This window comes from Gymnodraco acuticeps, unplaced genomic scaffold, assembly GCF_902827175.1.
Source record: "Gymnodraco acuticeps unplaced genomic scaffold, fGymAcu1.1, whole genome shotgun sequence".
In the NCBI taxonomy this organism is placed as follows: Eukaryota; Metazoa; Chordata; class Actinopteri; order Perciformes; family Bathydraconidae; genus Gymnodraco; species Gymnodraco acuticeps.
The window spans coordinates 1,147,753-1,291,931 of NW_022990981.1; the positions used below are offsets into that span (position 1 = coordinate 1,147,753).

The following is a 144,179-nucleotide window of genomic DNA, read 5'->3' on the forward strand; positions in this document are numbered from 1 at the left end:
CAACCTCAAACAGAAGCCGTTTGTTCAACAGTATTATCCCACTTAACACTTGTCTATTTCGTTGTAACCTTTATATATACAGTCTATGATTGTAACTTGGAGGCTACGATTACAATCGTTAGCACCGATGTAGCTACCACTAGCTTACATGCTAACCCAAGCCTTACCGTTCATTACGTAGCTGATTAAAATCATTAACACATAAATAGAGCACTAGAATTTCACTTACCGCAAAACCGCATTCATGCACCGTCTGTTTTAACCGCAGAGCGAGTCACAATAGTCCGATATATCAGCATGAAGAACAAACAATCACGGCCGGCTAAAAGTTGTGTTTCCTGGATTAGCTGAGCAGGCAGAGTCCCTGTAGCTTCACGGAGCAGCTAGCAGAGAGACAAGAAGCTAACAGCGGCAGGCACTTGACAGAGCCGTCACCCAATGTGACCACGCCCTAATTTATGCACAAACTTTAAGACCTAATATAAATAAAAGGGTTGCGTTAGAAAATAATTCACTCACAGATCCATAATCATGAAGGTGGAATCTAACTATATCGATGATAAAATGTATGGAGCCAGGGGTAGAAACATGTTTTTCTCTGCTGTAAAGTTGGGCATTTTAACATGGGGGTCTATGGAAATTGCTCCTTTCTGCAGCCATCGCCTATCGGCCAATATATGAACTGCAGTGTGTGGCACTTCCGTATTGGCTTCCCGGTGTCAGTACCAGATATGTTCGGGCTACCAGATATGTTCGGGTGTATTTCCGTCGCATCCGTCATCCGTCATATGACGGATTGTACGGCAACTCAAGAGGGCCAACATACACGGTCAAATTCCGAACATTTAAACATAGCCGACACTTCATTCTTTACTTTGTCCGTTATTATATGTAGAAGATTATACTTTTTCTCCGTCATGTTGTTTCCATAGCAACAACTTCAAACAGGCATAGCCTACACTTCATTCTTTACTTTGTCCGTTATTATATGTAGAAGATATACATTTTTTCTCCGTCATGTTGTTTCCATAGCAACAACTACAAAAAATAACAACTAACCGCTAGCCGCAAAGCTAGCATCACAACCACTGCTCCGTTTTCGGAGACTTTGCACACGTTTTTCACAAACATTTTCACACGCTAGGAGTACTTCCACTAGCTTCGTCTTGATCTGTAGATGTGATTTGATGTGTCGTGTGTGTGTCCCAACTCCTCTCCAAAGTTCAGATATTTAATAAAATACTCCTGAGTTTCCTGAATTTTCACACCCAAAGCCAAGCACTAGGCCCTGGGTAAATTAAGAGGCTGATCTCGGGCACTTTTGTCCACTTTCCCTGGTGGTCGAAACTCAAGCCAGACATCCCTGGAATCGTCTCAGAGAGTAGATGATCAGTGGGGCCTTGTTTTTACTGAATGATGTGTTTTTTATGGGGAATTCAAATATGAGCTTATTTTTAGGATTTTCGGAGACTTTGCACACGTTTTCACAAACATTTTCACGCTAGGAGTATGGGAGTACTTCCATTCGCTTCGCCTTGATCTGTAGATGTGATTTGATGTGTCGTGTTGTCTCCCAACTCCTCTCCAAAGTTCAGATATTATATAAAAATACTAAAAGGTAAATACAACATTAAACTTAATGACAAAATAACAACCTGAAATATATGTATTCTATCTACACATTTCGTAATTATCTAATCTAGTGGCCTTATAAAAGTGTTGGCTAAAGTAACGCAGAATATATATATTTTTTAATTGTAAATAATTAGAAACATTATTTATGTGCACAAGTACATGGGACCCCACCATAGCACCCCACACATAACAAGCTGTCCCGAGTTCCTCCGGCTGCAGTTCCGCAGACGGCCGGTGTGTGGCAGCAGAGCGCTGGGAGGAGAGGGAGGTGAGTATATGACGGATGACGGATGCGACGGAAATACACCCGAACATATCTGGTAGCCCGAACATATCTGGTACTGACACCGGCTCTACCCCACAGTTTGCCGCTTGCTTCCAAGCCAATATTTCAAGGATGCTACGTCATCGAGTGCCGCCGAAGGACTGTTCCAATCTCCAGCATACTTGGAATTCCACATTTAAATGTAAGTATGTAGTGGCGTAGAACAGTGGTTCCCAACCTGGGGGGCGCGCCCCTGATCTTTGGGGGTGCCAAAGATCGCAGGCCTCAGATGATTTGAGGCCAAATATCATATTTATAATTTTTTTTTGTTTTTTGTTTTTTTTACATATTGTAACGCAATACATGATTGTCACTAAAAGACTTGTCTCTACATTACAATAAAATATAAAAAATAGTTGATTAATTAATTTGAATACAAATTCAAGTTAGTAGCTATTAAAGGCATAAAAAGACAGAAATGTATAATTCTTTCTTTAATAGAAATGTTTCTTCTGCCCGTAAAGTGTCCAAACCAGGCTTTTCTGGCGTAGAACATGTGTTGGTAAATATGTTACTTTGTTACATTTGTTTGTTATCACCAAAAATGTGTTCCGTGAAAGTAAAGCAAGTTCATAATTAGATAGACATCGTGAGGTATTTATTTTCGGTATATTTTGTTGAAACCGTTAGAGAGAGTGGCACACTTGTTAGCCTGTTCCATTCTTCTTCGTTTTCCGAAGTCGTGGCTTGGAAGCATACTTGCTTCGTTTCTGAAGGAAGTGACTTGGAAGTACGCAACTACCAAGCCAGCATCCTCGCGATTGAGAAACACCCCGTGGCTTGGAAGCATACTTGCTTCGTTTCTGAAGGAAGTGACTTGGAAGTACGCGACTACCAAGCCAGCATCCTCGAGATTGAGAAACGGCCTCTGTGTGTGTTGTATTCTAAGTTAGCTCGGCTGAGCGAAAGGATGCACCTGCAGTGCAGAGGAAAATAAACCATGCACAAGGGCTACACAGTTCATCGTCTCCGTCTCAACTATTAATCTCCGAGTGCAACGTATGAGGAAGCTGCCATCCTTAACCTCAACAGTATGAAAAACAACAATACCATTTAAAAAGAGTGCAAGCTCCGGTGTTAAATAGTCTTATGGCCTGTGGGATGAAACTGTCTCTGAGTATGGTGGTTTTAGTCCTGATGCAGCAGACAGAACAGTTCGTTGCTGGGTGACGGGGGTCTTTTATGAAGCCTCATGCATTGACAGAAAATGTGTTGAGAACGGCTAAAATCCACAACAAATAAACACTCTTAAAGTCCAACACGTCTCCAAGGTGTCATGGTGATATCTATTAGTTACGCTAATGACCTGTTGTGTCTTGATGAATATATGGAATTTCACAATACATATTTTAAAGGCTATTATATTAAAAATTATTATTTTTGTCATTTGCCACTAATCTCCACTAACGTTGCAGTTAGACTCCTATCTTCATTCTAAAGGATATTTCGAGGAGTTTGTTTATGTGTCATTCATAGCATGATTTATATTACATTTTATTCCTAGTATTATGTATTTAATGTGTCTGTTTTGTAGTAGATTGGTCAATTATAGGCTATTCTAATTAATTCTGTATATTTCATACTGTGTTTTTAAACAAACAATGTCCCAGATTGGGATGAATATAGTATATTTAATCTAAATTAATCTAATCTAAATACAAGGGGGAAATCCACAGTATTTTCTGATTAATTTTTGATTAAGTGATACTAAAAGATATCAAACATTTCCTCTGTAAAAATATTTGACTCTAATATGTCAAGAAAATTAGACAAGATGGGCCCTAAACATAACTTTTCAGAAAACTTGTAAGTAAGTGATCAAATTGGGAAATGTAATGGTTATCACGTTTTCACCCTATTTATTTGATTGTCTACGATACGATAATACGCTAACGTCTGATCAAGTCTGCATTAAACTAACCAGTAATTGAAGCACTCTTTGATGTCTAAAGGCCCTGACACACCAGGCCAAAATCGGCCGTTTTCGTTAGTCGGACGACGAAGCGTGCCCTGACGCCCAAACTCAATTTGGTGTGTCCCGCACCGTCGGCCGTGACACTCCTTATTTGGCCTTTCATGGCCGACGCACCATGCGTCGGGCACAGGCAGTCGGTTAAAGCAATCATTCTGATTGGCTGTTCAGCTAGCGAATCAGTGCATGAGAAGCGAAACGGAAGTGAGGGACGTAAACAAACTATTTAAGAAGGCACACACACAGACGGCTATTCATTTTCATCTCATCGGTTTATTTGTCATCATGGCGATCTGGAATGACGGAAACGAAGACCTGAGGCCTGTACTACGAAGCTGGTTCAACCTAACCTGGATATGTTTGAGTTAGCCGGTTGGCCTAATCCAAAACATACGCGCTCTCGCTAAACTGTACTACGACGCGGGTTATCAAGTGGATCGCTCAAGCCAGCCGTGTCCTATCTAGTTAGGTGCGCGTTCACATGAAAGGGGTGGTATCTGGAGCATTCGACCAATCACAAACATGGACAAGCGTATACTGACAGCGCAGCGTCATACTTTCTGAATGAAAAGTGAACTATAATATTAGACATATGAAGAAGTTAAACTTTAATCATCCATGATTTAAACACTTTATCTAGGATAAAAGCCACATAGCTGCACCTGCAAGGTGAATACAGCTGGTAAAAGAAAAGTGTTTGAATGCGTACATTAACAGGTTTATGATATCACTGCCCCGTCTAAAACACGATCTGACTTTAATTACATTTGACTCGAGTGGTTCGTCAACTTAATGTGTTGCTTAAAAAAATACTTCTGCTTACAGTATGTGACACTGTGAGTGTTGCACGGCCAGATACGGCTCAGCTGACTCAGATAAGGAAATATATGATACATTATGAAGTGATATGCCGCGGACTGTACTTAATGTTACTCTGATCCGGTTACTTATGTTGTGGCAGATATTTAATTAAGCTTTCTTAACGCTAATGTTATAATACTCGGATTGCTCTGAAGATGGGAGGTGATATTCTATTAATGTTCACGTTCACACAGTCGGTGATTTTTGCCGGCCGTCTTTCCTGCAACGGCAGCTTTTCTGTATTTATTTTCTCCTGCAGTGGCGGCGCCAGGGTATGGCTGGGGTAGGCTACAGCCATACCAAGAAATGACTTACCCTCTGATCCCACTGGAAGCGTCTGCGCTGCGGCTGCGCCGCGCTGCGACCTCCTCCTGCGTCCTAACCCACCAGGCGCGTTTCAAAACGTTGCGGAAGCGGAGCGTCGTGTGTGCAGCCTTGCAGTTGTTGGATGAACATTCCACTTCCTGCCTGCGCCGCGCTGCGCTGCGTCAAAACTAGGATTCATCCTATATTTTAGAAATTCCTTGCGGCGAGGAGCTTCTGGGACGCTTCGAGCCGCGGCGCAGCGTGTCTGGTGGAATAGCACCCATTGACTAGAGTGGCCGCGATCGCTAAAAACGCCGCAGCCGCAGCGCAACGTGGGATTAGGGGGTTAGCCCTACCTTAGCCCGACCATGAAAAAATATGTTAAAGTAAGCATGTTGACAACACGGATTCTGAAAATCTACCGGTCGTGTCCACTAGTGATGTGTCGGTCGCGAACGAGCCGGCTCAAAGAGCCGGCTCTTTTAAGTGAACGACGGGAGCCGGCTCGCGCCCGCGAACGAGCCGGTTTTTTTTTTTTTGCGGAGGGATCTAGATCGGCATGAAGGCACATTATGCAATGTGCACATTATCCCGCTTATTACATGGCCACATTCTCAACAAATTAACGACATGACTCCCAATATTAATTGAAATGCTTTTATGGATTTAGAAAATGATTTTATTGATTTATTGAGTTGTATGTATTTAAATTGACATGCATCCGCTAAGAAAAATAGTCCGTTGTTACTGTTTGAACTAACGTAGCAACGGCAGGAACTGCTTCGAGAGTGTTTTTGAGGAGCTTTTTGTTTACAGCTTTGAAAACATCGTTGCTTGCTTTAAAAGTAGCATAATTCATTATGTCAAACTTTGGAAAGTATCTAGATATCCCTGCCCTAATGCCAAAGTAATTGGCAACTGAATATGTGTCGCCGTTTGATGTCTATGTCTGGACCGCTGCGTAAAAAGGAGGGTTTCTGCCCCATTACTTCTCTTCTTACTTCAATAAGAATAAAACACGGAGGAGGGAGATCTCTTTTTCTCCCCCTCTTCTGACAGCCCAGCAGCTGATCTCAGAGCACGCTGCCCTCTCCTGCAGGGGGGCGTGGTCAGCTGCAGCTCACAGAATCATATATATACTTTATATAGATATGGCCGCAGCGCAGACGCTTCCAGTGGGATCAGGGGGTAAGTCATTTCTTGGTATGGCTGTAGCCTACCCCAGCCATACCCTGGCGCCACCACTGCAGGAGAAAATAAATACAGAAAAGCTGCCGTTGCAGGAAAGACGGCCGGCAAAAATCACCGACTGTGTGAACGTGAACATTAATAGAATATCACCTCCCATCTTCAGAGCAAAGGAGATACAGAGGGTTGGCACCGATTCCTTCCTGGAGTTCAAAGACCAAACGAAGGCGATACGCAGGGCTGGCACCATGTCCTTTACCCCCGCTCCTCAACGACGCCCACCAAAATCACCGCGGAGACGCGCACCATCTCCCCCGTCCTCATCACCGGGCCTACGTCAACCACCTCCCCCCCCTGGCAGCATGTCCTCTACCCCCGCACCATCTCGCCCGTCTCCATCACCGTGCCTACGTCGACCACCTCCCCTCCCTTCGAGGGGGCATCTGCAGTCTCCGAAGCCTGATAAGGATGTGTGTGTACAAAACACAACAAACTCTTACTGATATGTGATGGGTCCAGGCTCAAGGGCGTATGGCACTCTCAACTCTTTCCAGGACATGTCGGGGCCCTGCCTGCCAGTAGCTTTGCCGATATCTGTGTTCATAGGTAATAGATTAAGAGCGGTGAATCATAGAAACAGGAAGCGCTCAAACGTTTGTGTGAGTGTATCTAATTTAGCAGTGATTCCATGTCAGCCACAGCTTGTTACAAAAAACATGACTGATACTGTGTTTAACAAACTTAAACTAGCTTTATTAAATGTCAGGTCTTTGGCAGGAAAAACATTTTTAATCAATGATTTAATCACTGAGCACAATCTCGATTTGATGTTTTTAACAGAAACTTGGATTGAACAAAATAACAGTGCAGCTGTTCTTATCGAATCAACCCCTCCCAACTTTAGTTTTATGAGTCAGGAAAGAATGCATAAGAAAGGGGGTGGAGTTGCTATTCTGTTCAATGATTCCCTTCAATGCAGGAAGACATCGTATGGAAACTTTGATTCTTTTGAATATGTGGCCCTTCGGCTGAAATGCTCCTCTCGAGCTCTGTTCCTAAATATCTATAGACCACCCAAATACTGTGCAAGCTTTTTTGATGACTTTACTGAACTGCTGTCTATAGTGTGTATTGACTTTGACCGTCTAGTCATTGTTGGTGATTTTAACATCCATGTTGACAACCCCCAGGACAGAGGGGCTAAAGAACTGTTTTGTGTTCTTGATAGCTATGGACTGACTCAGCATGTGACGGAGCCCACGCACAATAAGGGGCACACTCTGGACTTAATTATCTCAAAGGGTGTGAATATCTCTAAGGTTGTGGTGACTGATGTTGCACTCTCTGACCATTCCTGTGTTTTCTTTGAGAGCTCTATTTCTGTTCACAAAAATGTTCAAAAAGAGGTAACCACAAAGCGATATTTAACTGAAAATACTAGGGAAATGTTTACTCAGAATTTCTCTTCCACACTTGCCCCTGCTAACATCTCAGTAAATGAGCTAGTAGATCATTTTAATTCAAAAATTAAAAATGTTATAGATGCCATTGCTCCAACTAAGGTAAAGGAAGTGTCTGGCAATAAAATATCTCCATGGAGAAATGCCATGACCGTGAAAACAGAAAAAAGAGAATGTCGAAAAGCTGAACGCAGGTGGCGAAAAACAAAACTCCAGGTTCACTTTGAAATCTATAAAGAGAGACTTGGCCTTTATAATTTGGAATTGAAAAACGCACGACAATCGTTCTTCTCTGACATCATTACCAAAAACAAAAACAACGCACGTGCCTTGTTTGCTACCGTCGACAGACTAACTAACCCCCCAGTGTCAGTAGCCTCTGAATTTCTATCCATCAGGGCGTGCAATGATTTTGCCTCCTTCTTCACTGACAAAATTCAGAAAATCAGACAAGCAGTCAGTGCCTCTGCATCAGGAACAGCAAATGTGTTGTCCCTATCTCCACTTAACATCAATTCAGACATCATGACACAATTCCATCAGATTAATGATAAAAACCTAGAGGACATTATTTAACTTCTAAAATCCTCCTCTTGCTGCCTTGATATTATTCCAACAGGATTTTTCAAAGATGTTTTGCCTTGCATAGCCTCAGATCTACTTCATATAGTAAACAAATCTCTTCACTCAGGTATTTTTCCACAGGCCCTGAAAACTGCAGTCATTAAACCGCTCTTAAAAAAGAATAATCTAGATGCTTCAGTAATGAACAATTACAGGCCCATATCAAACCTGCCATTTCTATGTAAAATCATTGAAAAAGTTGTTTTTCAACAGTTGAGTAATTTCTTGCATTTAAATGACTGTTTTGATGTGTTCCAGTCAGGCTTTCGTCCAAACCACAGCACTGAGACTGCTCTTGTAAAGGTCTTTAATGACATCCACTTAAACACAGACAGTGGCAGAACTTCAGTGTTAGTATTATTAGATCTCAGTGCTGCGTTTGACACTGTTGACCACAGCATATTACTAGACCGACTGGAAAACTGGGTGGGACTTTCGGAAACAGTTCTGAATTGGTTTGAATCCTACTTAAAGGACAGAAACAACTTTGTTTCTATAGGTAAATACACATCTGAGTTGACAAATATGACATGTGGGGTTCCTCAAGGCTCCATCTTGGGGCCTCTTCTCTTTAACATCTACATGCTACCACTGGCTCAGATAATGAAGAACAACAAAATAAGTTACCATAGCTATGCAGATGACACACAAATTTACGTAACAATTTCACCAGGAGACTATGCTCCAATTCAAACACTGAGTAAGTGCATTGAACAAATCAATGACTGGATGTGTCAGAACTTTCTCCAATTAAACAAAGATAAAACTGAGGTAATGGTTTTTGGAGCCAAGTCAGAACGTATAAAGGCTTGCCTTGCCTTGCCTTGCCTTGCCTTGCCTTGCCTTGCCTTGCCTTGCCTTGCCTTGCCTTGCCTTGCCTTGCCTTGCCCTTGCCTTGCCTTGCCTTGCCTTGCCTTGCCTTGCCTTGCCTTGCCTTGCCTTGCCTTGCCTTGCCTTGCCTTGCCTTGCCTTGCCTTGCCTTGCCTGCCTTGCCTTGCCTTGCCTTGCCTTGCCTTGCCTTGCCTTGCCTTGCCTTGCCTTGCCTTGCCTTGCCTTGCCTTGCCTTGCCTTGCCTTGCCTTGCCTTGCCTTGCCTTGCCTTGCCTTGCCTTGCCTTGCCTTGCCTTGCCTTGCCTTGCCTTGCCTTGCCTTGCCTTGCCTTGCCTTGCCTTGCCTTGCCTGCCTTGCCTTGCCTTGCCTTGCCTTGCCTTGCCTTGCCTTGCCTTGCCTTGCCTTGCCTTGCCTTGCCTTGCCTGCCTTGCCTTGCCTTGCCTTGCCTTGCCTTGCCTTGCCTTGCCTTGCCTTGCCTTGCCTTGCCTTGCCTTGCCTTGCCTTGCCTTGCCTTGCCTTGCCTTGCCTTGCCTTGCCTTGCCTTTGCCTTGCCTGCCTTGCCTTGCCTTGCCTTGCCATTGCCTTGCCTTGCCTTGCCTTGCCTTGCCCTTGCCTTGCCTTGCTGCCTTGCCTTGCCTTGCCTTGCCTTGCTTGCCTTGCCTGCCTTGCCTTGCCTTGCCTTGCCTTGCCTTGCCTTGCCTTGCCTTGCCTTGCCTTGCCTTGCCTTGCCTTGCCTTGTTAGACAGCTATCATACTGAATACATATTTACTGTGAATGTGTGCAAACATGTATGGCATATGGCTGTCTAACAGAAGTTACATTCATTTCTCACTTATTCTGACAATGTGCTTAACCCCAAATAAAAGAACCCAATAAAAAGAGTTGTTAAATAATAGTGAAGTCACGTTGTAATAACAATAACTCATCTCTCTCGAGTTTTCCTTTTGAGCTTTGCCAAAAGCCACTGTGTCAATGTTGTCCTACTTGGGATGCCGTCCGGAGTTGTCCAATATGGCGGACCATCTCGCACATGCGCACTGCAGATCGGGCAGAGCTGCAGATCGGGTAGTGACAGTCACTGTCCCTAAGCTAAACCCAGCTCTCGACACAGGTTCGGGAAAGCCCCATGAGCTTCTCGCTGTAGTATCCATGATTTCACCTATTTATAGCACGCAGTCTGTTCTTCTTCTCTGTCTTCCGGTTGTTGCCTCTTTTGAATGACGAATACACACTACCACCGTCTGCTGGTAAGGAGAGTTATTTGGTGACTGCCTTGTGTGTCAGGGCCTCGTGGAAAGAGAATACATTGTGTAACGGATATTCCCAGAAAGTATACAAATATTTCCCTATTTTCAAAGAATTATATTACTATTTGTTTTTGTTATCTAAAAATGTAAAAGCTGTTCTGTAAGATACTTGTCCAACATATGTCCTTTCCAGATTAGTCAACAGACCAATCAGGACACATGTTGGGGCCTATTTCCTCTTTATAATACTAAATAGTCTCTGGGCCCAATAACGCTGATCACGCACACACACACACAGCCAGCATTTCCCCCTGTTAGACCCTCCCACTCACTGTCACACAATTTAAGACTATGACACCACTGTTGTGCAATAAAACGTATGTGCAATTTATAAATGAGTAGAATCTACTACTATCTAAAGTTCAAATTTGAATAACTTTTACATTTTTTTCTAATTTTGTATTTAATATTTGTTGTGCTTCCCCTTTTAATTGATCTAATAGTGTATTTTTTTTATTTTTTTTTATTTATTCATTTATTTATTGTGTCTCTCTCTTCACTTTTGCTGTAACAATTGAAATATCTCCTCTGGGAATAAAGGTATTCTGATATTCTATGTCAAATCAACGGTATGTTTCTGCACTGGCTGTATGACTGAATGTGTATCAAATCTGACATGAATGTTTCAAATCCACAAAATGTCTGACCACGTGCCATGTCTGATGGAGAAGGAAATCCAATACATTTCTGTGATCTTTGTGAAGATCCCTGTGTTTTAAAAATAATACACTACACAAAATCGCAAAAATATTACTCTATTTCTAATGCACATTTTATGCAAGAAGTGAAGCACACAGCACGTTACCATAATGCACTGAATGCTCAATATTAAAATACACAATCAAATATTGTGTACCTCTTTTCATGAAATGATTGTGAAATGTGATTTATTCTTGATAAAGTGTATATCTTCACAAAACTTTATTAATCAGTCTCTTCCAAACATATCACTGTGAAAATGCAATAGAAATAAAAAGAGGAATTTGCAATATAGTCAAATAAGTGTGTGAATATTCATGTTGTAGCACCTTAAAAATGTTCAAAACAGACACATATGTTACACATTTGAACAATGTGACACGCACATTATTTTGTTGTTATGGTCGTTCTATAGTTAACTTTGCGGTTCTTTTTGCCTGGTTTTGCTTCTCTCATTGGTTGATCTGTGTCTCTCATGTCATTTTGAGCCTCTTTGAGGTTGTTGTGTGTCTGTTTGTAGTTTGCTGTCTGATGTTGTAGTCATTTCCTGTCTAGTTGTTTTTTGTCTCTTTAGTCATTTTGTGTCTATTTGTAGTTTACTTTTTCTCATTTAAGTCATTTTGATGTTTTGTCTCTTTCAAGTTGTTTTAGTATGTGTCTCTTTTTTGTCTTTTTAGTTTTTTGTATTCATTTATGTTTGTCACTGGGGTTGTTTTGTGTCCCTTGGTGTTACTCTTTGTTTGTTTTTGTCTCTTTAAAGTAGTTTTGTGTTTCGTCTGTGGTTGTTTTGCTCCATTTTGTAGTCTTTTTGTGTCTCCTTAAAAGTCTCTGAAAGTCTCTCTCCATTTGAGCTTATCCAATTCAGCAAAGTGCCATACAGTCCCAGAGAGAGGCTTTATACAAATGTGTTGTACCTGGTTTTATTGAACATGTGCAAACATTACTGCTCTGTCATACTCACACACACACACACACACACACACACACACACACACACACACACACACACACACACACACACACACACACACACACACACACACACACACACACACACACACACACACACACACACACACACACAGATGTTGACAGTATCAAAAATAGGTACACATATGTTACAATAGTCTAGCTATTCTAACAACCTTACAGTTAAAGGGGTCCACATCCTCTCCAAAAACCAAAGTGGAAACATATTTTATTGCACTTTTACTCCGCCAACAAAAAGCACCCCCTCTACAGCAGGGTGGGATATTATTGCTTCCTCTGTAACATATACAACCTCATAAGTAAAGGTTGCTCTTTCATCATCAAGGTAGAGATTTGTTGGGCATCCCTACATGCCTTGCTTTAATACAGGTATTTCTGGGTTTCCCTGCATTGCGTTTGTGGTCAAGTTTGTGCACGTTTTCCACCCTGTAAAGTGTTTTGTAAATCAGTTGTATCTTTTGTTATTCTGTATCTACCTGATACTAAATGTAGAAGGAAGACCATTCTCAGGTTGACATATGGCCTTGTATTCCTTCCGTGATACTACCACTTACAGAGTAAAAAAAGGTAGAGTCATGCCTTGCACACAGCAGGGTACCTATGTTATACACCTACAATAAACTCTATAATCATAACTACATATTTGTATTGTCTTACATACATTCAGTTGAGGGGAGACACACAGGGGTATATGGTAAAAAGGTTAGCTTTAGATATCACAATACAAACTTCACCTAGTTGACTACTTACAATAAGCCAAATATGTGTTTGTTACATACGACGCAAAGGGACACATTTATAAAAAAATAACTCCTAATTGTGTATTTGGGATATTTTCTTTACACTTATCTGGAAGAAAACATGTTATGGAAGCCAATGAGTGCGTAAAACAAAGCTTGTGCGTGTGTCATCTAAGCATTCCCATAGGTGTGTCAGGTTTCCACCTTCCCCCAGTCTGATTGGAGAGCGCTCCTTCACCGAGCTCTTTGGCTCAGGTCATGCATTGTGCCTGCGGTTGTTCTGACAGAGGAGCCAGTTTTCTGATGCTTGGATCTATCTTATGAATCCTGTTTGGAGATGTTTTTACACAACTGCCAAACATAATGACAAGTTAATTAAATCAAAATGACCTGTTCAAGTCTGGTACATGCCACATGTATGTCATAAACACAGCATGAGCCAAATGCCATAAAGATTTACTGCAAATACCTGCTAGCAAACATACAATTTTTACAGATATATAATGGCATTGTGTTTTATTGCTAGTTTATGCTTTGAAACCACCACAAATCTAATAAATATTTTTTCATTTCTCCAGGTATTTGCTTTTTGATCGCATGATGGTATTATTTGCATTCTTGATCACACACTTTTCACAATAACTGCACCGTTAATCACCTAACATTAGCATTACCTGAACTGTTAACCCTTAGATGCCCTTAGAGCAGTGGTTCTCAAAGTGGGGGGCACAGAGGCATGCCAGGGGGGGCGCGAGAGACCAGGAGGAAAAATGGTTATAAAAAAAAAAAAAGATTATAAAAAAAAAAATATATATCATAAATTGAAAATTGAAAATGTATTTATTCGAAAATAATATAATGCAGTACTATTACGTCTGGGTCTCTGTGTTTCATTAAAGCTTGGCTCTGTGTGTGTGTGGAACGAGCCATTTTGTGTGCGCGAGAGAGAGCGCACCGGTACCGGAGATCGTTGTTGTTAGCTTCTGGTGCTAGCAAGCTACGCTAACGGATATAAGGAGTTTTTTCAACAACAAAGTGGAGGAGAGCCCTCCTGTCAGACTGAGAGACTCAGTGAGTTAAAGGACTCTCTCAGTGTTTAGATAGTTAACTTTAGTCTAAGTTATCTCAGTGGGTCTCAAACGTTTTGGTCACGATTAATGTAAACAATTATTTCCGAGGCACACGTTTATATGATCATTATAGTTATAAAAAAATAAGAGAATAAATGAAAAACAGGTATGAAATACTATATGACAGTAAAACAAGAATAAAGTTTAAAAGGGTGATTTGTAAAATATCCATAAAGAAAAAGTAAATCTGTTTACAGTTCTGTTTCATAGGTGTTGAGAGAGGTATCCATAGATCTCTTCATTTTGCTCTCAAAGTGCACCAGATTGATGCTTTTAACTTCAATATTTAAAAATAAATCTTCCCGGGGGAGCTTGCCCCCGCACCCCCCTACGTGAGGTCCACACACCACCTATAAAAATAGAACTTTACCCCTGCTTACACCTATATGCCGTGAGCTAATTATGGAGCCTTCATTGTAACTGTCACACTGTGTATATGCGTGTGGAGTGTTGCAGTTCCTGAAAATACTGTAGCGACCGGTACATTAATGGGAAACCCTAAATGTTTGAGCACCCTCTATGAAATAAATCTCTGGCGCCGCCACTGAGCCAGACTTGTGTTGGGGGGCCCGAATTTTTTTTTCTCCAAAGGGGGGGCCTGACAGAAAAAGTTTGAGAACCACTGCCTTTGACCCTACTCTCCCATAAGTGGGTCAAAAAGGACCCGTATTAAAATAATATGTGTTTTTATGCCATTTTGGTCAAGAAAAATCACTTGTATAATATTTAGTATTATATTTTGGTTCACACTAGAAATATTTTATATTTAATTTTTCACTATTTATAATTTTAGACGTTTTTTTTACATTTTGAAAAAAAAAATGTAATTCCATAGAAAATGCATGCGGGTCATTTTTGGCCCACTTATGGAAGCTTGGGGTAGTATTACAAAAACTACAATTTCTTAAAATGTAAATAAAAAAATTGAATGGCACGATATCCAAAACATGTTTTTTGAGGGATAGCTGGAATATGAAATGATAAAAAAAATATATAATTACAAAGATACTCAAAGAAAACCACCTCATCGAGTCAAAAAATACCCACTTATGCATCTAAGGGTCATCTAACGCTGCATTATTTGCACACACTCAATATCTAAAGACTGTTTTGTGTAGTTCTGGTAGCTAGTCTATCACTTTGCTATTGTCAATTCCTATGTGTATCTTTGTTTTGAATTGTCCTTTAAGATACTAGATACCTACGTTTGATCAATAATATAACCTACATTAACAGTAGGATTAAAAACTGTATTAAGTCACACTCTTATTTATTAAACTGAAAAACAGTATACAGAAGTTTAGAAGTAACATGTTTCAAGTACATATCTGATAATACTGATGTACTTTAACTCAGTCTCAGAGGTTACATTCTTTTATAAAATGTTATATTTTTTACTGCACTACATTTATTTGCTGATTGAAATGTTCAATATATGATCAGCTTATATAACATGATGTATACTAAACTACCCATTAGTAGTTTAACACAATTAAAATGTAGTAACCATAATTGTCCAATAAAACAATAGAGTTTACATGAGGATTTTTGCTGACAATGCGTTTATACTGTTGCAAGATTCACTGAACCATTTAATTGATTCGTTTAGGGGAGCAAATAAATGAAGTACGCTATAAACCTTTCAATATTGGTAGAGAAGTTTTTATGTTATAAATGCATTATTTATTTGCTTATAGCTTGCTTTAAAACAGCATGTGTATAATGTGGATTATATCAGATTTAAAGTAATATTTTATGTATTGTTATTGTTGCTAATATAAAAGTTTGACATTTATTTCAGTAGTTACCCTCTACTTTATGCTCCTTCTGATGACATTTTAACACATTTCATATACGTCGGTTCTCAGTTTTCTTCTTGCTTTTGATTTCTGAGAACAATTTACCCCAAATGTCTCTATCTACAACAATAAGGTATCACAACGATTGTCATGAAAAACTTAAAAGTACGTTTGTACAAAGCAAAATAATCCAAGATCCATTTAATTTATTTACGTTATATATATATATGTGATATATACGTTGTATATGTTCACTAACTTTGACAACGCTGCTAAATATGTTTTTTTTTACGAGTGAAAAATGTGTACTTATTTTAATATATTAAAATGTGCTTTACCTCTTTATTTTATATGGTATTCATATTTGGACATAATGATAAGCTTCATTTAATTATATTGTTGATACTTTACTATACTGATATTTACATTATTTATGTTTATTCATGTTTATCCTTGTGAACTCTTACCTGCCCTGTATATTATTCCTGTTGCTAATAAAACACCTGGATTTCCCCACAGGGATCAATAGAGGTTTATCTAATCTTATCACATGTATTTGTCTGTACTTTGGTACTCATTGTCCTGGCAAATTGTGTGTGAACACCTAAAGGACAGCATGTTTTGTATTCAATATTGTGCAAGCTCTTCCTAAATTCTGGGAATTGCTTTGCTTATAGGTATCACATTTAGTCGCTAGAGGGCGCCCCGCATGTTTACACCTACACCGATACCAGTGTAAACAAGCCCGCCTTAACCTGCCATCAGGCCCTGGGGCTGATCGCTTTTGTAGGCCCCCTATTTAAACAACAAATCAGTCATTTCTAGCCTCGGCAGGCTCTGTGATCGCACTTCTCCACTCTGCTCTACGCGCGCCTGGTCCTCTCCTCCAGATGAGTGACGTATCGGGCCTCCCTCATGTATTTGTCCGGTTGCCGTTGACTCCCCTCCACGTAGCAAGTCCTCGTCGTCCTCTCCATCTCCTCCAACAGATAATGTCCCTCCTGTCTGTTTTTCCTCTCCCTCTACTCCAGCTACTCCATTGCTATCCGAACCAGGCGGCCTACTTGGCTCCGAGGCCCCGCGTCCGGCACCGCTGCCGCTCGTTACAGAAATCATCTGTCCTTCCTCCTCATCCTGGCCTACAGGTTTAAAATAACCTGTAAGCTTCGGCATGTTTTGTAATAGCTGCTTGTCTCGAAACTCCTTTTCCCTCAACCATTTCCTTTTCCGAGCGCCACTCTCAAACTGTTTCTTCTCCGACATTTTGTCCTAAACAACCTTCATATGTCACTCAATCACTCGCAATTTGAATAAGTCACATGTTAAACATATTCTCATTCTGATTGGCTGTTAAGTGGTGCCCACTGATTGTTTCGGAGTCATCATTTTTGAGAAAAATCTCTGGAATCCATCGATCTGATTGATTAGCGGAGCAAATGATCAAAATAGTATGGAGGGAAGATATTTTCGTTTGGATTACTGGTTCGGGGTAAGCTCACGAGTGTGTGTGTGTGTGTGTGTGTGTGTGTGTGTGTGTGTGTGTGTGTATACGTGTGTCAAGTTACTCCGTTCTCCGCTTGTAATTATGCCGTTACAAGCTTCAAAACTGTATTTTTCATCTGAATTTGTTTAATAGTTTAATATTTAATAATAATAAGTTTAATATTCTGAAAGCCAAGACTTTGTTTGTTTTTTTAAATCAGATGAAAACAAATTGTAACGGACCCTGCCGTGTTATCTATGATTACTATACGCCTTACATTAATAATTTCAGCGGAGGGAGGGGAAGCGGCGCTGCGGAAGAGCAGAGTGGCGAGGGAGAGCTGTCTTCTTCCCTTTACAAGCTTCAAACATGTATTTATCGTGTGATTTTGGAAATAAAAGGTTCATATTCTGAAAGCCAAGACTTTGTTTATTTAAAATGTAAAAAAAACACCCGAAAAAAAAAAAAAAATTGCTCATGATAGGCCCCCGGGCTTCAGCCCAGGTCAGCCCGTGCATTAAGGCGGCCCTGTAAAGTGTCTCTTTCTCTCTGAGTTTCACATCTTAAACTGTTTGATTTAATCTCTGATAGAGTGGGCTTTATCATGCTTCAAACGTGTCGATGAACGGTCATCAGAAGTTAAAGCTCCTTCGCGGGGATCCTTTGTTGTTGAGTGAATGGAGTCTCCGTGCTGCATCCTCTCACCACGAGCTGATCACGTTGTCCGTCAGCCAATCAGAGGCGGGGGAAATGCTCGCAGCGCTATAAAGCAGCGTGGAACAGTGAGTGAGGTAGGCAGGAATGAAAAACAATAGAGATCCGCTCAAAGACCACGCATCCACAGGCTCTGATCGTCTTCTCATATTTTCCTACACTTAACCCAAGGTAAGGGCTCTAGATGTCTCCTGATTCACTCTAGTGCTGCTGGTTTATGCCGAGGATCATTGTTTGTATGCTGCCGAAACTTTCGCTTTGTTTCTACCTGTTATGTCATGTTACGATGTTGACGGAAATCCTTCATGCTGGGTAGGTTTGTGTTTATGCTGATTAGTCTGTCTCTTATGAGCATTGGTACATTTACAAATGGAGGAATATACGATTAGACTCCTGGTGAATAGGGCATAATTATAATTCCTTGTCAGTGACATTCTGTTGTACAATTTCTGTTTAAAAGGGCCTTTTCCATGACATCCTCCAGATTGTACATGTTGTACTCCGTGATAGTGGCTCTCCTGTGTTATGGTGTGTCCACACAGCAGCTTTGACCAAATCTTGAAAATCCTGGAGCTGGGCGTGTCTGACAGCTTGAGGATTTCGCGACCAACAACTAATCACATGAATATCACATGAATATCCCGACCCGACATACAAAGCAAAAAAACCCGGTTCTTCTACACTATTGTCAAATAGGAAGGCTATGATGAACATTTATTTTTTTAACATTTTGAACATTTATGAGATTAATGTTTATGGTGCTATTTTATGCTACATTCCATGCTGGCTAATGATACTGTCTATGCTTGCTAGCAACGAAGTAAACTAGCAACGAAGTAAACTGGATATAAAATCCCCAAACAAGCGAAAACCTACCAGTTTCACCCACTGCCTCTGCCACCTCCCTCCATGCCTGGTTCCTCCGGTTTGTATCCCGGTAAGTAAATAGGGACTGGTCATAAAGAACCGGGTGATTTGCTACCGCAATAACTAACTTCTCCTCCATTTTTGTTAGGAATATAGAATGAACTGCGGTCTGGTTCTCCCAGCTGGCACGCGGTTTGATTGGCTAGTGCTTGAACTGTCAGATTTGCATAAACGGATCTGATTGGCTGTCGCTTCCAGCTCAGCCTCAAAAGTTGAACATTGTTCAACTTTGGAATCCTGAACATCCTGGAAATCTTCGCCTCGCCCCCCCCCCCACAATGCAGTTCGGCGACAAGCGAGGGAAAGTGACGTCATCCCCATTCAAAGTCAATGGGTGGGTTAGGCATACGGCCCGTCCACACAGCAGCTTTACGGCCCGTACACACAGCAGCTTTTGGCGATTTGTCCACCGCTTCCAGCGCGTCTCCGCCCATTGACTTTGAATGGGGATGACGTCACTTTCCCTCGCTTGTCGCCGAACTGCATTGTGGGGGGGCGAGGCGAAGATTTCCAGGATTTCCAGGATGTTCAGGATTCCAAAGTTGAACAATGTTCAACTTTTGAGGCTGAGCTGGAAGCGACAGCCAATCAGATCCGTTTATGCAAATCTGACAGTTCAAGCGCTAGCCAATCAAACCGCGTGCAAGCTGGGAGAACCAGACCCGCAGTTCATTTCTATATTCCACAAAAATGGAGGAGATCTTAGTTATTGCGGTAGCAAATCACCCGGTTCTTTATGACCAGTCCCTATTTACTTACCGGGATACAAACCGGAGGAACCAGGCATGGATGGAGGTGGCAGAGGCAGTGGGTGAAACTGGTAGGTTTTCGCTTGTTTGGGGATTTTATATCCAGTTTACTTCGTTGCTAGTTTACTTCGTTGCTAGCAAGCATAGACAGTATCATTAGCCAGCATGGAATGTAGCATAAAATAGCACCATAAACATTAATCTCATAAATGTTCAAAATGTTAAAAAAATAAATGTTCATCATAGCCCTTCCTATTTGACAATAGTGTAGAAGAACCAGGTTTTTTTGCTTTGTATGTCGGGGGCGGGATATTCATGTGATTGGTTGTTGGTCGCGAAATCCCCATGCTGTCAGACACGCCCAGCTCCAGGATTTTCAAGATTTGGTCAAAGCTGCTGTGTGGACACACCGTTAGACGATTCTTCCACCGCTTCCAACGCTTCTCTCCCCATTGACTTTGAATTGGGATGACGTCACTTTTCCTCGCTTGTCGCCGAACTGCATTGTGGGGGAGCGAAGCGAAGATTTCCAGGATGTTCAGGATTCAAAAGTTGAGCAATGTTCAACTTTTGAAGCTGAGCTGGAAGCGTCAGCCAATCAAACCCGTTTATGCAAATCTGACAGTAGAAGCGCTAGCCAATCAAACCGCGTGTAAGCAGGGAGAGCCAGACCGCAGTTCATTTCCTCATATTCCAAACGAGAAATTACGGTAGCAAATCACCAGGTTCTTTACGACCAGACTATTTACCGGGATACAAACCGGAGGAACCAGGCATGGAGGGAGGTGGCAGAGACAGTGGGTGAAACTGGTAGGTTTTCGCCTGTTTGGGGAGTTTATCTATATATATATATATATATATATATATATATATATATTGCTCGCATAAAATCCCCGTTTTTTTTTTTGCTTTGTATGTCGGGGGCGGGGTCGTGTTGCTCGCAAAAAATCCCCAAGCTGTCAGACACGCCCAGCTCCAAGATTTTCAAGATTTGTTCAAAGCTGCTGTGTGGACGGGCCGTTATGCTCTGTTCTCTTTACTCTGTAGGATTTGGTCAAGAAAATGGCCACCTCAACAAGTTCAAAATTGAGCAAAGCTGTAAAGCAGCATTACATGGACCTCCCTCAAGGGGACAAGGTCCAAGCAATGTACATATGGATTGATGGCTCTGGAGAGGGACTAAGATGCAAGACCAGAACTTTGGATTCTGAACCCAAGACCATAGAGGGTAAGCTCAAGCATCCAATATAATCAACACAACCCGTAACCAAACATATTCAGAATTGATATACTGATTTAATTTTTTTTTAAATGTAATTAGAACTTCCAGAGTGGAACTTTGATGGCTCCAGCACTTACCAGTCAGAGGGCTCCAACAGCGACATGTTCCTGATCCCCGCCGCCATGTTCAGGGACCCGTTCAGAAGAGACCCCAACAAGCTGGTGCTCTGCGAGGTGCTCAAGTACAACCGCAAGCCGGCAGGTGAGCAGATCAGAAGGAGCCTAGGTGTTGTAGTTCAAGCTTCCCTGTGTTTGTGCTTTTCCTAAATCGTTGTGTTTCCAACAGAGACCAATCTGCGTAATACCTGTAAACAGATCATGAGCATGGTGGATAACAACCACCCGTGGTTCGGTATGGAGCAGGAGTACACTCTCCTGGGTACCGATGGACATCCCTTCGGTTGGCCCTCCAACGGCTTTCCAGGTCCCCAAGGTGAGTTCTGAGTCTCGAGTTTGTCTCGTTGTTTATTTAAATATAATAACTTGGTGATTCTTAATTGTGTTTCCTTCTACCTGATTAGGGCCTTATTACTGTGGAGTGGGAGCAGATAAGGCATACGGGAGAGACGTGGTGGAGGCGCACTACAGAGCCTGTCTGTACGCCGGGGTCGACATCTGTGGCACCAACGCTGAAGTCATGCCAGCTCAAGTAATAACTTGTCTTGTTGTTTATCAGTTTGCCACTTTTAAGGCGAGACACCCCAGGTGAATAGGGTAATTTTTTTTAACTTAAAGGTATCAGCTAGATATTTCTCAAGTTAATTACTTACAATAAGGCAATTGTTTTTTGTATTACAAGTTTTCTGAAATAGCATGTTTAAATATGCAAATTATCCATTATTTCATTAAATATGCACATATTTTAACACATTTCAGGAATTGAAATCTGAACTTTGGATAAAGCCAGGTTCAAAATTCTTGTTTCATTTTGTAGTCATATTAGTATCTAAGGCTTTTACAGAAGGGATATTGGATATCTCTTTTTATCACTCCATAAATCAGAAAATACTGTCAACAGCCCTAAAATATCAATTTTCGCCATGTTTTTATGTATACAATGTTGTATAATTCAGGCTATGAATGATATATGAACAAACACTTCTGTAAAAGCCTTCATAATATTGATAGGAATATAACTGGAAGGTTTGGTGTATGTACGTGCTACTGAAGTTGAAATTTCGAACTCAGAGTAGGAGAAAAAACTCATTTTGAGAAAACGAACTTTAAAGATTGCAGTGAGGCGCTAGCTAAACCCTCCTGTTCTTTGGATGACAGCTTGCGCATCGACGCACTCCGTGAAGGTATTTCATGTTCGGGGTAATTTGTTTTTTTTATAACCTTGCTTCGTGCAAGTGACAATTGTTGTTGTCTTCGCTGTGAAAGTTTTTTTCGCTGTTCTTTTGCTATTTTGAGATTTACATTTCTAGCGGAAAGCTAACCAGGAAGTGTTTTAGCACACCACGTGACGCATCTGAACGAATCACGTTGTCAGAAATTGACACCAGCCAATGAGATTTCGTTTCTTGGTTTAAGACCCCTTTGTACTTTCACGATTGGTTGCTGATACAAAGGAAATGACCATATTTGGATCCAATGAGATTGTGCAGGAGAGACTCAGCTTTCCAGCGATACCTCTGTTGACATGGTGCACACAGCGGTCGCGGTACTTTATATTACGTTAGAATGCTAACTTTTGGTGAATTTAGGAGAAATCTACAGACGCAAATAGACAAACTATAGTAAAATAAACACTTAAATGTGTATTTTGTACGTTTTCCTTCCAAAAGCCTGAAAGAAAACATGTTATAGACTCAAAATAGCACAAAATCTCAAAATTGACCAGTACTTGAAAAACGGTGTTTTTGACTGCCGTGTCTCGCCCTTAAACTAGCATCATTCATTAATGTTGTCTTCATTGTGTTCCAGTGGGAGTTCCAGGTTGGACCAACTGAAGGTATCAACATGGGGGACCATCTATGGGTCGCTCGCTTCATCCTCCACAGAGTGTGTGAGGACTTCGGGGTGGTGGTTTCCTTTGACCCCAAACCAATCACAGGGAACTGGAATGGTGCTGGCTGCCACACCAACTTTAGCACAAAGGAGATGCGCGAGGATGGCGGACTAAAGTAAGTATTTGGTTTTAGAATGAATAACTGGTGAGAATTTTTTTTTTTTTTGAGTGCGTTTCTAATTATTTGTTTCTTTTTTTACAGAATCATTGAGGAGTCGATCGACAGGTTGGCGAAGAGACACCAGTATCACATCCGTGCCTACGACCCCAAAGGAGGGCTGGACAACGCCAGGCGCCTCACCGGACGCCACGAAACCTCCAGCATTGATGAGTTCTCGGCAGGCGTGGCCAACCGCGGCGCCAGCATCCGCATCCCCCGCGCCGTGGGGCAGGACAAGAAGGGCTACTTCGAGGACCGCCGTCCATCAGCCAACTGCGACCCGTACATCGTCACTGAGGCTCTGGTGCGCACGTGTCTACTCAAAGAAGAGGGAGAGGAGCCCAGAGATTACAGAAAATGAACAATGTCAATACCAGTACTGTATTTAGCCATGTCTTTTCAAGGCTTTATAGATTGATCTTTACCACTTTTTACACAACGGATGAAATAATTATAGAGGAATTGTTTGTGCATACAGTTGTATGCAACCTCTAGAACACTGCCAACACATTTAGTCATGGCAGCTAATACCGTGTATAGAATTACATTATTGTAATGTGTTAAGTTGTACTAATGAAAACCTGTTGAAGTGCAGCAGGTTTTGCTGAATATCTTGTTACTCTAACCCAAAGGATCCCAAAGGCATTTGAATGTTTTAGCAGTCTTACAGTCTCTGTCACAACGTTGGTTTCCTCTTGTTGTCGTTAGAAGAGGTCCATATGTAATCTACTTTTTATGTTGTTGTTTTTGATAATGCTGTGTGTTTTCACTTGCAAATGTCAAAAAATAAACACTAACATTTGTAGTTCTGACTCACGTGTCTGCTTCATGTTAAGTTCTGATGCGAATCTCTGAAATGTGACCGGCGTTAAGGGAAAATGAGCTGTAACCTTTGACAAACTGTGGTTAATTAAGACTCGGGTACATCCACATCCTCCGACTTATCCAAGAGCTAAACCCACAAAGTGTGGCCTTCAATAGAAAATGACGTTAAAAGAGTTTTGACACATTTTATTAACCAAAGGTAGTGAAAACATGCAGTGAAGATTGGCTCAGTACTCTTTGCTGGCTTTTCTAGGTGAAATGTCTTTCCCTTTTTATATATACACACATGATCTTCTCTAACATCTGGATTGTTTGTAAATGTACTATCTTTTTATCCCCACACAAATTCTGTTGCAAGTCTGTCCATCCTGGGAGAGGGGTCCTCCTCTTCCTTCCCCGAGGTTTCTCCTGTATTTCCCCCGTTAATTGGAGGATTTCAACAGAGTTGATGCTGTGAAGATCTAAGGACAGATGTCATATGCTGCACACACTGTAAAGCCCCCTGAGGCAAATGTGTAATTTTTTATATTAGGCTATATGAAAAATATGTTTTTTTCCACTTACTAAATTATTACACAAAGTTGATCATTCATAAAAAGGAACATGCGTTCTGTACTGAATCATATATATACTCTAAAACTTGTCACAATGTCGTTTCGGAATAATACTGTCCGGATCTCCATTACATGTTGGAACGAGACGAACTGCGTGTCACCAATATTTTTCACTTCGCTAACATTGCAAGATGGAGCTGTTGGTCTGGCGGAGGTCTGCGCTCTAAGAATGCCCTGGGGGTTTTGTTCTACCTTAAAGTCTGATTCAGTGTTGAACTTGATTCATGGCTTTAACACGTCATATCAAAGTGGATTTGATTACAGTGAAGGCACAGCCTGTGCTCAGTGGTGAGTCATCACGCCAAGGGTTCTTATTGCCAAAATCATAATGGATTTCTGTGGCTTTTCTGCTTTAATCAGAAAGAAAGACAAAAGGGAGGACATGCAGCATAGGGTTCTTTCCATTAAGAAACAAAAAGCTTCTGGATTGTAAACTTGTTATCTTCTGCTTCTCATTTCGCAAATGTTCCTTCCTTCCAGGCACTAATGGTTTCCATTTAGTTCATGCTAGCGTGACAATCGATTTGCAAAGATTCCAAACCTGTTTGAGTTTAGTAATTTGTCAGAGTAAAGTTGTTCTTGCTTTAAATACTTATAATGCTGCATTGTTTCTATGAAAGTAGGTGCAAGAGCAAAGTTTATAATGCACCAAAGTGAACAAATATATACATTTTCACTTAATAAATGTGTGTCTGAGTGATCTATTCTTATCATTTAGACTTTGAGCCTAAATTGAACAGGAATCAGCGTGAGTGTTGGAGAGTCTATTTCAGTGTGAGGCCATGAACTGGGTGTCAGTGAGGACACAGTGTGGTGAGGGGCTCTGCAGTCAAAGTTGTGTCTCACGCTCGGTCGTCCACAGCCATGTTGTTTCTGGTGTCCTTGAGTGAGACCTTGCACCTCTTCTGACTAACCCAATTTTTAGAAAATCATGTTCATTTTTTTACACAAAAAGAACCTTTCATTACAGTAAATCTACAAACCTGTTAAGCCCCGAGCCTATTTTTCAGGTCTCAAGCTCGAAAATGACATTCCCAGAACAAATGACCATATCTTCCCTTCTAAAAGGGTTAAATTAATAATCTTTCTTCTCAAAGCAAGGTTACATCTGTGAGTTGGATGTAGAAGTGTCAGAATCAATATATATGTTTTTATTTTTAAAGTAAATTTAGATTGAACACAGTAAAAACATTTAAATGATTGTGTCCGTCCAAAAAAATAAAATTACTTATAGTGAAAACCACCCTTGAATGATGGGATGGTAGACTAAAAGCTTTAGGAATCCAAACTACAACATATAATAAGTACCCTGTATCAAGATTGATGCAAAACAAGTGAAGTTTGATCTCTTTAGAGAGATTTAGCACAAAAAAAACACTTCTGGGGTCATTTGGGTGGATTTTCCATTATCTCTGGCCCCCCTTGGTCGATTTTGATGATTGACATCTCTTTCTAACCGTCAGAGCCAATGGAATCGAGGGGAACTCCCACATACACACATTACCAAATAAGGAGTGAGAGTGACGCATAGCCAAAACCGGAAGCTGCTATAACTCTGGTGGCTTTTCTCGTTTGAATGCCATTGAACACGTCTTTTGATCAGATTGACAGCTACGGTGAGACGATCTCCCTAGAAGCTCCGTAAAGGTACGTGTTGTGATGTCTGTGTTTGCTTCCCCTGTCGCGAGTTCGGATCACTCAGTGATGATACTATACCTACATAGTCTGTGGAACCTCAGCTTTAATCGGATATCTTGTATGTGCAGCTACGATAAGTAATAAGGGTATCTTTATCTTGAGTTCTGTGCCAAAGTGCGTTAGCATTTTTCGCTCAGGGGTCATTTAGACGCTTCTTATGAGACTTGTGTTTTGTTTTGGTAAAAATGGTTTTGTATCGTCAGTTAGCTGAGATTATTCCCGTTAATCTGGTTATAACACATTAATAGGTTCTTAAATATTAAGATGCCCTGAGACACAGTGTCGTGAAATAAAAAAAAGACCCGCAGAGGGGGTCTTTGGGGCTTAACAGGTTGTTAAGCCTGAAGTGTGATGTACAGCAGGACTCACACAGACTGCATGCATTGTGTTTGTAATAAAGGCCTCAGGGTTCAGACACATACATAATGATTTTCCCGTTTCATAAATATCATGTGTGATAACAAAGGGGATTCATATAAAAAGTATTAAGGGAAACAATCAAATCTTTATTGCCCCAGAGTTAATTTCATGTCTGATTTACTTTAACTGTACAAATGATTCCATTACCGAGATCATACTGTACTATTAAAGTGTCAAACAAACCTGGGGCAGAACAGGTGCTGCCAAGCTTAGCTTACCTTTCCCCTTTATTCGGTGAGTGAATTAGGTGTAGGGGTCTCTGTTGTTTAAGGAAATGAAATGAATGTCCCCTGTTCGGCTTCACATGGAGCAATTCAGATTGAACTCAAATCTGTCTGGACTCTGATCAGGTTAGGGTTAGAGTGGCAGAGAGAGCAGTAATATGTGTGGATAAAGTACTTCTCTTTCTGCTATTCTACATTTATTTGCTTTTGCATTACATTTTTCTTCTAAGCTGATCTATAACCCTGTATCGCAGCACGTGAAGTAGTATTTGCTCGCAGCGACGCATTTGACTGCAGTCTGAGAACACACCAAATTCAATTTGCCTCGGAATTCATTCAGAAGGATGTCCAAATCAAATTGCATGGGTCTCTTTAAATCATGTCCACATGCTCACTCTGAAAATGTCCCTGCGTTTAAATACAACTTGCAAAGAGACAGTTCAGGGGCATATATTTGAATACTTGAAAATGTATTTATATCCTTTAGTTAAGTGAAAGTACTGGTGACCATGTGGCGGACTGGCCATCGGGACGTTCGGGACGAATGGGCCGGTACTGACGTGGGCCGGTCGAACAATTCATTAGCACCGCCAACCCCCCCCGTTGGTTATTTACTAGCGGTGGAAGTGGGCCGGTCGGACATATCACTAGTACCCCCCACCCCCGTTGACAATTTACTAGCGGTACTGAAGTGGGCCGGTCGATATTCCCGGGCTGGTTTTTAGTCCCAGTCACCCTGCTGGTGACAGAGTTAAAATACTTCACTACAATAACAATTCATTCATTCAAAACTCAATTAAGTAAAAGCATTTAAGGAATAAGAGGGAAATGCACTTAAAGTAAAAGTACTAACATGCAATAAAATGTATCCATGTCAGTTTTATGCTTACCTGTTTTTAGATCAATATTACTGCTGCATTACCGTCTATGCTACATTTTACTGCTGAAGATGTAGGTGTTTAAGTCCAAATATACTTTTGTGCAAATTAATCTACAGCAGTGCATCACATTCTGTTGTAGATGCTTATGGTGGTGCTTATATAAACTCCTTTATATACAGTTGGCTAGTTTAATCTACAGCTATGCCACATATTTTATAAGATCAACATATGTTTGTAGCTTTGTCGACGTCCTTTGAGAAGCATGTATCTCTACAGATGACAAATAGCCTCTTGGCTAACTCTTGCACATTTACAGAAATGTTCATTAATGTGCACTGTCCCTGTTAAATAAATGAATACAAAACAATACAAATAAAAAGTCACAAGTTTCTCAGAAAAAACTGTCCTGTTTTCAGCGTTGTGACAATGCATTTGACAGCTGATCCAAAATGCTTTTGAAAGGGTTTATTTAGCTTAAGAAGAAGAAGAACTAAAATAAAGGAACACCTTCAGTTTATTAACACGCAGCATCAGCCAACACTTATCTATTATAACTAACTAAAGCTGTAAAGAGTACAACATATGTTCTGTTACGGAACAGAAGTCAAATGAGACAAACTAAGAAAGAAATGTCACTTTTCTGCAAACAAAGTCACCTCCAGTATAATAGAAGGCCTTTTCATGTGTACGTTTTGTTCTGCATATTTAGTGTTGCATAACCTAGTGAAATGTTCACTTTGCATTACAAGCGGATCCCCCCCCCATGTTATCTGAGCCCTTTGTACAGTCTGTGTGAGTACAACACTTTTGCAACACTACGAGGATAAATGCTGATAGTTATGATCAGATTACCCAGGCAGATAAAGTGAACAAAGAGGAAGCCTCATGAGGAAAACCATAATGCCTTGATCCTCGTTTCCATGGCAGCCAGAGTCTAAACCCTTGGACAATCTGGTGAGTGGAAGAGAGGCAGGGGTGGGGCTCCATGCGAGGCTATTACAAAACAACAGGCAGGTCAGAACAAATAAGGTAGTTTACAAAATGCAAATGAGCCTTTTTTTGTTGTTGTTATAATCCGCTGAAAAACTAGTATATCACATATCAACACATAATCTCACTTGGCCCTTTCCATCACAACACAGACTATTCATCGTCAATAAAGAGGCGTATGAATTCAATCAGAGGCTCTTGACTTAATCAGATATGGTGAGTCCAAACAGCAAATCAAGCACCATCCTTGGCTGCGTTAGCTTTAATCTGATCACATGAGCAGCCTCTTCTCTTCTGAGGCCCTCAGACCCAGCACCACTATCACGGCTGAGAACAGATGCAGTGTTTTCTGTCCCCACCCCTCCCCCGTCCTCCCCTACAGGCGGCTGTGGTTTGGGGTTATTCCGTGGAAACGGTCGCACGTTGCTGGCCTGATGGTTGGAAACTGGAGCAGCTGTGAAAGCAGAGCCACACACTGAGGCAGAGGGGTTAGAACACAGGGATCAGACCACCAGCCATTGTGACAAACATCACCAACATTAACAGAGGAGGACATATATATATTATATATATATATATATATATGTGTTTGTTTGTTTATTTGCTGTGATATAAGTTTGCAATTTTGTTGTTCCAGCAAATCTTAGGAACAAGATCTCTGAAGAGCACAGCTAAGATACTGCATAGAACCAACTGTCACTGTTGCTATGTTAGCTATGTTAGCTAGGTTAGCTAGCTAGTTAACAGCAGATCTTCAATAATATGTGATCACATTGTTCAAATAAGATGATAAAACGTACATGTTAGGTACATTTACAACAACAGTGACAGTTGGCCAACTTTTTAATCCCGAGCGCCAACAATCACTCCGGCCCAGATGTGTGTGTCACTTTTTAGTGCCTCCGTTTACGTTGTGTTTTGAGCTTCTTGCAGCATTTTGTATTTGTAGCGTTATGTTTAAGCATGTGCTGTCAAGTTGGAGAACATGTTTCTTCATTCAATGTGTTTTGGCACATTTGTGTTTTTGGAACTGCAGCGTGTTTCTTCTATTGGAAGTGTGTGGGGCCGCTGTGACGCGTTTCCACCTCTCGGCCACCGTACTTTAAACCTTCAGCAACAATACAGAAAGTATTAGCATGAAAACTCGTCTCAAGATCTTAAAAATCTTAAAAATCTGTTAAAAATTGTTTCTACACACAGTTAGTGTCCACCGCTGCATGTCAAACAAACACATGACAGCATTTGTATGATTCAAAATGTCCCAACTGTCAAAGCTCTGATTTGATCAATGATTGCAAGTAGTACACTTCACATCAAATACGGTCTCCACATACTGTATAATGGAACACAGCAAGGTTCCATTTAGGTTGCATCCAAATAAAGCACAAAAAGCTTCCTTGTGTGTTTGTCTTATTACGGCAACCCGTGCACCACAGCTGACCCGGGGAGAATAAACACGAGTCGACCTGAAGTAAATATCATTGCAACGTTAGACGTTGTAAACATGCGTCAAAGCTTCTCCTGTCCTCTGTTTCTGCACGACAACACCAGCCAGACACTCAGAGAGGTTTTCTTTCTCCTTATCCTGTTTTGCTAAACTTCCTGGTGTCGGGTTGCCAGAACACAGCTTGGACATAAAGTTCTCTCTTTTTTTCAATGTCTGAAAACTCGAGTGCATCCTGTTCTTTTTGGAGGTGTTACAAAAAATAGTCTAAAAATACTTTGCAAAGAAGATCCTTTTGTAATGACGTCAGTAAACAAAAATGTTGTCCTGCAACATTAACTAATCAGCATTAAACCCCTTTTTACTTATTATTGATTTTCCACAGGTTATCTAAATGTAATGAAACGCCATCAGTAAGTCACTGCTAACACTTGGATTGACACATTTGAAGCAACCTAAAAGTGAGCCATATAACTGATTTGTTTTCTTGACTCTTTGTGTTTCACTGCTGCTCTTGATGAGTGTTCTCCTCCCCCACTGTTCAAATCCCACCATGCTGCTTTACAGCCTCCCAGTCTGAAACCTACAGGAACCATGAAGGCAACACCACCCCCACCCTCCAGTCACACAGATAGTGGAATTTTACAAAGGTCACACAAGAAAGCACACGGTGAGCAGAAACTGGAAAGAGCACATGGTGCTGACGTAAGAAGGAAAACAGAGAAACCCCATAATCTGCAGTTCTCTGTCTCAGCCTCAATCTACGTCGCTTCCGTTGGTTTTGCAAACTTTTTTCAAGTAATCCTGTTAAATGTCTTGCAAATTTGTATTAGTTTTTAACCCCATATTTGTTTTACTTTGCAAAAACAAGAATGCTTAACATGCATTATCATAATAATGATCAGATTAAAACACAAGTGGTAAAAATGTAACAAAAAAAGATAAAGGCCCTGTTTAACTTTGATTGAATGGGCACAGCTTTAAGTCAGTGTCAGTGCACACATTGTTTTAAAATGCGTCTCCAGAGATAAGATCTCCCTTTTCAAATAAAAACGTACATAATTTCCGAATGCATTGTTGGGGGAGGCAGCGAAAGCAGGACAGACAATGTGTTCCAATGATGTGTCTTGATGATCATTTACACTTGTATTTGACATTGTCTTCTTGTGATGCCCAGTATGCATAATAAAACCAAGTGTAAACACAGGCAGTGTTATTTATAAACAGCAGATTCAGTCATTCAAATTGAAGTTCCATAGTTAAAAGATTACAAATCCTCTTCGAGACAGCCCATTTTTATATCAAATCTAAAGTTAAGCATTTTGGGAAATGACTTTCTTAATAAGAGTCCAATGACAAGATAGATACAATTCTCCTAAACTTGGCATTTCATAAAGGCAAACTTTCAAACATGCTTAGAAAATAGTGTAGAAGTGTGGAAACAAAATCCCTCTTCCAGCCGCTCACAGGTTCTCACATGTGTTCTCATGTTAACATCTAAACCGACAAGAAAAGTACATGTTCAAATCTACCTTTAATGGACTCCTTCATTTGAGCAGCTCCAGTTCCGTGTTTTGGCACTCAACAGCCCCCCTCAAAATCTTCTTTTCCTCCCAAACTCAGCTACTTACTGAATTGAGTTTTAAAACATTGGGAACTAAATGTATTCATATATGTCCCTCTAGATCAGGGGTGTCCAAACTACGGCCCGGGGGCCAAATGCGGCCCGCAGGACATTTTGAATCGGCACTCAACAAATTCAAAAAGTATAATGGAATGCGGCACACAAATGAAACTTGAGCTTGTCTTGTACTTCTTAAGTATATCTGTAAACATATATGTATTAATAAGCCCACTTTCAGTCAATTAAAGTTGAAAATATGTTCTAACAAATCTAAGTTGATAAGAAAAAAGCCCAATAACTTATGTATAACAACCTTGAATTATACCCTTCATATTTCCTCTTATGATCAGTGTTGGGTGTAACGCGTTACCAAAGTAACGGAGTTACAGTCATATATTACTTTTTGCTGTAACGAAGTAATGTAATGTGTTAGAGCCAGTATTTTGATTTGATAAGAAAGGCCACCTAATTGTGACGTCTGTAGTCAACGCACTATAAAGGACTACAATTCCCACGGCGCCTGTGCTAACGCCACAGTGATGGGCAACCTGTTGAGAGACGCCGTCTAGGAACAGTTTTTAACCGTATATACTCCTACCGTACACGTACATACAAAGCGTACAAGTACCCTTTAAGTTGTGAAGTTATAAGCATTATCAAGAAAGAAAGAATACCTAAGTTGTGTTGTTTTATTTGAGTTTTGCCTATTTCTTTTGAATATTGTAAAGGCCTATTTTTCTTTGTTGCATGTGCAAAAGTTTGTTATTTTATTTTGAGCAAACACATCGCAACATCTTCTAAACCATCGGAGGCCAAGCAACACTTCAAACTGTGAGTACTTTAAGGAAAGAAACGAGTTAGAACTGTCTGTTTAAGGCGTCTCGTGGCTTGGTGGAAAAACAAGGAAGGAAGCCACGACATAATGCATTACTAATTAAATGTGGGTAATATATTACCCGTTACAATGCTCAGTAACGCAGTTACAACACATTTGAACCCGAAATGAAATGGTGTTTTGTTTTTTAAGAATGTACTAACATAGAGAGACATTCCGACACCAGAGACAAATTGTGCGGGTAGATTAGTAAACCTGGTGTTTACCCTTCAGGCTTCGCGTCGGGATCTTCGGGGCAGTTGATTGTTATTGTTATGCACCCTCTATTAAAAAAAGAGAACGGAGCGAAAAATACACAAACAACAAATTGTGTCAGGTGCGCGTGACCTGCTCCGCTGCGCGTGCATAATTTCCAAAGTGCTTCCACAGCATGTGACACACATCTGGATAATCATTTATACGAAAATGGTTAAAGCAACCATCACTCAACGCCAGCAACACTGCATCTACTGCAGACAGTAGCAACAGGTCAGATGGGGACATCCCGTTACCCTCCGTTGTGGACACAAGCGTACTCCCGACTGACTCGCCGCTGTGGGCATAGATATGTCTCATAATTATTTGTGTGAACATCAAAATTATTTGTGTGTAAATATGTGATTTGTAAATGTAAAACACCATCCACAAATGCATTTAAAGATTTGCAAACTCACAAATAAATGTGCAAATGTAAAACGGATCTGCAAATACGCTAAATATTTTCACAAATAAAAAAAGATCTGGGAATATCTCTTTAACATTTACAACTTTCGATCAGGCATTTGTGAATCCATTTTGTATTTGTGGACCAAAAATGCGCTTGCGGATCTCAAATCTCTGCTCGTGGATCTCACATTTCTGCTTGTGGGTCGTCTTTTTACACACACGGAATTTTGAGACATATTTTCCGCCGGTCTCTTCTAAAATCTACTCGTGTCACTCGGTGATTTTCTGAAACCACGTGATGGCCTGCTGATGACGACATTTCCGCATGATTTCAAAGTAAGAGCATGATGGTTTGTTTAATGCTCTGTTTTTTTATTATAATGAACAGCGGAACGTTAGATGCATTCTTTATCATCATCATCATCATCATCATCATCATCATCATCATCATCATCATGTTATAGTGATACAGTTAGTTTGTGTTAGTTTATTGGATCAATATAGCATATATCGAGCACTTTCGTTGATGTTGAAGTGCAGGCTATACGCCACTTTCGGATCCCGGGGGAGCAGCTGGCAGCGAAGCAGCCCAGATAAAACTCTTTCTTCATTGTTTGTTGTGTATTCAGTCAAGCGGGTCAAAGTTACAAAGCACTTCACATCTTATTAATCGGCCTAATTTTACCTTACCAGTGCAGTAATAAAGTAATCTGTAGAAAAGCACCGTATTTAGGTTAGCCTTCATAGTAAGGCTACATTACATGTTATAATATTCATTGTGTCCTTTCTACTGTATATGCATATATTCCTGTCTATTGCTTTCATTTGTATTTAATGTTATTGTGTTTATACTTGTTTCCACACATTTCACAATTTGGGATGAATGAAGTATCTATCTATATATGATATCCATCTATCTGTCTGTCTGTCTATCTATCTATCTGTCTGTCTGTCTGCCTGCCTGCCTGCCTGCCTGCCTGCCTGCCTGCCTGCCTGCCTGCCTGCATGCCTGTCTGTCTGTCTGTCTGTCTGTCTGTCTGTCTGTCTATCTATCTATCCGTCTGCCTGCCTGTCTGTCTGCCTACCTACTATACCTGCCTGCCTATACCTGCCTGCCTACCTACCTACTAGTTGTTTTGTTTGGAAAGGTTTTGTCATTGTATTGCTCTTTACTGGCACCTGCAGAGTACAGGACTTTACATTGTACTTACAATTTTACATTGTAACTTTGACCCGCTTGACTGAATACACAACAAACAATGAAGAAAGAGTTTTATCTGGGCTGCTTCGCTGCCAGCTGCTCCCCCCGGGATCCGAAAGTGGCGTATAGCCTGTACTTCAACATCAACGAAAGTGCTCGATAAATGCTGTATTGATCCAATAAACTAACACAAACTAACTGTATCACTATAACATGATGATGATGATGATGATGATGATGATGATGATGATGATGATGATGATGATGATGATGATGATAAAGAATGCATCTAACGTTCCGCTGTTCATTATAATAAAAAAACAGAGCATTAAACAAACCATCATGCTCTTACTTTGAAATCATGCGGAAATGTCGTCATCAGCAGGCCATCACGTGGTTTCTGAAAATCACCGAGTGACACGAGTAGATTTTAGCCGAGAGCAGCGGAAAATATGTCTCAACATTCTCTGTGTGTAAAAAGACGATCTACAAGCAGAAATGTGAGATCCACGAGCAGAGATTTGAGATCCGCAAGCGCATTTTTGGTCGGCAAATACAAAATGGATTCACAAATGCCTGATCGAAAGTTGTAAATGTTAAAGAGATATTCCCAGATCTTTTTTTATTTGTGAAAATATTTAGCGTATTTGCAGATCCGTTTTACATTTGCAAATTTATTTGTGAGTTTGCAAATCTTTAAATGCATTTGTGGATGGTGTTTTACATTTACAAATCACATATTTACACACAAATAATTTTGATGTTCACACAAATAATTACGAGACATATCTATGCCCATACTCGTGGTATAAAAATAGACAATGGTTAGAATATTCATGTGAACATAGTGCCATATTCTGCCATGCCTGTAGAAATGTTGGGTCAAAAATATTGCATACAATAGCACAGCTGCCTTCACCACGAATGGCTACAAAAAGATCTCATATCCCAAGCTTATCAATGAGCTAATGTTGCAGCTGAAATGTTCTCCAGGTCACAAAGTCAACCTCACATGATGATGTGATCCAGTTTTCAATCACAGTAAATATTCTCTTCCAGAGTATATGATGGGACCAAAATGATGATTTAGTACATGGTTTTAATAATACTTTTGCTTTTCAATGTTTGCCATTTCAAGCCATGAGCTGGTTCAAATAATATTTGCCTTGATTTACAATATGTTCTCATTTGTTTTATCAATACAGTTTTGAAGCTTTTATGCTTTTATTTGCCATAGTCCACTTTGGACTATATGAAATATTTCAGGATTGCACTTTTAACTCACTTGAAATGTTCTCACTTGCTTGGTTTCAAAACATAACAAATGCCATAATCTGTTCATTGGGACCATCAATGCTATTTTTCATTGCTGTTGCCGGCCACTATTGCTTGTAGTAAACCTACTACTGCTGCACCCCCTGTGATCTCAGAGGCACCCTGAGTCATTTTGTTCTGGAACCGGGCCTGTACACGGCCATATACTAAACACACTACAGAGCCTGGGGAACTCGCTCCTGCCGCCACTGCGTCAGGCCGTTGTGTCCTTGGGCAAGACACTTCACCCGGATTTGCTCCTGTGGGTAATGTCCACAGTACATATATAATACCAATGTGTACTTGTAAAAGCGCCTCGATGACCTCGAGGCGTGAAGATGGACGGTGTGGCGCAGTGCGCTGTGCAATGATCATCAGACCAAGGGGTGAAACCCGCCACTGCTGCGTCTGTAAAGCCGGTGTGTCCTTGGGCAAGACACTTCACCTGAACTTGCTCCTGTGGGTATTGTCCACAGTATCTGACCATTGCATGTATGATATATGTGTAATGTGTGTATATGTAAAGCGCTTTGAGTCATTGAAAAAGCGCTATAATAAATGTAAGGAATTATTATTATTATTAGAGCCCATTCCGTGTCCTGTTATTGTTTACTTCCTGTCTGCCTTCTTCTGGTGATTTATCTGACATCCAGCGCTCCGTATTTTAACCTCTTTTCCTGTCTCTTTCTTGATCCTCCTTAGCAACCTTCATTATAGTCCTTGACAGTGGTCTGTACTAATGTATTAACAACGTGTCACATGTTAAGAAGTTACAATCAGAATCGAGTATTCAACTAAGCCGTGTAATACAAGTTGTTAGTAGCCTTAAAGGCCTACACAGTTGTTATGCTATACCACATTCCCCTTCACTGGATGTATAATGAGCTGCACTAAACTACATTTAGCATTTCAAATACGTAGTCATTCTTTTGCGGTTATTTTGGTGAAAGTAACTCAAAAGTAACTCAAAAGTAGTGTAACTCATTACATTTCAGAGACAGTAATATTGTAATGTAACTTATTACTTTCAAAAGACAGTAATAAGTCATATGTATATGACATTTTGGAAGTAACTTGCCCAACACTGCTTATGATAAGCAATCTAAGGCCTCTGTTTTAAGGAATGAGCTGCTAACAAAATAAATGAAACCCTATAGAAAGCTGTCATGTAGGCTGTTGTATCACTTACATTTGATTGATTTAGCTAACTTATAACTTCACTTATGAGGCAATAAACCTGACCTCTAGTGAGCGGCCCAGCCCTTCGAATATTTTTCTGTTTGTGGCCCTCGGTGAAAAACGTTTGGAACCCCTGCTCTAGATGGATTACCTATAAGTGCTCTTTTGTAAGCCTCTAATGATTCTAAATCTGATTTAATTACTCCGTCACCATCCATAACTTGAAACATTTCAATCAACAATGGCAGATTGGAATAACACACAAAGACGAATTAGACTCAGACATGTTCAGTCTTGCCTTTAATAGGCCCCAAAATTAATCTTGCAAATAAAAAGGTTGACACGGCAAATAATGAGGTGTGAAAGTACCTGGAGTCAAAACCAGACCAACTGCTTTCAATAAGAAGGAAGGCATGATTTATACTGGCAGCTATATGCTGGTGATAGCGTGACTTTTAAATCTCTTAATGTGGCACATTGAGAATTGGTATAATTTGTGACACTAACAGCAGCAAGGTGGCACTTTAAGGAAGGAGACTGCCCTTCAGGATCCTGTAGTTAAAGATCCAACACTTCGCACCACACTGAACCCCTCCCAGCACTCTGATACTCACTTGTATGTCATACTTTTCTTTACTGCCGGGTTCTAGTACGTTGTTTTGGTACAAAAGTGCCTTGTACTATATTTAGGCTGTGCATTAGTAGTCTAAGTGTTTCTTTGAGTGACATTTAGCAGAACAAGACCAATAAAGCATTCTACTCTAAAGGGCCACAATGTGTTGTTCTTAAGACAAAGAGGAACTCATTTCACAAGCAATGACAAAAAACAAACAACATGTGTTTTATTTAAATTAGACTATGGCAACACAAAAAAAGCCATATCTATAGAAATAACTACTACAATGTTTATATCTACATCAAGTCTGCATTAAGAGATACGATGTAGGCCTGAAGGTAACAACTTATGCAACTGGATGCTTAGCGAAGCAAATCCAACCATCCACACAGAGGGAGGACTTATGCCCCGGCCACACGAGGACGAAAACGGCCGTTTGCGTTACTGTTTAGTGTCATATAGACCATTTGGCCATACGAGGACGACCGAATACGGCACTAAACGACTGAGGAAACGACAACGGGTCCCAAGGTGGATAGAACGGCATACGCAACGCTCTGGGGGGTCAAACGGCTCCATGTGTACACCCTATACGAACATGTTCTGATAGTGATAGCAATAGCCCCGCCTCTCCCCACCTCTGCTGCTCACCCCCGCGTCAAAGTAAACTGCACACTGAATTCAGATTATTTATATTTCTCTCGATATGGACATAAACGCGAGAGAAGTCTAATCTGACAGGACGGAGACACCTCTCAAACTACCTAAACTAGTTATAAATATGTTTATTTTTACTGTCGGCCGGGTCACTCATTACTGGATCAGCTGCTGCATGAAACAGACACTGGCGCTGTCCAAAGAGAGGGTGGAAAAAGAGAGGCTCCGTGTATTTTTATTATTATGTTATATAGAGTCGTTATTCATTTGTTTTAAAGCTCAATAAATAACAAAGAAGACCTTTGACCGGCACTTTTATAATTTTGTCGGAAGGTTTAAACTTTAATACACGTTGACTGGCGAAAAACTCGGTTCCCTCGGACCCCACCGCGGAGAATAAACAGAAGGGCAACCATGACAACCATGCTTCTTCGCTGCTTTTGTGGAGGAAGTTACAGCGCCACGTACAGGCTCCTGCATATGTACTGCAGCTTCTCCAGCGGTTGGAGCTAAACGGAGCGTTCTCGTGTGGGCAGACACTATCCGGATAGCTATCCGTGTGGACGGAAGCTTGTTTGCGATTGCGTTTGCGTTAATCCTATGCGTTTAGCCGTTTTCGTCCTCGTGTGGCCGGGGTCTTAGTGTTCCTTGGAAAATTCCAAGATCGGGGTATGGACTTGATTAAGGCGGTCTACTTCACATGAAATTGTGGAACCACCCCCAAAATGACTCAGCACTTTTTCTGTGTGGTGTGCCAGTGGGTTACATATATATCTCAATGAGATATTCATTCATGTCCAACTTTCTAGCAAAACATATCCATATTGTTAAATCTAATGTGACTGATGGGCCTGAATGCTGACAAGTATCCTGTTCATTCAAGAGTTCAGTCGCGCCCAATAGAAATACTGTAATGATGTGAAGTGCTATTTAAAAGGAAAGGACACCATTTGTTTGAACTCAGACTTCTCAAATAGAGCATGTTTATGTCTTCTTGTTTATTGCGATCATGAGAGAAAAAGTCCTTTCCTGCCGGGGTGTAGGGAAGACACACAAACACCCAGTGAACCAACAAACCACACACTTTTAATCTCCACAGGGAGTTCCGTGGTGATGCTCCCTAAACTCTTTGTTGGTACAGCTTCAGCATCCGGGTTCATTTATTGCGTCACTACCAAACACACTTGCGTAACAGCCACCGCCGCTCTGTTGTGACAGCTTCCAGGTGACAGACACAAAGTCATGATCATTTTAACTCCCACCTACCAGCTTTCTATCACCATGTTTTTATTTGGATTAAAAAACTTTTGAAGTAGTCCTTTGGAAACAACTTTTTTTTCATGATTTGAACTGGAGATGAAACTCCTTCAGAACTGTGTCCTACAACAAACATGTGCTCAATAGCACAGTTTTATAACTGTAACATATACAATCAAAGAGAATGGCATTGCTTATAATGTTGGGCAACAATTATTTTATATTTGATCTGCATTCTAGAATTCAGCTACAATTCCACTTACCTACAACTGTATTTTTGGTGGTAATATTCATTAAATTATTTGCATGGCACACTTTTTCCATATTTCTAGAGAGTAACATAATGATATTTACTTGTATGTGTGTGATTCGCTGTGTGGGAAACCCTGATATGAGTTACATCTGCTTTTAAAACACGGCTTTGTGTTGTGATTTAGTAACGGCCCGTCCACACGACAGCTTCAAAAACGGTTTCCAACGCGTCTGCCCATTCACTTTGAATGGGGTGACGTCACGTTGCCTCGCTTTTTGCCGAACTGAATTGTGGGTAGCATAGCGGTCCGTCTCCGCCGGCTCCGGAGACGCCGGAGTAGCCAGCGCCAGCCAATCAAATCCCGTTTCTGAAAATCTGCCAATCAAACCGCGTCTAAGCTGGGAGAGATATCCCGCCGTTCATTTCTATATTTCAAAAAAAGATGGAGGAGAAACTAATTATCGCCGTAGCAAATCACCCGGTTTTGTATGACCAGACCCAGCGACGCACACTAAATGGCTTCCTGCGAGACAATGTATACACTTTATGCAACCTTGCACACACACGTGTTACCCTTATTGCCCTTCTTACCCTTGCTACAACACCGGCATCCATTTTAGCAATAGTGGAGAAGAACCTGTTTTTTTTGCTTTGTATTCTTTCACACACAGTGACGTCACGAGCTACCCACAATGCAACGCGTGCCATATATATATATAAATACACCATTTTCCTGGAGGTGCAAATATCCTGGAGGTGCAATATAAACAGCTAGCTAACGTAGCCAGGCAGAGCACACTAGGTTTTTTCTGAATTAACGACCGAAGAAATCGCTGCATGTCTTCGGATTACATCTCTGGACTTGAGGGGTGTGCTCTAGGTCGTTACCAGCGTAAACTAGAGCTGTGTGGGTTTTCCGATTGCCCTTACCTGCCTGCAGATGTATGGAAAAACGACCCTCGAAAGTGGCCTTCGTCGATTTTGGCTGCATCTACATCTAATTTCTGGAAACACCAGGTGAATACCCCACTTGTCACAATAATATTATCATGCTATTGCATATAATATGTGGTATTTTAGAGTTGACTAGATATTGATTAAGGCAATAGACTATGATATTCTGCTTGCACCTCGTGTGAAATGGCGGATACCGGAAGTACGGTGTCGCCCTCGGCCCAATACCCGTATGTGTGTGTGAAAGAATGTCCCGGGCGGGACATTCATGTGATTGGTTGTTGGTCGCGGTGCTCGAATAAAATCCCCAAGCTTCAGACACGCCCAGCTCCAAGCTTTTTTTGAAGCCGTAGTGTGGACGGGCCGTAAGTGTCCTGTTTCAATCTGCTCTCCTGGGGAAATGCACAGGGAGCACGGTCCATTTAATTACGCCATGAGTCTCACGAGAACCTCTCAATTACTTTACACATGTCTGTTAGTCTAAACAAGACTGTAAAAAAGACTTGACTGGATTTGCTCCAATTTGTGATGAACAGTTTAAGAAAACATGGCCTGTTATGAGAATACAAAATAGTACTGATTATACCCTGTAGTAGAGATAGTAAGTACAATTACTAAAGTAGGCTACTGTAGGTAACTAAAATGTTGAGGTATTTGTAATTTACATGGATACTTTTATGATTTCTGCTATTTTATACTTCTTCTCCACATTTTTTAACCCACTACATTAATTTGACAACTGAAATGACTTGCAGATTCAGGTTAATAGTACAACATATCACTAACAAATAGATCATGATGTACTATTACAATCCAAATGTATTAATTCATGGGGAGACATTCACAAGCTACAGCAGAATATTAGGAATTAAAATGAGCTACGCATTTAGCTGCGATAAAGTAAAGAACACTTAAATACATCACTAATTCTAATACAATATGCACTATTTCTAACAGGCCATTATGCATTATAAGTACTTTTACTTTTGTTAGTCTGAGTCTATTTTTATTTGGACTCATTTTAACACAATATTTCTACAATGGTTTTTACTATTTTTACTTAAGTAAAATATTAAAATAGTCAAATTCTTTAACTATTTTATTATAATACCAGTTCCTGGTCAGTAAGTGCATCCTAAATGCAACATGTGTCTGACTGGTCCCATATCACCAATAGGAAAGGGATGGGACGCCACCTACTGACAAGAAGCCCAAATGCAACTTATTTATCATCCAAAGAGCTGTATGTTTTGTTCTCAAAACCAGTCACACCAAATGAAAACCATTCCCCATTTTGGGTTTTGAATCCCTATCTCTGGACTCATACAATAGCCTTTAAAAAAATTACAATATCTAGTTTAAAACAAAGACACTCTGTTTCCCCGAATAGACACGGAGCATGTTGGCTGATACACTTATTTACATTACAAATATTAAATTGAGAACATTCTGTTGTTACAATAGAGTGGCGAAGTCCCTCCCCTTCCAGTGGACCTCCATGGGACCTTATTTCGGAAAAAGTATGTATTGAAGTCAATGGAGAGAGAAAGATTATCTTTCGATCCCGTTTTAATTGTGCCACGAATTACACATATGATGTTTGTCAATGTTTGATGTTTGTCATCACTGTTAATAGCAATCTTCAACTTTAAATTGTCCCTTTTGATTTGTATTACTATTTTCTGACACATTTGTCACAAGATATTTCTGATATTTGTTTAATAGGCTGAATTCATTACCCCACGTCTGGCCTTGTCACCTGATAGTTCATCAACATATCAATGCGCGGCCCACCTGGAACAACGTAGATGTTTTAAACATTGTTTTTATAACGACTCTCATATGTAAGTATATTTCTTAAAGTGTAAGAGTTGTCAGGAATACAAGAACCCCACTACACACCCATATATAGTTCTTAAAGTAACCTCAAATGTAGCATACATGTTCCTCGAATATGCTATCTTATTTTGGCTAGCACTTGTTTTGTGTCTCGACATGCTGACTGCAATATGAAGTCCTTCCCTCAACGGGCGGAAAACTACTGAAAGGTAAGCTGAGCCAGGCTGTCGGAATATCTTTGCTGTTGCAATGCTGACTGGTAGGATAGATGCCGATCATGCTGACCCAGAGACGGCTGTAGTCAGGACTCCGCCCGTTAACACCCCGGCACATCTCCATGTTACTCTAGTTACCCGGAGCCAGTGTAACTCTGAGGCATCCCCTGGACCTGACCTGCTGCTCGGAAGGACAGTGCGTGAGTAGCTCAGTGAAATGTTTTATATTCATGAAGTTAACTTTGATTTGTAATTCTGAGATTAAGAAAACCTGTGGAGTAAAATACTGTATGTGGATGCTTGGAAAGTCATTTAGCTGTCAGATGCAAGGTTATGTGAAGGATAAACCCAAGGTCCTTGTGAATGTAGCAAACAAATTGTTGGCTTGTTTTGGGATTTATGTATAAAATATATGTGAACATTTTTATATGATCATTTATATTCATTAAGAAGAAGGAACTATTATATTCAGCCTGAATGATATGGTAATAACTCGCTTTGTACATTTTATTTTTCAGGAGGCATAGTGTTTAAAAGTCAGCTTAAAACACATGCAGATGAATTTGTGTTCCACTCTACAAGTGACCACGGCTGATGAAATCTCCCCACGACTGTCTGGCATGGCAGTTGTAGAAAAGAGGAGTAACAGGGAGCACCAAGAAAAGCACTGTGTCTCTCTCCCAGAGGGACAGGTCTTAGTTAACACTCACCATGTGAAGCCTGACTCTTCATTTGGCGGCATTTGGGCAATGAACTCCCTCTCGGAGAGCAGTGACACTGGAATTCTTTATCTGAACCCTCAAACACCAAAGTGGTCTTTGGTGGAGAAGTTTGCAGAGCTTTCACAGGGAGAAGAATCATTTAAAGATGCTCCAGACCACCAAACTCGAGGATTGTTACAACACACTAAACAAATTGAGAAGAATGCAATTTATGGATCTAATGAAACGCTCCTGGATCCTGTCCAAAAGAAGGAAAGCTCTAAATACCTCAGGAGCCATAGGATAAGTAGTGCTGCAGAGGAACAAAAGACATCTAAACTCAAAGAGCTAAATGTTGTTGGAAATGAGATTAACAAGAAGAATGTAAATAAGAAATTACTCAAAAAGTGTGACGGAGACAAGATCCCTCGACTTTTGGTGGCGATGAAGAAACGCGGTGAGGTTGACAAAGAGCACCGTCCCTTCAAGTGCCCCACACTGTGACTGGGCTTTTAAAAAGCTCTGCAACCTACAGAGTCACCTGCAAACTCACAGTGGCCTCAAGCCACACGTGTGCGATATATGTGGCAAGGCTTACTCCCACCAGGGCACTCTGCAGCAGCACAAGCGTCTGCACACGGGGGAAAGACCATACCACTGCCCCTTCTGTGTCAAGACCTACATCTGGTCCTCAGATTACCGCAAGCATATCCGCACACACACAGGTGAAAAGCCCTACGTCTGTGACACTTGTGGGAAGGATTTCATTCGATCCTCTGACCTGAGAAAGCACGAGCGGAACATGCATACCAATGACAAGCCTTTCCCCTGCACGCACTGTGGCAAGACCTTCAATAAACCCCTCTCCCTGAAGCGCCATGAGCGCAAGCACCTGGGAGAAAGGCCCTTCTCCTGCCCCGACTGTGGGAAGGCCTTCGCTCTGGCCAGCCGTATGGCAGAGCACCAGAAGATCCACGCGGGCGTTCGTCCTTACATCTGCTCCGTGTGCTCCAAGTGCTTCACCAAGTCTTCCAACCTGAGCGAGCACGAGGCCATTCACAGCGGAGCGCGGCCCCACAAGTGCCCAGAGTGCGGCGTGGCGTTTGCCATGGCTTCTCGCCTCGTCCGTCACCAGTACGTCCACAGCAAAGAGGAACCCCACAAGTGCACAGGCTGTAGCAAGAACTTTAGCCACCAAGCCTCACTGAAGCTTCACCAGGAGCAAACCTGTGCCGGCAGGATCTTTGTCTGTGTGGAGTGCGACAAGTCTTTCCAGTGTGCTGCAAAGCTCTCACAGCATATGCTGCACCACAGGGAGCAAAATGTCTGAATGAGTTTAAAGACAGGTTTTGGACACCTCCACAACCGTGCCAGTACTATTGACTGTCACCGAGCACCCATTTTTATGTCAGGGGGCTAGTTTGAATTGTTTGAAGTGAGGTTAAATGAGGCACTAGTCAGTGTTTTACATAAAGTAGATGACGGTTGGCATGCCCCAAGTTCTGAGAAACACTCGGGAGTTCCAGCACAGGAGCTAAGCAATGTATTGGACCTTAAGAGTTTTTACTCACACGCCCTCTTTCCCCACGGTGCTGGGTTACCATGAGATGAACCTAGCAATTTCTCACGAACATTGACACTGGAGCTGATGGCCTAATAGTGTGATGTGAACATAAGTACTAGAGTTCCAGACTTTATAAAAGTGAGAATTAAATGTAAGGCTAATAGTTAAAAATATGCACAAAACCGCAACTTTGCGTTTAGGAAATGCAGGCGGTTTATCATGACCTGTGCTGTAGTTTGATGCTTTGGTCTTTCTGAATCTGGTGGCCAAGGTGGTGAATCTATAACAGTAAGAATGGTTCTGAGCATTGAATTACTGAATATCAATCAAAGAGTGATTCACAAGATTTACATCACCAACTAAAGTATCATTGACATTAGCCAGATTAGATGACAGCTGTGATCACCAGTATTGATGATGGTAGCCGGTACATTATGTTGTCCTGACAACTGGAGGGACAGCTTGATGTTCTCAGGCCACCATGAATAAAAAAACAACAGCTACATCAACACTTATTCTCAGATGCAGGCTGTTTTATTGTCTGGTGAGGGCTGAATGCTGAAACAAGCAGAAATATCTGAATAAAGGGCTATGGCATGGATATAGACCAGTCGTAACTCCTGAGACACATTACTGACCACATAAATAGACCAGGCTGCTATGTGAATACGTGCTGCTACGTGTTCCTTTTTTGTCTATCTCCATAAAGGATCATTGTTAAATGGGTTGTCTTAGTTTCAGTATGCAGGTAATGCCAGGTGTAAATATGTGGCTCATTTTAATCACAATGCCAGACACAACAGGCATGCTTTGTTTGTAGGAGGTCTATCAATTCAAAGATATCCATTATAAATGTGTTTATAAGCTGACACATTATTGGCAGGCGGTAAGAATGGCGTCACATCCTGGCTGCCTCTGTGGCCCACTTACACTTGACTCCAACAACTAATAGTAAAAGGAGACGGCACCTGCTGTGTGCTCACTTGCTCTGCATTAAGTTTGAGGACACGTCTGGAATCACAACAGGATTGCAGTGATGTTTTTATTAAATATGTGACAGGCAGAAGTGCACTGATAAACAGGTAAATAATCCACGGCCTGTACAAAAGCATTGACATATTCAGTAATACATAAAACACAGAGCCAAAGGACTCGAAGTAAACAAATCAATTACATCCAGACATGTTTACATGGTGTCAATAATAAAAAGTTTGTTCTAAAATATTCCAAAGCATATATTACTGTTTGATTTATATACATTTTAAGGACACAAGCTTTGTCTTCGGAAAAACATTAAAAAACGGCTAAAAATAAAGCTTGTTCTCAGAGGAAATATCAGCACGTAAACAGCTCAATCCTATAATTGTCTCCTGGCTGGTGACAATTATAGGATTGAGCTGTTTACACGCCCCCTCCTCCTAACAACATGTGGTATCATTCATCTTGGCAGCATGACAACTCTATTTTTGTTCTGTACTGTATATGTCATATATAATTCAAGCTGTTCTGCTTTACAGATCCTTAACATGATCTAATAATGTTCATACATACATGTGCAATAATTGAGCAGCCTTACAAATTCTGCTTAGTCAGCGTGTAAGATTAAACATAGCTTCTGTGAAGCTAATGAATGACCACGGCATTATTTTAGTTTTTTAGTCAGAGCTATATTTTAATGCTTTTAGTCAAGGGGTAATTTTGTTTAAGGTTATAGACAATCGATAGTAAAAATAAAGGAGTGGTGGAATGTAGATGTACTCAAATACTCTACTTCAATACTAATTTGAGGTAGTTCTACCTTAAGTATTTCCATTTTATGCAACTTTATACTTTTACTCCACTACATCTTAGAGTAAGATATTGTGTCTTTGACTGCACTACAACTTTCTGAAAGCTTTAATTGCGGTTACATTCAACAACGTATCTACATTTTGTGTGTATGTTCACGATGAACTGAAGGAAATAGTGTTCCTTAATGAGCTTTAAACATTCTTAATAAACTGTTTAATAATCATCTTGAATCAGCTGGTAAATCCATCGCCACTAAACAGGGCTGTTGTTCTGAGCAACTCGTGAAAAGTTGAGTTTAAGATATGTGGTTCTCACAGGAACAAAGCTACAAATATGGTGATCCTATAGAATATGCTGTAGATGATTCTAGCCAACAGTATATCAAAAGTTAAAATTAGCACAACATTTTACTCTATACTTTATTTGTATTATGCTTATAATACTTATAGTTACATAATGTTTTAAATGCAGGACTTTTACTTGTAGTCAGGTATGTTTACTTTTCCTCAATAAGCAATCTTATACTCCTTTCATAACTGTATAAAGATGATGGACAGATGGATTTATACTTCTATATATAACTTACATTTAACTGATTCTCTACATATTGCGCAGATATCATTAAGTAATGAGAGTCATTGGATGCGCAGATACATAAATGGTTACCCGGGTCATTTAAGATATCCCTTCCCTTAAATATGTCCTGGTCCTCTGGAGTTTTCCCTGCTGTCAGCTTTTACACTCCTCAGATGTTTCGCTCGCTGTAATCTGAGTTACTATGACATTTCATCCAGAGTATTTCTGTATCCTAAACAAGATGGCTAGCAGGCTGTGGGGGTTTAAAGGGCATGCTTACAAATATGTGGGGGGGGGGGGGGGGGCAAGATTGATATTATCATGTTTACCCAAATTCAGTTGAAACTCATTAATAACACAAAGGCACAGGTAGTGGTAGCTGGTGTGATATTCACACTTTGGTTCTCGTCGAGTCAGTGGTCCTACGAACAAAGAAAAAAAGTGGTATTATTAATATGTTTCCTATTATGTTTAGTGCTTTTAATCCATGAAGATTGTTTTTGTGCGAGTTGCAGTGTTTGAGATATCAATTTGGTACTCGACTTGTGGTGCTCAAAGTAGCAAACAATATATTTGGTATACTCAACAACAAGGACTTTTACCAGAAATCATGACCTGCTTACTAAAGTAATACACAGACCTTCTTATGAGAAGTTTAACATAGGAACTACAGATATTGACTACACATATTACGCAGAAGGAATTGGCAATGGTTCGGGACAGCGAGACATGTATCGTTAGCTTGATGAGTAGGTGCATGCTTCGTCTGTGAGGTGATACGGTTGGTGGGTGTGGTTCAGTGGGAAGGAATGAGTTACTACATAAAATGATTCTCAACAAGGTCTGTGGATTATCTTGAGTAACCTGGTCATCATTTCTGTAAAAAACACATTGCTGTTGAGTTAATCAAATGCATTTGCACATTGAGCACCACAAGCTTGTTTTGATTTAGTCACATTGTAGAGAAGGCAGACATCTCTACTGCTGATATCTCCAGTATTGCAACTGACACAAAATAATTTAAATGAATAAATATCACTACTGTTTAGAGATAAAAAACATCTTGGATTTTCGGTGAACTGTCCCTTTCAGTAACTTTATTTACCTGTGATTCAGTCTAGTGGTCCTGACAGGGCTCTATCCCAGCTGCTGGTCTGTGAAGAAGACACAAATATTAAAGGACTTCATTATAAAGAACTGTGTCATTTGCATAACTTAATGTAGGTAAAATGTCACCAGTGCCTGCCAAGCCACTGCGTTGTTGTCAATTACAATAGAAATGTAAGCTGCATTTCACAGCTGTGTTTTAGCCAAATGTGAAATCGGACACGCTGGTCAACGACTGTGTTTATGGCAGCGAGACAGAAGAAACACAGCTCCTTTGCAAAGTTAATAACAGCAATTTTTGGAATGGTTGGAAGAAATCTAAATTAAACGCATAGTTTAAAACAGTGAGCAGTTAAAATCAGTTCCTATTCACCTGCTTTCCTTGAAAAGGGGTTGATCCCAGCTGGGATGGAAACATGGCAGGCGGAGGGGGGGGACAGAAGCCAAACGTCGGGGGGAAATCCTTAAAAGAGATACAACAATATATATTTGATATTAGAAAAGTGAAAATGAATAGAATAATGTTTATAATTGACTTGATTCTTACCGTCTGAGCTGTGCTTCTCTGCTCTGTTCTCTCCTCTGGAACGTCTTTAGGTTTGGATTTGAACCAACCACTGAACCACCCGGCCTGGGTGTTCAGAGTGAAACGAGGAAAGAGAGATAATGAGACCCCAGCCAAACAAACGGCACTGTGTCCCCTGTGGTGTAACAGGTACCTGTTTAGGGGGCTCGCTGTTCTGCTCGTAGGCCTCTGAACTCTGGGGGGTGCTCTGCTGCCCCTGCTGACTGAAGTGGACTTCCTGCATCTGAACCCCCATCTTAAAGGAAAGTATGGACAGACAACACACTGTCTGTGACTTGTATGAAACATTTCCCAATGCATTGCTTAAATTGTTTGTGGAGGTGTTTAATGTGGAAAATGTAGGAGTGAATTCTCCATATTAGTCAGTATTGTGTGACTTTAGTGAATCTGAAACCTCTACCAGTGTGTAATAAGACAAAGAAAATAGCAGGTCAAGGCTACGGCTGACCAGCAACATTTACCAAGTCATGCTCTACAGTCTACAAGCTCAAAGGGACTGTTTTTGTCAAAGGAGAATGGTGTTTTTATAGCAGATTCAGTTTCCCGTCAGAAAAAGGCTTCCGAAAGCAAGACAAGGCCTTGAGTCCACATATCAGTTTTCAGAAAAGAGCCTCATCCCAGTGTTTAATTAAAGTTTAATTTAATGTTTTGTATGACAACGATATGTTGGCACCGTATCGCCGCTGTTGAGAGACAAACTTTGCTCTTAATTATCTATTTGTGGGACTATATATTGATTTGAAATCGTTTTTTTCACGATGAGCACCAACTGGAGGATTCTTGCGCACAACTTTTTTGAATTAAATTCACGGCTCAGTCTGACAGCTGTAAAGCAAGGAGGAAGATCTGCATTTGGCATAAAGTACAACACTCACTGACAGCAACATTTAATGTCGGCCAAGCCAATCAGATCCGACAAATTATGTTTTCTGTCTTTGTCATTTTGATAGTTTCGAAATTACGATCAGGATAGACGGATACGGCCAAATACAAACATCTCCATTTTCTTCAGCAATGTCACCAGAGCTCTTTGAAAAGTGTGAATGTTTTCAACTCCAATAGCTCAGAGGGAACCCACAAAAACAGCTGAATGATCAGTCAAGGCAGTTGGCTGCAACGGCGGTTGTCTCACTGGAAACAACTGAAAGAAGATTCCGGGGCTCATAGAAATATACTTTTGAAAGCTGTAAAACTATTATAAACAAAGCGTGTTAAACAAATATGGATTATTTAAGGTGGCTAATATGAGTTCACCCCATCCACAGTCGTACATTGCTTAGCTTCCTGCTGTAACTCATGTCTATTTCACCAAATGATGGGTGTGCAGACCCCCATCTAATATAGGTAAAACACTGACTATGGATAAGTTCCTCAAACAGCCTCTCTTTATCAGAACTACCCTGCTAAAAACATTGGTAAATATCGAGACTTCTAGCAAATACTTTCACTGAAAAAGTTTGAATCCAGAAAAATATGGCAAAAGTGTGTTCAAACCAAGAACATGAACATATTTTTGCTTTTCTTTTAATTATTATAAAATATGACTCACTGTGGTCGCTCCAGAGTATGACCAAGCCCCTGTAGAAGATATGAAATCAACATATTACACTTTCCCCGCAGTCCTTATTAAACACCTGAGCAGAGCAGTGACTCTCACCCTGTTCTGCTGATGGCTGGTCACTCAGAGCACAATGTGGCCAGGCTGATGTGACTTCAGCACTATCTGTGTTATGATAAGTGAAGGCCTGGCTGGCAGCCACTGTGGAAGCTGGGGGAGCACAAACTGTCATCGGAGAATTGGCCTGCTGCCTACAAGGAACAGGGAGGGACATTATGGTCTGTTAGGATATCACACGAACAGTCACAGTTGTATCTGCGTGGCTGACAGACATAAGTGAGGCATGAGTCAGCACATTTCATCGTACCAGTCCTGAGCGCCGCTGCTGTCCCACGACAACTCCTTCATGTCCTCAGTGACTGCTTCAATCTGATGCTGGAGGTGTTCCTGACCCACATCTGGATCTGGATCTCGTCCGTAGTAAAGCAGCTCAGGCTCCGCACTCTGGATGTCACGGTTTAGGTCCTCCAAGTATGGCTCTGTAAACATCCAGAAGAATCTTTAGAGTATTCAGGGATAACAGGCTACACATTATTTGAATGAGATGACCGAATCATTTTTTTTACCAGTGTAGGCCGTAGCACTGCCCTCAGGAGGTGGATGGTGGGTTTCAGTGCAGTCCAAATTCCCCGTCTGAGTAAAATAAGAAAATGAAGACAATCACATTTAAGATGTATTGTAAACATGACACACAAGAGCTACTTTGTGAGGACGTCATGAGCAGTGCTTTGAACAAAATGCTAAAATATAAATATAGAAGAAAGGCATTTGAAAGCTAAATCAATTTTCCAACAGAAACCTAACCACATTTTAACCTTCTTATTGTGCAACTCATTTGAAAAAAACCAACCTTTTTATTTGGAAAAAATCAATAGATAAATGAAGTCAGCTGTAACATGAAGTACCTTAAAGTTAGTTTACAGTAAGCTTAAAAAAAAGTAAAATATAGTTATAATATATTGCTAACTGAAATATAATATTAATATTATATATTTTTTTAAATATATTATCATGTGAATCTTAAACTGAAGCTTGACCAACGGAACGCAACGGAAGTTTCATGTAAGTTTATTTCTTTCACTCGTAGCTCGGGCTGTGGGGGTGCTAGAGACGGGAGCACGTTGATACGACCTCCCTAGCCGGAGATATGGCCGCATTTTACAATAAACTTCCGTGGGTCGCTTAAAAACAAATATCGCAAATCGCAATGGCAATATCTGTCAGAAAAATCGCAATTAGATTATTTCCCCAAATCGTGCAGCCCTAGCAGGAACCATGTGCAAGTTTGCCATAAATGTACAGCTAAATGTAATATATTAAGAATTTAAAAAATACAAATAATCTGAAGGCAGTCCAACTCATATTGGCCAGCCGCTTAACATTCCCCTAATTCCTCACAGCCAAAACTGCTTCCTATTACTTACGAATACATGATTTTCTGAAATGAAAGCTTTGAAGAGGCTCACCTGTAAACTGTGGTGGCGAGCACGGAGCAGTTTGAGCCAATCAGGTTCCTGCCCCGCCCCGCTGACCCCTGTGTCGTTGAAGTGTCCCTCAGAATGCCTCAGCCTGTCGGACAGCTGCAGGACAGAGGACACATACTGATAGTACATCTATTTAGAATTGAATAGGTTTGTTTATAGGAGGATGTGTGAATACCTTAATAACTTCCCCAGTCAGCACAGAGTAAGACCCCCGCTGCCTGAGCAGGGCCCGGCCCACCACCTCACAGTAATGGAACGCCTGAGAGGAGAGCCCGCAGTCCAGCAGGCGGGCCGCATACAGGAACTTATACACCTGAACACAATGATAAGAGAGAATATACTGTTTATAGGTACTTTCTATAGAAAGCAGTGAGATGTGCACTGAACAAACTGAAATAGGGACCCCTTTATTAAATGTATTATGTCAACAAACTTCACATAACTGTATTAGGTTAGCTGAAAGCAATAAAATAATAATTTATTTAAACGTAATATTATTGCTTTCAACTAACCTTATACAATTACTGCATGTTTTATCTGTTGACAAAATACAATAACGTTTCATTTTTCTCAGTGTGTTGTGAGTAGGAGCTACCTGAAAGGATGGTATTGAGAGGCCTTTGCCCCCCAGGGTCTGGCAGTACTCGTACAGTTCAGTGCACTGGATGGCCAGGTCGGTGGCAAAGTGTTCAAAGGACTGCCTGAAGGAGAGCAGAGGAGACAGGACACAAATATAAGTAAGATCATATCAGGAGACACTAAGCCATTAAAAATGTCCTATAAAATGTCATAGTAAAGTAAGCCTTAAGAATGTCATAACAGTGAGCCATAAACATATATCCCAAAACATGTCATTGTATAGTATTCCATAAAAAACGTTGTAGCATATTATTCAGCAGAAAAATATATCATCAAAAACATTACAGAATAGTATCTTATATTTTAAATAAAGGATGTCATCGTATATGATTCCATTGACAACATTTCAGTTTATTATGCAAATAAAACGTCATAAAAAGTGATATATTTGCCATATTCATAAAAATGTCATAAAACAGTAATCAGTTGAAATGATGAACCTATATTATGCAAGAAAGAGCTGTATAATATGTCAATGTATATTATGCAATGTAAAATTCTAAGAAAATCGTAGAATAGGATGTAACAAGTCATAATATAGTTATCCATAAAATAATCATAGTATTGTATGCAATTAAATATATCATTAAACATAAATTAAAAAGAATGATGGCGCAGTGTATTACAATTAATATTATTATTAAAAAGTAATACTAAAGAAAGTCTAACAAAAATGGCATTAGACATTAACATTTATATCGTATTCTTTGGCATCAAAATATAATAAAAAATGATATAGTTTAGTATGTCACACTAAAAGTCATAATGTAGTATCCACAAAGACTCTAAAACTAAATTAAGAAGATTATATGACATCTACCTGTCTTGCTTCGTTGGTATTGCCTTCATTTTATAGAAATTGCAATATGACTACCTGGCTGACAGACTGATGAATAGCATGAAGGCCCTCTCACCTGTGGCTGCTGCCTAGCAACACTAGCCTCTCCGCCTTCTGAGGGAAGGCCCCGAAGGAGACCCCGGCAGTCAAGTAGCACACATGAGCCGCATGTGTCAGGCCTTTGGAGGCTGCAGGGGGAGTGAAACACAGAACAGCCAGCTCATATACCTGAGCAGAAACATTTATATCAGTCAGCGTATCTGTACGTACCGAGGGTGTCTCCCATAGTGACGATGGCCTTCTGCTGGACGGCAGGATCTCCCGTCTCATTGGACAGCAGGACAGCCAGATGGGGCCTCCAGTCCCCCCATTTCTCATTTCCACAGCACTGCACGCAGAGCATCAGTATCACCACTCTTATTGGCTGATAATATCTATCTTATTGGCTTCAATTCTAAGAAATTCAAGAACCTGATCAAATACCAGCTGCAGATAGTGAAAGAGCACAGGTAAATAACCTTTATGTAATATCTGAGAAATTAAGTGATACACTGACTAAGCAGTAAATAACAGTAAATACCAATGCATGTAAGATCGGTGCCTTTATAAGTTTAAGGAAAGGGCTAATGTTGGTTATATCTCGATAGTAAAACACATTGATCTCAGAAGTTTTTGTCTCTTTCTCAAAGTTAACCAAATCTTTAATCAATTTATAAATGTATCTTGCCAAGAAGACACAATAGTTACAGACCGACGTTTCTAAGTCATATAATAACAGAAGTGAACGCTGGGATGGGGGTAGAGTTCATGCTGTGTGTGTTACCAGGGCAGCGGCCGGGACCCTCCCAGTCAGCAGGTGGAAGAGGGTCTGCAGGGGATCGCTGGCCGTCAACTGGCCTGTGAACCTGCCGGAAGAGCAGAGATACTTTATTTCACCTTTATTTATACAAGAAAAAAAATTCAAAAGTGTTGTTTCCAAGAGCAGCAGCAGCAGCAGCAGCAGCAGCAGCAATGACACAATTTCATATTTAATGACTAAAATATAGCACTTAACAGAAACAAATGACAGAATTATAACACATTTTTCAACATTACAGCAGGAAGGTGTTTATGGGTGTTATGTACTGCCCAACTACGGTGGCCGGCAGGTGCAAACGCGGAACAACGGCCAAAAACAAATACATTAGCAGGAAACAGCTGCAAATCCTGAAATGAAAAACAAACAAATCCTGAAAACAAATACAACCAAAAAACGCTGCATTTACAGAAATGATGCAAACTAAATACAACACACAAACCCCGAAAACAAACGCAACAAAAAAACGCTGCAAATACCAAAACGACATGCAAAGTCCAAAGCACATACAAATCCCAAAACACATACCAAAAAAAACATTCCGGAAGTGCTCCATGCCTCTAGGGGGCGCGCTACGTGGAACAGATTGATGTCTGACCAGACATAGAGGGAACGAACAAGAGTGCTGCAATTTGAAGCCGGAGGAAACGAAGTTGATCGAAGTGGAAAAAGACGATATATAAAAAGGTAAGTTTTGTTTTGATACAAAGAGCGTCATATTTACCCAGCTAGCGTTAGCTTGTTTGGTGAAAGAGCTTGCAAGTCAAGAGACAGCACTGTCTGTGCACCTAAATGTAACTCTTGACATCATATAGATATATTATAGGTGCAGAGAGGAGTTGGTTTATTGTGCTTCAATGTAAATCCTAATGTGAGAGTTAAAGGACGGTCAACAATATAATGTACCTTGGTCAGTTTGGATTTATCGTGGCATTTATTCTTAATTAAAGTGAATTTATTTTTATTTCAGTCAGTCATTTGTGTGTTGTATGCAGGTGTGGGACATTCCAAATGTTCCAAAAGTGAGCACTCCACGAATGGACAACAGTTTGCAGGGTAAAATAAAACATTGTCAACATATTATTTTGTGCCACAAGAAGCAGAATGTTTTAACAGTACAGTAGTTTGAATATATTTGTTGTTAACCTTTATCAGACCTCTCAGGCACCCACAACCAGCGTCTGATCGGGTAAGACTAATTACAAATGTAATTATACCATGTAGGTTTGAATTTGTGAACATGAAATCAATAAATACCTTTGTGTGCACTTATTTCCTGGGTAAAAATAGGATGGAGCACCAACCCCATTCCAGGAAGAGGTCCAGTCTTCCCCGGGTCAGAACCACTTCTATAGGTAAACGAGGTTGACAGTTGTATCGTGACACAGTTGTTTGCTGTGTATCTTTATTTTACATTTGTTTGTTTGTATAGCCTCCAATCACAGTGGGTAACATTGCCAGGAAGAAGAACAATTATACTTTTATACATTTCCAAATGACACCCACAACATCTGACATCTTAGTGAAGACAATACAAAAAACACTCACAAATATTTTTCAAAGATCAGATATTTTTTGTTGCATCCATTTCAAATGTTTACAAGGATTGTGCAGGAGTATGACAAAAGTGCTGTTGTCAGTTTAGAACCCAATGTATTGAAAAAACAGGAAGAGGATCGACATCCTTTTGTAAATATGACTGTCATGCATATATTAGGTATTTGAAAGTAATTATTCAACTGTCTTCTCACTGCAGCAACTACACAACTGTGTATGCACTTATCATTATTGATAGCCAGTCTGAGCCAGAAGACACAATGGAGCAAAGGTATAAATTGTTACTATTACCACTTAATTTTTCTATTCTATTCTGTAAATCTTATTACTAGCTTCATCATTTAATATTACAATACATCACTTTGTCTTTCCCAGCACAGAATACCTGACTGCGGCACACATTGTTGCAGAACTCTCTGCAAAAATAACAAATACATCTTGCAGCAGGTTCAATATTAATAGAGCCAGTGTGTGCGATGGAGCAATCCGCGGCTTCAAAGGTGCCTCATTCGATCCCTCTCATGAGATGTCAGTTAAGTTCACTGATGATGAGGGACACACTGAGGATGGAGGGGACAATGGTGGTCCCAAGCGTGAGTTCCTGACCCTCCTTATGGAATGCCTGAGAATGAAGAAAACATCACGTCAGCAACTGTTTGTGCCCCATGGCGGTGTGACTTTCCCAGCCGCTCACTGTCTCAAAATCTGATTCTAAATATATAATGTTCTCTATAAAGATAGAACTAATACACAATTTTGAATGTATAATATAAGCTGTTTTGTGTATTTAATCATGCATTGGTCTACAATGTAATGATGGCTTCTACATATTTCACATAAACAGACAATGAAAAAATGTGTCCTTCATGCTGATAACTAGTGTGTGCATCTGCCAATTCGTATTCTAAACAGAGTAGTGTGTTGAATCCTTATTTCTTGCATTTGAAACAGATACAATAAAAAAAGTGAACTTACTGTTGTGTTCAACTTCTGCCAAAAACTGTACATGTTTGCCACAGGAGCCACAGAACACTTGAACTGTCCCCAGATGCTGGCCACAGAAAGGACAAAACATGGCGGCCTGAAAAGACATACATTGATGTAGTAAATCCATTTAATCAAGTTAATCAAAAACACATAGTCTAAATAGTGGTTAGCTAAATAAATAGAAAGATACATCATGTTTACCGTTGAATCTGTGTTCTCTCTCTCCTTGAATGTCTCTATATTTGTTTTTGAGCATGTCTAATGCACACTACTCTCCTGTCATTACTTTGTCCCTCTTCACATGTTGTCACATCTCTCTCAATTCAATAGCTTTATTAGCATGACCATAGTTACAGGTAATTGCTAAAGCTCTGTATAGTTGATACATCTATACATAAATATATACATATAAACAAACTGCTAAGAATTCAAATGTCCTTTTTCCGCGGTACTCACTATGGCCCGTGTTATTTGCCTGCACTTGATTTGTCATCTCTTTTTTAAAAATGTTCTTCCCTCACTTTATCTTCTCTTCACGTGAAGCTCTCCTCTCCTCAGCTGGTGTAGTAGTTAGGCACGCTAACGCTAGCTATATAAATATGACGCTCTATGTATTAAAACAAAACTTACCTTCTTATATCTTTCTCCACTTAAATGAACTTTCTTTCCTCTCGATTTCCATCACTCTTGTTCGTTCCACGTAGCGCGCCCCCTAGAGGCCTGGAGCACTTCCGGAATGTTTTTTTTGTATGTGTTTTGGGATTTGTACGTGCTTTGGACTTTGCATATCATTTTGGTATTTGCAGCGTTTTTTTGTTGCGTTTGTTTTCGGGGTTTGTGTGTTGTATTTAGTTTGCAACATTTCCGTAAATGCAGCGTTTTTCTGTTGTATTTGTTTTCAGGGTTTGTTTGTTTTTCATTTCATTATTTGCAGCTGTTTCCTGCTTATGTATGCGTTTTGGGCCGTTGTTCCGCGTTTGCACCTGCCGGCCACCGTACCCAACCCCTCTGTAAAGTATAAATAACAGGCAGAGATGAACTCTGAAAAACAAGGCAGAAATAAATATTGTGATCCCACAGAAATAATACATTATTATTGCTTCATTGGTAGAGTTTCTATTAAAGGGGCCTCTCCTGGGACAGCTTTAATGTTCAAAAAGGTCTTTATTTTTCTCATACTGCCTGTGCTGCAGCACCTCTTTTCACCCTCTGTCTGAAACCAGAGCCCAGTCTGCTCTGATTGGTTAGCTGGCCGGCTCTTTTGTGATTGGTCAACCACTAATAGATGTCCTGCCCCTTGGCCTATCGAGTACAATGTGTTGGAGCGCTAGCCAATAGCAAGCGGCAAACTCTGGGCCACTTCCGGGATGCGAATCAGGAAGTGCCTCAAACTGCAGTTCATCTAGTGGCCAGTAGGAGCAGTCTGCAGAAGGGAGCAATTTCCATAGACCCCAATGTTAAAATGCCCAACTTTACAGCAGAAATAAACATGTTTACATCGTGGTTTCAAAACATTTTATTCTCAGTATAGTTAGATTCCCCCTTCCTGTCTATGGATCCTGGAGTGAATTTGTTCTCAACTCATCTGTTTAATTAATATTCAGTCTTAAAGTGATGCATAAATTAGGGCGTGGTCACTTTGAGTGACAGGTACGAGCCTCACTGTCGGCTAACAGCAATTTGTCAGCTCTGTAGGCTCATAGGCTAGGCTTTGCTAGTTGTATTTACCGAACTTGACCCAACAGACGTGTCCGTGGATTTCGTGTCTTTTGTTAAGTATAAGACAATTAAAATGTCTTGTTGTGCGGTTGATTATACTAACTGACATTCCAAGAAGTCTCTTTTGCACTTTTTTCGGTGAGTATAATTGTAATATTTTATATATATATACATATGTCCAACCCGTTAGCATTGATTAGCAGGTGTAAGTGTCTAGCTTAGCTCGTTAAACAGCGAATTAGCCGCTATGGCTCCGGCGGCCGTTATAGCTCCGGTCGGTAGGTCTACCGACTGCCGGAGCCAACCGCGGCTAATTCGCTGTTTAACGAGCTAAGCTAAAACATACACCTGCTAATCATGCTAACGGGTTGGACAGAGCTCCGACGGGAGAGCTATAGGTCTTCGGAGCTATAACTGCGGCGGGCTGTTCGCATACGCAGGGAGGTAACGTGGTAGTGGCAGCCAAAGGAATTATGTACGCCACAATTGTTCTTATATGTTTGTGTACTAATTAGATATTATTTACGGGTGCAAACCATAGACTGTATAACCTGTTAATATGTTAATAAGTAGGGGGTAGTGTGCAGCAAGTCATTATTGAAGAAAGCCTGACGCTAGCTTCTCGTAGCTTCGGCTTTTTCCTTCATTAATGACCGGGGTTGACTGGGTTGTTAGCTTAATACTGGGAGCATATTAGCTTAGCTTCTTAGCCTGAGCTAGGTCTGGAATTTCACGTCCGTTGTCAGCAGGTCCCGCCCTGTCCCGCCTCGGCTCCGCCTCTTTGCCCTTATTTGGAGCAGGCTAGAGCAGACGGGAGTTAAAATCGACGTCACTGTCGAGCCGTTAGTGGCCGACTCCGCCTACTAAGGGCTTCTCGGCAACTCTGCAGAATCCTATGGGTGACGTCACAGACCCTACGTCCATTTATATATACAATCTATGTCCAATAGAAGCGCAATTATTACATAGTGATGTCACTATGTTCTGGAAGTAAACAAAGGAGTCCAATGGAGGCGAGCTCCCATAAAATATTTATTTTTTAGATGTTAAGTTCCACAAAGGAATTTGGAACTTTGGGGTTATTGCTATCGTCAAAATGCTAACATGCTAGCAAGTGTAATGTTTACCATTTTCAGAATTTGATCATAAACCAAGATTCTTTTATTTTTACAAAATGGTGAGACTTTATGCAAAATCAGGGAATCACCAAAGTTGTTACAGGTATTGATTGGCAGACAGCAGCCATTACCATATTTATTATAAAAAATATATTGTGTGATACCAATTGAAAAGTTTTTTTATGTAATCTATGCAACAATGAACCAGATTGACACGCATTATTATAGTATCTGTTTTCGGCTAAAGTGATTTATTCAGCTTTGTTAACACAGACACAGGAAGCTGAGGATAAACAAGTGACAGAAATAGTGTAGCTGTGACTGAGTGTAAAGCAGATCTAAATGTAGTGAGAGGGAGTATTTCTTCACTAATTGACGCTCGTGTGAGGAGGTGGACAGTTTTCTTCAGCTGTCATGTCTCAGATGACTCTCCTCACCTGTTCAGCACCATGGTGTAGGACCTGCTGTCCATTTTGCTGGCCAGAAACAGAGCGTGTCCCCACAGGCCGGTGCCCATAGCTGACTCCAGGGCCTCCTGGAAACACATGGGACAATAATTAGATACTTGAACCTTAAACAGGGCTTCTTAACATTTATGAAACTATTAATGTTCCATACTCACTTAACGGGAAGAAACTCAGCTAACTGATGATACTAACCATTTTTACCGAAACAAAACACAAGTCTCACAAGAAGCGTCTAAATGAGCCCTAAGCGAAAAAATGCTATCGTACTTAGCACCAAACTCACGGCTTAAATACCCTTATTACTTATTGTATCTGCACAAACAAGATATCGATTAGCAAGCTGAGATTCCACAGATTCCAGAAATATTAGTATCATCACTGAGCGATCCGAACTCGTGACAGGGGAAGCGAAAACAGACATCACAACACGTAGTGTCAGGGAGGAAACACGGTTAGCTGTTGTTCTGATCAAAAGTTGTGTTCAATGGCATTAAAATGATAAAAACGCTGCTGAAGGTTAATCCAATGGTTAATCCAATGTGTCTGTGTCACTTTGAAATGATTACTGATAATCCATCTTCATATTTACTAGTTTGAGCCTAAATTCCAGTTTTCAGAGCATAACATAGCTTTCGTCTTGATGCACGTAACTCTCACTCCTCAATGGTAACGTGTATGTGGAATTTCCCCTTTGATTCTATTGGCCCAAATGGTTCAAAAGAGGTGTCAATCACCAACATCGACCAATGGGTTCCAGAGAAACGGCCCAGCTACTTCCGGTCCATGGGACCTTATTTCGGAAAAATAATGTATTGAAGTCAATGGAGAGAGAAAACGTATCTTCCGATCCCGTTTGAATTGTGCCATGAATTACACATATGATGTTTGGCAATCTTAAAAAATTATTTCCATGTCAAAAAAGTCACAGTTTGTCGTAAAAATACGCAACTAGAAAGACTACAAATCCCAAAGTCGCGTAAGTGATGTCACAATTGTTTTCCTCCACTAAGAGATAGCTAAGATCAGCGCCATATAGATATAATCTATCTATATGGCGCTGGCTAAGATAAGATAACTTTAACAAGATGCCTGTGTGCTTAGTACCAGGTTGTTATCATACCAGCAATGGGTCTTGCTCGTTCTTTCGCTTCCCGTCTGATGAAAGGACCAGGAGTGGCTGGATCAAGTTAGCTACCTAGCTAGTAGCTAGCACGTTAGTTAGCATTACAGCCGTGTCATTTTTATTAGCCTTAATATGAAGTAACATTAAGTAACCCAAAATGTTAAACAGTAAGAGTAGTAGTCATATTTCGTGAACCCTTTGAAGAGTACTGTCACTAGTGTGATCATTCTATAATACACAATTTAAGCCCGAGGGAGAAATGCTAACGCTAGCATCGGCGATCGCCAATCTTTTCTACTTCATGCTATCTGCACAAACGGTTAACATTAAACATTAAAAAGACCAGGCAGTTCAGAGAGAATCAAAAGGCAGGCAGGCAGCTTTGCATGACATTCTTCTGGACGTGTTTCATTGTGGTGATAATGAGGGTAGTCAATCGTTTTGTCGACAAGACAGTAGTGACGGCCATCTTGGTGACGCGTGATGTTCTGCGAGACCAGAGATGTAGTTCATTAAGCGTTTCACACAAACAAATGTGTTACTTCACAGTTTTACGACACATTTTTTTTTTTTTTGACATGCAAAATTATCTTTTAAATTGACAAACATCATATGTGTAATTCGTGGCACAATTCATATATAATATTTCTCTCTCCATTGACTTCAATCCATTATTTTTTCTAAATAAGGTCCCATGGAGGTCCACCGGAAGGGGAGAGACTTCGCCACTCTATGACCCCAAAGGTGTTTTTTTGTTGTTGCTAAACCTCTCTAAAAAGGTCAAATCAAATGTCACTTGTTTTGCATCAATCTTGATACAGGGTACTTATTATATGTTATAGTTTGGATTCCTAAAGCTTTTAGTCTACCATCCCATCATTCAAGGGCGATTTTCAAGTAATGTTTTTTTTTGGACGGACACTATAATTTAAATTGGTTTACTATGTTCAATCTGAATTTACTTAAAAATGAAACAATTCTATATTGATTCTGACTTTTCTACGTCCAACTCACAGGTGTATCATTGCTTTGAGAAAAAACATTATTAATTTACCCCTTTTAGAAGTGAAGTTATGGTCATTTGTTCTGGGAATGTCATTTTCGAGCCTGAGGCCTGAAAAACAGGCTTGGGGCTTAACAGGTTAAGCTGTGTATTTTATTAAATGTTTCAATGAAAGTGAGAATATTATATACTCATATCAGAAATGCAATATCAGTTACGAATAATTGCAAAGTTTTTTTGCCAAATCACTCAGCCCTGCTTCCTAAGTGTATATAAAATATGTTAAACTAATATGTTCTACCCTGACAGGGTACTACATTAGCATGCTGCTTAAACAGCTGCAATTTGAATTACATTTTTTGCTGAATAAGTACTTTTACTTTTAATACTTTAAGTACATTTACAAATGGGATTTGAAATGCAGGACCTTTATTTGAATGGAATATTTTTACATTGTGACATTGGTACTTTAACTATAGTAAAGTAACACAATGCAGGATAACCCTGGGATGAATGGAGAGCTACTGTATAAGAACACCTTCTTCCTCCCGGCCAGCAGCAGCTGGGTGTAGCCCTGCAGAGCCCCCCCCACAGCCCTCAGAGCTCCGGCTGCTGCTGCCTCCAGTGAGCAGGTCGTCTCCGGAGAGGGAGGGGGCTTCAGCTGGACCCGCGCCCTCACTGAAGTCGATGAGGGTGGGGGTGTCAGTCTTGCAGCTGCCGTCTGAATTTGAGCCCTGCACCAGCAGCTCGGCAATGTCTGAGCCAACTATTTGCTGAAACAATACACATTGAGTGATGATTGCATCAGAATAAACATGATTCTATGTGTAATATGTCTATAACAAGGCATGGTCAACCTACTCCATTCTGTCTGCAGAGCAGGATGAGCAGGTTCCACAGGAGGGCAGCAGAGCTCCGGTCCTGCAGCCCCCCCCCACTCAGACAGGCAGCCGCCCTCTGCTGGGCAAACTCCATCGCATCCACTTTGTGCAGGTCTTCCCTTCAAAAACATGAATAAAACAAGTACATACAACATCGTATTTTGAATTTAAACATAATCTCACAGGACTAACGCTTTTAGGTTCGACATTCAATGTATTCTGAAGGGGTGTGTTACATTTAATGGTGAGAATCGTTAGATTCAGATTTGCACACCAAAATAAAAAAAACAATAAAATGGTTCAATTTTCTCTTTTAAGGTGAATTGTATGCTTTATTTACTCATTTGTATCTGTTGAAAATGGGCAGTGAAATTAAAAAACTGTACTGCTGTTGTTGTATTTTGTGCTAAAATAAATTGCAATACCTGGATAAAGGCCCTGGGAAGTTCCTCATGTCCTGCTGTTCCTCGGTCTCACCCAGAATGACCTATGCAGACATGCACACAAAAATAATCTCCTTCAGTCTACAGTACAATGTTAAGAAGACGATGTTATCAGCATAGGCTGAGCGTACCTCCAGACTGTGGATCTCCAGCTGGCTGACGTTCTCCTGGGTGGAGAGGCCCGGAGTGACCCGGATTAGCTGACCCGCCGGCCCAAAGCTGACCACCACATGAGGGAGGGAGAACTTCAGAGGAGCCGAAACCTGGGGCCCCAGAACATGGTCTGAAGAGATGTGAGACACAGAGCATGTGTCAGGATGACAACAGTTTATAGAAATACTGTATGAATCAGTATCAAGTTAAAAGACTAAAAGTGTATTGTTATAACAAGATTTTCCGATGATAACAAGATATTTTACATTTATGCAACACAATAAACTACAAAAAACTCACATTTTAAATAAGCTTTTCTTGTTTTAACAATGAACTCTTTATTTTATCATAATGTGAAATCATTGCTCAAGCAATTTAAAAAATCTTTGTTATATATATATATATAAATATATCAGTGGTGAACCGTGTCTATCACAACTGGACCTTCTGTAGACACACACAACCCCCGCCGCCGCGTGTACCTTGGTTGAAGGATATTCTACCCAGAGACCCAGAACAAGATCTGATTGGTTGCTTTCTTTTCCAACACAAAACCACTACAATGCGTAGTGCATGGTCCGAGAAGGACAAACAAATCAACGTAACATTGTAATATTACAGATCAACAACACAGATACGATTCTCATTTATTCCTTTTATATACATTTTATTTATATAATTAAATCGATTTTTTGTTTGTTTTATCTGAGTGTTCCAGGGTATTCTCTGAATACCTTGTATATATATATATATATCAGTGGCGAACCATCAGGGCCTTCATACAGTACCAGTCAAAAGTTTGGACACACATTCAAATTCGAAGTTTTTTATTTATTTAAATTTGTTCTACATTGTAGATTTATACTGAAGACATCAAAACTATAAAAGAACATAATGGAATTATCTAGTAAACAAAAAAGTGTTAAAAAATCCAGAATATGATTTATATTGTGCTGGCTACTGCAGAAGGCTGTGGTAGCCATGCTGGTTAAGGGTGCCTGCATTCTGAATAAATCACAGACAGTGTCACCAGCAAGCCCCCCCACACCATCACACTTCCTCCTCCATGCTTCACGGTGGGAACCACACATGCAGAAACCATCCGCTCAACTTCTCTGCGTCTCACAAAGACACGGAGGTTGGAACCAAAAATCTCAAATTTGGACTAATCAGACCAAAGTACAGATTTCCACTGTCTAATGTCCAATCCTTGTGTTTCTTGGCCCAAACAATTATCTTCTTGTTGTTGTTCATCCTCAGTAGTGGATCTTTGGAACAATTGGACCATGAAGGCCTGATTCACGCAGTCTCCTCTGAACAGTGGACGTTGAGATTTGTCTGCTACTTGAGCTCTGTGATCATTTATGTGGGCTCTAATCTGAGGTGCTTTAATTTGCGGTTTCTGAGGCTGGTAACTCTGATGTATTTATCCTCTGCAGCAGAGGTAATTCTTGCTCTTCCTTTCCCAGGGGGGCCTCATGAGAGCCAGTTCCATCATAGCGTTCAATGGTTTTTGCGGCTGCACTTGAGGATACATTCAAGTTCCTGACATTTTCCGGATCGACTGGCCTTCATTTCTTAAAGTAATGATGGACGGTCGTTTCTCTTTACTGAGTTGAATGGTTCTTGCCTTAATATGGATTACAGCAGTAGTCAAATAGGGCTTTCCACTGAGCACTAACCCTACCTCTGCATAACACAACTGATGGTCTCAAACACATTCAGAAGGCAAGTCATTCCACACATTGACTCTTGACAAGGCGCACGTGTTAATTGAAAACCATTCCAGGTGACGACCTCATGAAGCTGACTGAGAGACGCCCAGAGTGTGGAAAGCTGTCATCAAGGCAAAAGGGGGCTACTTTGAAGAATCTAAAATATGAATCATATTCTGGATTTTTTAACACTTTTTTGTTAACTAGATAATTCCATATTTGTTCTTTTATAGTTTTGATGTCTTCAGTATTAATCTACAAAGTAGAAAGAAAAAAAATTCGAATTTGAAGGTGTGTCCACATTTTTTACTCAAGGTTCAAGGTTCTTTACTTGTCATACGAACATAGCTACAGTGTAGTTATGCCGATGAAAATCTTGTGTCACAGGCTTCTCCAACAGTGCAACACAAAACACAGATAAACAGAAAAAATATAGTGCAAGTAAATATTAAATAGTAATACAAAAGAAAAATAGTTTAAAAAAAGTGAAATAGTACAATAAGAGTCTATATTGAAATAGGATATATAGGTAAATAGATAAATACTTTTAAAATAATTTTTAAGTAGCAGCCAGATGAATATTAGGGATGTTGTTTCAACTGTTCAGGTGTTTAACAGATTTTGCTTCAACAGTTCAGGTGTTTAACAGTCTTATGGCCTGTGGGCTGAAACTGTCCCTGAATCTGGTGGTTTTTGTCCTGATGCTGCGGTAACGCCTGCCAGATGGCAGCAGACAGAACAGTTTGTGGCTGGGGTGATGGGGGTCTTTTATAATCCGGAGGGATTTCTTCCTGAGGCGCCGGGAGTAAAGGTCCTCCATGGATGGCAGCTCCGTCCTGGTGATGTGCTGTGCAGTTTTCACCACCCTTTGTAAAGCCTTACGGTTGAGGGCGGTGCAGCTGCCGTACCAGGCCGTGATGCAGCCAGTCAGGATACTCTCACACCTGTAGAAGTTGCAGAGTATCCTGGAGTCCATGTTGAACCTCCTCAGCCTGCGGAGGAAGAAGAGGCGCTGTCAAGTTTTTTTGGTGATGGTGGTAGTGTGAAGAGTCCATGTCAGGTCCTCATTGATGTGGACACAGAGGAACCTGAAGCTGCTGACTATCTCCACCGTTGTCCCTCTCACTGCTGCTTTCTGTAATCCATAATCAGCTCCTTTGTTTTGCTGACGTTGAGATGGAGGTTGTTATCCTGGCACCAAGATGTCAGGTTTCCGACCTCCTCTCTGTACGCCGTCTCGTCGCCGTCGATGATCTGGCTGATGACGGTCGTATCGTCAGCAAACTTCCCGATGGTGTTGGAGCTGTGTGCGGCCACGCAGTCGTGAGTGAACAGGGAGTAGAGGAGAGGGCTGAGCATGCAGCCTTGAGGGGCTCCGGTGTTGAGGATCAGGGTGGAGGATGTGATGTTTCCCACCCGCACTGCCTGGGGTCTGCCCGTCAGGAAGTTCAGGATCCAGTCACAGAGGGCGCTGTTGAGCCCTCGAGGTCTCTGAGCTTGATGACCAGCTTGGAGGGCACAATGGTATTGAAGGCTGAACTGTAATCAATGAACAGCATTGTCACATATGTGTTCCTCTGGTCCAGGTGTGAGAGGGCAGTGTGGATGGTGAGGGCTATGGCGTCGTCTGTGGACCTGTTTGCTCTGTAGGCAAACTGCAGGGGGTCCAGAGAGTCAGGGAGGGAGGAGGTGATGAATGATTTGACTAACCACTCAAATCACTTCATAATGATGGAGGTGAGTGCTACTGGGCGGTAGTCGTTGAGGCTGGTGATTTTTGTCTTTTTGGGGACAGGAACGATGGTGGAGTATTTAAAGCATGTGGGGACTACAGACTGCAGCAGGGACCTGTTGAAGATGTCTGTGAACACCTCTGCCAGCTGAACTGCACACACCCTGAGAACACGGCCAGGGATGCCATCAGGTCCAGGAGCCTTGTGTGGGTTAACCCTTTTAAAGGATTTGCCGTGAAGTCTGCGTACTGTCGATAATCCCAAACAGCTGATCGAGTGCCGTGTTGTTGTCAGCTAGCGGCGGAATATACACTGCTGTGATCACAACTGATGTAAATTCTCTCGGCAGGTGAAAAGCCCGGCATGTGATCATGAGGTGCTCTAAATGAGCGGAACAGTCCGAAGAAATAATCTTCACATATGTGCACCAGTTCTTATTTATCAAGAGACACACACCGCCTCCCTTACTTTTCCCCGAGTTAACTGTCCGGTCCTGTCGAAAAATAGTGAATCCGTCAGGAACAATGGCGGAGTCCGGGATAGCGGGGTTGAGCCAAGTCTCAGTGAGAATGAACACGTTACAGTTCTTAATGTCCCGTTGAAAAGCAATCCAACTTCTGAGTTCATCTAGCTTATTTTCAATGGATTGAACATTAGCCAGAAGAATACTCGGAAGAGGGGGTCGGTTTTCTCGTTTTCTCAGTCCGACCAGCAGCCCGGCGCGGTCCCCCGCTTGGTCTTCCTCCTGCGTCTCTCAGGTAGGACAACAGGTAGCCATGGCGAATCTCCATTGTCTGTCGGTGGGCTATTGTCCACAAAGTTTCTGATGTGAAGAAGTTCTTCTCTGCTATATTGTATAGCAGAGTTGGTGCGGTCGGCTTGCATGTTGCGAACCATGTTAAAAGTAAATAAACACTGAAAAAATATGAAAGAGGGCAAAGTTGTTGAGGAGCCAAAAGACAATGCGGCCATCTTTCACGGCGCAGAGTAAGCATATTGACATCCACCTTGCTCAATAAAAGCGGGATTTTTCCAGACATGAAGTAGAATTAAATCAAATTGTTCTGACATTTTCCCCCTCACGTTATAACAACATGCTGAGTAATCAATAATGAATTTAGGCAAACATTAACGTTACATTCAGATAAATAAAATATTGCTGTAAGAATAAATGTTTCTTGTTTTACATATAACATGATAGGTATGTGTTATAAAGTTAAATACCTTGTTATTTTATGAAAAACATCTTGTCATAACTATACATTTTGTATACAATATGACAGGATAATTGACCAAATTATAACAAAATACAGTTAGTATATCATTAAAACAAGAAATGTAGTGTGTTACATTGTGATATGTGTGTACTGTATGTTGTAATAAAACACATATTGTTATTACATGAAAAACATCTTGTTATAGGACATTATAAGGGTTCACAACTTCTTATTTTTTTACATTTTATAAAAACAATTGTTTCTAGCTATAATGTAATAAGTAAGCATTTTATACCTTTGATCGTGTTACTTGAAATGTAAGTGATTATAGTACATGTTATAGTTATATAGTTCAGCCACAGAGTCATCCGTCCTAGGCACACCACTAAGCGCCTCGGACACTCCTTTGTGCCTGTAGCCATCGGGCTGCATAATCATGGGTTAACCATGTCCCCATTAAAAGTGACCCGTACTGTATGTACAGTACATAAGAACTGCACTGTTTGTACAAATGACTCTGACCTGCACTCACATCTGCACACTTACATATGTATACTGTATGTTCATTCAACTGACCAACGTTATGTGAACAGAGATGGGGTCGTTACTAAAAAAAAGTAATATATTACATATTACTTTTTAAAAAAAGGTAATATATTACACTACTTCGTTACTCTCTACATAAAGTAACTCGACCTTTACTCGTTACTTTACTCGCAGGGCCGGCCCGCCCCTCCCTACAGGCAGATCACGCAGACTGCTAAAGTTTCAAATGTTCTCTTTAGTTCAGTTTCCATTGTCGCATAAGACTGATCCAGATAGCTCCTGAATGTTCTCCTATCTGACCATGGCTGTCCTCTGTCTCCTGCTATCTGTATTTTGCGCAGTATATCTCTGAACGATGGTGATTCCACTGTGCAAATGGTCAACATTTGCTCTACTATGAAGGATGCTACAAGCCTGTCCATCTCTGCTTTGGTTACCGGTCCTGCAAATTCAAATTGTTGTTGCTTCGGCGGCGGCGCACTCACAACATCCTCACTCTGGGTTCGGGGGTCCTTAGCTATTAGCTTCACGTTAGCATGTGTTCTTTGCAGGTGTTTGTTGAGGTTTGACGTGGTGTTTACAGCAGTGGATAACAGCTTCTGGCCTGGACACAGTTTGCACCTCACCGTCACATTCCTGTCTATTCTTCGGACAAACTCAAAATAATGGGCATACCTCCACCCCTCGAAAGTTATCGCTGACTCAGCCATGTTTATGCAGCACTGCACGCGGAGATGTGGATGCGCAAGTCGCGCAGATTACGTACATATAAACCTGCGGCGGAAACCCCTCTTGTCTGTCAGTGTGATTATGACTGATTTTATAAAAGTAACAAAGTAACGCGTGTCGGGGCAATGTTAGTAACTGTAGTGTGATTACTGAATTATAAAAGCGTTACACTACTCCGTTACCGACAACGCGTTACTTTGTAACACCCAACTCTGTATACGTGAACTACTGCTCTGTATCTCACTCTTACTCTGTTGCTGCTTTAACATCTGAATTGACCTACAGGGATCAATAAAGGTCCATATTGATCTTGACAACTTAATACCAATGAAAGTTATAATATGATATGTTTGTGTGTAGCAATTATTTCTTACACCAAAACAAAACATGTTTTATGATATAACAATAAACTCATGATGTTTTAACTTGATATTGATTCACTTTTTGAATTTGCTGTGGCAGCAGTATGCTTCCGTACCTGACAGACAGTGAGGTAGTAATGGAGTGAAGTAACGGAGCAGCTGTGGTTGATGCTCACCTGAGTGGCCAGCTGTGAGGAGGGACTGAGGGGCCGCCTCCCTGGGGTCCGCTCCGTTGATGTACTGACTCAGCTCGTAGCTGCTGGAGGATAGGCCGGAGTGTTTGGAGCTCTCTAACGTCCCCTGGTAATAGGAGGAAAGCTCTTCGTTGTCTTTGGAGGGATTGTTATCCTCGTAGTCATTGAGGTGATGCTGGGGGTTGTCTCTGCCGTGGTCATACCTGAGAGAATAAATGCAACAATATATTTTATTTATATAGAAATATTCAGCTTGCTACTGATGCTACAACACATCATTATTCAGCCTCAAGTCATGAGATATGCGCGTTTACTAAACTTTAAAGCAGCTCTGTCTTCCCAGGATACAACCTCTTATGCACACATTAAGATTACAGATTACATTACACAAACAAGCATATGTTAAGAGGAACAACTGTAACTGTAACATCCTTAACTCTGGTATCTGTCAGATCTCGCTGTCAAAATAAAACACAATCCCTGTTGGGTTCACATTGATTTGAATCCTTTGCTCTCTCCAACATGTTGCTGATTTGTTGACTTCTTGTATGAATGTGTGCCCCTCTGCAGGTTATGATTCCTAACTCTTCTCGAAGGAATACTTCACCCACAAAATGATTATGTGTTTATAAATATCTGATTCTTTGAAACCTTGAATTCTTTGAGAAAAGAAACATGCCTCCACGGTGGCAACAAAGAATCCCAAAACTGGGAATATTTATGATGAATTGAAGTGAACATTTAACAACAGCAAAACTACTGTATACCACACACCTCACACAACTCTTAAGTGAAAAGCCAGGTGTTTGGTAAGTATAATGAGCATTCGATAATGTTTTTTAACAGATTTCTATATGAGTTGCTATTGTTAGACAGCCTTCATTTACATTAATCCATTAAGATATTTTTCAGTTTTTGGACTCTTCAAGGCATGCGAGAAATACAATTCTGCAAGAATTTGAGGTAACATGGGTTGAGTAATTCATAAACAAATGATCATTTAGGGGTGAAAACTACCTTTAACCCTCCTATTGTCTTCACTTCCCCCCCCCCTTACTTTGGTGTTCGCGGTCAAATTTGACCTGTAAATATTGTATCAGACTACTGGTATACATGAAAAACTGCAGTAAATACACAACGAATAGACACTGAACATGTATTGCGTGTGCCAGGTGTGATCCATGTGGGGGGATGGGCACATAAGAGCGGGAGGACACATCTAGAGTATGTGTGGGTGTGTAAGTGTGTGTAAGTGTGTGTAAGTGTGTTTGATCTGATCCGGAAGGTTACTAATTTGTTTTCTTTACGGCGATCATTTTTGAGCGGGAACACCATGGGTGTTACAAAGTTGACTAAATCATCCAAAATTCAATGAAAGTGGTGATCTGCAAATGTCTACTGTGAAGGATATCATGAAGCCTTAATGCTATCGAATGTAAAACAAAAAAGTTATGATTGATGAAAGTAGTAAATCGGTCAGATTTGACCTGAACACAACAGGAGGGTTAAGCATTCCAAAAACATCAGTATTCAAAATTAAAGTATAAACAGAATATACTTAGTTTTTTTTTATCACAAAAACAGTATTATACTAATAACAAAGCAATTTTTATACAAAACATTAAAGTAACAAAATGCACAAATTGCATCATCTGAGTATAATTGTCTTTGTGGTGCGAAAACAATCCAGCAAAGGCTGCAAAACATCTGCACTGTTTCCAAACTGAGAATGGATCATGTTTCTACTGACACTCATAAATCAATAAAGGGTTGAGTTCAGATCTGAGACTCACCTGTGCTCCTCACTGTAGGCGCTCCCTGAGGGTTCCTGCTTGTATGTTCTGTCCTGAGAAGGGCCGGTTCTCCAGGGCTCTTGGGGCCCCCACTGTCCAGCATCTAAATGAGAAGACACATGTATCATCTTAAGTTTCACCAGGGCACAGAGTGTAGCAGATCAAAGTTTGTCGTCTTCTGTACCTTGTGGTCCCTGCTGTCCTCTGTAGTAGTCCTGCTCATAGTAACCATAGTGATCTCTGTAGTCCCAGTGGCCGTGGGGGGGGTAGTCATACCCATGCCTGAAAATAAAATGAACTCTAGTTCAGTCAGTGCATTCTTTCACTTTCTTCATGTAAAGAATCTGGTGCTGAAAACATTATTATATTTAGAGCTTCATCCTTCTTCATTGAACCATTCTTGGGGTGACAGGCGTATCCCAGCATGCACTGAGCACAAACCCCAATGCCTTTATCACCAGAACTATGTCCCCAAATCGATGCTTCATACTTATAGTTTGTGTTTGTCTTATATTGCATGCATGCATACAATGAATTGATTATTAAAGGGATAGTTCAGATTGTCTGAGGTAGTTCAAGTTGTATGAGGTAGTTATTCTGATTTAGTGTATGACCGACAGTAGCTGTCGGTTTGGAGAAACAAACAGCAGCACAGAAGCTAAGCAATGTACAGCTATGGACAGGGGCAGCAAAAGACATACTTCAGACACAAACAAATCAATATCTGTTTAAGTTTACAAACAGCTGAAATTGATATGTGGCTCTGTTCAAAGATACCAGACTTCATTGACAATACCTTCCAGAAGACAAATGTTGGTCAGTCAATGTATTTGTTTTATTGTGTGACTTGGTTGAATCCAAAGTAAGCTAGGTATCTTAAACCCATTTAACCCCAAAAGAAAGCCCAGTAAGCAGCTTCAGTTCTGAAAGGGCTGTCTGACAATCTGGTAGAGTGCTGGCAATGTTCTACATATAGCGTACGCTTTGACTGATGTTGATTTTTTTAGGTTGTCAAAAATAAGTAGCAGTAAAATACTTCTGTCTGTTTCTCCAAACCGGGGGTGTGCACAAGCCCCCAGGAATTGCACTGGGCTGTTAAGCCAATGTATGTAATGGCAAAACAATGTACTACAACTTCAGTGTCTGGTTGTGATGTCATTGGGCCCAAAAATACTTTTTACTGTAAATCAGTGGATATTTATTTTTGTAGCTGCATTAACTTCCCTGTACTAACACTTGAATAAGCCTTATTTAAATCATTACTGTAGGTTCTAAAAGTTGTAAAATGCGCCACTTTCATAGGAATGAACAGGCAACGCCTCCAACGCTCTATCCAGTTCTCTTTATACATCCTTGGACATGCCGACAGCTATCTACTGTAGTAAAAAACTGACTATTGATAAGAAGGCTATCTCATACAACCTCACTTCCAACAATCCAAACTATTTCTTTACTGTCTTCCTAGTAGCAGTCACTTTTGCACAATCTTTAATAAGGGAAAGTCTATATCAATCAAAACTTTCCCCCCAGTTTCAGAGAGGTCCACTGTCACTGTACTCACCTGGACTGGGCTCTCTGGTGTTCCGGAAGAGTGTAGCCATAAGGATACTGCTGGTTGTTGTGAGGATACGGCTCCGCTCTGGCAGGAGGGCTGCTGAACTGAGCCCTGTAGCGGGGGTCCTGAGCCCAGTGCCGGTCCCTCTCTCTGGGGAGGGGGGCTGGGGTGTGGCTCTGCTCCCTGTCCTGCTGGGGGTACCTGTAGTCCTCCCTGTCTTTGGATCTTTGGGAGTGATGGCCAGAGTCATTCCGGGGGGGACCTCTGTGATCCATGATGACCCCCTCCTTACAGGATCAGCCTATAACAACTGAGGGAAAAAATGGGAGGTGGAGGAAATCCTGAATTTGAAAGTTGAATCCACAAAAGGTTATGTTTTCAGCTCACACCTGCCAGATGCAGTCAAAGTACAGAAGCTACTGCCACATCATTTGACTGAAACTCACAACATGAGCTGATAACATGTGAGCATGATAACAAGAGGATAAAGGTCACACATTACCGTGAGCCAGAGGTGGGAAGTAACTAAATGCATTTACTCAAGTACCATTTTTAGCTACTTGTACTTTACTTGAGTTCTTCCATTTTATGCTACTTTATACAGTACTTCTACTCCACTCCATTTAAAAGGGAAATCATTTAATTTTACTCCACTACATTATTTAACAGCCTCAGCTACTTTTAACAAAATGCATCTCTAAAAATGTAACAAGTGGACTAGCTCTTTAAGTCAAAAAAGAGTCAAATTATTCAAATATTTTACAAAAAGTCAATCAGAACTTTGTTTGTTTACAACAGTAACATGCTACTTGATGCAACAATATCATCTAGAAATCTCACATATATGAATTTCACTATGTAGACACATAAAGGCAATTTTTCTGCACAATGATTTATTTTATTTTTTATACTTTAAGTACATTTTGCTGGCTGTTGTACTTTTAAGTAATATTTTTAACGCAAGACTACTTGTAATGAAATATTTTTGACGTAATGTATTGGAACTTTTACTCAAGTAAAGCATCTGAATACTTCTGTCACCTCTGCCGTGAGCCATCAACCCTGTTACTACACAGGAGCCAGTGCGAAAAAGTATAAAGTATCCCAACTACATGAATAAAAAACGTACCTTTCAAAACACAAGCACAGCACTCAGAGAAAGGGTGTGCAGAACGCTTCATGTCCGCACAGTAAACACAGGATCCCGTCCTGAGCAGGCTGACAGCTGACGGCTGCTGGAGAGGAGATCCATGTTCAGGATCACTGAGACAGAAAACACATCCTTGTTTCTGCTTTATTTCCACATGACTAACGGATCCTCGGATAGTAGGTACTAGGTGTCATGTGGGAAAGGGAAACTTTGCAGAGCTGAGTGCTGCCACGTTGCCGGTAGAAGATGCAGCGGTGAGTCGGTGTTAGATGGAGCTGCTCTCCGGTCAGTTTTAGGGGGGTTTCCGTCAGTGGAGCAAGATGGAACTGATTCCAAGTCAGCGGGGACAACTTGGAGGTCGAAGTGTTGTGACCTACTTATCCACCAGAGGCGCTGTTCCTCTGCATCGTGTACAGAACTTTAAAATGTTGACCAGTGTAACCGTAGGGCAGACAGAGATAAATAAAACATGTATTATATATTTTAGCAATAAGATGTTGTTGTCCCAAGGGATACATTCTAAAGCTCATATGTGAAGTAATATATCAAATGTCCATTCGCAAAATAAAAATACGACACCTGGATAAGCTAAAACAATAACCTTTAGTTACTATTACTTTGCAGATTTAAATATAAGTCCACTAATATGTGCGCTCTTCCTCTTGCTCCTCCTCTCCCAGTGCTTTGAAAATCTTATTTTTAAGACAATCCAACAATGCTTATATGCATTTTAAAAACAAGATCATGCAAGTTAATTAAAAATAAGAAAAATATAAACTTGTGTAATTTCAAATACAGGGAACATAAATCAAATGTAAAATGAAGTGATAGTCTATTTGTGTTAGACAATACTACAAATGTATTAACGGCCTGTAAACAGGAACACAGAACATGTGTATGCATAATGAAAAATATATAAATATATAGACTATATTTAATAAACAGTTTGGTAAACAGTCAGCAAATTACCTGAAAAACTGCAGTATGTTCTACACAGCCACAGGGTGTCGCTATATTCCCTAACACGGAGGTGAAAATGAAATCAGAGTTGCACGTGACCGATGGGACGGTGTTATGCAAATGAGCACCGGGCAGCGCTGTGAGTGCTGGAAGCATCGCTCTTCCCGGCACACATATGTATGTACACGGTGAGACTCTCCGCTCACAGAAGCACTCTATCTCCGCTCTGGATATTTTACCACACCAAACCGCTCGGATGTGCAATATGACTTTTGAAGAAACCGGTGGAGATAATTCTTCAGATAGGTAAGCTCGTGTTGCTTTGCACCTTTTTTGCATTTCTCTTCGTTTTTTGATTTGGTACTAACTTGTCTTTGATGTGAACTTCCGTTTTTAACACTGCAAATACCTTAACCTGGACACGTTTTATTTAACTGACTGAGTTTACCCTCATGCAGTCAGTTGTGGCTGACATTTAGCCACATGTTGTCTCATATTCAGTATTGGTTGCTGGTAATACAAGAGCAACGGTCACTAAACGTGCTAAGTTAAGCCCCCTAAGAGCCCCATCTTTGGCGTTAACCTCAGTAATCATGCTAAAGTTAGCGCACGTTCACTTGTGTTGTTTTAGCTTGCGTCAACACTACGTGCTCAGTCATTCAGTCAAACTTGTATGACGCAGATATGTTCACATTGTAAAGTCTTAACACCTTTCAGTGTACTGTGTACACATGGATAACTTGGACAAACCTTAAAGTCTTATTATTCCTTTCTTTTGTAATGTGTAAGACCTCAGCTGCAGGTATTTGGTGGAGGTTTCCAGGGTCTTCCCCCTAGAATTAAAAAAAAAAAAAAAAAATTAAAATATGCAATTGTACATGTTTTCGCTAACTTTTATTAACGTATCTGTGCTTGCAGAAAAGCGTTGCTCCACACATTCATTTTACATTTACTTTGCATAGGTGTCCTTAAGGCTCTCTTGAATGGAAGGGAAACCCTGATGTTGCGTTGACTGTGTTGTATGTGTTTGCTGGCTGATATCTTTTAATAAGTACATATAATGTCTATTTCCTCAGGATGGAAACGGTGGCTATAGCGTTAGAGGAGGTCCTGCGCTCTGCATTGCCTCAGGGTTGCATCACTGCTGGAGTCTATGAGGCAGCAAAGTCACTAAATGCGTAAGTTAACAACAATGAAATGCTGCAGCTTCCCCTCTGCTAACTGTTCTTCTTTAAACCTGAGCTGTATATCCTTTTCCTGACAACTCTGCCTTGCCTTTGTCTCGTGCAGAGATCCAGACAATGTGGTGTTGTGTCTGCTGGCCACAGACGACGAGGAGGATGTGGCGCTCCAGATTCACTTCACCTTGATCCAGGCATTCTGCTGCGAGAATGACATCAACATCCTGCGGGTGAGCAACATGAGGCGCCTGGCAGAAATCCTGGGAGGAGTGAAGCCTGGAGGGGAGCCCATGGACCTGCACTGTGTCCTAGTTACTGTAAGTGTCATTACTCACATCTGTTTACTGTAGTACTACATGTTGCTCACTTCCATTCAGACTGGAAACAGGGTTGTTTTGCCCTGAGCCAGTTTTAAGATCATTGCTAATACTTGTAAGGAACTGTTGCTAGCAGTAGTTGTGCAGTCTGTTTTAACATTTCATTTCATGTGCTTTCTCCTGCAGAATCCCCAGTCGTCCCTGTGGAAGGACCCTGCGCTGAGCAAAGTGACCAGATTCTGCAGAGAGAGCCGCTGTTTGGACCAGTGGGTGCCTGTTATCAACCTGCCGGACCGATGAAACCCGCTGTGGAATATGAATGTATTGTGTGCATTGGGGGAAAAGTAACTGCACAGGGCCTGTGTTGATGTCTGTGTTGGAAAGAGAACCAGAGAGAGGCGGGAGGGGCAGGAAAAAAAAGAACTCACGTCAGCCAAACTTTCCAACTAATTTCTCGGGTCATGGTGAACTCGTGGGCCAAGGAGGAGTGACTCAGCAGTCTGCGTTCCAGGATTTCCAACGTATGACTGCGCCTTTCTCTGCCGAGAAAGAAGCCTTTACAGGAAGCTGAGCCGTGTGAGCTGACAGGCACACGTGGTGGGGAGCACAAACGCAGGACTGGGGAGGCAGACGCAGAGCCTCAGTTGACAAGACTCCAAGAACTGGAGCAGTCAGAGCGCTCGGAACCAGCGATTCCTCATTTGACCAAATCCACGCATTTGTTTAACAGCACATTTATTTAATAGTATTTAAGACGTGTCACTTTGATCACTCTAAAGGGAAAGTTTTCACACTTTATTATTAATATTATTATTTTAAGGGCAATGCAATGTTCCCACTTGTCCACTAACTGATGTTTTTACGTGTTATTAATTTAATGAGTTATATTTATTGTTCATGGAATTCTGCCTTGTTACTTTGAATGAAATAAACAAACAAGCAACAGTTGACAGGGTGCTTCTGCCTCCATGATTCCCAGGTACTTGTAGGAAGTTGCCGTGTCCTGAGGAACACATTGAGCTCAGCATGTTGCACCAGGGTTTGGGTCTCGCCCCAGCATGTCACTGTGCAGATTAGAGCAGAAACTCAACACATACCTCACGCTTCCTGCAGCAGCACCAGTGAAAACAACATGCAGTAAAGATCTGGGGTTTTGGGATAGTCCTTCAAAATGAAACTCAACTTTTTTATTGTTGTATGTTGTCAAATATGTTATTAACAAGTTAACATAGTAATCTTTTCTGGTCGTAATCTGCTACAGACAGTGGTGGAAGAAGTACGTCAATCTTATTTCTTACTAAAAGGTTGCAGTATACCAGAGTACAGGAACATACTCTGTTAGTAGTAAATACTACATTCAAAATGTTGCTAAAGTACATTAGTCTTAGATATACTGAACTTGAAGTAACAAAAGTAACATTTCAACAGTATGACCCATTTCAGTGTCTCATGTGTTATGTTAGTCACTTGAGTGTTACAGCTCTCCTGTAATATTACATCATATTTTATTTATTGATTATATTTGTTTTGATCTAAATGAGCAGAATAACGCATGTAAAGAGGTAGAAAAATAACTATTGTCCTCAGAAATGTAGAAGTGTAAATGAACAAAAAGTGAAACAAAATGGTACTTGAGCAAACTTAATAACTTTACAGCCATGAAACGGACTTTGCTCCTACATGGGAGCTCCAGTCAAATGTGACCTTTTGCTCATATAGAGAATGGGACTTATCGTGACGGCTCCTTCTGTACAACCTCCTGCAGCTACGCATCAGAGCTACATTTACCGCTGAGTGGGCTAAAAATAGCAGAGAGGAAAGACAGAAAAAAAATAAACCACGTTAAAGACTCATTTCAGACTGCAAAAAGAGACAACCAGAAATAATTGGTGCTTGCGTAATGGGGAGGGACAAAGCCTCTGCACACAGAGGGTCCCAGCACAATGGGGGCATGAGTCAGGGCTATTCAGGTGTCCATTGCTAGAGCTGTACAGTGCTTTAGCTTCATGGCACAAAATAGCTCTGTGAATAGAGGCGTTCCCCTGACCACTCACACACAGACAATAGTAACACTTGTAATTAACAGGCAGCGTGCACACAGTGCTGCAGAGAGGCAGAGCGCGGGGGGGGGGGGCGCTGACAGCAGAGGTGAAGAAGTGCTCTGATTTCATACTTGAGTAAAAGTAGCAACAATAACTTGTACAAATACTGTGTTACACACATCCAAAATGTTAGGTAAGTATAAACGTACAAAAGTATTAGAAGTCAATATATATAGGGTGCCAAAAGTATATGTTAGCATAATGGCCCATTTCAGAATCATATGAAATATCTAGATTATGATCACTAATGTGTTTATCACAACGGTTAAAGGTGGAGCTCATTTTAATTACTTTATATACTGCTGCTGGATATCTTAACCTTTAATTATATGTCAATGTTTATTTATTATTGATTTATATTTGGTATAAACTGGCGCATTGTTGAATTGAATTGAATTAAATTGGCGCACCTCTTCAATCTGGCTTTTAATGTGTGATTGTTTTTGTATTATTTGACTTTAACTATATATGTATTTGTTGTTCCTTTCTTTTCTTTTCACTATATCTGTAAAGCGTCTTTGAGCACCTGTAAAAGCGCTAACAAAATAAATCTATTATTATTATTATTTATTATTGTTGGAGGAACCCGTGACTTCAGTTTTTCATTGCCATAGCTACTGCTGAGCACATGACAATCAAACTTTGAATCTTGAATCGGAATCTGCAAAGTAAGTACATCTGTCGGTTAAAAGTAAGATTAAAAGATACTGAGGTAAAGTACCTCAATATTGTAGTATCAAATATACTTTTTTTAATTCTACCACTGACTAACCTCTCTGGGGGTCCTGGGACAGATGGGGAGGGGGGTGCAGGAGTGACTGGGAGACTGGAGGAGTGTGGGGGTTTGACAGAGTGGCTGCAGAGATTGCGTTAAATGATCTGAAGTTAAAGCGAGCAGTCAAATGTAATAGAATGTTCACAGAGCAGAAACATGCAGATCTACACTCCACTGAACTGATGGCAGCATCTTCTAGGTGGAATACATGTACTCAAATACTTTACTTAGGTTCTTGTAATTTATTTGAATATTTCCACTTTTGCAACTTTACCCCATATCAGAGGACAATATGTTCTTTTCATTAGTCCGACAACTTTAAAGACTTTTCAGATAACAATCCTTCACCTTTCCTGTCAGTGTAAACCCCACATCTCCACATGGTAAGGATTTGTATTTAAATGTTGCTGATTAACTGATGGGTAAAGTTTTCTCTGAGTAGCTACTGCCGTCTTACAGCAGTATCGTGCAGCACATTAAAGCAGCAGTAATATGTATCCATCATATATAATAGCTGTGCTGGAGGGAACAATTACATATTTTACTTAAAGGTGGGGTATGTCATTTATTTCAGAAACACTTTTTGTTATATTCCATGGAATGTTCTTAACATCCCGATAGCAATGAATACATTAAATGCTTTGACAATAAATCCATAATAAATGTCATCTGTGGAAGCCGTAGTACTGTAAAAAGCACGACCAATCATCTGAGCCGGCCCGGGTAATATAACTGGATGGCCTACCTGCCTGTCAGCCTTCCATCTGTGCACAAACTTATCTCGTGCCCTCATTGGTCATGTGCGCGTTCGTGTGTGTTGGAGGAGGGGCTCTGTAAGGAAGTCTGAAGGAAGAGGCAGATCTTTTTCGGCTGCGTACTTTCAAATTCTAGATTACTCGAGCTGGTTTCTCCAAAATTACATACCCCACCTTTAAATCATAAACTGTAAGTAAGCAAGTTTAATCATCAGAGTACATTTTAAGTACCAATAGAAGAAGTGTTCAGTTTTAATGTTGATACTCCGTTTACATCACACTGTAAATACTTACATTATTTAGCTTAAGTAAGGTTTAAAATGCTGGCCTTTAACTTGCAGTGCAGTATTTTCCCTGTGTGGTGTAATACCTTTTCTTCCATTACTGTTATTTGGAACATTTTAAAATCTGCACATCTGAAACAAGAGCACACTGATGAGAAATGAACGTAAAGTCTGACATTTGGTTATCTTAGTTAAGTGGTGAGTGGGATGAGAGTGAAATGAAACCTGGGTGCCAATTTAACCACATTTCTTTCATGATCACAGCCTTAAGGTCACACAGGGAGGGGGGGCAGGGAGTAAGTGATATATCAGAGATACTGGGCTTATCCCTGAGCTTCTCCTCTGCTCTGACAGGTAATACAATCACTGCTACAAAGCCTTGCTATTCATCATCTGTCTCGAGTGAGGATTGCATCAATGTGGGCCAAACAATATGGCCTGACCTGATTGTGGATGAAACATCACACCTGAGAGAACAGGCTGCCCAGGGGCACAGAGACAAACCTATATATTTTATACATATCTTATACATATCTATATTGTATAATTGTATGTTCGGGATTGTTGGAAATGTCATTTCAATCGCTCTGTCTGTAAACACAAACTGAGTAAGATTGATATTAAAGTTGACTTTGACTTTCAATCAGCATATTATAAAAGGGGCTCATTTTCAGGTTTCATATCAGTATGTAGTGTCTCTGCTGGGACATGTCTTCATGCTTTAATGTTCAAAAAGCTCTTTATTGTTCTCATACTGCCTGTGTTGCAGCACCTCTTTTCACCCTCTGTCTGAAACCAGAGCCCAGTCTGCTCTGATTGGTTAGCTGGCCGGCTCTGTTGTGATTGGTCAACTGCTTAGAGATGTCCAGCCCCTTAACCTATCACGTACAATGTGATGGAGCGCTAGCCAGTAGAAGTGTGAGTGTAACATAGTGATGTCACTATGTTACGGCAGTAAACAAAGGAGTCCAATGGAGATGTTTCAGGGTGGGAGTGTGTGGGAGAGAAACTCCCTCTGGAGGGAACACAGGTAGCCTTCGTAGACCATTTAAATGCACAGAAAGCTACAGTATAGAACACACTACAGGGAAACCCCCAAAAAGCAGAATAGGGCCTCTTTAACATTTTTCTCTGATCCTATAATCTTCTGTCAACATTTTGATAACTGTCAATTGGTTTATATAAATGGGTATGTCACATACCAACTGTTAAATGCTTCCAATCTACACACAAAACAAATGTATAACTAATTATCTTTGGAACTCAGAACGTAACTAGAACAGTTTCATTTTACAATGTAATTAATTTAATTAGTTGAAAAAATTAACGCTAATAGGAATGACTTGTTTTCCATAGGTTTATTTTTTACCACAAACAGGTAAAGGCAGAACATGATGCACACACTGTGAGAAACCACACATATTGTTGCTCTACTTAAAACACACATTCCTATTCTATAGTAAAAATCAACCAAATACACCATTAACAACAAAACAACACATAAGTGTTCATTCAAAAAGGTTGACTGAATCTATCAAATCAGTACATTAACAACTTTACAAGGCACATACTGTGGCTCATACATACACACTGTGCCACAATAGTTATGGATGTATGGGATATACTGCATATCTCAAGGCCATTCATTATTGAACATGAGTCATTCATACACAGCCTATGAAAACATATACTCCCTTCTCCTTATTCACAGTATTAGAAAACTGCACTTACAGTATGTGACTAAAAGGTAGTTTCATTATCAAGTCCCATGCTGGTAAAATGGTAGTTTAATTAGCTGCTTATATTGTGCTTTAGCACCAAAACAGACATCACAGTCACAGCTACACACTGCCACTTATAAGTCCTCTTATACAATACAACCTAATACAAGTAAAAAGTAAAGCACGTGTGTAAATGGAATGTTTTTAAACTCAAGAGTATAACAGTCAGCAGGTCTCTTAGTGCCTGAGTAATAAAGCAATAAGCCTTGGCTCTGCAGATAGAACAAAGTGACCTTAGAAAAGTTAATGTATTTATATCTGGTAAGAAGATTGGTCCTTTTTCCAGCAATGATGGCCTCATAATAAAATATATAATTCAAGGAGTACCTCTTAAAAAGGGTCATGCTCAATGTACAATGATCTCAAAAGTTCATCCCATTATTTTAGCTTTACAGATTTGAACATTACAGATAGTTGGACTGAGTTTTGTATTCATTTTTAAGGCCAACACAAACAAAAATAATAGAGAAAATAAACACTAATGGCGCGTTTCCACTACAGCGCGGAGCCCCGTTTAAGAGGGCTGTGACATCAGCGGCACGCTTTTGGTTGCGTTTCCACTTGGCCTAGTACCGGCTAGCGGTCCTAATTCACAGTTTTTCTGGCCCCATAAAATTGGGGTTCTAGGTCCAGAAACAACCAGGCTGTGACGTCACTCTCGACTGCTGATTGGTCAGAGAGAATCGTTTATATGCGACGCGTCGACCATGGACACAATCCTCGCGTCCAGGAGGAAGCACCACAGGGGCCGCAGGCGAGGGCCGGGCCAGGGAAGGTGCCGCTGCGTGACGGGGCCAGCACCTCAGGGGTAAAACGGCGGGCGGTCAGGAAGAACCGGTCAGCTCCTTCGGCTAAAGCGCGGGACTCAACACTAGCCGTGTTAGCAAGCGCTGGCTGGACATGCGGCCGCATGTCCCGAAGAAACAGTTCCATGAAAAAGAAGTCGGGTTCTTCCGTACCTAGCAGGTCGTGCATCATCTCCATGTGGTCGGAAGGCTTGCTGTCTCCCAGTGCCGAAACAATGTCGAAATAGCGTGCGTCGTCATCGGTCATTCCGCGGAGGGCGAAACGAGGCTCAGTCGGTGCGAACGAAGCAGCCGCAGACGTCTCCCAAAAACTCCGGCAGTTCGAGAAAAACTGCGTTATTTGCCATGTTCGGTTCAGTCTCGGATACTTCTGCGAGACTTATATCAGGGTGACCAATGTAGTGCCGAGAGACGGGAGTCGGAGGCGGTGCATCGAAGGTACAAAGTTAGCTTTATTGAGCATCAGAAACACACATGTTGTCGGCTTGAATCCCGGGAAGACAAGAGGAAGAAGAAAGGAGGGCACACAGTACGTACAGTCAACAAACATGTCCGTGCGGAACAATACCCCCAACCTGTAGTTCCATGAGTGAATTATGTCAATCAGTGATCACTACAGTCTTATCAATTGACTGGCGGTAAATACAAATTCTGAGCTCTTCGCCATTCAGATAAAAAAAAATTAACAATAATATGCAATTCTGATCTACAAGGTGCCCAATTATTATCGTCAGTCATACACAATGTAATTGGAGGTCTGTGATTGGCGATCTGATTCTTTTTTTCTCCGAAAAGGGGGCGGGCCATCATTTTGCCAGTCAGTAACATGGCGCTGCTCGCATCTATTAAGAATTGTTTTCGCCAGATCTAGGATAAAGTAGCTTCTATGTAGTCCTTTCTGCCTGCATTTACATTATACTGTAGACTTTCAATAACTACTTCAATTAAATGTAATACGAACGTGATGTCCAAATTGTCTAATGGCGCGTTTCCACTACACGGCATTGCTCGTTAGGCCTGGCTCACTTCGTTAGGACTGGCTCGCTCGTTAGGACTGGCTCACTTTATGGCGCGTCTCCATTACAGTTTAGGAACTGGGGTAGTATCTATAGTAACGCAGTGTAGGCGGAGCGATCGGCTTGTTGTTGTCCTTCACTACGCGATACTCACTCTTCATCTTTTTCAGTTTTTCCCTACACTGCAAGACAGTCCTCGAGTAACCGCTTCCGCACATCAGTGTAGAGACCTCTTGAAATACTTTCATATTGTGAGTTGTCCCGTCGAGCTCCCGCTGGATCTTGTCATCTGCAATAAAGTGTAGGAACGTCGTTGGGGCCCCTGCCCGCTCCTGCGGCCCCCTTCCATGGCCCGGCCCTCGCCTGCGGCCCCACCCTCCTCGGCCCCTGTGGTGCTTCCTCCCGGACGCGAGGATTGTGTCCATGGTTGAGTTCTGGGGGGGCTTGTGTAGTGATCACTGATTGACATAATTCACTCATGGAACTACAGGTTGGGGGTATTGTTCCGCACGGACATGTTTGTTGACTGTACAGTGTACTGTGTGCCCTCCTTTCTTCTTCCTCTTGTCTTCCCGGGCTTCAAGCCGACAACATGTGTGTTTCTGATGCTCAATAAAGCTAACTTTGTACCTTCGATGCACCGCCTCCGACTCCCGTCTCTCGGCACTACCAGACAGATTTTTACCCAAAAAGGGGCGTGGCCATGATAAAGACGGAAAGTACCTGGATCGGTTGCTCTTATGTATACCTAAAATAAAAGATTTAAGTGAACTGTTAAATTATACATGTCAACAATTTGATTGCTCTGTCTGTGCTTAAAGAGAACAGAGAACAATTTCATTTTAAACCCTATTATTATTCTGAATGTGACAAGATGAAAAAAGAAATGTGCATTAGGGGCATTGGACTTCCACTGTTACTATTTGCTCTCATGTGATGGACAGCACAGATTGCTGGTCCGTTGACAGGATATCATTATCTGGGCTGCTATTATCAGCAGAACACAACCTACACAACTGTTTCCTGAAGAGAGCCTGACCAGAGTCAGAGGTGAAAGCTGAATGGCTAAATCTGATTGGTCCAATGATTGAGGGGGCTTGTTTCTGCACGCTGTGATAATTAGAGAGGCAGGAACTCTGTCATCCAATGCCACAGCTTCGGACTGCTGCCTGCTCTTTGCTGAAACTGTCATGTGACTGCAAGGCAAACAGGAACACATCCTTTAAACTACAGTAGGAATGGGAAGAGGGGGGGACACTGGCCTTAGATTAAGTTGTGAATCTAACATATTTTTTACCACATAAGAATCAAAAGGAAGGCAGAGAAAGTTGTTCTACAAAACAGTGCAAGGCTTCTTGTCCTTGAAAGGGTTTTCTGAGGTGGGGATGCCCATAAGTTCTTGGCATGTTCTCCACAGTAACGCATCAGGTCAGATGAAGCCTTGGACACCTGTGAAGAAATCAATCGACACACTGATTTACATTGACAGAGGTACGGTGGCCAACAGGTGCAAACACGTTACAACAGCCCAACACACTTCTGTTAGTAGAAACACGCTGCATTTCAGTAAAGATACAAATACAAAAACAAACAAATGTGCCAAAACACATGTACATGAAGAAACATCTTCACCAACTTGACGAAACATGCGCCTCATTTACTAAAAGCGCTGCATAAACAAAACGCTGCGAATACAAAATGCTGCAAGAAGCTCAAAGCACATCCGAAACCAGGGGACAGTACAAAGTGATGCACACAGCTGGGACAGGAAGGTTATAAAGTTGTCCGACTGTCTCTGTCATTGGAAACATATTTAAAATGTTAGGTTTATTGGCTTATTTTAACAATGGTATTGCATGATTCCTCCAATATTATTGCAGATCTTGCAGATAGATAGCTTTCTTTTTAGTTTTTGCACATTTGTGTTTGTATATTTACATAGTTTATGAAAGTGCAGCACATTTCTCCTAATCTAAGGCTGCAGCCACACGAGGACGATAACGGTCGTATCTGCTACAGTTCTCTATCAGATAGACGGTTCGGCCACACGAGGCCGACATGGAAACGCAGAACACTATAACGATAACGGGTCCCAAGGTGGGTAGATCTGCAAACGAAACGCTCTGGGGGGGCAAACGGCTCCGTGTTTACGCATATACGATCATTTTCTGATAACGATGAAGCAATAGCCCCGCCTCTCCCCACCTCTCCTGCTCAGAGATCAGCTGCTGGGCTGTCAGAAGAGGGGGAGGAAAAGAGAGGCTCCGTTTTTTATTATTATATAGAGTCGTTATCAATTTGTTTTAAAGCTCAATAAATAACAAAGAAGACCTCTGACCGGCACTTTTCTAATTTTGTCAGGAAGATTTCAACTTTAACAGACCGGCGTAAACAAATCTAACTGAAACTCTGCCGCACGGTCCCCTCGTCCCTTGGAAGACGCGGACCGTGGGGGTTTTTCATCTGCTGGTGGACTACCGGAGAGAATTACAGCAGGAGCAAACGCTTGCCTTGGGGAGGGAGAAATAGAGCCAGAACGTCCACAGAGGAGAATAAACAGAAGGGCAACCATGTCAACCATGCGCGGGAAGTCTTCTTCACTGCTTTTGTGGCAAGAGTACAGCGCCACTTACAGGCCCGGCATATGTACTAAAGCGTCTTCAGCGCTTTCGAGCAGTCTCGTGTGAACGGACACGTTTCTAGTGCCTATTGCGTGTGGACGGAAGACTTTTTTGATATCGATGTTGGTCCGTTTGCATTATCCTCGTGTGGCTCCAGCCTAAGGGTTTTAGGCCGTTGTAGAGCATTCGCATGGATCGGTCACATCGGTATAGGAGTAGAAGCAGAGTGGTGTGAAAGAATAGAAAGGCACCTTTATCCCCTCAAAGCGGGCCTCCATCCTCAGCTGCTGCACCATCCGCCTGGCCTGAGCCATCCTGCTGGAGCTCTGCATTTTTGAAGACATCGCAGCCTTTGGACAGCCGTGCTCAAACCTGGTTCAGAACAAAAACAAAATACATTTACTGTACTACATTTATTGGTTTGGAGATGCTGTGAAAAGTGAAAGTGACAAATCCACAGTGTTATAAATCTATTCCAAAGATTCCTGGCAACATGTTCCTGTGGGATTAAAGAAGCACACAGGTCATGCTGCTGAGACTATCACTGCCTTTATACAAGTCACCAACATCATTTGAACCTATCAGCAACTAAGTTCACTTACTAACAAAAGACAAGATACTTAGATCGCTTTATCTTAAAAGCTGTTTGTTATCCGTCCCATTTTGAAAGTGCAAATGATTGCACCATACTATTTATTAAGCCGGATCTAGAATAATACTTTTTCTCACAGATTACATTGGTTTCTGAAATATCACATATTTATTATTTCCCACAAGTCTGCAAAGGGAGGAGGTTGAAGTGGATGGATGGGACAAAGGCACGGTTTATGTCCTGTGTGAAACCAAAAATTCATGTCACATACCTTTTTAAAGACAAACCATGATGTTTTATTTCTAAACCTAAACATGTAGTTAAGTATGTTTGTATACTAACATTTGCTATGTATCAAAAATGGCCAATCAGGTGTAGCCATGGTTGTTTAAAAAGAACTGGACACAGGGCATGGGCATGGTCACTTAAGGTTTTCCTTAAGCTTCACCTCCAGGCTCAGTCAAATGAATAGATTGGAAAATAACTCTGCATTTGGCTGATTTTACAACCTAATGATTCAAATAAGGGCTAAAGAAGTTCATACTGGGTAGTTTATTTTGCAACTTAAAAAATGATAAGCTGATTTACAGACGCCCCATTCCCAATGTAAAAAGTATTTTTGGACCCAAATGCAACCCGGCAAGGCCGTAACCATGGAGTCTACATTGGGGGGGACCCAATGAATACTAATTTCCTGCCATTCTAAGGGAAAATATAAAAATTCACTAACACATTGGATACTTTAAAACCTGCCTCCGCCCGTGGGGGCAAAAAACAACAATATTCACGAAACTGTGTCTCAGGCATGGGCGTATGGGGCAAGTGATGGACCTCACCTCCTCTGTGGGGGTCCGGGGGCATGCTCCCATTTGTAAATGTTGAAGTTAAAAGCATCAATCTGGTGCACTTTGAGAGCAAAATGAAGAGATCTATGGATACATCTCTCAACACCCATATGAAACAGAACTGTAAACAGATTTACTTTTTCTTTATGCATATTTTACAAATCACTCCCCTAGCTACTATTCCTGAAAAGTTCGGTTTTAACATCAGAACTACAAGTTATTTACACAAAGAAGCTAAACCGGAGGGTTCATTAACATTACCATTACGAAATAAAATAATATAGATTAGTTTAGGGCTAACTAGAAAAAGATACCAGAACTGATGGAGGGCAAATTAAAACATGACTGAACTGCTTGGAGCATCAACGCTATCTGAAGCTGGACTCGGACGTGCAACAGCAAAATACACCTCACGGGTCCAAAATAAAGGTATGCATAAACAAACAAAGGTGGAACTAATTTACATGTGAAAAAAATATATATCATTTTGGTGAAGTTCATAATAACAGAAAATAAAGATTTTCAAGTATACAAATAGCCAAAATAATAAAGTCATAGAATAGCAATCTTTTTTTTATATCAGTTAGGCTATATATTGGGGGGGACATTTTGAGTCCCCCCCCAATGTATATTGTGAATTCGGCCCTGCAACCCGGACTGGAACAGAAAAGTTGTCCCTGTGTGGGACATCGATGTCCGTACCAAATGTTGTGCAAGCTGGTGATGCTACAGAAAACTTCAGCTGCTGCTATTATACCATTTATCCTCTGGGCATCTCGAATGTCTTTACAAAGCTTCAAGGAAATCCATGTTATATTTGTTAGACATTTCATTTCTTAAAAATGGGGGAAAGACTGATGAACTGATATCACCAACCCTGGAACAATTACACAAATCAAAGCTTGATTTCATGAAGGACGAGCTTTGCACAATGTTGCAGAAATGATGATAAATGAGGTTACTAAGATGTTACTGCACACATCCACGGCTATGCAACTTCCCAGGAGTGACAGTTGATTTAATCTAGAATTGAGTCAATGTGCGTAAACGCTGTGGCCCAACCCAACCGAATCCTGTTTCACAATTCCCACTTCCAGGATACAATGGTTTGCTTTTACTGGCTCATTACATCACTCCCTGAGTTACTTTGAGTGTCTGCACTGTTGTAACGCTCTACCTTCCAGTCCAGCCAACTGCAGTGCAGAGGAAAGGGGAAGCAGGCGAAGCAAAATGTGTCTTTACTGTTTACTGCAAAAACTGAATTTATTTGAAGAAAATCAAAACAGATTCTCAGGCAAGAAGAACATTGTGTGTGCAATTTTGAGAGCACATTGTGTGCAGTTTAGCAATAAAGGAGATGTTCTCTGTGTAGCCTACTCAACAATTGTTCAGCCCTGATAACTTGCAGCCCTTGTTCCTGGAATGAATAAAGAACACACGGCAGTAAGTGGCTCTGTGGGACTGACGGACATAATATTTGACATGTGGCCTGTTTGCTCTGTGCAGGATATTACAGAGGAGGGGGACACGCTGAAATGGAAGGCAGATGAAATATGGACAACAACAGAACCAGATACAGAGGGGAGACAAGGCTGGGCACCCCTCTAATCCCCCCACGCCCATCTCCCCCACCCACTCCCTTCCGCTTCCTACACAGGAAGCAGTATAGCCAGTTGCCCTCTACAGTATACGTGATTAAATATGGGGTGGGGTCTTCACAAAAGGAAGCTTCATTCACACACACATGCTATGGGAGTAACGGATTACGTAATCACGATGCAAAAAAAGGTAACTGTAATCCCTTCCAGTTACATAAAAAATGTGATTACTGTTACATTTCTGAAAAAAAATGGGATTACTATCAGGATTACAGTGTTACTAAAACCTAAAAAGATCTGAATCTGCTTTATGGTTTTCACTTTCTTTGCTTCATTTGTTCTGTTTTTAATTCAGTAGGTGAATGTATATGTTATTAACTGTGTGTATTAAACTAAAACGGAGCATTTTATGTCAGCTCAGATTTTATTTCTGCTTTTTTAAACTGTAGTATGTTCTCATGTGTTTCAGTGTTGGTGTGTAGGCTGCTGCCTGAATCTGCTTCATTCATATAAACAAAATCATTTTTGATCCAGATATCTTGGTCTCTTCTTTTTCTAGGGTCATTGCATTAATTTTAATTTTGTCTTGCATTCATTCACATTGCATTTGATATTGTTGTAATGGAAAGTAACAGAAAGCACATTAGGTAACGGCTTACATTTTTTAAGTAACCCCCCCAACCCTGTACACACACAATGCATAGTTGCAGAGAGAGAGCATGACATTGAGACCTCAGCTGCACTTTCTGCAGACTGCTCTATAGAAACTGCTCTCTTGACCCGTCCTCTCATTGTTCCAGAACACTCCATGTCGTGGCTCTCTTGTCAACACAGCTGTAGTATTTAAGTCCTCAGCTGCACCCGCAAGGCATGAGTGGACACCGAAGGGAGGGCTGCGTCACAGCGTCTGCAGGGACGGTGTGTGACGCCAGAGGCTTCTATAGAGCTCCATACATTTCGTAACTAGCTGTAAAAGACGTCAACACGGCTAAGTGATTTAAAGGCGGCACTAACGCACAGTAGAACAGGACAGCACTTGATCCGAGCTGTTACACACTCCTCTTTAATGTTTGAATAGTGGACAGATACATTTCATAGATACACATGAAATCACTGTCTTTCATTTATGTGTCCTTCTTCTGAACTCTCTTCAACATCTTGTCACACTGTTTTCTTAAACACTATCTATGCTTTTTTGGCTTTCTTATTCTGGCTCTAAATGATTTTCATCACCATGCAATGTGAACAATGTCCTTTTGTAACTGGATCATAAAAGCTGCATTGTACTTTAAAAAGTGAGATTTCCATGTCTTATTTAATAATGAAGCAGGCCTATGTGCTGCCGGCAGTTTTGGAAAGTACATTTACTCAAGTACTGTTCTTAAGTATAATTTAGAAGTAGTATTATTTACTTGAGTATTTCAGTTTTCTGCCACTTTATATTTCTACTCCACTACATATTGTACTTTTGACTCCATAACATTCATTTCAAATTCATAGTTACTTACTTTGAACATAAATAGCATTAAGTCTTTAAATGATCAAAATAAAAGAAATACTACTAATCTACTCAGTAGTACATCAAGTGTCCAAAAGTTAAATTGTATTAAAATATCAAAAATGTATTTAATACAACCAAAAAACTAATAATAATACTCTCTAATAATACAAACTTTTAAAACAGCCCTTCTGCACAATAAGTACTTTTACTTTTTATACTTACGTGCTGATAATACCTCTGTACTTTCATTAAAGTAACAAAATTTAAACGTATAACTTTGTGATAGGGTATATTTAAACTGTGGTATTACTACTTTAACTTAGTAAAGAATTTGAGCACTCCTTCCATCACTGGCTACTGGTTGAGTATGAAAATGCTGAACCCACGGAAAAATGCACAAAGCCCAGAAACTGTTCCTTTAGATAAGCCGCCAAAACTTCCATAGTTTCAATTTACTGTGATGTCATAATTTTACTTGAAATGTGTCGAAAGAGAAATGCAGAAGAACCAGAAACACTGACCAATCAGAGGAGACTGGAGTTTTTTCAGATACGGCTATATTGACACGATATGAGAAAAAGTATGTTTAAATCAAAGCATGTAAACAGTAGAAACACACACTACAGGATTGAACCTGAAAATGATTAATACTGATATCATTTCAGTATGATATTATATCATGTTGCAACTTTGGCTTAAGATAATGTGAGAAAATGGGTAAGAAAGATAACAACAACATTTTATTTGAGATTTATTTCTTGGTGCCTGAGGGGCCAGATGTGGCATGTGGCTAGAACACACACTTGCATCAGCATTAGACTAATTTAGTTCAGCCTCCTGTTGTGCCACACACAGACTCTGCTGTGCAGCTCTTCTGAAGGAGCGGTGTAATCAAGTGGGGCTCTAAACCTCAAATGTGCTGAATTTCAAATAATCCTGTTTCTGGGCAGTGTGCTGAGCAGCTTTACTGTAACTCTGCTGCTTCGGACGGATTGAAACATTCCCACAGACTATATCTCGATCTAAAGAATCCTGCAGGGATGAGCTATTTTTTAACAACAACCCCAGTTAGCATCATGCCAGCTCCCTTGTCAAAAAGCCAATGGGATTTTTCCTTTGGATTTTGCAATACTGCAGAAAATGGGATCCATGGCAAGCAAACGTTTGTGCTACTTCCTGAATATAATTTGTGAAGCCTAAATTAATTTGCAAGAAGTGAATTGAACTCTCGGCAAGTAAGCAAATACAGTATGTGTTCCCTCTAAGATTTTGATCTATAGCTGAAACCACAATACATGTGACTCTGTGACAACTCTTTCTTAAACACTTTAGTTCTAGCCCAGCAGAGCATCAATTACATACAGATGATGACGCTGCTTAAAAATAATGTACATTAAGCTTTTGCCTCAATGCCATTTCATATTATTTTGGAGATCTAAAACAGATGCATGAGTGGAAAAAGATTCCAGTCAAACAAATATAAATAATCAGGGGAATGTGTCACTGCAGGGTGTATAAAACGTTATATGTGCACTGAGCCTTTCAAATCCCTCTTTTCAAAATAATGTCTGCAATACCTTCAGCTGTGGTGTGCCGGCCTGCATCCAGCATGAGTATTCATGTGTGGTGAATGTAAACATGTGGCACAGTGAAAGCATTGATAGAAATACATCTGAAGTCCTACAGCAGAGGGAGTTCTGTGATGTGGCTGAGGGGCTTTACACAGGTGGACCTCAAAGTCTGCAGTGTCTGATCTGCTGACCCAACAGATTCACTAATAACCTACTCACAGCGGATTCAAATCAACAGCAAAGCAGGACAAACTGTGCCTTTTGTATGACAAACAAACTGTAACATCAATATGTTTACATCATGGCAAGTGTAGGTCAAGCCATATCCAACATTACATGCATCTACAGTGATATTTGTCAGGTATCAAGCACATTGCCAATGCCCCTGCTTCAAGGTTCTCAAAAACTCACCCATTTTTCTATATTTATTGCAATTTCAAATATTTCTTTATTTGTACTGTTGGTTGAACAACATTTTCTACATCAAATTCTATCAATGCATGAACGTCAGTAAAAGTCATTAGGTTTACATTTTTTGAAGTTTGCCTTAAAACTATCCAAAATGTCCATACTTGGGTTAATATTCCTCAAAGAAAAAAAAAAGGTTTTGCAGAGATAAATGCCTTACATTTAAGAGAGATGGATTGTGGATATATTTCCAGAGATTAAAGTGGTACATTTGAGAGACCAAACTTCTCTAAGATATGTGCACAGCATATGAATATATGGCAAATCATTTCATTTTCTTTAGCTTTCCCTATTGACCAGACCGCTTTACTTTGCAAGGTGGGATCAATTTCATCAGGTCACAGATGCTATCTCTCCGTGTGTTATGACTGCAGTGGATAAACTATACTTTGCAGTCAGATAAGGACTCCTTCCCCACCTCTCTGGGGGGGAAGGAGCCGGAGCTTGTGCGGGAGGTGGAGCGTTACCAGTTGGATCTGGTTGGGTTCACCTCTACGCACAGCGTCGGCTCTGGAACCTTACTTCTGGATAGTGGTTGAACTCTATTCTTCTCCGGAGTTGCCCAAGGTGTGAGGCGCCGGGCGGGTGTGGGGATACTCACAAGCCCCCAGTTGGCTGCTTCTTTGTTGGAGTTTACCCTGCAGGTTATGGGGGGGAAAACTCTGACTGTTGTGTGTGCTTATGCACCAAACAGCACTTCAGAGTATTCGGCCTTCTTGGAGACCCTGGAAAGAGTCCTGTATGGGGCTCCTGCTGGGAGACTTCAACGCACATGTGGGCAATGATGGAGACACTTGGAGGGGCGTGATTGGGAGGAACGCCCCCCCTGATCTGAACCGGAGTGGTGGTTTGTTACTGGACTGTGTGTCTGAGAGGGGCGGAGCTGTCAACTGATCACCATCTGGTGGTGAGTTGGGTCGAGTGGCGGGGGAAGCCTCTGGACAGACCTGGTAAGCCCAAACGTGTAGTTCGGGTGAACTGGGAACGTCTGGAGGAGGCCCAAGTTCAGGAGGCCTTCAACTCACACCTCCGGCAGAGCTTTTCGGGCGTCCCTGTGGAGGCTGGGGACATTGAACCAGAGTGGGCGGTGTTCAAAGCCTCTATTGCTGAAGCCGCGGCGGGGAGCTGTGGTCTCAAGGTCTTAGGTGCCTCAAGGGGCGGTAACCCTCAAACATCCTGGTGGACATCGGTGGTCAGGGAAGCCGTCCGACTGAAGAAGGAGGCCTTCAGGGATTTGTTATCCCGGGGGACTCCCGAGGCAGTGGCAAGGTACCGACAGGCCCGAATGGCAGCAGCCTCAGCCGTGGCAAAGCAGCGGGTGTGGGAGAAGTTTGGAGAAGACATGGAAAAGGACTTTCGGGCAGCACCAAAGTTGTTCTGGAAAACTGTCCGACACCTCAGGAGGGGGAAGCAGGGAACCATCCAAGCTGTGTACAGTAAGGTTGGGACATTGTTGACCTCAACTGATGGAGTGTTAGGGCGTTGGAAGGAACACTTTGAGGAACTCCTGAACCCGACAACTCCGCCCTCTATGGTAGAGGCAGAGCTAGACTATGACGGGGGATCAATACCAATCTCCCGGGGGGAGGTCACTAGGGTTGGGTACCGAGAACCGGTTCCGAACCGGAACCGGTTCCAACATTTTGATTCCAACGGCATCATTTAGAAATGTGAATTTCGGTTCCGCTTTTCGATGCCTGAGGAAATATCTCTTGCCGCTCTCCGTAGCCTACTGGGGCGGGAAATGTAGCGTTGTACCTACACTTCTAAACAGCTTAACCTGGGACTACCATGAGCGGTAGATGCTCTAAAGTGTGGCTTCACTTTGTTAGGAAAGACAATGGGTCGGCAGAGTGCAACACCTGTTCCAAACTTATTTCCTCCAAAGGAGGGAACACGACCAATATGACAAAACACCTTCGCCTGCACAGTATACAGATCAAGGAGTGTACCGTTTTCAACCTGTTTCGCCAGTCTCCGTCCGCCTCACAACCACCGTCGTCTTCCGCTGTCGTCCCGGCTCAACCAACACCGAGCCCTCCCTCAGCGGAGCCCTCGCAATCAGGTATGTAAGTTAACATCACTCAAAACTAAAGGATGGTTGTTTTGTTTGAGAGGTTGTGTGTAAAATGTGTGGATATTCTATATTTTTGTAGATGAAAGTTTGCGGTCCCGTAGTTGCGCGGCTACAACGGCTCAAGCTAACAAGCCCGTCCCAGCCCGTGTCAACCCATTCACCTTAGCAGCAAAGGGAAAGATGACAGTAGAGAAACGTGAGGAGTGCCACAGAAAAGTCACCGCTTTTGTGGTGAAAAGGCTGCATCCCTTCTCAGAAGTAGAAGCACCTACATTTCGGTACGCAAAGACAATTATACAAATTTTCTAGCTGCCCAGACCTCACCCACAATAACAATATCATTTTTGTGTTTACAGGGACATGCTTTTTACTCTTAACCCCAACTACACCCCCCCTACCAGAGATTATCTGACAAATCACTTAATACCATCTTGGTATGAGATTGAAAAGTCAAATATAATCACTGAGCTTAGTGAAGTTAGCCATGTTGCCCTCACATCTGACGGCTGGACTAGTATTGCGCAAGACCACTACCTTACTGTCACAGCACACTATTTAGTGGAAGGCAAAATGAGGCAAAAAGTGCTCCAAACCAAGGCTGTCTACAAAGCCCAGACAGGAATCGTCATAGCAGAGGAGATTGCAGATGTCTTGACAGATTTTGGCATTTTTGACAAAATAGTGGCAGTCACAGTTAACAATGCTGCAAATATGGATGTAGCCATACACAGGCTCCAATTTGTGAAGCTGGGCTGCTTTGCTCACACTTTGAATCTGGCAGCACAGAGTCTCTACTCATTGGCCATCATGTCTCAATGGATAGCAAAGATCCGTGCACTTGTTGTGTGGATTAAGAGGTCATCAATGGCTAAGACCGTGCTCCAGGAGAAGCAGGCTATCCTAAGTAAGACTCACTGAGTTACATTCATTTGATTGTTGTGAATTGTATTTAATTAAATAATGCTTGTTTTTTTCAATACAAAGCACTGTATGCGTTTTTCAGGTATTAACATTTCAAAAACTATGTCAAATGATAACTACTCCATGTTAAATTGAAATCCCATATGTTAAAGTATTTGTGATTTTCTTGTTTGTCAGAGCTGCCTCAACACTCGCTCATACTTGATGTGAGAACTCGCTGGAATTCTCTCCACCTAATGCTGGAGAGATTTCTCGAGCAATACCCAGCAATTCAGGCAGCCAGCTTGGATCAACGGTTGAGAAAGCCTATGGAGAGGGACAGGTAGTCAGACTGATAGATAAAAAATATAGCTACTTTATGGATCCAAAAGAAAATGGCATCCAGTAGCTTATAGTTATATGACTCATACAAAACACTAATACTTCATTATCAGGGAAGTGATTGTCTAGCCACCAGAACTAGTGCAGAGAGCTGTCACTATAAGCATGTGGTAATGCAAATGTAGATGACTTAAAAAGTAGCTAGCAATGTAAACTATACTGATTAGTGTGGATAAGTGATGGATTTAAAGAGGAGCAGTTCCCTTGTCAAACAGCATTGTTTTTGTTTAAAATGTAATATTTGTAACTTATAGTTAATAATACAAATATTCTTTATCACTCAGACTTGCCCGGTTCACTGACGAAGACCTCAGGCGGGCAGAGGACTTCATCAGACTGATGAGGGTTATGTACACGTCCACCCTCTGCGTTTCTTCGGAAAAGAACCCGACATCTGGACAGATTCTGCCCATTCTCAAAAAGCTTGAGATGCATTTTACTGTTACTGATGGGGACACAGTATTTGTGTCCAACCTTAAAAAGCAAGTTTGGGGAAATCTGTCAAAGCGTTACCAGGTAAAATAACTGAGGCTATAAAGAAGTTAATGAAGAATACATTAAATAATTATATTCATGACTTAATCCTACATTTTCAATAATTGTGTTCAGAGTGATGAAATCAGGAGCTTTCTGGAAGAGGCTACTGCTTTGGATCCACGCTTCAAACAAAAGATGGACGATAATGCTGCTGTCTGGGACCGGATCAAGGGGAAGTTCCTGGCCAAAAATCTGACCGACTCTGAGAAGGTGAAATGTTATTCATGAACAAATAATGTCTCCTCAATCATTAAAATCTTTGATCATAAATAATGCCAATTGTTATCCGTAGTCAACAGATCTAGACTGTGGAGGAGATGGTGACGAGAACATGGAAGGAATGGAGAGTGAGGCAGAGGAGAATGTAAGTGTATGTTTGCAAAAAAAATATATATGCGAGGTTTCTTAATCATGATCTATGCTTTGAATGGAAGTTTCCTTTTGTGTGATATGTTGTTCTTTATTCATTTAGCAAATGCATCCCTGCAAAACCCCCAAAATGACCCCATTGGAGGAGCTGTTTGCTGATGAGGATGCCCAAAAGGTGACACCACAGCAGAATTCCATGTCCATCCAGGACCAGGTAGAGAAGGAGCTGCACATGTACAAGGCTATGCCACGCATAGTTACTTCTGATGACGCTGCGGCCTGGTGGTGGAACATGAGAACAACCTATCCTTGCCTGTCAGACATGGCCTTCTCATATTTATGTGTCCAGGCTTCCTCTACACCCAGTGAACGTGTTTTCTCGACTGCTGGTGACACAATCTGTGCTGAACGCTCACGCATACTGCCTGAGAAGGCAGATATGCTTGTTTTCCTCAATAAGAACTGTTTTTAAATGGGGGGGGGGGTTTCCTTTAAAAGTTGGACTGTTGCTGTGTTGTAGCTTCAGTCACTCAAATAAATGTTGTTTTTTTGGTGAAAGAAGCATGTATCATTTTTTTACCCTGCCCCTCAAAGAATCGGAATTGAGAATCGTTAAGAATCGGAATCGAAAACTAGAATCGGAATCGGAATCGTGGAAATTCAAACGATACCCAACCCTAGAGGTCACTGAGGTAGTCAAACAGTGGCAAAGCCGGGTGGATGAGATCTGCCCAGAAATGCTGAAGGCTCTGGGTGTTGAGGGACTGTCATGGTTGACACGTCTCATCAACGCTGCGTGGAAGTCGGAAACAGTACCGAAGGAGTGGCAGACCGTTGTGGTGGTTCCCCTTTTCAAAAAGGGGGATCAGAGGGTGTGTGCCAATTATAGAGGCATCACACTACTCAGCCTCCCCGGGAACGTTTACTCTAAGGTACTCGAAAGGAGGGTCAGGCCGATTGTCGAACCTCAGATTGAGGAGGAACAATGCGGATTCCGTCCTGGTCGTGGAACGACGGATCAGCTTTTTACTCTTGCAAGGATCCTGGAGGGGGCCTGGGAGTATGCTTATCCGGTCTACATGTGTTTTGTAGACTTGGAGAAGGCGTATGACCGGGTTCCCAGGGAGTTACTGTGGGAGGTGCTGTGGGAGTATGGGGTGAGGGGGTCTCTTCTCACGGCCATCGAATCTCTGTACTCCCAAAGCGAGAGCTGTGTCCGGGTCCTCGGCAGTAAGTCGGACCCATTTCCGGTGAGGATTGGCCTCCGCCAGGGCTGCGCTTTGTCACAGATCCTGTTTGTAATATACATGGATCGGATTTCGAGGCGTAGTCATGGGGGAGGGGGTCTGCAGTTTGGTGGACTAAGGATTGCACCACTGCTTTTTGCAGATGATGTGGTTCTAATGGCTTCATCGGTCTGCGACCTTCAGGACTCACTGGATCGCTTCGCAACCGAGTGTGAAGCGGCTGGGATGAGGATCAGCACCTCCAAATCTGAGGCCATGGTTCTCAGCAGGAAACCGATGGACTGTCCGCTCCAAGTAGGGAATGAGTCGTTACCCCAAGTGAAGGAGTTCAAGTATCTCGGGGTCTTGTTCTCGAGTGAGGGAACAATGGAGCGTGAGATGGGCCGGATTATCGGAGCAGCGGGAGCGGTACTGTAGTCGCTTTACCGCACCGTTGTGACGAAAAGAGAGCTGAGCCAGAAGGCAAAGCTCTCTGTCTACCGGGCCATTTTCGTTCCTACCCTCACCTATGGTCATGAAGGATGGGTCATGACCGAAAGAACGAGATCGCGGATACAAGCGGCCGAGATGGGTTTTCTCCGCAGGGTGGCTGGCGTCTCCCTTAGGGATAAGGTGAGAAGTTCAGTCATCCGGGAGGGACTCGGAGTTGAACCGCTCCTCCTTCGCGTCGAAAGGAGCCAGTTGAGGTGGTTCGGGCACCTAGTAAGGATGCCACCTGGGCGCCTCCCTAGGGAGGTGTTCCAGGCACGTCCAGCTAGGAGGAGACCGAGGGGTAGACCTAGGACCAGGTGGAGGGATTATATCTCTTCGCTGGCCTGGGAGCGCCTTGGAATCCCCCAGTCAGAGCTGGTTGATGTGGCCAGGGAAAGGAACGTTTGGGGCTCTCTGCTGGAACTGCTACCCCCGCGACCCGACCACGGATAAGCGGGAGAAGATGGATGGACAATTTAAGACCCAGAACAACATACTATCATAATCATCTTTGATAGATTTTGGACATTGTGAACTAATGCAACGGAATAATACCAAACTCCCAGTCTTTTTTTTTCCCTACAATGTCCATTATGTTCCATTGTTGTTTGAGGATAGACTTCAACTTTTAATGCATTTAAATGTGTAAACTCCAATAACTACTTGCATGAATGATATTATTATAAACAAACCAGAGTCCATTATGACTACAGGTGTTATTTAATGTGTGAAAAACTGAAGGCAGGCAAAGCTCTGCAGCCTAAACGGTTACTTATCAGCTGTCCACTTCCAAAAATGTTGTCGAGCAGCTCCATTATCTGTCCTCTTCGCTGCTCAACTGCCTGGCAACAACAGGCTCCTGGTCTGGGATCTGTGGCTGCTCTGCAATAAGCTCTCAGGCTTTACCTCATTTCAGAGGCACGGTGACAATGCAGACAGGCTATCAGCGTCGTGCCACACTCATGATTAGTGTTTGGCTTTGTGTAGAACAGAGGCACCGGGACAGGAGACCAGGGCTTTCACAAGTTTAACTGCGCCCTCATGAGTGCTAATCTCAGACAGCCTGATGCTATCTGGGAGCCAGACGGTCAGTCAGGCGTTCAGAGGAGAGAGACAGAGGCCCGCAAAGAGAAACAAACACAGGGTCACGTGAATGACGTCACTTCGATCTGCAGAAACATCATCCATTTAAAGGCGTCACAAATACTGTCCAAAAACGCTTTGAACACCTGTACTGTGTGAAGTTAGCCGACATGAAAATAAACCCAGGAGGAGTTGGTGTTGGCAGATTAAAACAAGAGGTGAGGTTTCTGAGTCACCGGCTGCATGTGTCTTTCTGCACAATGACTACTATGATATATGTTAAATTATCAGTGGTGTAAAGTATCTAAGTACATACACTCAAGTACTGTACTTGAGTATTTAAAGTGTTGCTCCTTTGTACTTCTACTCCACTACAATGTATTGAATACCTTTAGTTACTTTACAGATTCAGACATCTCATATATATATATTATTCTGAAATGGACCAATCTGCACAATGACTACTTTTACTTTTGGTACTTCAAGTATATGTTGATGCTAATACTTTTGTACATGTACTTGAGTAACATTTTGAATGCAGGACTTTTACTTGTAACACTCTGGTACTTCTACTTTTACTGAAGTACAAGATCTGAGTACTTCTCCCACATCTGTAAATCATTAAGCAACTTTTGCTACAGTTGATGTGAGTGAAACGCTTTGAACACCTGTACTGTGTGAAGTTAGCCGACATGAAAAGAAACCCAGGAGGAGTTGGTGTTTGCGCAGCAGACTAAAACATGAGATGAGGGTTCTGAGTCGCTGAGTCACCGGCTGTGTCTTTCTTGGCTCCACACACTCCACTGTACACCTTTCTTCCCCTGGGCTCCGCAGCAGCATGCAGCACCTTTGGGTGAGGTCAGCTGCAGGACAACAGATTCTCAGTCTGTCATGTCCTTTCAATCAATCAATGTTTATTTATATAGCCCAATATCACAAATGTTACATTTGTCTCAGTGGACTTCACAGTTTGTACAGAATATCAGTATGACAATACGACACCCTCTGTCCTTAGACCCTCACATCGTACAAGGAAAAACTTCCGGAGAAAACCCACAGTTTAAAGGGAACATGGGAGAAACCTCAGGGAGAGCAACAGAGGAGGGATCCCTCTCCCAGGACGGACAGACGTGCAATAGATGCCGTGTGTAAATTGAAGAGATAATACATTTTACAGCATAGGTAGTTCAAATGTTTGGAAATGCATGTGTCTTTCTTCCCACCTGGGCCCCATGTGCAGAAAAACAGGTTCCTTTGAGTGTGTGTGTGTGTGTGTGTGTGTGTGTGTGTGTGTGTGTGTGTGTGTGTGTGTGTGTGTGTGTGCAGAGTCGCAGCCGTTTAAAAAGTTCAAAGCTTTGAGTAATGTGCGTCTGATTCGCCCCAAAAATATCCATGTTCACACAGACCCTGCAGAGAGGTGGCTGAATAACATGGATTATGGCTCTCTTTGAAGTTTTTCTTTAATGTGCCTGGGAGTGGATGTAAGACTGAAAGCCCTGACCAAGGTGCTCTTCACTACTCAGCATCATGATGTGTTCTTCCATGCTGTGCTTTGATTGTTTTTCAATAAACTATATTGAGATGAGACATGAAAAGCTGACACAAAGAAAACGCTCCACCATGTCTGGAGCTAAATCTGGATGGACAGATGCAGCTATGTGCCACCAGCTGCTGTAATTACTGATGGAGCAGCCGCAGTCATGCAGATGAATGTAGGCGGGGCTTATCATGCAAACCTGTTGCATGCCAACTCTGAAATGTCACAACAACTACTAGATGCATTGCCATCTATTATCAGAAATGATGAATACATGCTGTTTTAAAATTAAAAAAAGTTCAACCTGAATGTATTTTAAAGGGTGATACGTGATATGATATTTAAAAACAAGGCTAATAGCAGTGTAAGTCCAGGCAGATTCTGATGGCGAACTGCTGTGACTTTATTTTTAGCTTGACAAAAACACACAAATACTGTGGCTTAACTTTGAATTGACAACGGTAGGTTTTTCTTTTGGCATCTGTGTGGAATGAATGAATGTCCTCACTGTTGAAGTGAAGTCTTGGCTTTTTAAAACGGCACGTTTTTTAAGGATGTCCCTTGTCGACCTATTGACGATTGTAGAGATTGAACTAGAGCTACAGCTCACATGTAAGCTGATTGAGGCAATTCAACTTTTTTACCAGGGACTTACAATTGCTAAAAGCACACCAAAAAAAGGTTGAACCATTCAATGTAAATACAGCATTAACCTTGTGAGCAGCCAAAAGACTATAGTGTGCCTATCACAGTATATCAAGTCGTACTCATGTAAGATTTTGTGATAAATAGATATTCAAATTGGTGCTATCATTAAGCAAATACACTTACCAATGTGGACTTACAATATCTTATCACACAACCTTTCTACTAAAAAATTGTCCATTTTAGCTTCCAGGAACACCATCTGCCATATCATAGGAGAGCATTTAGAAGGCGTCCACCTCCCTCAAAGCCGCTTCTCTACGTGAAAAATAATGCACGTACCACCCAATTGTTCCTTGGTCAACGCGTAAACCTCCCACCAAATGTCATGAATATCAGTCAAATAGTTTTTCCTTTATCTTGCACACTAAAAGACAACAAAAACTTAAAAACCAACCCAACATCTTGGCACAGGTCATAATGGGTCCACACTGAACTTTAGCTCACTTCAAATGCACACACAAGGTCCTGCATATTATTGTATATGGTTAAAGTTGTTTGCAATTTCGAGACCCTTGTTTAAAATATGGCACCTAGAGCGCAGAGCAGGGGGGTCTGCTGTGTTATTTCTGTTCCAGACAGTATTGTCTACACTTAGATATTGGAAACAACTAATAACTCTGCTGTCAGCACCACACATCTACTGACGACCAGAAGCTGTCCGGGCTCCAGGAAGAGCCTTCAGGGTGCAGCTGAGGTCTCAGTCAGCCTGTCTGCTCAATGATCCGACGCTGTGTGAGCAGTTAGGTCGTTGCCTTATCTCGCTGTACACAGTCATTAAAAGACAATAGAGTCACGCAGAGCAGCTTCATGAGCGCAGAGCTCGGGAACTGCTTCTGTGGTTTACTGTCAGGTAAAAAGTCACAAATTTGATGGATCCATTGTATCCTGGCCTAAATGAGAGAGTGTGTGATGCCATGTGTGCATATGTGACTGCTTGGTGTGCAAGGTGGGCCAGGCTGCTATTTCCTGCTGAGTGGGAGGGAGAGAATAATGCCGTTTATCTCTGCACAAATGAAGCGAGCTGTCTCCACCCTATCATGGGAGAAAAACTCCCACAAGCAAAAAAAAAAAAAACTCTCAGCAGTGAACTGCATTCGCTGCAATCCTCCGAGGAGGGAAAACCGAGCGGGGAAAAAAAAAAAAAAGGCCCACTCGCTCCCACCAAAACTTCCTGGAGCCCGGGGCAGTCCTGGATCCGAACAGGTCTCCCTGACAACTGAGCTTTGTCTAGACAGAAACCAACGCTCCACTCACTGGATAGGAATTCAGCCCCTCATTCTCACACCACCTTTAGCCTACCGCTAACATGGCACCAAGCAACGCAGTCACAGTGCTCATTGTTACAATAATCCCGCATTTACACTCCAGCTAAATGCACCACCACGTCATTCATGAAAATAGCAGAAGTTGGTGCATTTTGCAAAAGAAAGTTTCCTCTTTTTTATTTCTAACTTGAAATATAAATAATGGCTTCAACTGTAACACACCCATCATATTTCGCTGGTTCTAAAAGCAAAATGGGATGCAAACAGTGTGTGAAGGGCGTAGAGGACTGCATGACATGTCAATCCAAGAGGCCAGCACACTTTTTTGACACGGTCCATTGCTCAAGCATAAACAGCAGCAACTCTTCCTCCCAGCTCTACAGTTACACACTGAGCTGACGATAGCAGGCCATTGCACCAAGGTTAACAACACAAAGTCCTCTCACCTTTTCCCCACTTCCCCACGCTCACATGCCTCACTAACAAACACACCCACACACACAGTTGTCGTTTTACATGCAGGCTAAGGTTTGTTTTTGTCCAATATGTAATTGATGATATCCTACTCCTACAACAATGCTGTCCATTAGAACATTCAGTAGCAACAACCATTTAAAAGATAACAGTAACAAATATTGTTTTCCTGCAGGGCTGTAATATACGGTGGCCGAAAGGTGCAAACGCGCTGCAACAGCCCAAAACAATTACAAACACACTGCACTTTCAAAAACGATAGATATAAAAACTAGGGCCGGGACTCGATTAAAAAAATGAATCTAATTAATTAGAGGCTTTGTAATTAATTAATCGAAATTAATCGCATTTTTAATCGCATATAAATATTTGACCTAAGAACAGTGAGAAGCAATTTTTTTCACATGGATTTTAGTATACCATTAGGCGCATTCACACCGCAGTACTTTTCCCACAAAGGTTCATGAGAACTTAGTTCATGAGAACAAATGAAGCCGCTGACGTCACTTCTTCTTCTTCTGCTTTGGGTTTACTGGCAGGCCGCAAACCACTTCACGGCGTATACTGCCGCCCAAAGTCCCCGGCCGGAAGTCCCCGGAGTTGGGGACTGGCTTCAGTAGAAGCTGCTGGGAGTCCCAGCAGCCTTCCGAGTAAATCGCCAGAACGCCGACACCTCCTCATCTCCACCGCTCCCATGTTTTATTTTGTGTTGCCATAAGTTAGTCTCTCTGCGTTTCTGCGCTGGGCTAATGCTAATAATGCTAATGCGAGGATAATAAAATGGCGGCTTCACCAAACTTTTTGGGAGTTTTACGGGGCGTGGTTTGCAATCCGCCCAGCCAATCAGAAATATAGCTCTTTTCTCACAAGAGAGCCGTACGAAAGTCCCTGCTCTCTAGCAGCTCTCTGCTCTCTAGCAGGGACTTTCGTGGGGGTAAAAAGGTTCTCATGAACTCATTTTAGTACCGGCTCTTTTTGGTGTGAACGCGATAAAAGAGGCTAACGTCCACGCTAGCTTCCACGCTAGCTGCTATATGTTTTGCATTGAGGTGATACTTGAGGCTTGATGTGCTGCGGTGATATGCGAATTCCTTTTTGCATAATTTGCACACAACCGTGCTCTTATCGACGCTTCCATCCGTCCGTTTTTTAAAACAACATTTCCCACTGTTGTTCACTGTGGTTTGTTGTTGTCTGAAGTCATGAACGTTAGTTGGTGCTCCAGTATAATCGGTACGCCTGAAACTCATCCAGTGAGAAACGTTCCGCGGTGCAAAAATAAGTGCGATTAAAATGCGTCAATTTTTTTAACGCGTTAATTTTTGTGTAATTAATTAATCTTAATTAACGCGTTAAAGTCCCGGCCCTAATAAAAACACAAATGTGTAAAAAACGCATGCAGATGAAGAAACATCTTCACCAAATTAACCACACATGCACAGAATCTAGAAAGCATTTACCTACTTGGAGAGAAATGCACAGCGTTTACTGAAAGCGCTGCATAAACAAAACCCTACAAATACAAAATGCTGCAAAAAGCTCCAAACACAACGGAAACGGAGACACTAAAAAGTTGTGCACACAGCTGGGGCCGGAGCCATTGTGTTGTTCAGGGATTATAAAGGTTGCCAACTATCACTCTCGCAGAGAAGTGTTTTGTCATTATATTTGAAATGACTAGGCTAGCTGCGTTAGCTAGCTAGCTTACAGCAGTTCTGTAATATTATCGGAAGGACTTTAATATACATTGGCCAAACGGGACACATTTCAATCAAATATTTGATATAGCAATAGCATGTGGCAGGCATGCTCTAAGTAAGCTAACTTCTGTAAAATATTATAACACTTTTAACTAGTTGTTAAAAATGTCACTTCAATCCTACAAACAGTGAAGTAAAAAGTGACTTTACTTGGTATTTTGCATAAATCATTGCCTTCTCTACCATTGTTGCTAGAAGACTGCTTATGCACAATATTTTATTTTCTGCCCCACTGGGTCTCAATCCAAACAGAGACAAAGGACAGAGCGTGGTGGGGTCATTGCACAGGATCATGGGAGTTGTCTTGCCAACATTACAACATTTCAGTTGGGTTTCACCTGTTTTGGGTTTCTTCATAGTTTGTAATTTAGGGGGTTTTTTGCACTAAAATGTTGTGCAAATGTTTTATTCTTCCAAAACAAACAAGCCAACAGATAAAGTATAAACACTGAACAAAAGTTCAAAAAAAAGTTTTAGGGATGCTGCCTTTTGCTTTGCTTGTTTTTCTGATAACTCAAGATCCATACATCGATGACTAAAATCCTCAATCTGGGAAAATAATTAGGTAAAAACTATCGAGATCTAAAAAGCGTAAAGTAAAAATGTGACTTAAAACTATATAAAAAGTAAGTACAATTATGGCTAGCAGACAACCACAAAGTTGACGCATGTGTAAAAAGGAAACATTACATGCGACTAAATGTAGGGGACTGTTTGCTTCACTGAGATGACAACATTTCTCAAATGTAAGTTTGCAGTTTGGCAACAATTATAATATAGGTTCGATGTTTTAAGACATTTTAATGTGAAAAAGTTACATACTATACATTAATTGTAAAAATATAAATTGTCATATATTTGACTAGTGGATAAAAGAATGAATGACACAATCCGACAAACCACAAGGGGGAAATACATCCAGTTTTAGACCACTACAGTAGGGGTGTAACGGTTCACAGAAGTCACGGTTCGGTTCGTACCTCGGTTCGGGGGTCACGGTTCGGTACGGTTCGGTACAACAAGAAAAAGCAAAAAAAAGTCCCAAATGCATAATTCCAGGTTTGTTATTATTTATGTTTGAACAGTGGTGCAAGTTTCAGTTTAAAAATAAAGAATTCTAACATTTTGAATAATTAACTGTATTAAACAGTTAAAAACAAACCACACACACTCAGATGGCCATATTATCTATAATGGCTGATGTCAAACAAAAAGTTTTCATCAAGCTGTAAAACTAAAAAGAATGTCTTGAAAATATTACATCCTAAATAATAAGAACGTGTTTCAAGAGCGCAAAGTCGTTGAAAAACATATGCCAAAAGCTTCCGTTATTTATTTTGGTCTCTCGGCTCTCATGTCTATTGGCTTCTTAAAAACAGCGGGGATCAGCTGTTGAACTGCTGTTGTCTTTTCCCGGGCTCCGGTGATTGGCAAATCTGGGTGATGCCTTCTGATATGATTTAGCATGTTTGCCGTGTGTTACCATTAGCATAGCGCACCACTGTAGAACAACGGCGACACACCGTCCTCGTCCGATCCACCACTCGCACACTCCATCTTTATTGTAGTCCACAGGGAACCCGAAATGTTCCCACACAGCTGATTTAAAAGAAGCAGGTGGGTTCTAGCTCCTGTGTGTTATCTGAAATCGCCATACTAACTTTTCTTCTTCTTGTATTTTGTTCGTTTTGTTGTTGTGTTTCTTCTTGTTCTTCATTTGTTGTTTAAGGGCGGCTGGCAAACAGCTTTTAGGCGCAATACCGCCCCCTGGATTATATATAGTGTAGTGGATACTGCCCTGAATGACAGACTTTTTTCCCACTCGTAAAAAAAGGCGTATTCGTCGTGTGACTGCGTGTGCCGAACCGTGACGTCCGAACCGTGACGGTACGGGACGAATACGGATACCGTTACACCCCTACACTACAGTAATTGTTATTTATGAGGTTAAAATGTTAACATAGGTTAATGCAAGGCATTCAAAAGAGGACAATACAGGCAGGGGCAGGAGTGACAGTTCCAATTCCTTTCGGTAGATGACAGCTAGGCCTCCACCACGACCAGTGCTGCGGGCTTTCTCCAAGTAGCTGTAGCCAGGAGGGCAAGCTTCATTGAGGGCGGAGTAAACCTCTGGCTGATGCCAGGTTTCCGTGAGGCACATGAAGTCCATTTTATCATCAGTGATGTGGTCATGAATGAAGGATGCTTTATTACTGAGGGATTGTGTATTCAGAAGTTCTACTTTGGCTTTGGAAGATGTGGTGAATCTCTGTAGGGGCCGGAGTAGGTTCAGGAGCATGGCCACGCCTAAAACTCCACCTCGAACCACGGCCACCCTTATTTATATCCGGCAAAACTTCCGGCCACTGCTCGTCTCCATCCTTTCAAAGACTGACAGGCAGACCGTGATTCACGCCGCGCGTCGTCACGGTTCAAACAAACTAAACGCTACCACGAGAACATTCTACTCACCATGGATCCCGAACTGCTGATCAACTCGCCGGAGTCAGATGAAGATCCCTTCGACATCGGCTACCGGGTCAGCAGTCGGATCTAAGCCAAGCATCCGAACGGAGCCGCGTGCGCTCGGCAATCAGTGTCCCGGCAGCACAACGGCAAGAACAACGAGACACACAGCTCTTCCCGCTCCAGAGCCAACCACCGCACGGCGCGCGCGCACCACGGGTCGTGACGTCACAGGCCTCCGTCCTCCTCCACGGACACAGCCCGACTCACCAGCACCCCCTGGTGGGGGCCAGGTAGTATCGCCCTCCGTGCCGCTCTCTGTGTCTGACATGTCGCAGCTCATGTCAACCTTTCTCTCATCCCTGTGCTCACAGGCTTCACAAAGATCCCCTTGCATATACATCCCTTCATCCCTCCTTCCCTTCTTCTTCTCTACCTTCAGTGACCCTCGCAGTGAGCAGACGCTCCGGTCTCTCTCTCTCTGACCCTCGCAGTGAGCAGACGCTCCGGTCTCTCTCTCTCTGACCCTCGCAGTGAGCAGACGCTCCGGTCTCTCTCTCTCTGACCCTCGCAGTGAGCAGACGCTCCGGTCTCTCTCTCTCTGACCCTCGCAGTGAGCAGACGCTCCGGTCTCTCTTTCTCTGACCCTCGCAGTGAGCAGACGCTCCGGTCTCTCTCTCTCTGACCCTCGCAGTGAGCAGACGCTCCGGTCTCTCTCTCTCTGACCCTCGCAGCGAGCAGACGCTCCGGTCTCTCTCTCTGACCCTCGCAGTGAGCAGACGCTCCGGTCTCTCTCTCTCCGACCCTCACAGCGAGCAGACGCTCCGGTCTCTCTCTCTCTCTGACCCTTGCAGCGAGTAGACGCTCCGGTCTCTCTCTCTGACCCTCGCAGTGAGCAGGCGCTCCGGTCTCTCTCTCTGACCCTCGCAGCGAGCAGACGCTCCGGTCTCTCTCTCTCTCCGACCCTCGCAGTGAGTAGACGCTCCGGTCTCTCTCTCTCTGACCCTCGCAGCGAGTAGACGCTCCGGTCTCTCTCTCTCTCTGACCCTTGCAGCGAGTAGACGCTCCGGTCTCTCCCTCTCTGACCCTCGCAGTGAGCAGACGCTCCGGTCTCTCCCTCTCCGACCCTCACAGTGAGCAGACTTCTCCGGTCTCTCTCTCTCCGACTCTCGCAGCGAGCAGACGCTCCGGTCTCTCCCTCTCTGACCCTCGCAGCGAACAGATGCTCCGGTCTCTCCCTTTCTGACCCTTGCAGCGAGCACACCCTCCGGTCTCTCTCTCTCCGACCCTCGCAGCGAGCAGGCGCTCCGGTCTCTCTCTCTCTGACCCTCGCAGTGAGCAGACGCTCCGGTCTCTCTCTCTCTGACCCTCGCAGCAAGCAGACGCTCCGGTCTCTCCCTCTCTGACCCTCGCAGCGAACAGATGCTCCGGTCTCTCCCTTTCTGACCCTTGCAGCGAGCACACCCTCCGGTCTCTCTCTCTCCGACCCTCGCAGCGAGCAGGCGCTCCGGTCTCTCTCTCTCTGACCCTCGCAGTGAGCAGACGCTCCGGTCTCTCTCTCTCTCCGACCCTCGCAGCGAGCAGAGGCTCCGGTCTCTCTCTCTCTGACCCTCGCAGCAAGCAGACGCTCCGGTCTCTCTCTCTCCGACCCTCGCAGCGAGCAGACGCTCCGGTCTCTCTCTCTCTGACCCTCGCAGCGAGCAGACGCTCCCGTCTCTCTCTCTCCGACCCTCGCCGTGAGCAGACGCTCCGGTCTCTCTCTCTCCGACTCTCGCAGCGAGCAGATGCTCCGGTCTCTCTCTCTCTGACCCTCGCAGCGAGCAGACGCTCCGGTCTCTCTCTCTATGACCCTCGCAGTGAGCAGACGCTCCGGTCTCTCTCTCTCTGACCCTCGCAGCGAGTAGACGCTCCGGTCTCTCTCTCTCTGACCCTCGCAGTGAGTAGACGCTCCGGTCTCTCTCTCTCTTTGACTCTCGCAGTGAGCAGACGCTCCGGTCTCTCCCTTTCTGACCCTCGCAGTGAGCAGACGCTCCGGTCTCTCTCTCTCTGACCCTTGCAGTGAGTAGACGTTCCGGTCTTTCCCTCTCTGACCCTCGCAGTGAGCAGATGCTCCGGTCTCTCTCTCTCTTTGACCCTCGCAGCGAGCAGATGCTCCGGTCTCTCTCTCTCTGACCCTCGCAGTGAGCAGACGCTCCGGTCTCTCTCTCTCCGACCCTCGTCGCGAGCAGACGCTCTGTTCTCTCTCTCTCTGACCCTCGCTGTGAGCAGACGCTCCGGTCTCTCTCTCTCTGACCCTCGCTGTGAGCAGACGCTCCGGTCTCTCTCTCTCTGACCCTCGCAGTGAGCAGACGCTCCGGTCTCTCTCTCTCTGACCCTCGCTGTGAGCAGACGCTCCGGTCTCTCTCTCTCTGACCCTCGCTGTGAGCAGACGCTCCGGTCTCTCTCTCTCTGACCCTCGCTGTGAGCAGACGCTCCGGTCTCTCTCTCTCTGACCCTCGCTGTGAGCAGACGCTCTGGTCTCTCTCTGAAAAAAATTAAATAAATTAAATAAACTTCGCTAGCCAAGCCGCATCAAGCAGTTCAACCAGGGAACATACCGGGGTGCTCCGGACTCCGAGCGTTAATGCCGCATCTTCACAGCACGCACATCCCTCTCTTGCCAATTATGCGGAGCCCCCTACCACCCGGCCTCAGCATGCTTAGTCAGCTCTCCACCATCTCAAACACCTCACTCACTTTCCTCTCCATCATGCAACACCTCAGACTTTAACCGTCTATCACTCGCAGGGAGGCAGGATGGTGCGTAATAACTTCAATGAACTAGGCTGCTTTCTCTCTAACTGCCGCCTAATTCTGCTCTTTCCGCGGCGTCGCTCATATCAGGAGCACCCACCCCCACAACCCAACCTAACATTTACAGCATAAACGTATTTTCCCTTTAGAGTGTAACGGAGGCCTGGTGCTGGGCAAACCGCGCGCGCATCATTCTAACTCCTGAAGGTAATGTTTAGTTGGATTTAGAAGTGAAGATGTGGTCATTCGTTCCGGGCATGTTATTTTCAAGCCACACGTTTCTGGTCCAGAAACACTTTCAGAACATCCCGCACATTTTGGGGGCATTCTCAGAACATTATTAGAGCCATTTCTCCCTGCTAGTGAAATAAGGTTAAAATGTTAACATAGGTTCAGGAGCATGGCCACGCCTAAAACTCTGCCTTGAACCACGGCCACCCCTATTTATATACGGCAAAACTTCCGGTCACTGCTCGTCTCCATCCTTTCAACCCACCCTCCCTCTCCCTTTCTACCCATACAGTTCCCCTTCCGACTCACACCGAGCGATACATCCATCCATCCCTTCTTCCCTCCCTCCCCTCAACATCCACATCCCTCATCCCTTCATCCCCTCAACATCCCTACATCCCTCATCCCTCATCCCGCCATCCCTTCATCCCTCCCTCCCCCCAACATCCCTACATCCCTCATCCCCACATCCCTCATCCCTAATCCCTACATCCCTCATGCCTCCTCCCCACATCCCTACATCCCTTCATCCCTCATCCCTACATCCCTCCATCCCTACATCCCTCATCCCTACATCCTTCCATCCCTCATCCCTACATCCCTCATCCCTCATCCCTTCATCCCTTCATCCCAACATCCTCTGCCCGTCACCATTTATATTTAAACGGTGCATGTTTATATACTGTGTATACTAACACCTTAATTCCAGGTATCGTCTGGGGGGCCCGTAATCAGCCCACGCAGATCATGCCGGAGACGGAACCCCCACTCTGAGTCTCCCACTGCACAGACCATAGCTCGTCCTCCCAGATCATCCCTTCACCCCCCTCATATCATTCACATGTTACTTCAATAAACGTACAAACATCACACTGTTGTGGCGTGGTTCCTGCTAGTGAAATATTGTTGTTAAATGTTAGATAAGATGGATGCATGCAAGGCTTTAAAGTATTGTAATGTACATGAATAAGAAAGCATGTACAGCTGTAACAGGTATGGCAGATAAAATGAAGCATGCACATTCTGCATTGGAAGGTGAAATGAAAAGGGACAAGTGAAAGTGTTCTGGTGGTTTCTATAACGCTAATCATGGCCAGCAGCACGAGGGAAGGTGGTGCTGGGTGATAAGAGGCTTCTTCTCTGCTGCCACCTGCACCGCTTATCATGACGGACAGAAGACAGAGAGAGGATAAGGGGAGGGCTGGAAAAGAAACACAGCCCTCTGACTTCAGTAACAGGAATGACTCCCCCCCCCAACCCCCCTCTTCTCCTTCCTGTGAACTTTGGAGCAACCCAGAGCTGAGTGAGCAGTAAACTGCACATAATGAGCAGCCATGGGGGAGGTCCAGGAGACACTTTTTGACGTAAGAGCCTGTATCCAAAGCTGCAGCTTTTGTCTCATCACATCTCCCCACCTCCGTCTGGACCACCTGATTGTAAGAAAACGTGCAGTCTTGACACATTAGTCATCGTCCTTTGGACCGACGCGTAATTGCCAGAGCGTATGCACACACAGGGAGATTCCGGGCAATGTAGCAGGTATTACTAACTGAGGAGGAATCCCAAGCATCCACCTCGCCTCGCTCTGCACAGGGGTCGATGCTGACAAAGTTCACATTTTTAGAAGGTGCACACGGGGAAGAAATCAAGTTCTCTCCTGCTGAATGCAATGATTTGTTTCAGGATGATATTTGGGGAATGCATGCATTTCATCCTCAACTGTTGTAGGAGCCTGTGGGTTTAGTCTTGTTGCGTTTTGCTGGAAATGCACTGATGTAATCTGATGTGAATCACAGTTGTATTCCTTTCTACCCTGGAATGATTCAACATTTTAAGCAAAAAGTTATTATAACAGTTATTATTATCTATGTACTATATGTATAACAGTACTACTCCTATATATGGGTATTGCTCATATGTAGTTTTATTGAAGGATACACTTGAAGTAGTTCTTTAATTTGGATTGGAGTATATAACTTTAACTTAAACCTGCAATGGCAATTATATGTATATCACAATTATTGGGTCACTGGGAAAACAAGATGTCAAAAGTGACACAATGCATCGTGGTGAAGAAAATCTGACTTTCTTGAGGTACTTGTGTTTGTGAATAATCAGTGTAGACTAATTCCACCTATAACAATGTGGTGCAAAAGCTAATTTGTTTTTAAATGCATATAGGAAAGTTAGGCTCTATATGCAGGATGCTTATTGGTGTGAGTGCTAACGCGTGTTATGGCATGCATAAAGTACACATTTGAAAGCACTTTTTGAGGCCTACATGCACTCCAACTACCACATTCCATGAAATCCAGTCACAGGAATTCTTGCAGGACTTAAAAATAATCTGTTTCTCAAAGTCACATTTCTGACCTGCTGGGTCAAAACTCAACAGCTTTTCTCATGAACAGGGTTTGAGAAATAAGCTTTTTAATGGTTGTGATGTGTAAAAAAAGCAAGAACACCCATGCCTCATGGGGTCACAAAGACCTAGACAGTCCGTTCCCTAAAAGAGCAAACATCTAGTGTTAACCAAATGATTGTCCAAAATGGACCTCATCTTTCCAAACCGAAGCTGCGTTTCCCAAGTCAACATTGACCTATGATATCCAAGTCTGGTGCAGAGTGTTCAAATGCTGACTGAGGCTTTTTCAGGTGTGCATTTTGGAGCATTATAATGCCGTAATTCATTCAAAGCAGCAGCCGGGATCTCACAGGGAAAGTATGTGCGGGCCGGTTGCAGCGGTTTGTTTTCAGAACAGTGTAACTCCAATGGAACGCGGCTGCAATACCGAGCAGCAAACCGCCCTTTTTTGCCCCTAATGAACATTAATCAAAGGCACATTCTTACAGCGGCACAGACCACCAAGTGTATACTTGCTGGGAAATGCAATACAAAGCAAGTTATTTCTGGATTTGAAAATATTTCCTTTGCCACTGTCTGCTGAAAATGTTTTAGAGAAGAAGTCAAAGCAGGAGAGCGCAGTGTGCATGTGGAGAAGAATCCCAGGCATGTGGCTGTGCAGACTTTCTGGGCAGGGTGACATCCCCACTGCTGCATGTTCTCTCCTCTCTTAACTGCCAGACCCTAATGTTTGTTAACTGGAAGCCGACATTCCCTGGACGGCTCCTGCAGCAGAGATCAGGGTGACTGGAATTCTTGTCTGGCAGACACGTGGCACAGGAGCGTCTCAAAGTGGACACAGTGGCAGATAGAGCAAGCTGTGTTTAGTCGAGACCCTGCGGCCATTAGCAGAGAGCAGCAGACTTACTATTTCTTAAAAGAAGCACTTCTCTCTGAAGGACCCTTATGCAGTAGCATGTAAAATGACGATGTGGGGTGTTGAAGTTTACTGTCATTATTGCTGCAAGGATTGGCCTTACGTTAATGGGTAATTTCAGCATTAGGGTCGGGTGATATGTTACAATTTTTCAACCAGACACCGTTAGCCCAACTTGGGCTTCCCTGCATTTATGAAAACGCTAATTACAGAAAGAAAACATAATCTCGTATTTGAGATTGGAAAGTATCGAGCAGGCCAAGGTACCTTAATGAAGCAATTTTCAGTTTTTGCAAATGTGTAATGTCGACAAAAGATCCTGTCACAACCAATTAGCGCAAGCATTTGTGAAAACACCATCCTGCTGAGCATGGAAAGCTAATACAGAGAGCAACATCCCCCTCAACTGTTACAGAAAAAGTCCCATTTCCCCAGAAGAAAAAAAAAGGATGGACTGGATATGAACTTAGCCAATTGCCAAACTCTAGTCATCATGCTAACAATGACAATGCTAACAAGCTGACGTTTAGCAGGTGTTACAGTATGTTCACCATCTCTAATTTAGTGCGTTAGCATGCTAACAATTGCTAATTAGCAATTTACACAAGCTGAAGCTAATAGGAATGTCTTAAGTCATCACTTAGGTAGGGTTCATTCTCTGGGGACCACTAACCCAATCCATCCAATAGCTGTTGAGTTATTCCAGCCTGGAGCAACAGATGCCTTTGCTTTCCCTAGAGACATGACACTAGCATAGCTAAAAACAATACATACATGTAACCAGGCAGTTCACTTGTGTGAGAATCCTTTCCATGGAAACAGGATCTGCAGTGACCTAGTTGTAGAGTGGGCTGATAATATGTCACGAGGAGGCAACCAGGAGGAAGGAATGGGAATAACACATGTGAAACTGCAGGAATAATTCATCATGTCTGTGTTTAGTGTAGGCTTGGGGTGGACATTCTGTTTTCTTCACACGGGAAATGTTCCTGTGCCCATAAGACACACAAAACAAGACTTTTATGAATAATCCAAAGCATATGGTTTACATTGGAAATATTTTCCCAGGTGACCAAGGGAAAAAGTTGAATTTGGGCGCTGATGCACCCCCAGCTGCACAGTGATACTTTGTGCCCTGTGGCAGGATCTTGATGAGGTTGTTTGTGCTACTTCAAAGCCAACATGTGTCTATATTACTGCTGTGCCGATAGAGCAGATAATCTCAAGTGGTATTTGCATGCATCCAGGGCAAATGGAGGCCACCCAGTGAACACCCATCCTGAAATTAAATCCCAGATTTAGAGAATGTATATAAATAACATTAAGAACATAAAGGCCTGCAAGATTTATTTTTACAAGCATCAGAATACTTCACAGTTCCCGAGAACAGAAGAAAGCTGCCGAGGATATCACACATGTGCTCGGTTTAGTTTCTTACAGATCAAACAGGTTTCATTCTTCCGCTTCCATGTGTGGCATGAGGGAAACAGTTCTACGTGCAAACTCATGAGTTATTTCCGTCATTCAGTACACGTCCAGCTGGACTGCTGCCCGTAGATGCAAGTCATCAGAACCAGTGATCAAATGAGTATTAACCACAGTACTTCCTGCACAGAGAAGAGCCACTCCCGCCTCTGCCCGGAGCTAACCAACATGAGTAGGAGTGTGTATATGTGTGAGATGGGGGGGGGGTTGTTCAGGAAGTGGACATAGTACAACCGAGCAAAAGGAAGGAAGATGCCCATATATGAGCAAGTACTTGTGAGATGCTGCATACCTAAAGACGCCTGGGTTCTCCCTTGGGTGAGACAATAATGCAGTAAATATGTTAACCTCCTACACGTAGAAACACACACCCTGGCACTCCAAAAGCTAAAGTTGCACCAAGCCCAAAACGTTCATTCTACCTGAAGCTGGTACATGATGGTCATAGCATAGGGTATTGGGAACATTCTACATTTGCCATCAAATACAAGCAACTGACTGGTGGCATAAACACACAGAGGGCAAACATTTTGTTTTTCATGCACTGGTCAATTTTGAGATGTTGTGCTATTTTGGCTTGATAACAAGTCTTCTTTCATACTAGTTAAAGTTAAGGTGCTTATTTTTACTAACTTTGTTTATTTGCACCTGCACTTAGTCTTAGATACACTAATTTGTATATTCCAGATGTATTTAGGGAGGGGTTTCTTCATATATCATTTATAGCCCTGTATATAGAACATTAAAGAACACGTTTTGGGCCTGGCTTTGTCCAATCTTCAGATTTTTGTTGCTAAAATGCATGCAATTTTGCACAATTCGATTTTTGTTTTGATTCTTTTGGAGCCAGACAGTGCCTTTCTCAGAGCTGCAGAGTTGAAAGGGGGAAATAGAAGGAATGGCATTGCCAGAAAGGTTCAACTGGATCGGGAGTTGAACCTGCTTACTGGCTGTGAACAGCGCATATTATCTAACCACTGAGCTTTCCGACGACCAATTTTGCACAGTTACTCACTATAAACTACTCAAAGCGCAATTTCACGCTAACTTTTCAGAAAGCATGGTGAAATGTAATAGTTACAATCTGTCCCCGTTTCGCCTGTAGTGTCTCAGCTACACATAGAGCAGGTTTGTGTTTCTGCCAGCTGTGCAGAACTGATGTCCTGCAGCCAATGAGCAGCCACACATCTGCACACAGAAAGAGCCTTTGTTTAACACCTGCATATCATCTGGGTCAATCTTTTACTCTCACTTTCATTTCTGTGATGAATGATGTTTAGGTAACCTTATTTTCTCCAAAATCTTTATCTGGGAAGGTACTTTGTATTATAAAATTACCTCAAATTGATTTGATTAATTTGTTTGAGGGGTTCCATGTTATTAAAGGACTTACCTTCCACTACTTTATCTACTACAACTACCAATGTGTCCATATTTCCCAAATATGGAATGAGGTTTTATTGTAATAAACAATATGTGCAGAATATCACGTTGTTAATGTTATTAATTAACACATGTGCGGTTGTTAAAGACCAAAAGACAAAAAAGCAGATTTGCATCCTGAACATTGTTTGCTTGGGTTTACTTATTTGTGTACTTGTTTCTGTTATGCTGTGACCAAATACAGACAAAGAAAGAGGTTTTTGGTTGGTTTGACAGACCATGAAGTATAGTAGCACCATGAGGAGAGGTGATCTTCAACCTAGCAGATACAGAGAATACAGTCTGCCTGACACTGCCATCTGGTGGAGGAAATGTGTGACAGAGGAGAGCGAGTAATTCTCTCTGAGCTGGACAGTGTTACACAGATGGCATCTGTTTCATTCATAATGAACACACGCTGTAGTAGGTAGGTCTGAGGTAGATCATAAAAGCACTTTAGAGATAGTTAAGAGACACTTAATGGAACTTCCGTACTTAAACTTTGGCTATGATCAGTTATTCCTAGGTCTTAGCAACAATGTATGTATCTGAATAAGAAATCATATGGCGATACACAAGCATGTTGTCTAAATTGATATTATCAAGCAAATACTTACTCAAAATATCCTCCTCACTGCAATTTAAGTATGTATTTGTGAATATGAGTAGTCATAATGTATTATGAGCCCTTTCAGACCCCGTCTTGATTATAACTTTGACATTTATAATTCTCTATAACTCACATCAATAATGTTTATTGACTGTTTATGTAGTGCATTTGAAAGCATTATGTGTGTAGTATGAGCAGGTCTTGGCCATGTGCTAAAAGGTTGTATTGTACATGTCACCACAGAAACTTCTATACTAGAACTCTTGCACTGAATCCAAATAAAACAACTATTTTAGCAATACAAAAATGTTCCAAGCACAGTACTAATAAATTCATATGAAAAGGGTACTGCAGCATATTCATATTATACTTCCATATATTTAGGAGATTAACATGAGATGGACAGAATTAAAAAAAGAACGGTCCAAATCTATGCAGGAGAGCACGAGAGCTTTTAAACCCTTTATGGTCCCTTATATGTGTCAGGCTCAACGAAACATGTGCATCCATTTCACAAAATGCAACAATACAACACCTTTATTTGTCAGAGCTGGCTGCCAGATTAGAACCCACACCTGTGTAGTACTCCTCAGGACTGAACTAGGACATTGTCCTCAGGAACAATAAGCACTCTCAGAACACACTGCTCCGTCCGTCCTCACAGGGCCTTTCTATCTGGAACACACAGTCTGATTCTGTTGGGGCCTTTAAATCTATCTCCAAACTCATCGTGTTGCCTTAAATTTCAAAACATATATTTTTCTTTCATTATCAGGTCAGTCTCAATGATCATTTAAGGTCCATGTTTGCCCACTGCATTATTCTGGTTTGGACATCCTGGGACCTTCTCTCTCTCCTGACGGCCTCAGCCTCATCTCACATGTTGGATCTGAATCTCCATCCTAAAAGAGATTCAGCCTTCCCTTGTGTCCCTCTCTCTGTGTGAATGATGAGCTTCAGCTCCTTGAGTCTCTGTGGAGCCGGTGGTCTTTCCAGGTAGGGCTGGGGAATAGGCCAAAATATTTGTTCTTTGATACAGGTCACTGCATATGTTGATAACTACATATATTACCATAATATATATAATAATATAATTGTTGCAGTAATAATAAAGGTACATTTTGTATAACCCAAGGATATTTGTCCATATCTCTAAGGTACACTTTAAACATAAAGAAAAGTGTGATACATTTGCATTTAATGCAAGTTAACTATGGACAATCATGCATTTAATCACGATTAAATATTTTCACCAGTTAAAAGATAGCATTGTTTCTGGTCATTCAATAAATAAATAGTCTATTATCTATTATTTTTATTATTTATAAAAAAAGCACACACAATAAAGCCTATTTTAAAATGTTAAAATGTCAATTACAGACTTAATAAAGAAAGATTACTGAAATTTAGCGGAATATGAAAATACTAACATTTTAATGAACATTCAATTCTATATAGAAAACTATATATATCAGATTAAGACAATTGGTTGATTTAACTGCCCTCCGTTATTCCCATAAGCAGAATTATTGGGTGTAGACCTATGGTGTAGACACACAGAGTTTAACAAACAAGCTGAATGAACACATAAATAAAATCCTGCACATTGTTAAACACTACTTTAAAAGTATTTTACCAATATTTGGGTTCCTAGTGGACATTTAAAGATTATTCTCAACCATCCTATTCCAGTTAGGCTTTCGTCCAAACCACAGCACTGAGACTGCTCTTGTAAAGGTCTTCAATTACATCCCCTTAAACACAGACAGTGGCAGAACTTCAGTGTTAGTATTATTAGATCTCAGTGCTGCGTTTGACACTGTTGACCACAACATATTAATCGACCGACAAGAAAACTGGGTGGGACTTTCGGTAACAGTTCTAAATTGGTTTGAATCCTACTTAAAGGACAGAAAAAAATGTGTTTCTATAGGTAAATACACATCTGAGTTGACAAATATGACATGTGGTGTACCTCAAGGCTCCATCTTGGGGCCTCTTCTCTTTAACATCTACATGCTACCACTGGCTCAGATAATGAAAAACAACAAAATAAGTTACCATAGCTATGCGGATGACACACACATTTACGTAAACACTTCACCAGGAGACTATGCTCCAATTCAAACACTGAGTAAGTGCTTTGAACAAATCAATGACTGGATGTGTCAGAACTGTCTCCAATTAAACAAAGATAAAACTGAGGTAATGGTTTTTGGAGACAAGGCAGAACGTATAAAAGTTAGCGCTGAGCTTCAGTCTGCAATGTTCAAAACAACAGATAAAGCCAGAAATCTAGGTGTAGTCATGGACTCTGACCTGAGTTTCAACAGTCACATTAAAACAGTTACTTAATCAGCCTACTATCTCCTAAAGAATATATATAGGATTAAAAGACTAATGTCGTGAAAAACGTGTCCATGCTTTTATCTTCAGTAGACTGGACTACTGCAATGGTGTCTTCACAGGTCTCACTAAAAATTTTATTAAAGCTGCAGCTAATTCAGAACGCTGCTGCTCGAGTCCTCACTAACACTAAGAAAGTGGATCACATCACTCCTGTTCTGAAGTATTTACACTGGCTTCCTGTGTGTCAAAGAATAGATTTCAAAATACTGCTGCTGGTTTATAAAGCTTTGAATGGTTTAGGCCCAAAACACATTTCTGACCTCCTGCTAAATTATGAACCATCCAGATCTCTCAGGTCTTCAGGGACTGGTCAGCTTTCTGTCCCCAGAGTCAGAACTAAACATGGAGAAGCAGCATTCAGTTATTATGCTCCAAATATCTGGAACAAACTCCCAGAAACCTGCCGGTCCGCTGCAACTCTGACTACTTTTAAATCCAGGCTGAAGACTTTTCTTTTTGCCGCTGCTTATAATTGAACTATTCATATCTTAAACCATAGCCGCGGGAAGTAGGGGTGCTGGGGGTGCTGCAGCACCCCCTGTTGGCGAGTGGTGTACATTTGAACCACCTAAATAAAAATGATTAAACTACATAAAATAGTTATGATTTTACTTAAAATAAAATTTGCTGTATACAGTAATAGTCATAGTATATATTTGTATCAGTCAGGTGGCTTGAAATTATTTTCCAAATAAAATCCGAGTCATCTAGGGCCCCGGCCACACGAGGACGAAAACGGTCGTTTGCGTTACTGTTTAGTGTCATATAGACCTTTCGGCCACACGAGGACGACCCAATACGGCACTAAACGACTGCGGAAACGATAACGGGTCCCAAGGTGGATAGAACGGCATACGCAACTCTCTGGGGAGTCCAACGGCTCCGTGTGTACGCCCTATACGATCATTTTCTGATAATGATGAGGCAATAGCCCCGCCTCTCCCCACCTCTGCTGCTCACCCCTGCGTCAAAGTAAACGGCACACTGAATTCATATTATTTATCTTTCTGTCGATATGGACATAAACGCGAGTGAAGTCTAATCTGACAGGACGGAGACACCTCTCAAACTACCTAAACTAGTTATAAATATGTTTATTTTTACTGTCGGCCGGGTCTCTCATTACTGGATCAGCTGCTGCATGAAACAGACACTGGCGCTGTCCGAAGAGAGGGAGGAAAAAGAGAGGCTCCATGTATTTTATTATTATAATAGATTCGTTATTCATTTGTTTTAAAGCTCAATAAATAACAAAGAACACCTTTGACCGGCACTTTTATAATTTTGTCCGGAAGATTTAAACTTGAATACACGTTGACTGGCGAAAAACTCTGCCCGGTTCCTTCGGCCCCCACCGCGGAGAATAAACAGAAGGGCAACAATGACAACCATGCTTCTTCGCTGCTTTTGTGGATGAAGTTACAGCGCCACGTACAGGCTCCTACATATGTACTGCAGCTTCTCCAGCGGTTGGAGCTAAACGGAGCTGTCTCGTGTGGACAGACACTGGTTGCGTTCCGATTATCCAAAAATCAGCTCCTAAATTGTAACCCTATCTCCTATTCCTTGACCTCTGAGTGAAACGTCACGGGGTTAAGGGATAGTGGATAGGAGAATTCAAAAGGACTTAGGAGAAGAGACTGCGGTACTTTAGAGCAGTGGTTCCCAAACGGTGTGCCGCGGCAAAAATCCTAAACAGCTCAGTAAACACTGTGAAATGTTGACTTTATTTGATAATTTCAGTAAAAACTAACGTTCATATTTCTCTTTTTGATTAAAATACTGATGAACATTCAAAACAAAGCACTTTGGCAACTTTCCACATACGTTTTAAAATGCTTAATAAGCATCGTAACTTTCATGATATAATTTCTCCGTCATAATCGTTTGTTTCCGTGAACGGCCGACTGTTGAGTGACGGCAAATGCTGCGGCTGTAAGGCATTGTGGGGCAGCATTTTCTCCTCTCCTTTCGGTGAGGGAGGTCCAGTGGTTCCTAGGCTAAAGGAGGTTATAAAGGAAGTTTGAAACCTCCTTTCCTTTCATTTGGAGAATTGGAACGGCACTTATCATGGCTGCCACTGACGTACTTCCGGGTTATTTCACTCCGTTAGGAAGGTTCCTAAGCTAAATGGACTATTGGAACGCAACCACTATCCGGTGAATATTGCGTGTGGACGGAAGCTTTTTTGCGATTGCATTTGCGTTAATCCTATGCGTTTAGCCGTTTTCGTCCTCGTGTGGCCGGGGCCTTAATGTCTTTCATTTTTGTAAAGCACTTTGAATTGCCTTGTGTTGAAAGGTGCTATATAAATAAACATACCTTGCCTTGCCTTTTGTAAACCCACCTGTCACATATGCTGCTACAGTGCATGTAGGCTACAGATAACTCCGTATTTAAAGCTGAAATGCTGTATCTTACATATCAAATCACACAGGCGACATGTACAAATTATGAAAATACATAATGTATTTCACACATAGTACTTGCTTCTTTTTTACATAAGCAATTACTGTCCATCGCTAAAAGCTGATTGGTGTGATCTGTGTGCTGATAGGCTACTCACCTGCCATTCGTTTCCGGCTGAGTTTATGTTTTTTCGAAGTCCAAACAGGAAAGTAGAACCCGGTTAATTAAATAATGTTCTCTAGCGGTGTGAAATCCAAAGTTTCTCGCCGCATAAGAGGAGCATGGTCCTGGAGAGAAACACGGAGAGAGCAAGCTGCTGGGGGCGGGGCTCTGCAGACTGATTTTAAAAATGCCATTTTCTTAATCTCTTTCATTTTTTGTAAAGCACTTTGAATTGCCTTGTGTTGGAAAGTGCTATATAAATAAACTTGCCTTGCCTTGCCTTGCCTTGCAGCCCGCTGAGGGGCCAGCAGCGCCCCCTTCCGGAGCCCAGACTGCAGTTCATCTATTCTACACATTACACCCACCTGTTATTTTACTTCATGGGAAACACCTGGTAGGTGGTATGGACGCATTTGGGGGACTACATTCAAATCATAATGTAATCTGACAAAAGTCATTTCGTTTCTCGCTTTCATGTGTATTAATTTGGTGAACAATGTTCAGGGAAAGTCCATCAATTTATATGAATTGCATTTTCATTTATTACAAGTTTGATTGTTGTCAACGATACATTTGGACTTTGAAAACCTCAAATCCTTTTTCATTTTAATTTTGTCAGAAAATGCTCATGCTACTAGTGAAAATTCAAATTGCATTAATGTATTGTAATGTATTTTCAAAAAAAAGCTAAGATAAGATACCGATATCCAAAATCGGGAATTTATTTCGTTGCAGCAGCATGTAATACATGTATTGCAAATCATTTGAAATAAAGAAAGAGTATAAAATAAACAATTATACAATATAAACATCTCATAATAAAAGATAAAACAAAATTAAAAGAGTGAAAATATGTAAACTATCTGACACTAAAACACTATTGATGGACTAAATTACAGCTAGCTAACACAATATAGAAGTTGGATAGTATTTACTATGACATATTCAATGAAATATAGATGATACCTTTAGATTGAATTCAGACTGCCAATGCTAAACTTATTTTATTACAATTGTGTTAATATAAACTAAAGTGAATACAAGCCTCAATATTTTTCAATACTTATTTAGGAACAATATATTACCTATACAATTGAAACAAGTACACATCAATTAACGCTCTCTTAAGACAAATATCAATAGAAATACAAATTCATTTCCAAATACTTTTATTACCCAGACATGTTTAAGCATGTTGTAGTGTTCACAAAGACATTGTTGGGCCCTGAAGTCGTCATCATTTAAATGAGGTTGTATCTTTATTTATTTGTTATATATCTCTAGGAAATGATATCTCATACAACTCAAATGTTCACCCCGTCCCCAAGTTTATTTACCCTTAGCATAGTTCAGTTTTGCCCCCAGAGAACAAATGTAATCAGTATCCTGTTAACTCCTGTAAATAGAGTTACAGTGATCCAACCTACCACAGTTCAATCTCCACTTAGTGCACATGCTTCATCTGCTGAAATTGCACTGCTCATGCAAAATTATAATGAAATCGAATATATGAAGTTCCCCGCTGTTATTCCTGCGCCACCTTCCCCGTGATCCTGTATGTCTCTGTGGGCCCCGGCTCTCCACCGTTCAGCTGGGTCTCCTGGCTCTCTGGCTTCTCCAGTAAATCTATATATAGGTAACATAATTAGAGACAAACGTTTCAACGTCTGGCATGTCAACCCTGTCCCCTAAAAGTTGTAGGAAACTTCATTCTCGATGATGTTGCGAGGGAAACTCGTTTTTTTCTGGGAAAACCGTTGTCATTGTAAATGTAAAAAAAACATCCAAAAAAACAACAAACCGACTTTGTTACATTTAGTCAAAGATCATGCGTAGTATTCAAATAAGTATGTTTATTTTGTGACTTCATTTGATGACGTGAGTCAGTGGTTCCCAACTTCTTTTGTCTCGTGTCCTTGAGCTGGTCAAAGAACCCCCTCACTCATCTGTAATTATTCACCTAAATATGTTCTTGTGTTAAACCCTCGTAAGCGTTATTAACCCAACTGCTCCTCAAATGAATATCACTTGTATTACTCACCCTTAATACAATTGCTTTTAAACTTGACATTTACACATTTTGTCAGTGAAAAATAATAATATTAAGACTCACTTCTAGCAGTTTCAACATCTTTTGTTAAGACTGGAGCTTTGAATGAGACACTTGAGCTTGCTTGTCTTTCATAAGCTCTGATAGTTCTGGGGGCAGGACATCAGGATTATGAGAATTTATATAAAATGTAGTCAATAATCAAGTAGCCCTAGGGGTCCCCAAACCCCCGGTTGGGAACCACTGACGTCACGTAACTAAATAACGCTATGTGTATACTAAGAAAGAATTACATACATTATTTGAAATAGGTCTTTGATTAAAAACAGATTTGTGATAAATCAAACACAAACTAAATCAATCAAATAGAACACTGTATTGACACGCAGGTTTGTTTTAGGAAAGATAAATAAATGTCTGTGTTATTGTTTTTATTTATTTTTTTAATTGAGAACTGGATTTCTAATAAATAATAAATGACACACCTGTTTGTTGAATGTCTCCTGAAATGTTTCTTTTGTGCTTGTGAGAGGGTGCATAGAGGAAGATGATGGTGAAAACATACAGGTTCCACATGCCGTAGACTCCTGTGAGGAAAGCACTGTGGACCTGCAGTGTGTAGGCCCCCCAGAGCCAGTGCCCATCACTAACCTGGTGAAACACAGAACATTTAGAATCATCGTTAACAGCACAAACAATAGTGATATTGATCATTTGAGGAGCATCACTTACTTGATTGAGGATGAAGAAGATAACCGTCATGGCTGCACATGCTAGAGTTACCAGCATCAAAAACTTGAACCTGAAGATCATACCCTGTAAAACCAGCACAAAATGGAAAAACAGCCAACATATGGTTTTACCTATTTGTTTTCAGATATGAAATTGAGCTGGACAGACCTTATATCGCAGTCTCCTAGCCTCGGGCATTGCAGGAAGTTGCTGTATCTTCCCGCCAATGTTCCTGAACACACAACGCACCATGCCACACAAAGAGAGGAAATACAGACAAACAGAAGTCCCTGCCATGAGGATGAAGGTTATCTGTGAGGACAGTCAAGGAAAAGCCTGGGTGACAGAGGGGAACACATTTAACCCACGTTTACCTCAAAGGCTTTTATATTGAAAAATATTTCATTATTTTGGCACAAATGATGGCAAGGGGGTGAGTTTGTTTTTTCATAATTTAGATAGTTCAACCTCAGCTTCGATAATGAGTTTATTATAAAGAGTGCAGCAAAAATACAGACACTATGAACCTTGATGACAAAAACTGAAATAAAACCGATTGGAACCATACATTTAAAACTCAGTACAGAATTTAAATATGCAATTTATTATAATGGGTTATCAAATTAGGGCCCAGGTTGGGTTATTTTCTCATCATTTAGATGATTTTTCTGGTTTCCAAACTTTCCAGTTAAATTATTTCTACAGTATGATGAGTTTGATGTGCCTCATCATAATTATCATTACGGTATATGTGTTTTTTCCCACCTAAAAAAATGACAGTGAAACTATGTTAAGGTACTAGTATTAAAAGGATTTACATTTTGAAGAAATTAATGAATATTTGGTAGTTAGGGTCAGGATTGATGTTGGTTAGAAGATTGAACTCTGTGAAAGTGGAAAATAATTGTATATATAATATGGTGGTTTTGTGACGGTGACATTTTTGACCTTAAATGATTAGTGATAAATCAGACTAACTTTATTAATGTGAGGCACAGCGGTTAAGATGGTTCTTATAAATATGTGAAGTATAAATAAGAGAAGGATACTGAAATATTCGTCCCGATTTCTGATGCCCAAACACTGTAGAAAGGGTTGTTCAAATGAATCCCCCTTTATATTAAAAAGCACATTAATATTCGAAGAAAGATAATACCAGAACACAAGAGATATTATCCAAATTCATCACCTTTCACTCAGGTCAAATGCGAGGAGAATGGATGAGCCGAACATCACCAGCCCGACCTGCCACCAGTACGCCGACAGACGGTTCCTCTGACTCTGGTCCTGCAGGGATTGTCATGAAAGGAAATGTCATGCCTGGCAAGAAAGTATTGAAAACAAGTGCAGCAGAGAAGAAGAAGGGGCTAACCATGAGGTGTTCACCACAGAAGATGATCCAGAAACAGAAGAGAGTGGTGTAGAAGACGCCCTGTTGAGCGTCTTCTAACAGCAGCATCCAGGTCCAATCACAGCCCAGAGACAGCCACTCCACCGGAACATTCAGGATCGTCATGGAGACGCCCAGAGCCAGAATCACCCTGTGCAAGGCAAATGTACTGACTTACATCTGCTCTTTACAATAAGTGACCTTCTGCTGCAGGCAGTGTTGACCTGCTTCTACCTGGCTGTTCATGCACTTCATGATTCATGACATGTTCCTTTCCCATGCTCTCAAAATGCCCCCCAGAGCAGAACATACTACTAGACAGCATGTGATGGTTTACCTGTGGTTTTAAATCTGCACTGAGTGACTCAATAGCCTGGCCTGGCTTGCACTCAGTTTCAACATTAGAGCACTAGAGCCGTGTTATATCACCCTTTTTCAGTCTGCCATACAATATCTGAAGCGACAGGGGTGGTGTTCAATATAAAAAAAAATGTTGACCAATTTACCAATACAATTTAAAATAATTAAATGAAACTCAACTAATTGTTATAATCTGTTTTTTTTTATCACGTCTTTTTGGATTTCATTTTTATATTATTGTAGACATGTCTTTTGAAAGTATTTTTGGGGTATTTAATGATATTTTTCCTAGTGACATCTACTATGATAATTTTACGTTTAACAACATCACTTCTCATAATGTTATTTTTTATTACATTTATTTTTAAGACAGTGTTTTTTTTTTACCATAAGGTGTTACTGCCTTAATATTGAAGACGTTTGGGTTCCATTTAGAAATACTCCTAACATGACTGTCCATAATGTTACAATGTAACAGCAGTTAGTTTGATATAAATACATCAAGGCTACTTTGACATTGGCTCATACTTTTCCAGAAGGACTGGAGGTCTCGCCAGGAGACCGATCCTGTGCCAGTACCAAACGGATGCCACCAATATCCAGGGAGTGAACACTGTCTTCATGCTGATCCACACTTTAGTAAAACCTCCATTCTGGTGGATGCCCTGAGAGAAGAGGGACATCAAATGTTTGAATGCAACACATGTAAGATTCAAGATTTAACTCAAACCAAACATGTCAGTTTAATTATAAGAACTAAACTCACCACGAGATTGATGTCTTTTATTTCTCCAATTCCAACATTTACTGTGTCATTTACCGGCAAGCGAAGGTTGATCAAGAAATATTTGTGGGCCACACTTCCCAGTTGCATGATTGGTATGGGGTCACAGTGATAAAAGCGTCCTTCGTTTTCATAAGTCTGCAAAACAATATATTCTTACAGGTCACCAGGCAGAAATAATGATTTGCTGGTATTTAAAGATCTCCTATTATAATATTTGTAGGCATATATTATAGGTCTCAGATATATAAAAAACATGTCTATGAAGTGTTTTGCTCAAAATACCAAATAGATCACCCACCCACCCACCTCTATTTCAGCCCTGTTAGAGAAGTGCTGATTCTGGGTCCGTAGCTTTAATAAAATAAAAATAAATAAAAAATGAGTGGAGATGATAGCTCCTGCAGGAGAATTCTACCCAGATACAGCTAAAAGCTGCCATGATTAAACACCATATCATGTTCCAAACCACATAAAGGATTATTTCTGAAACGTTATGCAGCTCAAATGCTTTTTCTCTTGCGGGTGAGTTCGGGTGAGTTCCTTTTATATCTGGCTTCTTTACAAAATTCTCTCCAGTAGGCTACTGAGTGTTAATGTAAACAAAGACCATATTACGTCCAAAACGTCACGCATTCTGATAGGTGTTGCCAGCCCACATTTCAGATAGTACTTCATATCGGCAGCAAATCTGGATCCGCTCCGTTGTTCCCCCGTTTTTAGAGATTTGGGTACGGAGAAAAAGAGAGAGGGTCTTGTTTTCTGACACGTTGTGAGTCTACTGACACACCGGGGACACGTATGTATAAAAGACGTCAAAAAGTGCATTTTGCATGATAGGAGACCTTTACTATTTGTAACCGTATCACTGATATGTCGTTGGTCAACTAGAGAGCTTACTATTTTTGGCAGAGTACAAAGTGCATTTTGAATGATAGGAGACCTTTAAAGCAGACGTTCAGGTTTACCTTAGGGACTGAAAACGTGCACCTGAGGGGCCTCTGCTCCACTGAGTGGCGCGCTGTGGTCCACTCAGATTTCAGATCATCCCTGTGTGCCAGGCCAGCATCAATAGTGATGATGACGTCCTCTTCTAGGCAGACAGGGAGACGAGTCGACTTCATTCACCACAAGATATGATGGCATGGATCTGTACTATTTTCATTTCTGATAACTTACCAATCTGATTGATCATTTTAAATGCAATGTCAAACTGCAGAACAGCCAGCATGAACTGGAACCAGGGGCTCATCTGGGTGTTGGGGAGGGGTATGTGCACAGCGAAAACGATGTCGTTGGCATCCAGTGTTTTTGCCAGAGGCTCGTCAAAACTATTGACCTGCTGGCAACGGTTCGATCCCCACGGCATGAGCCAGCCATGCACCCTATTGCGATTTATACATTTAGTGGCCAAGTAGCGAATGGCACTGGTGGGACTGGGAGCTATGGGAAAGTGGAATAATATGTCAGAGACTTGCGGACATTTGGTGTTTATTGTACTCATTTTGTCAAATAGCTTTGTCTGTAACTTTCTTCTACTGTACTGTAAATTCACCAAAAGTGTTTAAATGTAACATTTTAGATAACTTGCGATACAAAAGAAAATAATGTAAGAATTTAACCGTGGAAATATCACAGTTGTGATAGCTATTATTTTATTCCCATTTTGAATGCCACAATGTTATGAATTAAAGTGCGATATCCTGAATTCCCTCAATTGTACAACCGCTGACTAATTTATCACCAAAACGAAACAAGAATTGTATTTTAAACATGATTTCTGTACAATTTCTTCTTACAACATTTAAATAAACAAGCAATACATCTCACTTACCAATTAATGCCCCAACCATGATGGAAAGAACTTGGAAACCAAGAATAAAAAATCCCAAGAAAAACAATTTCTTAGTGCTCATGTTCTCTATTACTGCTCCTGACATTTGAAAGAGTATTTGGTGAAGCGCGTGCCTGCCGTCCCTGAAGGCTAAGAGCTGCTCTGCTGCTCGTCTACCTGCTCACACACACTGATCCTCTGTGGAGCCAGAGTGAGAGCAGAGGGGAGAGGGGGAGGTTTGATAAGGTTTCGTATGATTAGAACACAAAACAATTGTCTATAAAACGTGATTCCTTTATTGCTTAAAGAATACAACTTTGTAGCATAGGTGAGTGAATGTGTATCACATCAACGTCACTTGTCTTTACACTGAGGATTGACCACAGTCACAATGCAAATGTTTCATACTGCACCCGGAGAGAGGGGAAATAACAAATTCAGCCTGGATATCAAAGCATCTTACAGAGTCATATGTTAATAATCCTTAACATTGTTTATACTGACCTGGAGCCAGCAGCGAGAATCACAGTAGCACCTACACCTTTAAAAAAACACTACCTCCGGCTGTTAGTCTATCTTTGGTTGTATGAGACAAAAATATACCGTTTCTGAAAGGTGTAGCTCTGTAGCAATACTGTGGGTGGTTCAAGGTAGAAAGTAAAGCAACATAAAGTTATCTTAATGGCCTAAAAATTAACCCATGACAATTTCATTTCTCTATTTAACCAAAATAAATCCTATATTCACAACCCCTCAAATTAACCTCTTTTGAACCAATAAAGAAACACTTTCTGCCAAGTGACCATCAAACCACATGATCGGAGAAATCCACTGCTCTCAAACCATTCAAAAGCAGTTCTCCTACACCACCAAAAGTGATTAAGTACAACTGATAACATAATCAAGCTATCTGGTGCAGTACCTGAAGGAGAGAAACACTTTTCTGCATTATCACCAACAATCACTGACATATCCCAGGCAATGTCTTCCTTCTGTTTCCACAACACATCCAGAAATCTACAACGCACAACATAATATCCAGAAATAATTCAACAGAAGAAGGGAACAAGTAGAGGAGATGAGACTGATTTAACACTTCATTCACACCTCTCAGTCCAAATCATCATGGTGTCTGAATGTGTGGCAATCTTGGAATCCCCCTTCATTTCTCTTTTCAGTGTTCATTCCAATGTGCATTATCCATGTTGCACTGATGTACAGCGGCGACTGACCCGCCTCACGTCTCTGCCGACGACAGCACTGGGGGGGGATTAGGGTGCCGCCGCTGTCCCAGGAAGGAGTTCAGATGTGTAGAACGGCATCCTGGGTTCACATGTCTTCCTCATCGTCTTCATCCTGAGATGACCCGGCCTGCTGGGCGGCGCTGGCGGATGCAGCCGCCATCTGCGCCTGCTGGGCCGCCTGCTGCATCTGGAGCCACTCCTGCTGGGCGAGCTCCGCCTGCTGCTGCCGTGCCTGAGGAGCACAGAGGCATGAGACAAGAGGACACTGCTGAGTGATTAGGGGATAACAAAGAATCACAATGGGGATATTATTAACTAAATAGTTTAGGACTCGTATGATCCAAACATTACAATAACTTGCTAAATCCCAAATATAAATGTATTAAAAAATAAACATGTAATCATTATCAACATTTTATGTAACCAAATATTCTGTTTCCATCAGTATTTGTTGGTGTGAGGCTTTCCAAAAAACTCTTTTTATAGCCTTTTTACTGTTTGCAATTACTTGTTATATTCAATTAATGTTGTTTCTAGGGTGACTTCTGTCCTTAAATAAATGTTTTTGTTGAACTGTTTTTATTAGATTTGACAGTGATGGCAGTCATTCAAAAGCTTCATACCTCCATAAAAGCTGGTGCAGTCCTATATTATACACTAAGCAGAATTGTGTATATTCTCCCATGTTATTAGAGGGCAACCAGCTGTGCGAGGGGACGGGTTGCATGGAAAGTAGCTTTGCTGATGACAATATGCAAACCTTAGCATCAGGCCTCGTTAAGCGTTTCTCGCAGGATATAAAAACAAAAAATGTCTTTACATCGCCCTAACATGTTGTTACATTTCTTGTGAAAGGTGAACCTCACCTAAAGACTGGACTTCTATATGTCACTAAAAGAGCGACTGCACATATATACCATAATACTTCAACATGTTCAGTTGTAAATATAGATATGCGTCTCAATTATGTAAAGACAGCATATGACCACACCTCTTCTACATATGTTTGGCTTTTATCACATACTGTCTTATGCATTTCCTCTTGATATTGTAAGATTAATATCTTAGTGTGTAAACACTAAGATAGTAATCTTACAATATAACACATGTTATCAATGTTACTGCAGGCATTGAAACATATTGCATTAAACCATACACTTATTTCCTACCCCAGATCTACATTGGACCATGCACAATAAAGTGGAGATCCACAGCATGGATTTTGAATCCTACCTTGGCAAACAGTTCCTGCTGTTGTCTGAGCAGCTCTTCCTCCGGGATCCCCAGGTTCTCCAGTCGAGAGCTGGCCTTCCTCCTCTTCAGAGCCACAGTTTTACACTCCTGCAGGACGTCCTTCACCTCCGTGATGTATGATGCGAAACCAAGGCTCTCTAGGGCTGTGGTGTGAAAACGAGACGAAAGCGAAATGATTACTCTGTGGTTTAAAATGCAAGACAGGGAGACACACACACCCTCTTGTGTACATCAATACAGAGTAGACAGATGTTGATGTGCAGAGACAGAGCAGGACTCACCGTTGATGACATGCTCAGGAGAGATGGTCTTCTTGTCGGACTTGTTGCATATTTCATTGGCTTCTGAGGATATGAGGTGTATGAACTCGGTGCAGCAGTTAACCACCAGCTCCCTGGCGTCGTTAGCCACTCGGACGTTAGGGAGAACTTCCTTGATCATCTTGTTGATAGCTGCTCTGGGGATGGTGAGGTCGTCGTCGTTTCCAGAGGAAGAAGCCATCGTGGCAGGCGAACAAAAACACAAACCAGCTAAATGAAACCTCTTGACTGAAAAGTAAAAACGCTAGCAGTCAAATGCAGGTTTCCTTGAGTTTCTGGAGTGTAGTGGCCTTGTCAAGGCAACGTCAACATGAATTGAAATGTCATCAAGAAAATAAATCGTTTCCTCAAAGTTAGCCGGTTGGCTATCTTGCTAAGCTAAAGAGCGAATTTAACGGGGTGCAGTTTCTGCACAGCTGTTACACGGAATGTGACAGATAATTAAAAGGTCCGAGAAACGTTGAAACAAAAATAAAAGAACGCATAAAACGTTAATACTGGGGGAGAAAATGCCTAGCTAGTCTAGCTAGCTAGTAGCTGTGGTCCCTGTCGCAAGAAAGCCGTAACCCAGAAGACAAGCGAAAGCGGAGTCTGAGAGCATGGCTAATGCTATGCTAACAATGAACTGCCCCGGCCAGGTCTAACTAAATAGTTGACTGGGTAGAGACAACTACTAAAATAAAGTGGCAATAACACTGCAGGCTACTGTTCTATGCATCGATCTAGTGGGTCAAACATGTCAAGCAATCGTAAAGCGTTAAGCAGTTAATTGAACATTTTGTATGCTGGGTAACGTTAGCTTTTTAACCGGATACAACGTCAATGCCGGATACTATTTCTTCTTCGTGAGTATTTATTGGCATCTGACAAACCATCCCAGAGGCAAGACTGCCACCGCCTGACGGGAGTGTGGAACAAGGGTTTGTGCAGGGAGATGTTATCTAGATTAGGCCTATTTTAGATAAACCAGGCTGTTGATAATTGCACAGTTTATCTTGCCTGCTGTTTGCCCTTAGAGTCCTCACAGTAAAGTGTTGAGGTACTTTCCCTTCCGTATTAACAGAATAGTGTGGTTTCTCTTGATGTTGTATTTTATGCAATGAAATAGTATTTGTTCTTGTGTTTGCTACAGTGTGTAAATATTTCTTGTTGGATGCTGGTCTTTTTTATATAATGACAGTGGCATTTTAATCTCAATACTCCTGCCATACTGAATGTCTCAGCTTAATCCAAGTTTAATGGAATTTGTAGGTGCATAATTGTTTGTTTTGCCAGGTTTGGCCAGAACATCCCCCTGCATTCCAAATATTCCGAAAGGAAACATTACTATAGTAAAGGTATTGATTTACTATCACAATGGTAACTATAATCAGACCGGATAACATAGGAAATAAGTGCAATTAGACTATAGTGGCAATAGTCACTCATCTTCTTATTACAGACACATGCATTTCCTAACATCCGGTCTATATGCTGTAAAATGTATTATCTCTTGGATTTACACACGGCATCTATTGCACGTCTGTCCGTCCTGGGAGAGGGATCCCTCCTCTGTTGCTCTCCCTGAGGTTTCTCCCATTTTTCCCCCTTAAACTGTGGGGTTTTCTCTGGAAGTTTTTCCTTCTACAATGTGAGGGTCTAAGGATAGAGGGTGTCGTTTTTCTCATACTGATATTCTGAACAATCTGTGCTGTTGTATTTGCTGTAAAGTGTCTCTACTGTAGGCTATTTTTATTATATGTACAGCACTTTGGCTTGACCAAAAATCGTTTATAAATGTGCTATATAAATAAAACTTGATTTGATTTGATTAGTCAACGATAACTTAATTAGAAGCTTAACAGTCTTTACATTTGTCAAAAAAAAACGAGAACTAATTTAATAACTCATGAAAAGCGGTACAGATACATTTGCTGGCGTTTTGATTGAAACAAATTGGAGACATTGAAGAAAATAAATGAATATTTGTAGAACTCAAATTTTTCGTGGCTGTGTACATGTTTCGAAGTAAGCCAAAAGTAATCACTCAGTAATGGAATTTATTAATTTCAATGTAATCTGACCCAACCCTGTTTATTTCCTTCTCTTCTGCTGGCATTTGTATACTTTGAATGATTGTGGAACATAGCCTGATAATAAAGACATATTCATAATATTTAATAAAGAAGTGCTAATTAATGGAAAAACTTCCTTCAACAGCTTAGTTGGAATTGGGTCTAACATACACGTTGATGGTTTAGAAGAGAGAATCATTGAATTTAATTGTTCAAGGTTTATGGCTGAAAAGCATTCTAGTTTACTATCTAGTGTAATATTAGAACTTACGTTTCCGGGAGCTGTTGATAACACTATACTGGTCAAAGGCAAGAGGTCATTAATTTTGTTTCTAAGAGTAACAATTGTATCATTAAAAAAGCACATAAAATCATTACTACTGAGTGCTATGGGAATAGAAGGCTCAATCGAGCTGTGGCTCTCTGTCAGCCTGGCTACAGTGCTGAAAATAAATCTTGCATTATTCTTATTCTCATCTATTAATGAAGAGTAGTAGGCTGCTCTCGCTTTACGCAGTGCTTTCTTATATTCATTGAGAGTAATATGCCAAATTAAACGAGATTTTTCAAGTTTAGTGGAACGCCATATCCTTTCAAGATGTCTCGACTTTTGCTTTATTTTGCGGGTTTCGGCATTATGCCATGGAGCTAATCTATGTTGTTTTATTTTCTTCTTTTTCAAAGGAGCAACAGAGTCTAATTTTATTCACAGCGCATCTGTAGCACTATCAACAACATGATCAATTTGGGGTGGTGTACATTTTGTATAAGTTTCCTCCCTTACATGCAGACATGCTATCGAGTTAAGTATTGGTGGAATCTCTTCCTTAAATTTGGCTATAGCACTAACAGATAGGTTTCTGCTGCAGGAGCTTTTGACTAATGCTTTGTAGTCTCGTAACAGTACTTCAAAAGTTACTAAGAAATGGTCGGATAAAGCAGGATTATGCGGTTCGACTAATAGTTGCTCAATTTCAATACCATAAGTCAGAACAAGGTCGAGAGTGTGATTATAGCAGTGGTTTGGTTTATTTACACTCTGACGAAAACCAACAGAATCTAATATAGAGTTAAATGCAACAGTAAGGCTATTTTTATCATCGTCAACATGAATATTAAAGTCACCTACGATAATTACTTTATCTGTTTTAAGAACCAAAGTTGATAAAAACTCAGAGAATTCAGATAAGAATTCTGAATAAGGACCTGGTGCACGGTACACTGTAACAAATAAGATTGGCTGCAAAGTTTTCCAGGTCGGATGCGTAAGTCTAAAAACGAGACTTTCAAAGGTATAATTTAATTTTGGTTTAGTATTGATAAGTAAACTTGAGTCAAAGATTGCTGCAACTCCACCTCCTCGGCCCGTGCCTCGGGCAATATGAGTATTGAAATGATATGGCTGGGTGGAGTGGCCTCATTTATGCTGACATATTCTTCATGTCTCAACCAAGTTTCAGTGAGACAGCATATATCAATATTATAATCTGATATTAAATCATTTACCAATATTGCTTTAGATGCTAGAGATCTTATGTTTAAGAGACCACATTTAATCTTCCTGTTTTGTTGCACTGTAGTAGTTGTTACATTTACTTTTATTAGGTTATTATGTATGACACCTCTATTAGGTTTTACCTTAAATTGTCCTTGGGCAGACACACACATCGTTAATATTGGGTATTTTATTGGGTTCGGGATTCCTATGGATGACTGCCTAGGAGAGAGCGCAGAGAAGCGTGTAAGACTGCGACTCCGCCTCCTGGTCTCTCCTGGGTTTGATGGCCAGGGTCCGGCCCAGACTCCGGCCTGCTGCCTCCACCAGGGCCTCACCCAGGGGCGTCGCCTGGATCCGAAAACATTCGGGGCTTAACCCACAGTGGCGGCAGGCGCTACAGTGGAATTTTTTACTGCAACACTCCCCACATGCACACACACAGTACAACCGCGACTGTTACAATGAAAGCTCGATAATCAGCTCATGGCATATAGGCAGGGGGTAAAGTGCTATTTTTTTATGAGTGGGGGGCGGACCTCACCTCCTCTAGGGGGGTCCGGGGGGATGCATCAATCTGGTGCACTTTGAGAGCAACTGTGACGGAGCAGATCACAGAGTGACTCGCTCCGCCACTGACAGCCGACGCACACACACACCAAACATGTCCTGCTCTCTTCCGTTCGTCGTGTGGCCGCCGTCTCCCCAGCAAAGGGAATGTGGAAAAGACGGAGGCGCATCACTTCCGTGATTTAAATAGGATGTCATGAACCATGCAATTTATTATTTATTTTGCGTTTGTTAATTATGGGGAATGATTGTGTTAAGAGGTAGTTAACCTGTTTATGTTTGGGTCAGATCTTTATGTTGACAATGTGGTTTTGAGTTGATTGTGTAACCTGTTGACGGTAAGCCTGTGGGGAGGGGCTATGGGTTCAAAAGGGACGGGGTTTGGCCCTGGAAGGGTTCACTCGGGAGGTTGTTGCAGTGAAGGCAACAGCTGGGATGTGTTCGGGAGATTGTTGCAGTGAAGGCAACAGCCAGAGCATGTTTACTCTCCATGAGTGATGGACGGCCTGATTTGGTGACTTTTATTTTGTTTGTTTAAGTTGTGCTGTTTTGCTTTTGTCAAACAGTATATCTTTTTTTGTTGCTGTCATAATTAAAGTTTTGGAGCTTAATTCAACCGACTAAGCCTATGTTTTCATACGGACAAATATAACCCCGTCACAGCAACATTAAGAGATCTATGGATACATCTCTCAACACCCAGATGAAACACAACTGTAAACAGATTTTCTTTTTCTTTATGGATATTTTACAAATCGCTCCCCTTTCAAACTGTATTCTTGTTTTACTGCCATATAGTATTTCATAACTGTTTTTCCTTTATTCTCTTATTTTTTTTATAACTATAATGATCATATGAAGGTGTGCCGCGGAAATAATCTTTTGAATAATTTGTGACCAAACCGTTTGAGACCCACTGAGATAATTTAGACTAAAGTTAACTATCTAAACACTCAGAGTCCTTTAGCTCACCTGAGCCTCTCAGTCTGAGAGGAGAGGACTCCTCCAGCTTGTTGTGGAACAAACAGCTCCTTATGTCCGTTAGTGCAGCTAGCTAACCAGATGCTAACAACACGGTCCCTGCTGGCACCGGTCCCTCTCTCTCCCTCTCTCCCTCTCTCTCCCTCTCTCCTCTCTCCCTTCTCTCTCCTCTCCTCTCTCTCTCTCTCTCTCTCTCTCTCTCTCTCTCTCTCTCTCTCTCTCTCTCTCTCTCTCTCTCTCTCTCTCTCTCTCTCTCTCTCTCTCTCTCTCTCTCTCTCTCTCTCTCTCTCTCCCTCCCTCTCTCTCTCTCTATCACACTAAATGCGCTATTGCCACACACACAGAGCCGAGCTTGAATGACACAAGCACACGTTTATTTCCATGCAACTCTCTGATTGGTCTGGTGTCATGCCTCTGTTGCATTCACTGAACGCGGGAAATTACAGTCCTACCGTCCTCTCTTGTGTCATGATGAGATTCACGTAAAGCACGGTTAATGTATTATATTATTGAGGGAGAATTGTCCGGGGCTACAGGCTCCCAGGTTCCTCATGGTGGCATAGACTACAAACAAACAGTCATTTCAAACTTTGAGTAAAGTTTACAAGGATGCATCAGACACTTCTTCAACATTGGCGGGCCAGTGCATCTACTATCACAAGATTTAACTTACTCCTAATAGCATATTTGCCAAAAGTTTTGTTGTTTACTTACCTCATATGTTTTCAGTTAAGTCATTTTCTTGTCTGGATGATTATTGGTAGAAGGAAGGGGCATGGGCCACGGAAAAGCCCATTAATTGTACAGTTAATTGTACTCATTAACACTGCAAGAGGAGTGGGGTGCTAGTGGAGCACGTGAACCTCCGCGAGGTGAGGCGTGCAGGGAGGGGAGGGCCTGCATTGACAAATTGTCAGCTCTTATTAAACTCAACTTCAACATTCCAATTATGACTTGAAAGTGAGATGTGAGGATTATCCAAAGAAACCAGTCTTTGAAAAGAGATGTTAGAATTGGTGCCGAAGTTTCAGAGGCTAAAAAATCTAAAATGTTACCATCAAAGACAAACAGTCTCTGCACTGCTAAATAATTAGTGGTGATTTACCTTAAAGGTGGGGTATGTAATTTATTTCAGAAACACTTTTTGTTATATTCCATGGAATGCTCTTAACATCCCAATAGCAATGAATATTAAGTGCTTTGACATAAAAAAAATGTCATCTGTGGAAGCCGTAGTACTGTAAAAAGCACGACCAATCATCTGAGCCGGCCCGGCTAAAATAACTGGATGGCCTACCTGCCTGTCAGCCTTCCATCTGTGCACAAACTTATCTCGTGCCCTCATTGGTCATGGAGGAGGGGCTCTGTAAGGAAGTCTGAAGGAAGGGGCATATTTTTTTCGGTTGTGTATTTTCAAATTCTAGTGCACTCGAGCTGATTTCTCCATTCTTACCTACCCTACCTTTAAGGGCCTCTCACATTTTTTTGCAGCCATGTAACTAACAAATAACATTATTATAAATTACTTGTAATGCCATAATCTTGATTTTATAACATTATATATCTAATCAAACTTTCAATAAAGGTAGCGAGAGTATAGCTATAAATACTGAAATACCCTGCTCCTTAATATCTCAAAAATAATATTATATTTAAATTGACACAGTTAGAATACAAACCTTTAAGGTGCATAAAAAGCTCAAAATGGTGTACTATTAAAAGTTAGTATTTGAACAACCATGTAAGTCCTTTTGCTTTAAATTCAGTTTCTGTTAATGCAATTGCAACACAATGTGCAATACAGACACCTTACAAATGGTGCCTGTATTACACAAGCATCAGTTACAGTACAGTCACAGTAAAACATACAGTTATTGCAAGTTTAGACAAAGCTGGTCTTAAATGTGGACATTTTACCCATGAACCTTTTCTTCTCATCTTTCTCGACGCAGGCAGCCTGTGATGAGCACCACCTTCTGGGTCATCGTGGCGGTCTGCAGCGAGGAGGAGGAGGATGAAGGAAAACAAAAGACGGGAGGCACTTTTAAACACCGCTCCTTAATCCACAGCTCTGCAAATCAGCAGAAACCCCGAGCACATTACCATGGACCGGCCTCACACATGGTGCTGATGCTAGGGAGGATTTAGGCTCAACGGAACAACTTGAATGTGACAGTGGATCAACTGTAAGACTCGATAGAAAAAAGCATGTGTTCTTGATTTAATGAAGTAAATGCAGAAAATACATATTTTTCAAATCTTTATTAAAATTCAGAATTTCTTTGAAAGATACGCTGAAAATGGGAAATGTACATTCTTTTTGTCACAAACAGAAATGCAATTGTGACTTTTCTCAGCTCATCTCAAATGTAAATGTAAGAATGTAAAATGTCCATACGACACTGAACCTGGGAGGAATAGTGCATCATGTTTTTTTTAATGGATTGTAAATGTGAAGGTAAACTTCTGTTGTTGCAATGTTGAGGTAGAATGAAGGAGTCTGGAACGTCGATTAGCCAAAGCACTGAGAGTTTATTGATCACAGTACATTAATTACATACGGCCGGGAGATCATCTTAGTTTCCCACCGTCCCGTGGTCCACCTTGCTTATCTCTGCCCCCAAAGCCACAAACATCGCTGCTACACGAGGAGAGGCCGGCCCACAGAAAGCCCGCGTATACCTAATTAGCTATTAAATGCGAGACAATAATCTCCTTGTCTCAAAGAGATGCAGCTAGGTCTCAACCCTCCCCCACGGATATAGGAGAAGCGTTTGACCTGTGACCTCAATTTACAGAGGAGTCCTTGAGTGACTACAAGCAGATGTTTGCAGTATCACAGATTCTAAGAAACAATAAGAAGCTCTATAAACAGATCAGATTAAAATATTCTCTTACAGATTCACTCTTTTTATCAATCTATTGATAACCAATTAACATTAGTCTAAGAATATTTCAGTCAATACTTAAAATCAATAGGCGTCTTCAGAGTTGGGTGGGCTCAGATACATTCATTACATTAAAAAGTAGAACAAGATTGAAAACATTTCAATCACCATGATTGAACACAGTCAATCATAATAAAAATCATCTCTCTTCAGTGCTTGGCATCTTTTGTCAAAAGGCACAATAATAAACACATAGGATACAAAATATTACAGCAAAATATATGTTTCAAAAATAAGATCTTTTATCATTTATCACTCAGTTAATCTCATTCATCAAACACAAATTCTAAATCAGCTTACATCTCAAAGATTTACTTTAAGGCAATTACTTATTAAAAACACAATTAGAATTTAGGATTATAAAAAATCAATTGAGGTATAATTTAGGATTATGAGAAATCCAATTGAGGTATAAATCAGAATCATGAGAGATCCAGCTAAGGTTCCTAGTTTAAGGTATAAATTCACAGTGATGAATCGATCAATCTGTAATCTGTAAAGTTACAGTGTCCTCAATCTTTAACATTACTTTACGTTTACTTCATTACGCTTTATTCAAGAGTAAGGCACTTAGTAATACATTTATTTAATTCAAATACATTTGTTCAAAATCTGAAAAGGAAAATCAGACATTTTATTTGTATAACAACCTGCAAAGGAAAAATCAGACATTTGTCCTTTAATCCAGTGTATCAACTGTAATCAATTATCAAAACATCTGTTCTTTATTCAGAATATCAACTTTAAACAACATCTCAATCGCTGAATGGAGGTACCCACGGGTCAGAGATCACGATGGAGACCCAGGGGTCCGGAAGCTCGGCATTGTACATTGATATTGTGTCCTTTACAGTCGAATGTCCAACTAGCCTTTGTGGGGCCTGGAGGGCAGTCTTGGCAACCCTTCGTATGGCTAATTTAACCACAGTGATCAAACAGATCACTAGGATCAGCACAACCAAGATAAACACTGAAACAGTAACAACAAATTTAACCAGCCCCGCTCCCCAAGATCCAAAAGTTCCACTTAATTCCCCAAATGTAAACCCATGAGTTTCATGCAATTATTTTATTCCCCTGGCAGTATCCTGAGCCATGTCCATAACTTCAGGTGTGGCATCAGATATGAAAGAACAGCACTCACTTCCTATCACCTTGCATGTTCCTCCTTGGGCAGCTAAGAGGAGGTCAAGCGCCATACGATTCTGTAGTGCTACTGTCCTAACTTCCTGCAATTCTTTGTGTTCAGCTAACATCGCTGTGTTGGATACATTTAAATGATGTTCTACCACTTTAGACAATGCGACAATTTCCTGCTGAGTAACATAAATACCGTACCAAGGCAAGAATAGGCTAGCTATCTGTTGTCCTTGTGTAATTGACCTGCTGTTCCTGTGTAGAGAGGGAAGTATTGCTGCAATCTCAGTAGCCTCTACTTTACGGATTAAAGGGATTAGGTAGGCTAGATAACAGGTACCATAAAAAACATCATATGGCACACAGCCATAGGCCCGGTCCCCACAAACTAAGTAAACTCTCTGTGGGAGGGGAATTCTGGCTAAATTTACTCTCACTATGGCGTTACAGTCGCTGTGTCCCACATCAGGAGAGGTGTGAGATCCTACTGCATTCTGGAAACAGATGGACACATTCTTCCATTCATGCACAACAATTGGGGGAACATATACTGAGCAGTCACGTGTAGGGGGCTTGCCTAAGGGTATTGGCTGCGTACAGTCATGTATTTTAA

General features: G+C 41.5%; 8 protein-coding genes and 1 long non-coding RNA gene across 9 annotated transcripts; 4 read left to right on the top strand and 5 right to left on the bottom strand.

The window, feature by feature from the left end:
- Window positions 1–18,025: 18,025 nt before the first annotated feature.
- On the top strand, window positions 18,026–23,997 carry glulb (glutamate-ammonia ligase (glutamine synthase) b). Its single transcript, XM_034235738.1, has 7 exons — window positions 18,026–18,235; window positions 20,788–20,968; window positions 21,062–21,223; window positions 21,308–21,454; window positions 21,543–21,670; window positions 22,948–23,147; window positions 23,235–23,997. The coding sequence occupies exons 2-7, from the start codon at window positions 20,803–20,805 to the stop codon at window positions 23,551–23,553; spliced, it is 1,122 nt and encodes a 373-aa protein (XP_034091629.1). The 5' UTR covers window positions 18,026–18,235; window positions 20,788–20,802; the 3' UTR covers window positions 23,554–23,997.
- Window positions 23,998–43,686: 19,689 nt separating this feature from the next.
- Window positions 43,687–46,426, top strand: znf648 (zinc finger protein 648). Its single transcript, XM_034235605.1, has 2 exons — window positions 43,687–43,766; window positions 44,089–46,426. The coding sequence occupies exons 1-2, from the start codon at window positions 43,687–43,689 to the stop codon at window positions 44,966–44,968; spliced, it is 960 nt and encodes a 319-aa protein (XP_034091496.1). The 3' UTR covers window positions 44,969–46,426.
- sec16b (SEC16 homolog B, endoplasmic reticulum export factor) lies at window positions 46,226–75,445 on the bottom strand. Its single transcript, XM_034235600.1, is given in 26 exon segments — window positions 46,226–47,991; window positions 48,675–48,723; window positions 49,050–49,139; window positions 49,224–49,307; window positions 49,396–49,497; window positions 50,812–50,840; window positions 50,920–51,071; window positions 51,188–51,359; window positions 51,447–51,513; window positions 52,347–52,460; window positions 52,540–52,677; window positions 52,960–53,065; window positions 53,918–54,029; window positions 54,112–54,229; window positions 54,665–54,746; window positions 60,516–60,613; window positions 63,210–63,266; window positions 63,268–63,444; window positions 63,533–63,671; window positions 63,978–64,039; window positions 64,127–64,278; window positions 70,627–70,847; window positions 72,438–72,540; window positions 72,622–72,719; window positions 73,999–74,302; window positions 75,122–75,445. Coding segments are annotated over 24 exon segments (2,784 nt in total). The 5' UTR covers window positions 74,268–74,302; window positions 75,122–75,445; the 3' UTR covers window positions 46,226–47,991; window positions 48,675–48,681.
- Window positions 56,249–57,297, bottom strand: LOC117559007. The gene is made up of 2 exons (XR_004570906.1): window positions 57,230–57,297; window positions 56,249–56,876 (listed from the first exon to the last, which is right to left on the bottom strand). It is a non-coding gene; the product is annotated as an uncharacterized LOC117559007 (long non-coding RNA).
- Window positions 75,446–76,235: 790 nt separating the features above from the next.
- On the top strand, window positions 76,236–78,550 carry gadd45ab (growth arrest and DNA-damage-inducible, alpha, b). The gene is made up of 4 exons (XM_034235589.1): window positions 76,236–76,408; window positions 77,179–77,280; window positions 77,393–77,600; window positions 77,787–78,550. The coding sequence occupies exons 1-4, from the start codon at window positions 76,278–76,280 to the stop codon at window positions 77,898–77,900; spliced, it is 555 nt and encodes a 184-aa protein (XP_034091480.1). The 5' UTR covers window positions 76,236–76,277; the 3' UTR covers window positions 77,901–78,550.
- A 7,304-nt stretch (window positions 78,551–85,854) lies between these two features.
- On the bottom strand, window positions 85,855–109,724 carry si:dkey-44g17.6 (guanine nucleotide-binding protein G(I)/G(S)/G(O) subunit gamma-12). The gene is given in 4 exon segments (XM_034235599.1): window positions 85,855–86,514; window positions 86,517–86,568; window positions 87,992–88,112; window positions 109,618–109,724. Coding segments are annotated over 3 exon segments (207 nt in total). The 5' UTR covers window positions 88,085–88,112; window positions 109,618–109,724; the 3' UTR covers window positions 85,855–86,452.
- LOC117559001 (zinc finger BED domain-containing protein 1-like) lies at window positions 96,527–97,390 on the top strand. The gene is made up of 2 exons (XM_034235598.1): window positions 96,527–96,670; window positions 96,749–97,390. Exons 1-2 carry the CDS (start codon window positions 96,573–96,575, stop codon window positions 97,308–97,310), a joined length of 660 nt encoding a protein of 219 aa, XP_034091489.1. The 5' UTR covers window positions 96,527–96,572; the 3' UTR covers window positions 97,311–97,390.
- A 16,214-nt stretch (window positions 109,725–125,938) lies between the features above and the next one.
- Window positions 125,939–131,669, bottom strand: LOC117559084 (protein wntless homolog). The gene is made up of 12 exons (XM_034235735.1): window positions 131,564–131,669; window positions 130,909–131,172; window positions 130,698–130,822; window positions 129,712–129,867; window positions 129,474–129,610; window positions 128,568–128,736; window positions 128,385–128,482; window positions 128,245–128,308; window positions 127,364–127,507; window positions 127,196–127,279; window positions 126,949–127,114; window positions 125,939–126,039 (listed from the first exon to the last, which is right to left on the bottom strand). The coding sequence occupies exons 1-12, from the start codon at window positions 131,667–131,669 to the stop codon at window positions 125,939–125,941; spliced, it is 1,614 nt and encodes a 537-aa protein (XP_034091626.1).
- Window positions 131,670–131,836: 167 nt separating this feature from the next.
- Window positions 131,837–135,220, bottom strand: dr1 (down-regulator of transcription 1). Its single transcript, XM_034235736.1, has 3 exons — window positions 134,343–135,220; window positions 134,041–134,204; window positions 131,837–133,039 (listed from the first exon to the last, which is right to left on the bottom strand). Exons 1-3 carry the CDS (start codon window positions 134,560–134,562, stop codon window positions 132,893–132,895), a joined length of 531 nt encoding a protein of 176 aa, XP_034091627.1. The 5' UTR covers window positions 134,563–135,220; the 3' UTR covers window positions 131,837–132,892.
- Between the last annotated feature and the right edge of the window lie 8,959 nt (window positions 135,221–144,179).

Excerpts from the sequence above, each read along its gene's own strand:
- glulb (XM_034235738.1), top strand. The coding sequence starts at position 20,803 with ATGGCCACCTCAACAAGTTCAAAATTGAGCAAAGCTGTAAAGCAGCAT. Across the intron at positions 21,224-21,307 it reads GTACAACCGCAAGCCGGCAG|AGACCAATCTGCGTAATACC; the intron begins GTGAGCAGATCA and ends TGTTTCCAACAG. Across the intron at positions 21,455-21,542 it reads CGGCTTTCCAGGTCCCCAAG|GGCCTTATTACTGTGGAGTG; the intron begins GTGAGTTCTGAG and ends CTACCTGATTAG.
- znf648 (XM_034235605.1), top strand. The coding sequence starts at position 43,687 with ATGAACTCCCTCTCGGAGAGCAGTGACACTGGAATTCTTTATCTGAAC. Across the intron at positions 43,767-44,088 it reads AAGTGGTCTTTGGTGGAGAA|AAACGCGGTGAGGTTGACAA; the intron begins GTTTGCAGAGCT and ends GTGGCGATGAAG.
- gadd45ab (XM_034235589.1), top strand. The coding sequence starts at position 76,278 with ATGTATGTACACGGTGAGACTCTCCGCTCACAGAAGCACTCTATCTCC. Across the intron at positions 77,281-77,392 it reads GCAGCAAAGTCACTAAATGC|AGATCCAGACAATGTGGTGT; the intron begins GTAAGTTAACAA and ends TGTCTCGTGCAG. Across the intron at positions 77,601-77,786 it reads TGCACTGTGTCCTAGTTACT|AATCCCCAGTCGTCCCTGTG; the intron begins GTAAGTGTCATT and ends TTTCTCCTGCAG.
- LOC117559001 (XM_034235598.1), top strand. The coding sequence starts at position 96,573 with ATGACAGTAGAGAAACGTGAGGAGTGCCACAGAAAAGTCACCGCTTTT. Across the intron at positions 96,671-96,748 it reads GTAGAAGCACCTACATTTCG|GGACATGCTTTTTACTCTTA; the intron begins GTACGCAAAGAC and ends TTGTGTTTACAG.
- LOC117559084 (XM_034235735.1), bottom strand. The coding sequence starts at position 131,669 with ATGTCAGGAGCAGTAATAGAGAACATGAGCACTAAGAAATTGTTTTTC. Across the intron at positions 128,483-128,567 it reads TCTGTGGTGAACACCTCATG|GACCAGAGTCAGAGGAACCG; the intron begins GTTAGCCCCTTC and ends CAATCCCTGCAG. Across the intron at positions 128,309-128,384 it reads GCATTTGACCTGAGTGAAAG|GGGGATTCATTTGAACAACC; the intron begins GTGATGAATTTG and ends TTTAATATAAAG.
- dr1 (XM_034235736.1), bottom strand. The coding sequence starts at position 134,562 with ATGGCTTCTTCCTCTGGAAACGACGACGACCTCACCATCCCCAGAGCA. Across the intron at positions 134,205-134,342 it reads TCCTGAGCATGTCATCAACG|CCCTAGAGAGCCTTGGTTTC; the intron begins GTGAGTCCTGCT and ends TTCACACCACAG. Across the intron at positions 133,040-134,040 it reads AGCAGGAACTGTTTGCCAAG|GCACGGCAGCAGCAGGCGGA; the intron begins GTAGGATTCAAA and ends TGTGCTCCTCAG.